The sequence below is a fragment of the Macrobrachium rosenbergii genome, chromosome 6 (assembly GCF_040412425.1).
Source record: "Macrobrachium rosenbergii isolate ZJJX-2024 chromosome 6, ASM4041242v1, whole genome shotgun sequence".
NCBI lineage: Eukaryota > Metazoa > Arthropoda > Malacostraca > Decapoda > Palaemonidae > Macrobrachium > Macrobrachium rosenbergii.
Genome location: NC_089746.1, coordinates 63,174,012 through 63,309,011, shown reverse-complemented (window position 1 = coordinate 63,309,011; position 135,000 = coordinate 63,174,012). Strand labels below are relative to the sequence as shown.

The following is a 135,000-nucleotide window of genomic DNA, read 5'->3' as shown; positions in this document are numbered from 1 at the left end:
CTAAACCTCACCGAGACGAGACAGCACAGGAAAGGGTAATGATCCTGGTTGTCTTGTGTTGGGCAAGAAGTGCAATTTGACAGACATTCAACTACGCATTTCTTGTCAGTATATTAGTGAGCTCTGTGTACAACAGAGTGGTTCCCCTGTTATCGAAATGTCTCGGCGCTTTACTGTGATACACATCGACACAAGATTCATTGGCTTTTTGGAAGCGATTTATACTGGGCGTTGACCAAGTTAAGTATACTTTAGTTTAACCAGACCACTGAGCTGGCTGATGAACAGCTCTCCTAGGGCTGGCCCGAAGGATCAGACTTATTTTACGTGGCTAAGAACCGATTGGCTACCTAGCAACGGGACCGACAGCTTATTGTGGAATCCGAACCACATTATAGCGAGAAATGAATTTCTGTCACCAGAAATAAATTTCTCTAATTCTTCACTGGCCGGCTTGAGAATCGAACGCAGGCTCAGCAAAGTGCTAGCCGAGAACGATATGGACCCGTCCAACGAGGAACTTTGGGCGTTGACCACCAATGTTACTTTTAGCATCTAAGAATTAGGATTGATATTACATGAAGATCAACCTCCCCAAAGCCAGCCCTTAGATTTGTCAGGGTTTCTAAGGGAGTCATAATTTGCCCCTTCCTTTGTCGGCCATAGGTCTTTTAGAGTCCATCTCATACCAGGTCATATTTTAGATCAAGTAATTAGGAACCCTTGCTAAATTATCACTTTTCACTCATTCGGCAGGTTATTGTTAAAACCATCATTTTAAGCGGTATGGAACAGTTATTTGACCTTGCACATCGCCAGTCGTTTCACTTTTCATACAGGAAGTTAATTTGGCCGTTCAGAAACGGTTTAAATTTCGGTGCAAATTATTTAAATTCATATCTGGTTTTATTCAGTCTTGAACCCTTGTTATAAAAAAAGAAAGGGCTAAGTGTATCATACGTGTTTATTCTGACTGAATCACTTTATTCTACTCTCTGAATAAATCGGCTTATTTTATATTATTTGTTTTCGCCACTTCAAGGGATATTAACAATCAGCTCTGAATATTTAGATGTTCTGCTCTTCAGAACTTGCTGTCACTCAGAGGAGTTATCCAGAAACAGTTTCTTGAACTTGCTAAGAAAGTTGCCACAGTTGTGTGCAGTGTCAGTGAGTAAGAAGAGGTCATGAGAAAGATAAGTGGTTTCCTCATCTCAGTCTGGAAAATATGTAAACAAAAGGCTTTGCCGTTTGAGCAACTGTTAAAAAAAATAGAATTGAAAGTGGAGTGGAATCTGAATATTTAAAACTCTAGTAATTCAAATAACTATAATGAATGGAGAAGTTGGACGGTTACTGTTCGAGACTGAACGAGAGAAACGAGCGACGGGAAAAGAACAAACGAGAAACCGCAAGAAATACTTCCGCTGAAGCTGCAAAAAAGAAGGGAAGAATTTGAATACCCTCAGACATTCGACTTACAAATGCAAGAAACTTATCCCAGTATTTGATACAAGGGAACCAGAAATTTTGCCCTCCCTTTGAAAATACGGCGTTTACTCTGAATAAATAAATAAATGAATAAATGTATACATACATGAGTAAATGAATAAATAAATAAATAATGAAAATGGACTTGAGTATATCTCAAGGAATGGAACTCATGTCCAAGGTTGTGGATGAGTTATTTGGAGAACATCGTTTACATATATATATATATATATATATATATATATATATATATATATATATATATATATATATATATATATATATATAAAGACAAATTCCACGAAGGAAATAGAAACAATGGAGTGCTGCAAGGCCTTTCGACTTATAGTCCTTTACTTCAGTCTGCTAAGTAAAGGACTACAAGTCGAAAGGCCTGGCAGCACTCCATTGTTTCTCTTTCCTTTGTGGATTTTGTCTTTATTTATATATTCATCACGTTCCATGTTTTCGTGATTCAGTTTTATACAAACACACACACACACACACACACACACACACACATATATATATATATATATATATATATATATATATATATATATATATATATATATATATATATATATATATATATTATATATATATATATATATATATATATGACCCTCAATACAAGCAGGAACGGGGTACTGTAATCAGTTAATCAAAGCATAATTGAAAGGAGGGGATGATGAACAACCCAAACTAGTGAACGCGGGTAAGAATAATACACTTATTGCATTTCCTTCAATTGCATTTTAGTATTCAAATTACATTCCTCTTCTCTTTATCATTTTCGCCATGGATAAGAAATCTGTTTATTTTTATTTATTTCCAATTCCTTACTTCTGTTATTTTCTTTTGTATTTATATCTTACAGGTTTCTTTTTCGGGGTCGTAGCGAATGTAAAGAACTGAAGACTAATAGATTTGTTCAACTTTGTCAATCTCTAAAGGACTGAAGTTGCCATCAAAGCATTGCAATATAAATGTAATTATTACGAACTTGTAAATTTCAGTCCATTCAATTATTTAAGGCTTTTTTTTTACCTTTTCCTAAAATTTATTTCCAGTCTTGATTTTTCACTTTACTGGCAATTTACACTTCCTATCCCATAATTTATTTTTCTGTCTACATATGTATGATGGAGACATGCAAAATCGCAGTTTAATGATCATGTATATATTCCATTAATATCTAAAATTTTTTTACCGTACAGGAAGGCATTGCCTTCAGTGCCCCTCGCGTACTTAACTGTATGCATTACTAAAAGGGTTTTTCTAGCACCATCCACATTTTAGCCTTTTACTTAACTTTTATTCCCGCTTCCTTTCTTCAGCCTTGCTGTCCAGCCTCTCTAACTATTACTTCTGGATCTCTTTATTTTACTGCCCACCCACTACCGACTCCCTTTTCACAACCTTAAAATCTTAAAAATCATAACTAATCACAAGTTCCTTTTAAAAAAAAGAATAAGCAACAATTTCGCCGATATCTAATCGTTTCAAATGTGGCAAAATATCCCTGATCTTATCATTGAAATGTTTGATACGAGGCAACGAAATATCAGTGGGTACGTTCTACTGTAATGCAATTGCAAAGCGGATTTATTTGATCCTTCAAGGAAGGCTTTAATAGCTTAGGCTCGAGATTTAATCCGGTTACTTACTCGGCGATGGTTCGTTTCTGTTCACATTTCGTGGTTGGATTTTGTAGAGAAATTTGCTCGTTTCGGGAGAGAGAGAGAGAGAGAGAGAGAGAGAGAGAGAGAGAGAGAGAGAGAGAGAGAGATAATAACGCGAGCACGTAAAACCTGTGATTAAAATTGTGCTTCAAAGTTTCATTCCTGTAATTCTTTCACTAAAGATCATTACACGAGCGATCACCATTCGGTAAACTTTTCCGTAATCATAAATTGTTTCAAGTTGTCTTACAATTTGAATGGTTCTTAATGTGATATAAATAAAAATAATTATTCTTCACAAGTGCTAATTAATACCTGGCAAGTGTTATATATATATTTCTTATAAAGAGATGTATGTAAATAAATATGTTACGTTTCAGTACCTAAGATTATGTATAGTGAACTTTAAATTACATTTGATCAAGATGTCCTTTATTGTCTCACTTGTTTGACGCAACGACGTGAAGATAAACAGCTGATCTTGTAACGTGAGGTTAATTATAAATATGCTTCATGAAAAATTGTTACTCTGATAAAAAAAAGTGTATTTTATCATTCAAGGTTAACTGGAGCGTTTGTAAATCAATTTGACTTGTGAAAAAGTAATCTGGTGGACAATTCCCTTACTGTAATTCAAGAGTATTTAAAAAAGAACAACAACTGGATTTCCTCTGTCAAATAAAAGTAACCAAATCTCATTTTCCTCTTCGAATATGTTATTCTGCCACGATAGTCTGCCTCGGCACAGATAAAACTTCTCCGAAGTCATATTACATTTACACAATCCTGGGTCAGGTACCAGAATAAGTTGGTAGGCGTCCCTAAAAGGTGCACTATATAATCGGAAATTTTATATCACCTTTTAATGAAATACGAATTTTCAGTTATATAGTGTTGAAAAAGTAAGCATAACTCTGTTCAGTATATATGTATCCATGTATTGTAATTGGTAGGCACCTAAAATAAATGGCTATCAAAAGAACAAATTATATCCACCAATATCGATGATTACTTCCTTATCCCAAAGACCAGCTCCCTCCCAAAGAACTAGGATTAGTTTACAATTCAAGGTTGTATAGGTTTCCTTTGCTGTTTTTCATTCTTCACTCTGTGGCAAATATTTTGTATCAGCTACTAGAATTGTTTTCACTTGGGGATGCTTATGAAAAAATATGTTTGTATTCACCGTGAGCTGATGATTATTGCATAGATACAAAACGGAGAAATACGATCTGAGGCTTTACCAATATCTCTCTCTCTCTCTCTCTCTCTCTCTCTCTCTCTCTCTCTCTCTCTCTCTCTCTCCATGTTTTCGTACTACATTTAACAATTATTATCTTTTAGAACTGACTCTTCAGTTTTATGCGTAATACTGGTCACCAGGCCCACCAAGTCCATATCTTTTCTCACAAGATATTTGGGGTGGGTGTTAAAGTTAGTAGAACCAAACGGTTATTCTGAAATATGCCATCTCCTGCTTATTACTTTTTTTTTGAAGCAAATCATCTTCTGCCTCATGGTCAAGTTTTTTTTTTTTTATAAAAGGAAATGAAATTCTTAACTGAATGTGAACATAGACTGTGGAATAAGGAAACAGTCATAAGACGCTTTAGTATCTGATAAAGTTTTAAGGAATTTGTATCGAGATTATTCACGATTTTGGCAAAAGGAACAATGTCAATTATATATACAATTTGGACACAAAAATATAATACTTCATAGTCAGCGCAAATTATAACAAAAGATGTTAGATGAATCCTAAATCATAAATGATTTTCAAACTGAAAGTGGTTCCAAAATTCATCCTTTAAAGCATCCTTACATTGTACTAATAAAAGCAAAGAAATTCTAAAAAGTATAAAACTTGCTTTTTGATCACAAACATTACTCTAGCACTAAGACAAAGTAAAAACTGCGCCGAAGTTTCTTTGGCGCAATCGAGTTTTCTGTACAGCCGCTGCAGCCTATAATCAAGGCCACCGAAAACAGATCTATCTTTCGGTGGTCTCGGTATAATGCTGTATTAGCCGCGTCCCATGAAACTTTAACAACGGCCCGGTGGTGGCCTATCCTATATCGTTGCCAGAAGCACGATTATGGCAAACTTTAACTTTAAATAAAATAAAAACTGCTGAGGCTAGAGGGCTGCAATTTGGTATGTATGATCATTGTAGGGTGGATGATTAACGTGCCAATTTACAGCCCCCTAGCCTCAATGGTTTTTAAGCTCTGAGGGCGGACAGAAAAAAGTTCGGACAGACAAAACCGGCGCAATAGTTTTCTCTCACAGAAAACTAAAAAAGCGAGTTATGCGTCTATGCTCTCCCTTCTCAAATAATAAATACGACTGGTCAAAGAAACTGTCTTAATTGAAAGTGAAGAGGCAGAAGAGTAATGAAAAGCGCTGATCGGAAAATCCCTGAAAAAGCCATAAAGGATCACAAGTCATTAATCCGCTGTCGGCCTTTTAACGGCTTATGTGTTACATTAGAATACATCGTCAGATTTTCGACAGCGCGGCTTGCATCGCTAAAAGGTAGGAAATGAACGCGCGAGGTAATCTGGAAGATGTACGCTTAAAGCTACGACAAAAAAAAAAATAATAAAGATGAGCTTTATAGGTAAAGATTAAATGGTGAGAAAAATAAAAAAAAGAAATAAGATTAAAAACGAAATATTTACTTTAGGTGACCTTGTATTGCAGGTATACTTGCAAAAGCTTTTCACTCGCATTTCATTGATATCAGTCTCTCTCTCTCTCTCTCTCTCTCTCTCTCTCTCTCTCTCTCTCTCTCTCTCTCTCTCTCTCTCTCTCTTATATATATATATATATATATATATATATATATATATATATATATATATATATATATATATATATATATATATATATATATACTGTATATATATATATATATATATATATATATATATATATATGTGTGTGTGTATGTGTGTATATAAAAATTAGTGTGATTGTATATTGTTAGATGTTCTTCGTTTAAAAGTGAATATGACCGCATACTTTGCTCTGAAAGGAGTATTTGATAGTTTGTATGTTAATAAAGCACAAACGAAATTCGATTCTTATTCACTCTTATGCGAATTCCTCAGAGAGTCTTTTATTCATTATACATATCATTTCTGACAGCCATACTTACATGTGAGTAGAGACATTCCAAGCATATTTGATTCTTTTCTTGTGGGTGCATCTTCTTTGCAACTTCAAAAGGTAAAATTGAACAAGGGTCTTACGAAGGTGTTGGAGTGATTTAGATAAGGGAGACACGTCTCCTATGATTTTAATTATTCAGTCTCTGATTCTCGAGAGCTTATCTGATCTCCTTGAAGAAAAGATAGTTTGAGGACAGTATACTGCAATATTTGTCTATCAACATCTAATAAAAGATAACCATTCCTCTAGCAGGAAATGGTACCATAGATACCATTTCTCTAGGAGGAGATGGTACCATAGATACCATTCCTCTAGCAGGAAATGGTACCATAAGTACCATTCCTCTAGCAGGAAATGGTATACCATAGGTACCATTCCTCTAGCAGGAAATGGTATACCATAGGTACCATTCCTCTACCAGGAAATGGTACCATAAGTACCATTCCTCTAGCAGGAAATGGTATACCATAGGTACCGTTCCTCTACCAGGAATTGGTACCATAGATACCTTTCCTCTAGCAGGAATTGGTACCATAGATACCATTCCTCTAGCAGGAATTGGTACCATAGGTACCATTCCTCTAGCAGGAAATGGTACCATAGATACCATTCCTCTAGCAGGAATTGGTACCATAGATACCATTCCTCTAGCAGGAATTGGTACCATTACCATTCCTCTAGCAGGAAATGGTACCATAGATACCATTCCTCTAGCAGGAAATGGTACCATAGATACCATTCCTCCAGCAGGAAATGGTACCATAGATACCATTCCTCTTACAGGGAATGCCATCATCATATTAAACTTAGAGAAATAAAATGCACACTTGATTGTAAAAACATATATAAAAGTAAATAAATAAATAAGACTGTCATTGTACTTTCCTCTATTTTTTCTATCTTTTTTTTTTACCGTTTTGCCTTAATTAGTTTCCAAGTTCTCTCTCCAATGAACTTGCAAAATCTATCCATCGATAGTTCTTTAAACTTTAAATGCTATTTCTCTTTCTTTTTTTCTTATTTCTTTAGCTCCATTTCCCGTGCCTCCTGAAGTTTCCCACTTTTTCTTCCAAAAGTTTTAAAGTAATGAGGCTTTCTTTAGTTCCAGACAAAATTACTGGAGTTTATTTTTCTCAAGACTATCTCATCCGTCGAACTAAAAGCATCATGGCTATAAAAAAAAAAAAAAAAATATATATATATATATATATATATATATATATATTTCCTCGGCATTTTAAGCATTTCAGAATTCCTCTGTATCTGTACATCCAGAATTTAATACATCATGGCTATATAAAAAAATATATAATTTCCTCGGCATTTGAAGCATTTCAGAATTCCTCCGTATCTGTAAATCCAAAATTTAATATCTGTTCAAATGTTTGATGTCTGCATTTTACCCAAATGATGTGGAGCAGAGAATTCTGTTATCCTCCCCCCATTCCTTTTAAAAAGAAAGGATAATTAGTGTGGAGTCTAAATGGCTTAATATCAATCTTATTCGTCGCAATAATTACAACTGAACTTCATCAGTAAAGTCAGCACAGAAGTTTATTGCAAAGACATAAAGTTCTGTCATTTTTTGCCAACGGATAGTTGACTTTCAAAGGTTTGGAAAAATAAATTGCAGCGTTAATCGACTTTTCTCCATTAGTAATTAGGAAACTTACTTTTCTACAAAGGTATGAAGGAAGGCTTCAGAAAAATCGGAAGCCCGAATTCATAACACATGAGAGGACGTGAATGACAGACTTGTCAAATGACCTACTGGCAAGATCACAGTTTGTACGTAATGTGTGAGGATAAGTATAAAATTATTCGACAGAAAAAATTACGCCAATAAATTTTCGATAGGCACATTAAGAAATAAATATTTTGTATTGTGATTCGAAGCTTGCACTGTCACTTACATCGATGGTTACCAAATCTCGTTGGATGAAATATCCATCATATCATTATATACCTACAAGAGCAAATTATTAATTGATGAAAACGTCTGCAAGACCATTTTATTATTGACAATTCTTTCGAGGTTTGAGTTTATGAAATTAAGACACATAATGCAGATTTCACTAGACGTAACGAATCGCCGTCACATTTTCCACGGTCAGAGATAATCCACGGCTCTGTAGATATTGAACGGCAGATAGCCTACGTTCGATCATGAGCTCATTCTCCCAATGACTCAGGAGGAAGCTTTGTGAGGAGAGAAGACTGATGTGTTATTTCACTCTGTGAACACAAGACTATGTTCTCCCTAACACAGATTACGTACAATTATAATAGCACCAACATAGCATCATACCTCACTAATATTCCATTTACTCTTGCCATTAACACATTTGAGAATCTTTCAAATACCTCTTTTCCAAATTTACATTAGCAGTATCCACTCACAGATTCTATATTTTTCTCTTTCCTGTCGTCAACATATATATATATATATATATATATATATATATATATATATATATATATATATATATATATATATATATATATATATATATATATATATATATATATATATATATATATATATATATATATATATATATATATATATATATATATATATATATATATATATATATATATATATATATATATATATATATATATATATGTATATATATATATATGTATATATATATATATATATATATATATATATATATATATATATATATATATATATATATATGAATATATATTATTATACATCACGGTATGCCCTCCATCCAGTAATTGCTAAATATTTGCATCTTCCAGTCACTAACCAAAACACGACCAATAACAACGGCAAACATTGGAAAAGTCCTCCTACAAGCGAAATAACAGTCAAGAAGCTGTATAACAAGCGTAATTGCCAATTTGTTTGTTGAACCTCTCGCGGAAATATTTTGCTTCGATGTAAATTGGGATAAAGAAAATAAAAATTATTTTCCTAACCTGTTCCATTTTTCCGCCTATCGGTACTGTCAACATCAGACATAACACTGGCTGCTTTTGTATTGCGTTTTGTATTGCAACTGATACGTTGTTTGTTTGTTATGTGATGTTTGTATATTTTTTCTATATTATTTATTATTGACATCGTCGTCATAGTTGCTTTACAAGTTACTGATTTCAGCTGCAAGCGACTGTTTGTCTCTATGATTATATGGTAGAGGGTTTTATTATTCTTGGAGAAAATAGAGAAGAAAATATCGTTTTGCTCTGTACTTATTACAGAATATTTCTCCCGGATGGACGCACACAAACATATGTTCCGACATATACACGCACACATACATTCAGACATACACACACACACACACACACACACACACACATATATATATATATATATATATATATATATATATATATATTTGCGGTTTGGGAATATTTTCTCTCATATGCAATTTCAATTGAAATTAATCACATTGTCCGCCGATGCTATTTGCTTATCAAGACTGAATCAGTCTGTGCTTCTTTTTTCTTCAGGCAAGCTTCTTAGGACGTCCTAAGAACATGACGTCCTTGGGGTGCCGAATTTCTATTGGTCACCAGGTCTCATTCTCTCTGGTGGTCTGGGTGGCAGCATTGGCATTCCTGTGCTCCATTGGGTGCGTCTTCTGCTGTGGCTTGCAGCAAAAGGCTTGGGCAAGGCTTCACCCTCCCTTCTTCAAGGAAACCACAGGACATCCGTGAGAAACCAAAGGGAGACACTCCCTTGACTGCAATCCGCGGCATAGGACGCATTCTACGGAGCACCAGGAATGCCCATCCTGCCAGCAGACCACCAGAGAGAGAATGAGACCCACCAACCAATAGAAAAACTGATAAACAAGAGGCGATTCATTAATGGTCCATTTCATAACTGCTAAGGTTAGGAAACAGAAACCTACCATAGAGAATCACTTGTCCAAAAGAGATAAATCCTGGGGAGAATCAGACCTCCACACTGGAGAAGAGTATTCTAGTAAAGGAAGGACAAAAGACCTGATACAGGTTGCATTGATTTTATCAATGTTATCAATATATGGGGCCTCATGTATAATACCTAACTTCCATGCAGCATTTGCTGATGCCTTCATTAGATGTTTCTCAAAAGTATAGTTCAAGCTCCAGACTCATTTAGGTGAGTCCCATCCACCTGAAGGGAAGGATGAGGTGGAAAATCATTAAGAAATGTATTATACAACAGTGTTTTTGTTTTACTGGAGTTCAGCCTCATACCCCACCGACTATACATTTCACTAATCTGCTCCATGTCACTAAGACTGAGAGTAGTTTCATTCCTCATAAGTGGAGACTTTACTACACCCACAAGTGTTGCATCATCGTCATACTGAACAGTCTTGTTCTCCAGGTCACCAACCATACCACTTGCGTACTCTAAAAGTAACAGTGGACCAAGAACACTACCCTGTGGAACTCCAGGCAATAGGTTGGGGTTCGCTAAAGATCCCATCAGCAGCAGCGCACTGCTGCCTAGCAACCCTAAAACAAATCCACCAACTCCTCGTGATTTACTAAATCGAGACCAGCACTAAAATCTATTTGAATTACTTTACACTCAAAGCCGCTAGCCTTGCAAATGGTATGCCAAATATCAAGAGTATTGCAGAAACCCTCCACCGTAGCCATCAAGATTATCAAGAATTTTCTTAACATCCCTATAGCGTCCTCAGCGGATTGCTTAGCTTCAAAAGCTCGATGAAGCAGTTCAGCCTTTTCCTAAGGGCCAGTAACCAATCTATCATCATCTGTTAGTAGTGAAGGAATGGAAGATGAACCTGACCCATAGGTCGAAGGTTATCAATTTGGTCCACCACAGATCAATCTAAATAATTGTTTCAAGTTTCCTCTTTAAAGAATCATTGTAATTTCTCTTAATTAAATGTTAAATTCTCTTTGCAGCACGACGAGACTCAACAAAAACGGTGTAATTTTCATTTGTACAATTATGTCTTCAAGTGATGAATTTGGTCTGTTTGCCATGCTAAGCTCATGTACAAAGTTGTGAGATAAATAAACAAGTGTAGAATGAATTGTGGAATGGCTGGTGTTCAGAGATGATCCAGTACTGCCGGGTAACGGTGATGAGAAACTGCAGAAATCTGTGAAAGAGATGGAAATTTTATAAGAAGTGAAGAAGTGAAAGTCGAGAGTAAATTAGACCAAGATGGAAGATTACAAGAATAAATAGACACCAAGTAGATCAACCAGTTAGTGTAACTGTCTAAATGTTTGCAATTTTTTTTATATAAGATACTCTCTTATCAGAATTAGTTACGAAAACTGTATCTAATAGATTAATTACAATAGAACACCGCTCATAAAAGTAATAAACTTTGAAATTTAGAATTTAAAAACGTAACGATTTGATGCAGTTGAGAATCACGAATCACACTGTAAAACATTTTTCCAGTTCTATGCAAATGTAACAAAAAATATGCTAATTTACAGCACGGAAAAAAAATATGCTTGGCATGAATTCAAACGAGGTAACATGCCCTTTGAAAAGAATAGTGTTAAAGAAATGAGGTCATGAACATACAGGAGTGAAAAATGCGCTGAGTTTAATGAAAATGCCTCCGTTATAATGTACCATTGTTTAACGTCCGCATATTATGTGCCTAATTTGTAAGAGAGGGGTGACAGGATATACAGAGATTCTAGTATTTGAGAGAGTAATGTAAAAGGGGTGGAAGCCAGCGCTGACACTTTTAAATACCTTTTTTTTATGGTTATTTTTAGGGAGGACCGGAATTAGAGGAATTATTTCGTGATGAGGTTCATTTCGCATCACGGAATTGTGACCCACCAGCTGACTAAGATTTACTGTTCGGCGATCAAAAGGAAGGAGAGAGAGAAGGCAATGATAACGGTCAGGTGAGCTATCAGCAATAATTCAGCGGGCCATTCAAGGTTATCATTCATCCACTTATTCTCTCAACACATCCGTGCTGCTTATCGCTTATCGCTTCGGCCAGACACAGTCAAATAAGCCGCGCATATTATTACAAAGAACAAACTCGAAAATGAAAGCGCCGATCTTTTGGATTGAAGAGCCGCCTTTGCGTTTATTGGATGACGGACATTTCCATATAAATGACTCTAATCTGGCGCTGGAGCTCAGTCCCGATGATTAAAATCGCATATATTGGAGAAGATGCGTCCCTGCTTATATATGAAAGACGTCCCTGCTGAACAGATATGACTGTGATTGTCAATAATGACTTTCCTCTTTGCCAGAAGAAGTTCTTCGCTGGGTGAGCGGGTTCCGTTCTCATCTACCACTCTGTTGGTCGCGAGTTCGAATCTCCGACCGGCCAGCGAAGAACATGAGGAATTTGTTTCTGGTGATAGAAATTCATTTCTCGCTGTAATGTGGTTCGGATTCCACAATAAGCTGTAGGTCCCGTTGCTAGGTAACCAGTTGGTTCTTAGCCACGTAAAAGTAAATCTAATCCTTCGGGCCAGCCCTCTCTAGGAGAGCTGTTAATCAGCTCAGTGGTCTGGTTAAACTAAGATATACTTTTTTTTTTTTTTTGCCAGAAGAGAATGCGGACGCGAACTATGAGCAAATCATTCTTAAAATCGAGCACAGAGAAGAATGTGTTATTGTCTTGAACACCAGTTTAGTTCTTTTCGCTTTGCTGAAGATGTTAAGAATATTTTTTAAACATTAAAAAAAAAGGGTAATTACTTTTACCAGCTTTCGTCTCACACACAGTTTCCCTTCCGAGTAAACCCATGTCAGCCAAATGTTCGCTCGATCTTTTTAATCAGGGAGAGAGAAAGAGAGAGAGGGAGAGAAAGATAAAATGGAACACTTTCCTTCGAATTTCAATATATTTTCTTCTTATCGCCCGCCTTACAACCGAAAACATGCCGTTAGAGTGATGACTGGGCATAAAATCCATATTTTTATTGTAGAAGTTTCAACACATCTTGGCTTTGCGTTTAGTCTAGAGTTACTTTTATTCCCCGAGGAATTTGAGGATTTTTTTTAACTTTGTTTTTACAGTATTCTTCGCAGAAATTACGGGAAGTTTAAAAATTACCTGTTTTGTAACCGATTTAGACCTTCGGACAATGCATACGTTTTAAAATTATTTTTTTTTATCCTAATTTCTTTTTTTTTCCTCGTTCGCTACCATACAAAGGCGCCATTAACAAATCCTCCACTCTTTGCTATTGATATTTCATCATACTGATTTTCCCCTTCATTATCTATCCAACTCATGGATTATGTCAATTTAGACGTTAACCTTTTTTGCTGCATTGCTTTTCGACCTCCGGTCTAATTTTAAAGAAAAATACGAAAACTATTTATACCCACTCCCTTTAATCTACACGCCAACGTTCATTTATTCCCCTCATTTTTTCCTCATACCAGATATCGGTAAAGATTCTGAATAGCAATATGAACTATATTTTGCCACGTTTCCTATGCAGGGAAATCTTTGTCATGCAAACGAGTCTTTGAGCTTTACGAAGAGTTTCGTGTAAAATTGAATCGTAATCTCGATTCGAATTTCAAGCGAGAGATATCTGATTGCCCCAAAGTCCATGAGCGAACTGTCATGAAAGTTTCATAAAAAAATCCTTTTCTCTTCCATTTGTAGGTGTTGCTGGAAAGGCCAAGAACTCGTGCTTAATGGAATCAACATTGGCCAAGTAACGAGATGTTTCTTAATCACTCCAAATCCATATCATCGAAAGTTTTATCTCACAATCAAAAAGAAAGTTTAAAGTCTGAAAAGATTTCAAATTCGCAAAAACAGTTGTGAAGCCATTTTCACGGAAAGATGGCGAATTATAACCGTCAATGAAACTTACAAATAGAGACGTTGCAATAGCAGCCATGCCTTTGTTGTTCGCTAATTCGGGGATATTAGCAGCTAATTGCCAGGGCTCAAAAAACCATACATCTAATTTGAGCGCATTGACTTGACTGAGAGGGTTTATGATACAAAAATCTCATAACGAGATCCCACACATTCTCTTTGCCCACACACACACACAGATGATGCATATAATATATATATATATATATATATATATATATATATATATATATATATATATATATATATATATATATATATATATATATATATATATATATACATATACATATAATATATAATACTGTATATATATATATATATATATATATATATATATATATATATATATATACATATACATATAATATATAATACTGTGTATATATATATATATATATATATATATATATATATATATATATATATATATATATATATATAGATATATAATGTAAAATGTGTGTGTATTTGTGCGTTTATTCACATACATATTAAGCCATAAACATAGTTTTATATCGAATTCACTATATCTTGAAAAAAGCTTATACACAAGGGGAATTATAACTGATAAACGCATCTACTCTGGTCAGGTAATAATTCATTTTTCAGTTGCAATTCCACTCGGCGTAAGTTATTCCCAATGTACGGTATAACGAATTAAATATAAAATGTGTTGGTTTCGCCCAGCTTTGGTAGATTTCTCACCACGGAAGTACAAAACGAGGAGAGGAACGAGCAGATTTCACTTTCAGTCCAAGACCAAGAAGATGATGTTCTCAGGATGATTTTCATTTCTATTTAACAGACAATTCAATTATTTATCAGAACTTTCAAGTTACATGTTTCTTCTGGCCTAAACTAAGAAAGCTCTGTTATATTAATATTTGACATAGGATTTTTTTATATGAAATTCCCCACTTTCTTAGCAAATACAAAAAAGTGCTTTTGGAAAAAAATGAAAGAGTAGATTGCAGCTGTTTTGTAGATATTTGTATAGAAGAGCCAGCTTGAGATATGTAAAGCAAATCCCTGCACAGAATACTTTCAGACAGAATTCTGCAACTTTGTCAAGCCTCGAAACATATGATTTGAGACTTAATGATGTCTTCATATTACTGTATAAAACTGAGGAGATGTTAGTAAATTTCTAGTAATCTCAGGGACCTGGTTCTAAGCATTCGATTTAAAACTGGAATGGATATCTAAACGCTTGTTCTTTTCCACCATCCAAGAGCCATCAGAAGCTAATTTGTTTACATAACTTAAACAAAAAAAGCTATAACAGAAACTGGATAAAATCTTTCAAAGAAATTTCAATATCCAAAGTTTAATGGAACATGAATCAGCAATGAGGCGCTGTTTTGAAAATTCAGGCATTTTCGGACTTCAGAAAGATTTGGTCATAATGCTGGAATGTTTCCATACACAGGTGGTAATGGAATTCTTTGTCATCAAACATAAACTTAAAAACCAGTGTCTGGACACACCTTAGCCAGGTGTATCTTCCCAATCTATCTGAAGAGAGCTCGTATTCAATGCACCTCCACCATTCCCACGTTCAACGAGAAATCCATTATTTATAATATTACCAAAATCGTTAGCCTGCACTTATAGATAACACACAGACATCAAATATTTTATTATAGATAGCACACAGACATCAAATATTTTATATACTTAGATAAGCTGCAAATAGATGTCCACGTGTGTACTATCTTTACCATTTATCGCAAATAAAATGCAAATATCTCTTCGGTGTTTTCTCTAAAATATACATTTTCTAGCGTTATTTTTCCTACTTCTCTGGCGATGCAATTTTCCCTGTCTAGTTATCACTCCAAGATCGTTCTCAGAGACACTGTTCTGACCCAATAAACATGATTAGTACATGTAACAAAATACTGTAATACAGTTTTTTCTCTTGTGAACATTAGACGTTTCTTACACGTAAATGCATCGACCCGAAATATCAGCTTGACAGATAAGATGCTTTTTCTTATAAACTGTGACAATTTTACAACTTAAAGTGCTTCTAACATATTACAATACCGACGAGCAGCAAATAATTTTCATAGAAATATGAGTGTTCGAGCAGTTGAAACCTTAAAAAAAAAAAAAATCTCAGAAGGATATGAACTAAGCTCCTGACGTGACTGACATTCAAATATTTTTTTATTTTGCATTTTCATTTCCACGTTCAATATACTTTACTTTAGGAGGCAGAAAATAAGTCGGTCTTAATCACTGTAACGTAAGTGTGATCATTACTGAGGGCACAGCTGAAATTATTATGCTGTCTACAAGTGATGAAAATGTGAAAATCTTGGAATGATGCAGCGATCTGCTTCTTTGATTCCTTTTTACTTTTATTTCAAAACGGATGCTGTTCTTCATGAATCAATAATTATTGCTTCTAATGTCAAGATGATGACACAAAAAGTTTGCGAAAACAAGCAGAAATTTTAGAGAGTGATAAAAAATATATATGGATTTGTGATTAAAAATGTTCGTAAGTGAATAACGTCATCAAAAAAAAAAGCCTTTGTGTAAAACCGAATTTGTTTAATGTAGTGTAGCGTTCATCTGGATGAGAAACTTTGTATTTTAGATAGACTTCTATCTTTCATTTTTATATTTTCTTTCTCTTTTTGGCAAATTCGCTAAACTTATACATTTCTGGACGCCAAGTTTCACTTGCACCTCTCCACAGAATCGCCTCCAACAGCTGACCGATGTCCCCTGGAGGAGAACACCGGAAATAACAATCGGCCTCGTACCCCCCAAAAGTCCCTTTCTTCTTTTCGTCATCTCATTGCGACAGAGCCCCCCCCCCCCCTCGCCTACATCTGGCGGAGACGTGTCCTCTCCCATCCCATTACCCCCCCACCACCCCTCCCCCAAACTCCATCCAACCCAGGGAGGTTTTTTTTTTTTTTTTTTTTTCCAGCGGCCGTCATCCTTCAGCGTGACACCATGATGCTTTTAGGTCCCTGGTCGAGGGTATTGTGTTGGTCCATCCGAGTCAAAAAGGAGAGAGAAAGGGAGACGGGAAAAGGGGAGTGTTTTGTTGGCTGCAAGTGAAAGCGGGAGCACTTCTCCCTAAAACCGTGACCAAGATGGCGGAGGAAAGTTGCTCTGGATTTGATTTCGAGAAAAGGGTGAATATGAATTCTATTTATATAGTCCGTGGCGTTTCCTCTTTCAAGTATTCATCGTCGACGGATTAAACTGTTGTCACTGACATATTCAAAATAGTCCGTTTATTGTGCATTCGTCTTCTAGTTTATTGTTTTTTGTTTTTTGTCGCTGTTGAGTCTAAATAATATATGCATACATACAAAAGACTGTGTTACCCTCTGAAGCACAGTGAATGAACTCGAGCGATGGTTGACCAGATTTTGACTCAAGTACAAATTTTATTCTCTCACTTTCATTATATATATATATATATATATATATATATATATATATATATATATATATATATATATATATATATATATATTTATATATATATAGATATATATATATATATAAATATATATTTATATATATATATATATATTTATATATATATATATATATATATATATATATATATATATATTTATATATACATATATATATATATATATATAAGTGAATGTTTGTATGTGACTGTAACTTTGTATGTTTGTGCATATGTTTGTGCACTATAGAAATCCGCACCGCTTGACCGATCTAGACAAAATTTGGCACGTGGCCATCATTTGACCCGACTTAGGTAAAAGGGTAGGTTTCAAACCTGGATAAATGGGACAGTCCCTTCCCATTCCCCTTCCCCTCCCCTTTTTTGTAAAATTATGCGGTAAATAAACTCTACGGGTTTATCATACCGCAATTCATGTACTTGATACCGTAAGAATATATTATTGAAAATGCTCTTTTTGGATAAAATGGACAGTCCCACAGTGATTAATAATTCTGTGTCAAGGTTTATGTTTAAGTTTAATTGGAGGGGGGGTGTCTTTAGGTTTAGTGGGGGGTGTGTTTAGGTTTAGTAGGGGGTGTGTTTGAGTTTAGCAGAGGGTGTGTTTAGGTTTAATGGGGATGTGTTTAGGTTTAGTGGGGTTAAAGGGATAATCAGCGCAGTAATACCTGGATAAAAGGGACAGTCACCACAGTAATACCTGAATAAAATGGACAGTTAAAACAGTAATAAAACTTGGGGGACAGTCACCACAGGAATACCTGGGTTAAAAGGGACAGTCAGCACAGTAATACTTGGATAAATAGGGCAGTCACCACAGTAATAGGACCTGGATAAAAGGGACAGGCAGAACAGTAATAGCTGGATAAATTGGACAGCCACCACGGTAATATTAGGGTAAAATGAACAGTCACCACAGTAAAACCTGGGTAAAATGGACAGTCACCACAGTAAAACCTGGATAACATGGACAGTCACCACAGTAAAACCTGGATAAAAGGGACAGACAGCGCAGATATGCAAAACCTGATGGACAAGCAAAAGGGGACAGACAGTAATGCCTGGATAAATGGCACAGTCACCACAGTAATACATGGGGGACAGTCACCACAGTAATGACTGCATAAAATGGGCAATCACCACAGTCGTTCAGAATATCGTCTGAGCTGAGATACACACAAATAACACTCACTAACATGACAGCTTCCGTTTTGCCGATATGTTATGTAAATATGTGTGGTTAAGTTTTTTTATTTTTCAGTGCTCAGGAGTAACATGTCCTAGCTAGTATTGTTTTTACGGAGTTTCAGGCAGTCCAGTATGGAGTTAGGCTCCCTAAATGTAAGATATGCTGTGTCAATAGTCGGTTTGAGTTGTCAAAGTTAAAATAAGTTATGATTATCCTTGACCCAACCACAGTGAATGGCGTCCAATGGTACTTACGGACGACTTTTTATTGCTGAAGGTTTTATTATTGAAGATTTGTCCTCATGTGCAGCAAATCACCTCATAGAATTAACAAAGGATGGGTTTCAACCAGAAGATAGTTTTTGATACACTTAAACGGGATTTGTTTCCCCAAGCGATATATATTTATATTATCATAAGCAATTTTCTTTGCAATTATACATCTGTCTTATTACGATTTATATTTTTAGGTTACATCCACGTAAACAAAAATCAGTTTGGTTTATTTTTGCTGTCATTGGTACATATGTCAATGTTATAGCAAAGTTTTGTGCAATACTGTTTGGTTACAATTAATGTTTGTGTTATGTGCAATATCAAGTTGTGTATATATGTATATGTATATATATATATATATATATATATATATATATATATATATATATATATTATATACATATATATACATAAATATATGTATATGTATATATATATATATATATATATATATATATATATATATATATATATATATATATAGCTGTGTAGTAATTCTTCTAATGGGTCATAAACCACTTAGTGATTGTTCATAGGTTTTCAGTTCAGTTCTAAACGCGTACTAATAACTTTTGCTGACGGTATATCTTGGTATTCTTTATGATAGATTTGGTTTCCTTTTTTAGGTGATGATTTTCAACCGTAAACGTCTGGAAAATATTTGATGTACGGTCCGCAGTTTGCAATTTGCAGTCTGGAGTTTGTAGTCTGAAGCTTGAAGTCTGATTTGTGCAGTCTTCAGTCTTTTGATAACCGTCCAGAGGCGAAATGATTCCTTTAAAAAAAAAATCCGTAGGTGACCAGGCGTAGAATTACGATAAGACTTGTGACATAATTAACACTTATATATTTACTTCAGCTGATCAGAAATGCACAGTAACAAATTCGTCGGAATTATATTGCAGTTTCATGAAGTTTCATGGATTATCTTTCTGTTTATTACCCTTTGACAATTAACCATCCGGTATTCTTGTTCTTTTTGTTTACTTTGTAACCTTCTTTATATCTGTGTCTCATTCGTGCCCCGACGATGCGTTAATAGACGTGAAAGCGCTTGGTACTGAACTTCTGCCTGTCATTTTCCTGTGTGGATTATATTATATATATATATATATATATATATATATATATATATATATATATATATATATATATATATATATATATATATATATATATATACAGTATATATATATATATATATATGTGTGTGTGTGTGTGTGTGTGTGTGTGTGTGTTAGAAAGGGCTGAGACAAAACGCACCTTGGCAATATATTCGTTCAAATGTAAGACTACGTAAGGAATTCTTTTTTAAGCATGCCAACTTGCTTAAAGCAAGGAAAAAATGTCCATTCTTTTATTCGGTAAATAATTGCTAAAAGCGTTCTGTTATCATGCGCAGAAGCTAATAAACACGGAATAAAGCTTCTCCTTAAACAAACAAAAAAAAAAAGGGACGATGTAGTCTTCCTCGTAAATCGCCCAAGTTTCAAGAAAAGTGACTCCACGGTCCTTGGCTGTGACGTCACCAGCTCTACGAGTTTCTCGGCAAAGGACAACAGATCCCCTAGTTAATCAGCTTTCGCTTCGGGCGCAGCAAATCTTCGGAGTGTTATTGCGTTCTTTGACGACGAAACTGGGCGCTTTATGAACGGTTTTCTGCTACCTGATGTGGAGGAAATAATTCTGTGCCGCTGGAACTTACGATTGGAGTTTGGTGGTTTGAAGGATGGGCGGCATAAAGTCTTGGTTGGCTACTCTCCCGGGCCCCGCCGAGACTCTCTTAAATTTTATTACAGTTAGTTTAGTGTTTTGATAGTTTATTCCGAAATATTGCAATAGTTCTTGGTTTTGGTTATTTAATGTTTTTTTTTCTGTGTAGGGGTTTTGTTTTTCCTCGATGGAAGAGTTTTAATTATACTTGAAAATTTGTATCGTTACTGATACTTTAAATAGTTGTAATATCACCAATCATTTTGCTGTACAGACGATTACAGCAAATGTAAATAGCACAAACTCTACTTTTCGTCGATAACAATGAATACTAGCCTCTGATATTTTTTGTTTTGATATTTTGTAAAGCTTTGGCTATTACATAGCATTACTTAAGTTCGTCCATTTCTCAACCCTGTTTTATGAAACTGTAGTAGGCAATGGGTGTTTTATTTTTGTACTGCATATTTGATATGTAGAGGTTAATATTCAATCTGATGTACTTCGAAATTTGAAGTCTGTTAAAACCTGTTAAAACAGTTAGTGATTTTAGTGTAATTCCTTCTTTGTTTAAAGCTTGAAATTTACTTTATATCTTGTAAGAAAAAGATTGGTTTTTAATTAGAGTTCTATATACTGCCATAATAGCAACTTATAACTGCTTCCAGATTGGTTGACGTCCAAGCCACTTTATGAAGTCGAGTAGGCCTACGTTTGTGAGAAAGGTAACTGAAGTCGAAATTCCTAAGCCAGGACCTTTTCTCCTCTAAGGTAGGCTTAAAAAATTTTTTTACCTCTACCCATGCAGGGGTGGTACTCCTGTAGGGGTGGAGGCCCCTCCCCTGCCCTGTTCTATGCCCATAGGTCTTTTGACCTATGGGCAGGTGCATGGGAGGTTCTTACTAATAATTTTTTCCTTTCAGGCCTTTGGTACATTATTCTACCCAATTTTATTAGTCATCTAACGTAGCTGCTTGCATTAAACTCCAAAGAACTTTTATTTTACAAGAACTTTGCAGTTTAGTACAGACCTTTTAACATTATTTTTGGTAACATAGTACAGTACGTGATTAATTTACCATTATCTAAATCCTTCTTGTGATTCAAGTTATTTTAATTGCTTGCATTCTTAAATTCATTCCCAAAGTTTAGCTGTAATTTAGTTTTTATTTTTGCGTCTGTACTTTTCAACCTGAATGAGTTCAGATAAAAAATTGACTTTTTTTGGCAATGCATTTTAGCAATTGACTTTTTTTGGCAATGCATTTTAGCAATTCATTTCTTTAAATATTCAAGATTCAAGGCTATTGAAATGTTGATTTGGTATTCTGAAGCTTGATATAACGAAATTTTTTTCATACTTCAAAATTAACGTAACTCGGTTGTCGAAAGGTTAAGGCTTATATATAACTTTAAATATTCATGCCAGTTTTAATATTCATGCCGATCATTTTAATATTCATGCCAATAATATAAATATTAATGCCAATATAAGTATTCATGCCAGTAATATAAATATTCATGCCCGTAATATAAATATTCATGCCCGTAATATAAATATTCATGCCAGTGATTTAAATATTCATGCCAGTAATACAATAAGCAGGCCTCTATTTTTGAACTTTATTGCAATAGACAGGCTTTTTTCAGGTTTTATCAATATTAAAGTTGACACTATTCCAGTAATGGTAGTTAACAAATCACTCCAGTAATGGTAGTTAGCAAATCACTCCAGAAATGGTAGTTAACAAATCACTCCAGAAATGGTAGTTAACAAATCACTCCAGAAATGGTAGTTAACAAATCACCCCAGAAATGGTAGTTAAGAAATGGCAGTTGACAAGTCACTCCAGAAATGGCAGTTGACAAGTCACTCCAGAAATGGCAGTTGACAAGTCACTCCAGAAATGGCAGTTGACAAGTCACTCCAGAAATAGCAGTTGACAAGTCACTCCAGAAATGGCAGTTGACAAGTCACTCCAGAAATGGCAGTTGACAAGTCACTCCAGAAATGGCAGTTGACAAGTCACTCCAGAAATGGCAGTTGACAAGTCACTCCAGAAATGGCAGTTGACAAGTCACTCCAGAAATGGCAGTTGACAAGTCACTCCAGAAGTGGCAGTTGACAAGTCACTCCAGAAGTGGCAGTTGACAAGTCACTCCAGAAGTGGCAGTTGACAAGTCACTCCAGAAGTGGCAGTTGACAAGTCACTCCAGAAGTGGCAGTTGACAAGTCACTCCAGAAGTGGCAGTTAACAAGTCACTCCAGAAGTGGCAGGTAACAAGTCACTCCAGAAGTGGCAGGTAACAAGTCACTCCAGAAGTGGCAGGTAACAAGTCACTCCAGAAGTGGCAGTTAACAAGTCACTCCAGAAGTGGCAGCTAACAAGTCACTCCAGAAGTGGCAGTTAACAAATCACTGAGTCCAGGCAAACTGACTTTCTGAAATTTTGCTCGGCAGTTCTGACCCCTTGACCTTTTTTACAGTTGTTCCTGTCGTTCCTGCTAGCAGTTGTTTTGGTTTATCTGCTGATCTGGTCAGAGGCTTTATAAGTTGTTGGTCTGTTTAGGAGAAAATTGGATCTATTCAGGAAGCTTCGGTTCATCTCATTCAGTGAATCATTATTTTACTGACTGTGAAAAGTATCTTGATTCATTTTGTAATATAATCGCAAACATTTCTGCAGCAGCTTTTGTTTTTCAGAATATTTAGTGTAAAAGCGTACCGGAGAAGTGTTATTCAGGACAATGCGAACAATACTTCACCTTTTAGAAAACTCTTGTGTTTCGTTGCTTTTAGCCCACAATAGTTTTTAAACGAGGCACGACTGAAACCTAACGTTTCTGATGTACTTCACAATGCCATGGTTGTCCTGCATTGATGGTTCAGGAAGCAATTAGTTATTTGACACTGCAACATACAAAGCGGCTCATACAAAGCATCCTAGGCAGTGAGGCAAGAATATCTAAAATGTGGGCAAGATGGGATAATGAGGCGTCTGTTCCATAAATGATTTAATCTGTATTTTTGCAATTATGTCATCTTCAGAATCTATTCTAATTTTATTTAATCACTTATCACTATAGAGCTTTACTATTTTCAATTTTCGTATTTAGCCCTCTAGACCTGACTACTGTAACCACGTAAGGTCCCTAGCAGCTGGAATTTGTATGCAATCTTTTTTTTTTTGGGGGGGGGGAGGGGGTGGGGTTTTTACTATTCTCAATAATACTGTCATTACCATAATGAATATTTGTCTACTTCAAGAACGGTGTGGATGTTTCCGATCATCATTTTTTATCAGGTCTCGTGTATCTAGATATGTGCATTCTCTTGTATATTCCATGTATATGGCCGTGCGCTGAAATAAAATTATTGCAAACTGGTAGGTTTTCTTGACATAAAATCCGAATTAAAATATTTAAAGAACTTTAAGCTGTTTACCTCAACCGGGTCGAGTAAATTTTATAAATTCCAGTGTTTTATAATGTCAGATATAAAATTGCTTATTTTAAAGCCAGAAGTCAAATCATGTGTACCATAACCTAGTAATGTTTTAAGAAAATGGGCATGGTGTTTAGGAAACCATATGTCCGCAACCTACAAAGCTATTGTAAGAGTTGCGATTATTATTGAATTTATATTAGCTGCCGTTTATAGCTTGATTAAATGAAATGTAAAAGCTAAGAGTTTTCATGTCTCGCTAAGAAGAAATGGTCAGTCTTCTATACAAAAATAAAAGTGTTTTAAAGTTAAGTTGGGATTACTGTTGATAGTTACCGTTTATTAAAAATACTTGAGCTTTTGCTAGTTCTTCAGGTATGGCCGGCAAATATACTGTTTTTAGTTATGCATTAATATGAAACCTTTTAAATAAAAAAAAATGTCGAAATAGAGGGACAGAAAGAAAGCGATTATTTGCAAGTGAGCACAAGAAATAAAACTGCCTCCATTGTGTTCGATGGAAGGGCGAAGCCTTTTGGGTGTTTGCTAATTTAGGGCAAAAGAATTTAGATTGAAATGAACGATAAAAATGACATGAGGCTTTAGTCTGTGTAACAAGATGACTGTCTACATATAGGTGGCAGTTTAAAACTATCCTTATAGCGTAATTAAACAGTTGTTACTTGTCATAAAGATTCTGATAACACTCCATAATTTTTGTTACTTTCCCTATGATGTTGAAACTCTTTTGATTGAAGTAATGTATGGGACCTACAGGAGATAAGTGTTCCGATCTAGAAGTCAAAATCTTTAAATAAACTCCCTTTATCACATACGATGTTTCTCTGGGGGTAGCCTATTCTCTGGAGATGAATAAATTGTTAGGGAAAAAATGAATAAATTGTTGATATATTGCAATCATTTAGTTGCTGATAAACTTGCTGAAAAAGCCTTTGTCATTTTCTCAACCTTGGGTCACTACATAGTGTTGAGAGTCTGGGGAGAATAGCAATAAAAATATATTTGATGGATTACGAAAAACGGGATATAGATAAATTCTTATTACTTAACTGGTAACAGAAACGAAAAGAGGGCAGTTTACTGATCAAACATGAAGCCTTATGGTAAAGTGAACTTAACCTAAACGTAGCTTATCTTATCTGAGGACTTAACACAAACAGTCAGAACATGATTTTTATTGGAATACATCCCATACAGAGAAAATTCCCCTGAAGACGAAGGTTAGTTACTGATGATACACTTGTGAAACAAACTTTCAAGGTATTTCAGTACTGTTTGTCGTAGTCTTAATGAAAGTGGCTGTGATGTCCAGCTAAAGCTTAGGCTGTGTGAAGGTCTAGGAAGCGTTCTTTCACATTTCAGTGATATATATATAACATGAAAATTGGTGAAATACAAGGGGTTGACTGACCTTCACTAAGCTACCTAGAGCACCGTGCTCAATAGTATGGCCTGTCCACACTAACGGGCATGCCCGACGGGCACTTCCAGCAGTTCATATTTTCTCTCGCTTCTGAAGCAGTGTTACCAGACAATCGCATCGTTCTAGCTCCATACTCGGTCGGTCAGTATAGTGGAACGGATTATGGGAACAGTGTTTGCCCGTCGGGCAGTGCCCGTAATTCTGGACAGGGTTTAGGTTCTGTTCCATCGGGCACTTCAGCTGTTTATATTTTCTCTCGCTTGAAGCAGTGTTACCAGACAATCGCATCGTTCTGGCTCAGGTCGGTCAGTGTAGTGGAACAGTTATGGAAACAGGTTTGCCCGTCGGGCAGTGCCCGCCAGTGGACAGGCCTGAAAGCCATGTTTGCCACTGCCGCCGGGCAAACACTGTTCCCATAACCCGTTCCACTATACTGATCGACCGATTATGGAGCCAGAACGATGCTTTTCAGAAGCGAGAGAAAATATAAACAGCTGAAGTTCCCGACGGGCATGCCCGCTAGTGTGGACAGGCCATAAGACTTTCCCTTCCTGGACCCATAACCTGACCTATTCCAGGGCGTTATAGTTCACAGAGAAACTATATTTGTTTACATAGCTTGGTTATTTGTCTTATAAGCACTGACAACTTGACTTACACCAATACACTAGACCTTCGGTTTGATACCACAGTACAAGAGATTGTGATAAGACCTGAAACGAACAGGCACTGAAGTGTTTAAGAGCTTTTTCAGTCATGACTGGTAAAATGTGAGGCACAAAACTGAAAATCTGCCTTCAAGCTCTGCCAAGAAGCACCACCAAATTATCGTGGATTATTAAAGACATACGCGGTTAAGTGTAAGTTTTTTTTTTTTTTGTCTCAATTTTTTCCTGGTTGTTATGGGTAGCAACAAGATATTAAAATCAAAATTGAGCGCTCCGTAAAGGGGTAGTGCCGTCAGTGCACCTCGTGCGGTGCGCTGTAGGCATTAAGGTTCTTTGCAGCGTCCCATCGGCCCCTTAGCTGCATCCCTTTTCATTCCTTTACTGTATCTCCGTTCATATTCTCTTTCTTCCATCTTACTTTTCACCCTCTCCAAACAATTGATTCATAGTGCAAATGCTTTGAGGTTTCCCCCCGTTACACGTGTTCAGACTTGTTAGTCAATTTCCCTTTCAGCAGTGAATGACCCCATAGGTCCCAGTGCTTGACCTTTGGCCTAAATTCTATATGTTATTCTATTCTGTTCAAGATAAGGCGCTGATTGATTGCACTGTTAGATGGAAAGGAAAATAATGGAGCACAATGAAGAAAAAATAGAATGTATATTAGAAAAATGTGAAAGGGTAACCTAAAAATGTAATAAAACAATACAAATAATTATCATGAAAGTGCGCAGAGTACAGACAAGAAGGGCTCATTTACATATGACATCAAATATTAAATGTAGTGTAAAATGGGATACCACCAAGGAAATTAGCCTCCAAAAAGGAATGATTGAATGTGGATACATTAAAAATGCTTGTACATAATTAGGTAATCAGCAAACTAGATTAATGTGAGTCTTTGTGAACTAATTTATTTGCGGAAACAAGGACAGCATTCGGTCAACAGTGCAGTGAAACGTATAGTATGTAAATCTCCTTTGGCCTCGTATGAAAGCAAGAAATTGATCTAAAATGTTTTGACAAACATAACGATAAAGAATAAAGAATACAAAGGTAAAAAATATTGCTCTGATGTTAGCAATGAGAAATGCAGATCAATAGAGCCAAGAATCACCAAAGGTACTGGAAAAGAGCTCAGTTACTGGAAAAGAGTTCAGACACTGGAAGAGAGCTCAGAGCGCACGGCAGCAAATTATTCAAAACTTTGGGAAACGACTTTCAAGAAGAGAGTGGAGATTTGTCTGTGAATAAACAAGTTGTGGCAAGGAAGAACAAATTATTCAAGGGAATTATATTAACAGTAACCGACTATCTAGTGGAGTAGCCGGTTAAACCAGATGAGAAACGAAAATAGATCCCCAAAAACGAACGAGGATAATGAATGTGATGATAAGGATGGTGGTAGTTCGACCATAACCACCTATTTAGTTTAGCTGTGAAACTAGTGATTTTTTCTTAATGGAGGGAAGGAGGGATGGGGAATTATAGCTTAGAAGGCGGAGTATTATCCTAGGTCAAAATTCTTCCCTCGGGGGAACTGACATGAGACAATATTCCCCAGTGGGAAAACTGATCTGGGTATTATGGGTTTGATTGCTGAAAGAGCTGGAACTTTTATATATCCCTTTGTACCTCTGTTGCCCTAACCAGTCAGTTGAACGACTTCAATGTGTTACAACTAATATGAAGAAGGGCATGAAACTCTGTTAATCTTGCTGAGAAGCGGAAAAAAAAACAAAATCCGCTAGTTGTACAGAAAAGGGTAACAGGAATTTTAAGACAGTAAGGGGTTTGAGTCCATTTTTTAAATTTTAGCTCGGAAGATTATTACACGGCACATTTACATTCCTTGTTACAGCTTTCACTTTGCACTAAAAAAATTAAATAAATAGAATGATCGATGCACCGTATGGCAAGTTTTCCAGCACATTTTTGAAAATGTGTTCTAATCTGTTTAATTACCTGCAGTTCTATGTTGAGACTTCATACTTTGCTATTTCAGATCACTGGCGTTGGCGTTATGATGCAGCCTATCTTGAAGATACCTGTTCTAAAAAGGTACCTTCATTTCATTTAAAATTGTAGTGTGTTAATTTTGTTATCTTAAAATTGAGACTAGTGATGTTTAAGCATTCAAGAAAATAATAACTTAAAAGTGGTGAAGGTACCTGTTCTAAAAAGGTATCTTCATTTCATCCTAAAATGTCATGTGTTAATTCCGCCATCTTAAAATTGAGACTACTAATGTTTAAGCATTCAAGAAAATAATAACTTAAAAGTGGTGAATGTTTCTTCATTTCATCTAAAAATGTCATGTGTTAATTCTGCCATCTGAAAATTGAGACTAGTGATGTTTAAACACTAGCAGTTCTTCAGGAATTTGATGGAAAAAATTGTCTGTTTAAACGTCCAAGAAAATAATTCAGTCCTGGAATTTGATGGAAAGTCTGCTTTCAGTCCTGGACTCGTATGATCACATCATTTTACCATTCAACATATAATAACTGCAGAGGCTGCATGTGAAAAAATGCTCTCTTGAAGATAATATGCCCCTGGCACTGTTATAGACTTCTCCTGTAATAACGGAAATTCTTTCTCCTAATGTTTTAGTTCCTTCGAGAAGCAATGAAGGTTAATAACGCAGACCCTGGTGATTAGGGAGTCAAAATCAGGACGAAAAATGTTACATTATTACGTGGGAATCATTTTTCATAAAGGAATTTCTCGGGAATCTTGCTGGAAAATTTAATGAGATTCCGGAAGCCTTTGGAAAATGGTATAGGCATACTATCAATTTAAGTCGTTAATTACACGAAAATAGTTATTATACGCAAATTGGTAAAATAAGGTGGCTACATCCACTGAACATTTAGTAGTTAAGAGAAATTTATTATAAACAAGAGATTATCGAACAGCTGTTCCAAAAATAGAATCTTACCCATTGTTTCGAAAATGTTCTAGGACGAAGGTCATACGCAAAGAAGAACAACTGTTTTGTGTTCGGAATTCATAATGCATTACAGCTCTTCATTTAGGTATACAAACTTACCATTTCAATAAGCAATTTTCAAGTAAAAGACAAAGGAATGAAATGAAAGACTTTGGGAGATCACAGAATCTTATAAGATATTTTTTTCCCCGTAAGGGGGGACGGGGGTTAGTGCCGTCAGTGCACCTCATGCGGTGCAATGTAGGCAGTACTCAAGGTTCTTGCGGCCCCTAGCTGCAACTTCTTTCATTCCTTTTACTGTACCTCCGTTCATATTCTCTTTCTTCCATCTTACTGCCCACCCTCTCCTAACAATTGATCCATAGTGCAACTGCCTTGAGGTTTCCCTCCTGTTACGCCTTTTAAACCTTTTCACTGTCAATTTCCTTTTCAGCACTGAATGGCCTTAGTTACCCCAGTGCTTGGCATGTATGCCTGAGATTCATAAATCAATCAGCAAGATATTTTGTACCATTTCTTTTGGAGATTTCACATCACACTGTACCTTAATATAGTAACTCACAGCGTTTCCAGGCCAGATTTGTTTAATGTTAAAGCGTATCAGCATAAAAAGGATAATTCCTGCCGTAGTATTTTTGCCAGCTCATCTTTCAGTCCCCCCAATGCTTGGTGCAGTTCATGTAGCATTGTTTGGGGAGAATTCTATGAATTCATACATGGATGTAGCAATGACGCCCCTATTTTGGTTTGCCTTCAGAAGAACAGCACTTTTTATGAACAAGTACATCCAAGGATACTACTGGAAATTCTTCATTGGAAGTAATTCATTAATCAAACTTTTCGAGATAAATGTCAGTATCCGCAAAACGACAAGATATGTAACTGGAAAAACATTTGAATACGGCAACATGGATTTTTCGCATACCAAGCGCGTTGACAAATGTGATTTGGAAACAGGGCTAAAAAAGAGCAGTGCTGCACATCGACAGAATTCACAAGACATTTCAATGTTATATATATATGTATATATATATATATATATATATATATATATATATATATATATATATATATATATATATACAGTATATTTTTTTTTTTTTTTTTTTTTTTTTTTGGTGAACTTACTAACTGTAAAAGCCTGTACTCAAATGCCATGAACTTACATTTTCGGAAACGTGGAATATGGCATTTTTTCGAAAATACTACCACGTCCCGGCTTAAGACCAAAGCGGGTCCTTAAAAATGTTTAGATACAAGGTCATATTTCGTATCTCAGTAAGATTCACAGATAAGTTAAATATGATATTGGAAAAGAATACGACTCCAACACATATAGCCCTAGTATATATTGTTACGGTACGATGCCTCGATGGAGATAAGTTATCTAGCCAAGGAGCTAATTGTATGACATTGTCCCTAAATGAATTAAAAAAGAGAGAGCTGAAAGGGTAAGGTCGGCATGAACGATCATTTGTCCAGTAAATTACTTTATTTACAATCACAGTTAAAATGGTGAAAAGAGTGGTAAATAGAGCAACTATCATCAGTTCAAAAAGTTCCTTGTTGGAAGGGTTGGTATCGTTCTCGGCTAGCACTCTGCTGGACCCGCGTTCGAATCTCCGACCGGCCAATGAAGAATTAGAGAAATTTATTACTGGTGATAGAAATTCATTTCTCGTTATAATTTGGTTCGAATTCCACAGTAAACTGTAGGTCCCGGTGCTAGGTAACCAACTGGTTCTTAACGACGTAAAATAAATCTAATCCTTCGGGCCAGCCCTAGGAGAGCTGTTAATCAGCTCAGTGGTCTGGTTAAACTAAGGTATACTCAACTTAATTCAGCAATGATATGGATAAAGTTGCAGTGTACTTCCGAAGATGAATAATAATGGAATAGGTAGAGGGGCAGCTGGGGCGGGGGTGTATGCTTGGGGAGTGGAACACAGTTTCGTTTAGCACCTCCTGCAAGAGAAGGGTGCAAGCATTAAGAAGAGGACGAGTAAACTAGCCCTAGGCAGATGACTAGGGACCTTGATTTAGCGGAAAATTCACCTGTTTGCAAAGGGAGGTGGTTCTAGTTTTCTAGTGCTGAATTTAACAATAAATAGCAAATTCGGCACTTCTGCAGAGTTGGCCAGGTAGGTTGGACAGGAGATTTGGGTGTGGCGCTTCCACAGAGTTGACCAGGCACATTGGACAGGGGATTTGTGTGTAGGAAGAGATAAAGGAATTTAGGGCAGTGAGAGGAATGAGTTTGGGTTTGAGAGGGAAGGGGCAAAGTGCAGAGGGATCCGAGGCCTAATTCCGGCAGACACTAACCTGGTTTTTATTGATATCAATGCTCCATCGGGTTTCCCAATCCGTGCATCCAGCAGGGATGGTTTAGCCTCTTCAGACGGCTTTCGGTCCCCACAGAGTAAGGACGGTTACTTCATGCCACGTGCTCAGTATGGCTGCTGGAAGCTGAATCACGAGCAGCCCTTAATAAGATATCTTGTCTCTCTGAGAGTTGAGCATTCAAGGCAGGTAGGACTGCACAGTTCCACTTTCCTTTAGTCGCTAGAGGCCCCGGAGCTTAAAGCTCCTCAGCTAAGTTGCCAAGGTGTACCCTGTTGGATTTAAAAACCTTGGAGCCGTAAATTGGGTAGGATGGGGTCAGGAGTAGGTCAAGGATGGCAAACTGGAAACTCCTAGATCGTACGAAGGGTTGCCACAAATGGTGCCCTACTGGCAAATAACTCCTTCCCACTTCTATTTACTTCAATAAATTTACTTTAATTAATTCATCAGATTGTTTAGTTGGCAGAGGGCCATAATCGTGACGATATCTACTCAGAGAATTAAGTTGCACAATCCCCTTTTTTTTTTTTACCAGAACTGATCCCATCGACCAAAAAACCTATATTCAAGCACCAGTTATATAAAAACTACTTTGCAAAAGAACAAAAACGCTGGATTTTGCCTTCATGTGGCATTTGTTCGCGCTTTTGCGAAGCTTGCCTGCTTTTTTGCCTTCTGTTCACTGTGGCAGAGTAAAAATCTATTTTCTTCTCTGAAAATAGAAGAATTGCACTTTGATATCTTTACTGCTTCTATTTTCTGTCTGCCTTTAACCTTAAAATCCAGATCTAACGCCCCTATTGTCAGCTTCACTCACAGCTGCCTGTCTGTTTATCTATCTGTCTATCTATCAATCAGTCTATCTGTCTGTCTGTCACTCAGTCTATCTATCTGTCTGTCTGTCTATCTATCAATCAGTCCATCTGTCTGTCTGTCTATCTGTCACACAGTCTGTCTGTCTATCTGTCACCCAGTCTATCTATCTGTCTTTTTGTCTGTCTGTCTGTCTATGTGTGTGTTTATCTGTTCCTCAGTCTATCTGCCTGTCTGTCTGTCTGTCTATCTGTCACTCAGTCTACCTGCCACTCAGTCTATCTGCCTGTCAGTCTATCTGTCACTCAGTCTATCTGTCTGTCTGTCACTCAGTCTATCTATCTGTCTGTCTATCTATCAATCAGTCCATCTGTCTGTCTGTCTGTCTATCTGTCACACAGTCTGTCTGTCTATCTGTCACCCATTCTATCTGTCTGTCTTTTTGTCTGTCTGTCTGTCTATCTGTGTGTTTATCTGTTCCTCAGTCTAATCTGCCTGTCTGTCTGTCTGTCTATCTGTCACTTAGTCTACCTGCCACTCAGTCTATCTGTCACTCAGTCTATCTGTATGTCTGTCTATCTGTCACTCAGTCTATATGTCTGCCTGTCTATCTGTCACTCAGTCTATCTGTCACTCAGTCTATATGTCTGCCTGTCTATCTGTCACTCAGTCTATCTGTCTGTCTGGCTATCTGTCAGTCAGTCTCTCTGTCTATCAATCAGTCTATCTATCAGTCAGTCTGGCTGTCTATCAATCAGTCTATCTATCTGTCTGTCTATCAGTCAGTCTGCCTATCTATCAATCAGTCTATCCATCTGGCTATCGATCTTCTTACTGGATGGCCATGTGCCCTCGCATTTTTTCTCAGAGACCCTCCGGCTTCCATAAAACCTAATTTCTTATCTCTTAAATCCTCTGTCCGTCTTTTCACCTTTTGCAGCTTTGTGACCTTTTCTTCGCAGCCTTTCATTTCTCCCTCTCCTTCCTTAGTAATCCTTCATTCGCTTTTTTTTCCCCCAGTTCCCTTATTCAGTTCGTTCTCGCGCTCCCTTCCGCCCGTTCAAAAATCAAGCGGATATGAAAAGAAGGCAAATGAATGGAAACTGATAGATTAATGACTAGGATTTCGAAATGCAAATAATTTGAAAGAATAATGATGTAATGTAAGTTATCATTGTCCTCATTATTCTCTACAGTGCATAGTTTTATACCCGGTCATGAGCAGAGATAAAATGTACTGTCATTATCGTTGTTACTTTTGCTATTGTTATTCAGCTTTGCCATCGTTATTACGGAGTTTGTTGTTTTTAGTTATTCATTTTCGCATAATATGCATTTTTATAATAAGCCTAAAAGACATTGTAATTTCTCAGATATTATTATTATTATTATTATTATTATTATTATTATTATTATTATTATTATTATTATTATTATTATTATTATTATTATTATTATTATTTTGGCTACAAGTACTAGCCTTTTATTGAATTTTGTATTTTTCCAGCTACTCCGAATTATGCATATGCATGAAGCAAAGAGCCGAACTAAATTTTTTTCATTATATTATACTTTCTGTTCTTTATCTAGTGGCACTTTTTTATCAGATGGTCATGAAATTTAGCAGGAAGGTACCCAATGGTCCTTTGATCGTCCGTCCCAAATGATTATGTCTGACGTTTTTCCCAAGGTTCTAAGATAAAAAAAAAAAAGGCGAAACTCAAATACAGATGTCTCTCTGTCAACATTTTTTTAAAATTTTCAATACATTTCACTTCCCTATTCATTTTCAATTCATACGTTACCTTAAAGTCTTGGGGCTTCTCCAAAATTTAGTCAGCAATCTCAATTCCGGTTCCCAATATTGTTGGAGAAGCAGTAGAACCAGAAGTGACGCCCACTTGTGCCATTTAACAACGTTTGCACCTGTGCTAAATTGACTATAATATCGCAGACTGGCCTGAAATGGCCCTTGGAAAAAAATAACGCGAAATTGGAGGGGGGTAGATAGCCGATAAACTCGCTCTAAATTCTATGGGATTTCACTAAAGATTTGAAATTGTTGTATTTAGGATGGATACATGAGATAATCGGAATGTTCTCTGGAGTGGTGAGTCTTATTGATGGTTAAGGACGATAAAGTGATATCAAATTATTATTATTATTATTATTATTATTGGAGAAACACACCCACAGTATTGTATATGTACACAATTTAAAGATAAATCTGTCCAGAAAGCTTTCTGGAAACTGTTCGATTCCCCATTTCAATCGAAGTTTCCCGGAAGCTTTCTGTACAGATTTATCTTTACATATACATAACTGTGGATTTGTTTCTCCATTTCGAGACTCATGATACTATGAGAATTTATTATTATTATTATTATTATTATTATTATTATTATTATTATTATTATTATTATTATTATTATTATTATTATTATTATTATTAACGCCTCAAAATATTTAGGAACTTTTCATTTAAATGACTGTTGCATTTTAAAATGGCTTATTCTTTCCATAATGTTTTATAAATAAAAAATTTTTGAGAGAGAGAGAGAGAGAGAGAGAGAGAGAGAGAGAGAGAGAGAGAGAGAGAGAGAGAGAGAGCTTCCAAGACGAATGCAGCCATTAGTATTGTAAAATGATGTCATCAATTCCCGGATGTACCTCAAGGTGAATTTTAAGCAAAGCCGGCTGCCTTCCCATTTTTTTAACATTTCTAATCTATTTTAGAGTTAGGCTTGTGAAAGGCACTTTTTAGTTTTCTGTAAAAGAAAACTATTGTGCCGGCTTTGTCTTTCCGTCCGCACTTTTTTCTGTCCGCCCTCAGATCTTCAAACTACCGAGGCTAGGGGGCTGAAAATTGGTATGTCGACCATCCACCCTCCAGTCATCAAACATACTAAATTGCAGCCCTCTAGCCTCAGTAGTTTTGATTTTATTTAAGGTTAAATTTAGCCATTATGCTGCGTCTGGCAACGATATAGGACAGGCCACCACCGGGTCGTCGTTAAAGTTTTATAGGCCGCGGCTCATACAGCATTACACTGAGACCACCGAATGATAGATCTGTTTTCGGTGGCCTTGATTGCACGCTGTAGCGGCTGTACAGAAAACTCGATTGCGCCGAAGAAACTTCGGCGCATCTATTACTTGTTTCCTGTATATTCCCGTTTCTCACTTTGGAATTCCATTCAGTATGTTTGAATTTGCTTTTTCATGAAAGTAATGTGATTATTCTTTAACTGCTAATGTCCGTGAGGATGCGTCGATATATATATATATATATATATATATATATATATATATATATATATATATATATATATATATATATATATATATATATATATATATATATATATATATATATATATATATATATATATATATATATGCATATATATATGTTAAAAAAAAAACAGTAGATGCACGTGACTTCAGTATATAAGCGAATAGCACAGGAAAATGACAGGCAGAATTTCAGTAGCCTGCCAAGTGCTTTCATGTGTTTATTCAAGCATCTTCGGAGTTCAATGTATGTGATCTGAGCCCTTGGTGATTTTATGTGAAATTATATCAGTCAGTGCATCTGTGCCAACCTTAGTTCGAATCCTGGTCAAATATGAGGCCTACTTGTGGTAATATTTCAGTAAAAATCTTCCCCTTATATATATATATATATATATATATATATATATATATATATATATATATATATACATATATGTATTTGTATATATATATGTAAATATATGTATATATACATATATATAATGTGTATATGTGTGTATGCATTTATGGATATTCAGTGGAAAGATTATCTGCGTTAACAAGCAAAAAATCAGGATTCGATTCCCCACAGCGCCAAACTCACTTCTCATTGAAATATTCATGAAGATTGTGAGGCAATCACAAAGCAAAATGATTTTACATTACTAGAGCAGTCATTAACAATTTGAGTTTTTTGTCGAAAATCGATAACATGGGAAAAAATGGCATCCTTTCTAAATACTTTAGATACACTTGCCGTTACAAAGCCCGAGATCCAAATCTAGAAATCCTAACGCCCATGGCAGGATTCGAACCCTCACCCGGCATATCAGAACGTGGTCAAGCTTGCCACCTAGCCACGAAGGATTAAAGTCTATCCCATCTCATATACACACACACACACACACACACACACACGGGTATTAGATTATCTTGATTTGGTTCTACATTGGGATCTTAGGCTTTGTAGTGATAAACATATCCCAAAACTGTGACGAAATCGAGAAGTTAAGAGGGTACTTTGGTTACTGCAATTACAAACCTACAAGTATTTAAAAGTAATAATTTAAACAAACAAAAGGACTTTTAAGAGAAGCGTACCCAGACGAGAAGCACCTCTCCCTTTTCCGCGAAAAGCCATTTATATCCTCAGAAGATACATAACTTTAGATCAGGGGAGGATTAACACCAGATTATGCCTTGGCTAAATTGGGTGCTAATTATTCAGTTGTCGAGGAACAACTGAAAAGGTGTAAAAAGATGTGACAGGTTTTTTGTTTGCTTTTGCCTTTGATGGGAACAAATCCATATTTAGTTTTGGGTGTTAATGAGTAAGAAGACATAATATTTACATGGAAATTATTTTAGGTGATAGAAATAGCAATAATTTACGATTAAGGAGACATACAAGATGCCCCCCGGCCCCCCGTTTTTTTTTAGAATAATCCTACCTTTAGTTATAAGGCTTCAAAGTTAGATCATACATCTATTATAGTCATTTCACAAGGATTCCGTGACATTTATCCATTATTCAGAGATTATGGTTGCTGACCTTTCAGGATTCTTTCGTTGGGCATTTATTTTTAAGGACGTGCCATTTCGAATCTCTCTTGATATTTTTAGAAACCCCCTCCCTCCATTCCTTCTTCGGAAGATAGCTCTTGACAACAAGTAACAAGATTGAGCTTTCACGGAGACAGGTTGATTAAAGCCTTTGGGGCGGGAGCGCATATAAAATACTGTTCGTCTTCCTGAAATTGATGGCAAGTCTGATGCATGCTGAAGCTATTGAGAGAGAGAGAGAGAGAGAGAGAGAGAGAGAGAGAGAGAGAGAGAGAGAGAGAGAGAGAGAGAGAAATATCTCAAAGGTCACTGTTTCCCCTTTAGAACGAATTACATGAGTAATTGTCTTTCTCTATTGCTGTATTACGAAGTTACTTCCGGGTAGATCGAGGCTATAGACATGGACATGATACTGTACTAATACTGTATGTGGCAATGGTGAGTGGAAATTTTGCTAGCACTGCTTAAAATAAATATAATTTCCAGAAAAACATGTTTAGAATTCTTGGTCTATTACTTGCGGTTTCGATCAGTTATTAAAAAAAAAAAAAATAGCTGTGGCCGTGATCAGGTATTCCAAGGTATTTGTATTTTTTCTCTTCCAACAAAGAGGTTATGTTACAGGCCCGGTTTGTTTCATGTGTTAATTTGTTTGTTTGCTGATAAAATCACAAAAAGTGAGAGGTAGATTTTTATGGAAATATGACCACAGGTAGGCCCCATATTTGACCAGGATTCGAGTCGAGGTTGGTGCAGATGCACTTGTCAACTATAATTCCCCATGTTTGTAAGTCGTTCCCTTGGTAAAGGGAATTCGAAGATAAGATATATATATATATATATATATATATATATATATATATATATATATATATATATATATATATAGTAAATAGGTTTACACTTGTTGATGGTGAAGAACACCCGAGTCTTAGCTCTCCACTGCAGGGGACAAAATGACTGCGTGGGTGACTCTCGCTTTCATACAAATTGCCCATTCCGTTTCGCGTTTTGCAATACCTCGTCATGAAACCATTCCCTCATCTTTTAGAGTGGATTGTGGGTAGACCAGCGGCAGTGAGTGTTAGCTCACACCAGCGTGATATATCTCGCGTTTTGCAGTGTGCTAGTATGCTAATTATATTTTACTAATCTCATTGCTTGATAATTATAGTTCCTTGAAGTGGTTCTTGTCTGCTTGAATCCTGTTGCTTTTCAATCTAGAGTTTCGTTTTTAAAGTCGAGTAAAATCTGCTAAACTACAACCACACTAAGCTGCTGATGTTATGTGCTATCCATTCTCCACTGCTCAACTCAAAATCATGGAGATCAATGAGATTAGATAGAATTTTAAGCATTCTGTTTCATGTTTACATTCTTACTGAGCCATGATACACTTTACAACGACTTGAATCATCAGTATGTCACAATCTGCAACAAATTGTCGCGTAGATATGGGCTGGAATGGAAGCTTTTGCAGAATGGAAGAGGTTGAGTGTAAATCTCTTATGACTGACTAGGCTTATTGAAAAGCACGCAGAAGATATTAAGAACTACTGTTGTAAAATAAGAATATATGTTCATACCTTCCTCACTAAAAACGGAGCTGTTATCATGAAAAATTTGCCGAGTATGATGCATTTTATACAGTATACGAGTATATAATTGATCAGTTCGGCATCAGTAATTAACACAAAAGATCGCTGATAATGGAATCGTTCTTTTGGGACGCAACAAACACCTATGATAAATAAAATGAATGACTAAAAGCTTCAGAATTTTATGAAACGTCGAAAGCAGTACATCTAATCGCACTAACAATCGAGCTTTCTAAAGAAAAAAAATATTCTTTTAGTAATTGGGGCTTGTCTGAATCGTATTGAAAAGTAAGTTTACACTGGCTTCCATTTAATGAGGACATGAAAAATATTTTAAAAAGATTCACAGAAAGATCCTCTTTGCATAACTTTCCAAGTAATGCTTTCGAACTCTTCAATAATTCAATATTTGACAATCGAACAAAGCTTGCAAATATTTTGTATTTCATTCTTTTCGTGGTTTTAACTCTCTCGCGTCATCTGCCTCACATTTACCTGCCTCGTGAATATTATGAAAATTAAAATCGTGAGGTGCTCAGGTTGCTAATTGTTTTTCGCACTCTTTCTCAAAATATCCTTTTAGAATATGTCTACGAGAGAAAAATGTTCATTCTTATGTGCCCTGGTTTTATAATGTATACTTGAAAATTAAACTTGAATTGATTTTCATGGGGAAACTGAAAGATGATTATTATGAAACTCTAGATCTTGGGAAAGCCAAAATGCCAACTAGGGAATGCACATTCAGGCGTTTTGCCGATACGTGCATTCAAAAACTTTTAACTTTATAGTAGTTACAGAGATGGGTAATAATTGGCAGACCTACTACAGTGGAGTAATATTACTAATTCTCCAACAAGTGATTTAAGTTCCGTCAGTGCACCTCTCTCTGTGCACCGTAGGCATTACTTAAGGTTGGCCCAGCGTTCGACTCTCCGAGCGGCCAATGAAGAATTAGGGGAATTTATTTCTAGTGATAGAAATTCATTTCTCGTCATACTGTGGTTGGGATTCCACAATAACCTGTAGGTCCCGTTGCTAGGTAACCAGTTGGTTCTTAACCACGCAAAATAAATCTAATCCTTCGGTCCAGCCCTAGGAGAGCTGTTAACCAGCTCAGTGGTCTGGTTAAACTAAGATATACTTAACTTTTGCAGCGTCCCCTCGACCCCTAGCTGTAACTCCTTACATTCCTTTTACTGTACCTCAGTTCATATTCTGCTTCTCCCATCTCTCTTTCCATCCTCTCCTGAAAAGTTAAGTATACTTTAGTTTTACCAGACCATTGAGCTGATTAACAGCTCTCCTAGGGCTGGCCCGAAGGATTAGACTTATTTCACGTGGCTAAGAACCAATTGGTTGCTTAGAAACGGGACCTACAGCTTATTGTGGAATCCGAACCACGTTATAGCGAGAAATGAATTTCTGTCACCAGAAATAAATTCCTCTAACACTTCATCAGCCGGCCGGAGACTCGAACTCGGGCCAAGCGAGTGGTAGTCCACAGGTCTACCGACTCTCCCAACGAAGAGCTCACCCTCTCCTGACAATTGTTTCATAGTGCAACTGCGAGATTTTCCTCCTGTTACGCTTCTCAAAACCTTTCAGCGCTGATAGGCTTCGTGGGTCCTAGTGCTTGACCTTTGGCCTAAATTTTTATTCCATTCCATTCCCTTATAGCTAGGTTACGGGAAACAATAGATAACTTAGAAGTAATCAGCAGTTTTAAAAAATTGTAAAGCTGTTTGTCTACACTTCCAACAGCATCAAGGTTAAGCAAGAAAATTTCCAATTACTTTTGTAAAAGGAGAGAAGTTGAACATACGGCCTGGTTCGTTATACATAGACTCACTATTATCTTCTTCTCCCAAAGGCGATTTATCTGAGGTCGTTAAGGAGCTGTGAGTCTAGAGTAGTCAGCAGAATAACGGCAGTGTTAGTGGAGTAAAGGTTTTCCTTTTTACCTTCGCGTCGTGATATATATTTTACGCTCCCTCCCCCCCCCCCTCCTCTGCTAACTCTCGCGATCTTTACACATCTTGGAGACTCCATATAACTTCTGCTTGCTATTTCCTGTCTTGACTCGTTTTTTGGTGAATAATAATAACGATAACTCTTTAGTGATTGCGTTGTTAAATATCTGTCAATTAGGATATTGACACAATTTTCTTGTGTTTTTTAGGCTATTCGTTAAATCGTAAATAGTAACCCACAGAGCAAAATCATAATGAATTCATCTCAAATGAAATCAGGTTAAATGCTCTATGAAAATCATTGATTTCCACTAAATATAATTCATTCAGTTAGTCATCGAATGAAGCATCTTAATTTGTAGTCAAAATATAATAGCATATCCAGTTTTATTTGCTTTATGTTAGGAGGCCAGTGGCTGATAAGGGTGGATCTTGACTTCTTGTTTACCTGTAAGATCTCAATAGATGTTACTCTTCAAATAACTCCGACCCACTCCCCTTCCACTCCACTTCACTTTTCACTCTTTTCTTCCTTGACGAAAATATCTTACGTCCATTTGAGGACGAAGCTGTCAACATATCACACGTGGAAGTGAAAAATCAACTTTCGTCTTAAACATATTACGCTAAAATGTAGATTATTTTCAGGCTCTGAAAATCAAATATTATTGGAGAGAGAGAGAGAGAGAGAGAGAGAGAGAGAGAGAGAGAGAGAGAGAGAGAGAGAGTGAATGTCATCATAGAAATAAATACTTTAATTATCTATTGAATCATAGAAAAATATTTTCGTGTAAAATTTACAATATATTTCCATTGCCCCTTCAAACAAAAAAAAAATTAAGCTGAGGAAGCACCAGAATTCACATTGAGAGTCTGTAACCCAGAATCAACAAGATGCAATCAAGATAAACTGCGAGAACCACAGGTACTCATACTGTGCCCCTTGATAAGAGAAAGACCTTTGATAGTATTTGCATTTGTTATCAAGTTACATGGTACTTGCACAGTAAATGTAAAGAGCTGCCTGGTGGAACCTACGTGCCATTATAACATTGATGAAGTGTATCCTTAGTACAGATCCATTGTAGATGCTGGCCCACTAGAAACACTAGAATGAAAAGACCAAACAGCAAAGAGCTACCCACTAAACAATAGACAAAGAGATTATGTACCAAATTTCCTACAGATATCTGGATGATGACTCTCAGTTAGTGGTGGGCGTGTTATGGCACTACACACCTAAATCAACTGAACAATTCATTGTTGTATGGTATTCTGCAGTTGTTCAAAAATGATTGTACTCATTCCATCTGTTGCATTAGATTAAAAAACTTTCAGCAAAGCAAGTTCCAGCTATCGGTAAGTCCAAGGTCTGTGAGCATATAGGCACTTCTGATCACTGTGCCATTGAGGTGGACATATCTGTCAATCAGTATATCACTAATGCCACCATTGGAAAAACGGTTTTGCTGAAAACTAGAGCCAACTGAAGCTTGTCAGGCACTAATATTTCAGATGCTGTATCTGATCCAAATCTTAAGAATTTAAATGAAATGCTGATGGCTAGTTTAGTAAGGTATGTCCCTAAAACTGTCATCAAGATCAGGCCAAATGACCAGCCATGGTTTGATGATACATGTAGACGAGCTTACCATGATAAACAGACCATATTCAACACACAGAGAAAAAATTGCTCACATAAAACTACGCCATTTTACCATTTTTGTTGAGTCTCGCCATGCTGCAAATAGAATTTACCATGTAGCTGAGAGAAATTTAATAATTCCATGAAGAGGAAACTCAAAGAAACTACTAAGCCTCATCTGTGATGGACCAAATTACCATCTTCCTAAGTTTTCGGGTCACTCTTGCGTTCCATCTCACCACTACTACAGATGGAAAATGCTGAACTGCTTCATCAATCTTTTGAAGCTAAGTAATCAGCTGAGTATGTCCCTCTCCCTGGTACTTGTTATTCTGAACCAATTCTTACTTAATTGCATTTTGATTTAGGGATGTCAAGAAAATTCTTGATAATCTTGATACCTGGGATGAAGATCCAGGTGGTTTCTTTTCTTTGTTTTTTAAAAAGGCTTCCAGTATATTTTCTGCCAAGATTAGTGCATCATATCAGCTTTTGTGTAAACCTAGTATCTTTGCTGATGAGGCAAGCTTAGTAATATAGTTTCGGTTCCAAAGAATGGCTTATCAGCAGACTGCAGTATCTTACAGGCCAATTTCTGTTCTCCTTGTGCCCTCCAAAGTTGCAGAAAGACTTAGCATTCAGCCACTATATATAAGTATGTGGAATCCAAAGGACTGTTAGCTACGAGTCAACATTAGGAAACAAAGAAATGAGATAAGTGTAGCGGTTACAACACCTAAAACTGGCGAGTGTGATCAGAATGGCGTTTTTTTTCTCAGTCTATGAAGCAAAACTTAGTTAACATCACGCCACTGTGGTGGGGATGGGTTTATTTTGGCTCCGGTAAAAACGTATTTAAATTCTACAGATCTGGCTTACCCATGAGCAAAAATATAGTCTGCAACTTCCTGATGGCTTTGTGGTTTAGGCGTTGACCTCAGTTTTCTAAACAACTTGGATATGAATATTTGGATATTTGACAGCTGTTTGGCCATTATGGGTTTTACAAAACACTAATATGTACATCCATTCTATAATATATTTTCAAACTTTAATTCTGACCTCTTTACTATATGTGCATCACTTCTATTGTGAATCCAGGGTGAAGGGCTGGTTGTTGGGTTATCATATTTGCGTTGCTTCTGCAATTACAGGTCCTTGACGTATTCGTCATACATTTTTTACCATTGCTTAAACACTCACATACCGTAATTAAATCGCAGCCTAATATCTCAGTTCATAGCGTCTCTCTCTCTCTCTCTCTCTCTCTCTCTCTCTCTCTCTCTCTCTCTCTCTCTCTCTCTCTCTCTCTCTCTCTGTGGAACCCCTGAACAAGGTTTTTTCCTCTCTCCAGCTATTGCTTTTTCAAATTACTCACTACCCGATACTTTCTTTCACTACATATCTCATCTTCGAAGCGATGGGAAAAATATACCGCTACTTTTTCTTTTGGGTTCTTGCGCCTTCGTAAATTCTCTTCTTTTACGAAGGAAAAAGAGGGAGAAAGTTTTCAATACCCTTTCTTCCTATTTTTTTCTTGTTATACATTCGTCTGAAATGAAAGACCGTTTCCTAACTCCACCACTGGACTTTGCGATTAGTTCTGAACATCCTGCGTGGTGTGTACAGTGCGCAAGCATAATTATCAAATGGCCAGATGGATAGACGAATGAGCAGATAGATAAACAGATGGGGTAATGGAGCTTCGGAACTGAATGAGCGTATCTTGAATTCAGATTACTTGGATAATTACTGTTCAATCGCTTGAAAGCCGAGGAATCTTCCAGTCCTCGAAATTGGGATATTATATAATATATATATATATATATATATATATATATATATATATATATATATATATATATATATATATATATATATATATATATATATATATATATATATATATATATAAGCTGAAACCACTAAAAGTTCAAATGAAACGACAAAATGCCAAGTACTTTCGTGTATTTTTAACACATCTGCCTCCCTCGAAGATGTATTTAAAATTCAAGAAAGTACTTGGCACTCTGTCGTTTGATTTTGAACTTTCCCAGAGGCTTCAGCTAATGAACAAAATCACGTGCTTGTTTTTGTGATTTCTTAGTACATATATATATATATATATATATATATATATATATATATATATATATATATATATATATATATATATATATATATATATATATATATATATATATATATATATATATATATATATATATATATATATATGTATATATATATGTTTGTTTGTCATCTTTACCTCCAGTCGAACGTGAACGACGAAACCAATAATTGTCCGGATCCCTCTAAAGACCGAGGCGGAAAGTGTATGAGAACGCGACTGTAGCCTGGAAACCAGCAAGGGCGCCATTGTTTGTCCAGTCTGCGTCTCGGCGCAACGCATCAAAGGATGATTAAATACATTCACCTCCTGCAATATCAGATGCGGGCTCTGGTTAGGAGAACCACCAGCAGGAGGCAGGCAGCCCCCCGCGCTCAAAAATAAACTCTGGGGGGGAAAAGGCACCGCTGTCCTTTCTAATTAAAACAGAGAGAGCCTAGCATGCCATTCGGGCGGGATTTACGACGCAAATAAAAACCTTATGAACGGAAATGGAAAACTGCTACGACGCAGCAGCAGCCGTCGTAGTGTGGGGCGTTCGCCCCCTCCAGACCAGATGGAATTGGTGTTTGTTTTTGGGGAGAAGGGGAGGATTTCTTTCGTTCTTGGACTTACATCGTTTTCGTGTCACTCGCTTCATTGACAGGCTCTTCGACTGCGTTTCATTCATTCTCTTCCATCATTTTTTTAATTGCTATTTTAACGACGTGGTTAAAATTAGATGAGTATTTGAAAATTTATCGGCCATTCATTTATTCTCTTGCACCATTTTTTTATTACTATTTCAACGACGTGATTAAAATTAGTATTCAGAAGTTTATCGGGCAGTTGTAACATTAGTAATGTGACTAAAATAAGATAAGTTTTCTGAAATTTAGTTTCAAATCATTTTGCTTTTCTCACAATGCCATAGAAAATTATACTGTACACGTGTGCATCACCGAAAAAAAGTCCTTTTACAATATTAAAATTCTCCACATCCCTCTCAAAATATCCACAAGGCTTCAGTTATCAAATAGCGTTCACTTAATTCCTCCTTTCATCCTTTAGTTTGAAAACGACGAAGAAATAAAACTGATTGGAGTAAAAATTGCATTATTATTCGGAAGCACCGAGACTGGTGATCAAAGGGGGACATTTATGTATATCCAGTCTTGGTGTTTATCAATTCCTTTGATGCTGCAATTTTCATATTGATGAATTTTATATGCAAAAATAGACTAATACAAAAAAAAAGGTGATTCAAAGGAAGATTTGCACCGCGTACATTTCTTATTTTAGTCCTGGTAAAGAATTTCCTGGTGGAGGTGTGGTACCTATTTGCATTGCAGTCATACTAAACATTCATTTCATTTGTGCTGTGGCAGAATAATTTCTTTAATGTTTTTTTCTGCCCACACACAGACACGTATATAAATGTTTATGCGTTCGTGTATGGGTGTATGAATGTATTTATGTATGTACGTAAAGGATATCTCAAAGCATGTAGGAAGGCTCACAATGATATCAGCGTTAATATATAAAATATAATACATGAACGATAAACTTTCACCAGCTTCTTTGGGATTTTTTCAAACTAAACAGAACGGCATAGGCAGTGGAAGTTTTTATTTTGTCCAAGAAGCCAGCACATTGAATTTCTATTCGGGGATAGTGAATGTGACTGATAAGATAATCATCGCTTAAAATTGTGCGCAACAGTTATGCTATTGATTATTTTTAATCTGAAAATTCTTCCAGGAGTATGCTAGAAAACTCATCTGCTTTTTCCTGACTTTTGCCTCATAAGGAATATACATTAGCTCATGCTGATAGTAAGGTTTCAAAATAAATTGATTTATTGTCGTTATTGTTCCAGAGCTAGTTGGAGTTATGCCATTGCTGGGTCTTACTCATACAGCGGACTGTAAATTTATTGTCGAGATTTGATTTGTTGTTAATATAGAGGGCAGAGAAAAAGTGGTGTCTCGCGTAGTGGAGAGGGTGCTCAGTGACTGTCTGCCGACCTTGCTAGCTAAACTAAGGTGCGGCAGCAGAATGCGGCCTCGCAGGGTTCCCTTCTCAAAAAAGAGCAAGAAAACGAATATGTCAAGGAAAAAATGGTGCTTATGCACAACATGGGTGGTTTTACAGTTGTATAGACGTTTGGTTTTATAATGCTTCAAGCATATGGGAAACAGAAAATAAAATGCGTGATTATCATATGAGACGGATGACATTCCAAGCCTCTTGAGCATATCATACACTGATTTTTATGAATATGAAACCGTACATCATTCAGCATTTTTGACTCAAGAAATGCAACAATAAAAGCCTCGGCGCTTGCACGGAGTAGCTTATTGAAGTGTAACGTTGAATCATAATTTTTTGCGAGTGTGAAATTTTGTGATTTTTCAGAAAAAATTAATCCGTAATTTTTGGCAAAATTTTGCAACGCTCCGCTGTGGAAGTTGAAAAGACCTGCGATTCGCTCGCTGTAAATAAGCCGCAAGAACGTAAAAAAAAAAAAAAAAAAAAAAAATGACGTATCTGAAGTATCATTTAGCATTTTTAGTACAGAAACAATTTACATAGTTGAGAATGGGCCATGAATATTCATGGATTCAATGGGTAAGTCCGAAATTAGCATAAACCAAATAAAACTGGAAATTTTTTAATTCTTAGACGTTAACGATATTCGGAAAGTGATTCAAGAATTTATGGCGATCGCGCTTTGCTCTCCGTTAACTGCAGACTTGAAACGCTGCGATGTTGGCAACGAATGTACATGGAAAACATAACACACAAAAATGGTAACGAATGTACATGGAAAACAAAACACACAAAAATGGTAACGAATGTACATGGAAAACAAAACACACAAAAATGGTAACGAATGTACATGGAAAACAAAACACACAAAAATGGTAACGAATGTACATGGAAAACAAAATACACAAAAATGGTAACGAATGTACATGGAAAACAAAACACACAAAAATGGTAACGAATGTACATGGAAAACAAAACACACAAAAATGGTAACGAATGTACATGGAAAACAAAACACACAAAAATGGTAACGAATGTACATGGAAAACAAAACACAAAAATGGTAACGAATGTACATGGAAAACAAAACACACAAAAATGGTAACGAATGTACATGGAAAACAAAACACAAAAATGGTAACTTGTACATGGAAAACAAAACACAAAAAATGGTAACGAATGTACATGGAAAACAAAACACAAAAATGGTAACGAATGTACATGGAAAACAAAACACACAAAAATGGTAACGAATGTACATGGAAAACAAAACACAAAAATGATAACGAATGTACATGGAAAACAAAACACAAAAATGGTAACGAATTTACATGGAAAACAAAACAAAAAATGATAACGAATGTACATGGAAAACAAAACACAAAAAATGGTAATGAATTTACATGGAAAACAAAACAAAAAAATGGTAACAATGTACATGGAAAACAAAAAAAAAATGATAACGAATGTACATGGAAAACAAAACACAAAAAGTGGTAACAATGTACATGGAAAACAAAACAGAAAATGATAACGAATGTACATGGAAAACAAAACACACAAAAATGGTAACGAATGTACATGGAAAACAAAAACAGAAAAATGATAACAAACATGGAAAACAAAACACAAAAAGTGGTAACGAATGTACATGGAAAAACAAAAACAAAAAAAAATGATAACGAATGTACAAAAACACACAAAAGTGGTAACGAATGTACATGGAAAAACAAACACACAAAATGGTAACGAATGTACATGGAAAACAAAACAAAAAATGGTAACGAATGTACATGGAAAACAAAACACACAAAAATGGTAACGAATGTACATGGAAAACAAAACACAAAAATGGTAAAATGTACAAAAACAAAACACAAAAAAAAATGGTAACGAATGTACATGGAAAACAAAACACACAAAATGGTAACGAATGTACATGGAAAACAAAACACAAAAATGGTAACGAATGTAAAAACAAAACACAAAAATGGTAACGAATGTACATGGAAAACAAAATACACAAAAATGGTAAAATGTACATGGAAAACAAAACACACAAAATGGTAACGAATGTACATGGAAAACAAAAACACAAAATGGTAACGAATGTACATGGAAAACAAAACACACAAAAATGGTAACGAATGTACATGGAAATGATAACGAATGTACATGGAAAACAAAACACAAAAATGGTAACGAATTTACATGGAAAACAAAACACACAAAATGGTAACGAATGTACATGGAAAACAAAACACAAAAATGGTAACGAATGTACATGGAAAACAAACACACAAAAATGGTAACGAATGTACAAAAACAAAACACAAAAATGATAACGAATGTACATGGAAAACAAAAACACAAAAATGGTAATGAATTTGGAAAACAAAACACAAAAATGGTAACAATGTACATGGAAAAAAAACACAAAAATGGTTGGTAACTGTATGGAAAACAAAACACAAAAATGATAGCAAAATTAATTTTTTATATGGAAAACAAAACACAAAAATGGTAAAATGTACATGGAAAACAAAAACAGAAAATGATAACGAATGTTGGAAAACAAAACACACAAAAATGGTAACGAATGTACATGGAAAACAAAAAACAGAAAAATGATAACGAATGTACATGGAAAACAAAACACACAAAAGTGGTAACGAATGTACATGGAAAACAAAAAACAGAAAAATGATAACGAATGTACATGGAAAACAAAACACACAAAAATGGTAACGAATGTACATGGAAAACAAAAAACAGAAAAATGATAACGAATGTACATGGAAAACAAAACACACAAAAGTGGTAACGAATGTACATGGAAAACAAAACACACAAAAATGGTAACGAATGTACATGGAAAACAAAACACACAAAAATGGTAACGAATGTACATGGAAAACAAAACACACAAAAATGGTAACGAATTGGAAAAACAAAACACACAAAAATGGTAACGAATGTACATGGAAAAACAAAACACACAAAATGGTAACGAATGTACATGGAAAACAAAACACACAAAAATGGTAACGAATGTACATGGAAAACAAAACACACAAAAATGGTAACGAATGTACATGGAAAACAAAACACACAAAAATGGTAACGAATGTACATGGAAAACAAAAATCACAAAAATACAGTTTGACATAACACAGCGGTTGGCTATTAAGTGGAAGATCGGGAAAATACGACACATTTTGAATAGTTAATATAATCTAATATTTAGCTTTACTTTTTCATAAATTTGAATACAATTTTAAACCTGCGTCTGCGCATTCATTTTCAAAATAATTAGTACATATTGGAAAGGTCGACCGATTCCCGCTGGGTTTTAGTTTTCTGTAAAAGAAAACTATTGTGCCGGCTTTGTCTGTCCGTCCGCGCTTTTTCTGTCCGCCCTCAGATCTTAAAAACTACTAAGGCTAGAGGGCTGCAAATTGGTATGTTGATCATCCACCCTCCAATCATGAAACATACCAAATTGCAGCCCTCTAGCCTCAGTAGTTTTTATTTTATTAACGTTTAAAGTTAGCCATAATCGTACATCTGGCACCGCTAAAGGTACCAACAACACAGGCCACCACAGGACTTTGGCTGAGTTTCATGGGCCGCGGCTAAGAGTTTTATGGGGCCGTGGCTGAGACCACCACCGGACCGTGGCTGAGTTTCATAGGCCGCGGCTTAGGGTTCCACGGGCCGTGGTTGAAAGTTTCATGCGGTGTGCAGAAAATTCGATTGCGCCAAAGAAACTTCGTCGCATTTTTTACTTGTTTTATCCTGCTATTTAAATTCCTGCGGGCTTGAAGTTCAGCTGGAGAATGATAGGCCTTTCTCCTCTTAAGAAGAACAAGCATGATCCTTGGGACCATATAGAGTAAACTGGTCATACCTATAATATAGCAAGGTCGTGCTGTCATGTGCTTTATAGACATACACTCGTAAAACGGGCAGATGTCCGAATGAAGATGTACGAACGTCAAGTTCAATTCAGAATCAAGTGAGCGAACGGAAGTCTGACTTCGTATACCCCAACAGGGACCACTTCATCAAAGCGAACGAATCGTTCGTCCCCCAACTAGCGCGTTGACAATCTTTTCTTGTTTATGTACGTAAAAAATCAATTAAGCGAGTTTAATAACAAGCTTCTGGGGAAAGCTCGATTCAGGCAGTTTGATTATTGGAACAAAAATATTCCATCTGTCATTATTTTCCTGCCGGGGAATAAAGAGCTATTGGCTGCCTGTTAATTAGTCTCAGATGAAAATCATTATTCCCTGAAATTACCTCCCTTTCTTTCGTCTCTCTCGAAATCTAGTGTTCGGGAGGCAATGGTTCTCTCATTTCATTAGGGTAATGCGTTTGCTTCAGTGGATTCTGGAGTTAGGGACTTCGTACTCTCGTTAGAATATTGTTTGTGGTCATCTCTGTGCGGCATTCGTCGTTCATCGTAAACAATATTCATGGGTGATGAGTACCCACTCACACAGAGGCACTAACAGACGTGTATGTGTTTGCATGTAGGACTGCATGCGTATGCATGTGTATGTGGAATAAAATGGCCACAGATTGGACGATGAACTTCCAAATTCGAAATGGTATGAATGTGTCTTTTTCTCGGTGCGACTGTCGACCCCATGCTGAGAGGAGAAAATATTTTCTCTGGCTTTTAATCACTGAATGACGTGGCACAGTGATAAAAGCACGCGAAGTGTACTCTGTGCTTTGATGCTGTTTGTTTCTTATTTTGTGTAATTATTTATTCCTAAGCTTGGTTTTACCTGGAACTTTAAAGTTATACCTTGTTTCCACCAGTTTTCAAGGAGGAGTGGTATAATCCTGAAAACTTTAAATGTGTCTGCAGTTGGAGCTCCATCGACAGAAGTAAACAAGAATTTTTAAAAAATACAAGTAAAAAAGACACGCATTATAGGTTGAACTGGGTTCCTACACCGAGCATTCAACGCTGCAATACGGGTTGCCCAATAACCTTGGGCCACTACAAAATTACTAAGTTTGCAAAACAAGACATTTGCCGAGGACCCAACTCCTTGGGAACTAGGAAGGGATCATATTATTTTAGTAGTATTTATGTTTTGGGGCACGTTAGTTAGTTATTAGATCAGTGGTTCTCAACCTATTTTGGTCCATGCACCCTTTCACCATATGTCAGAAATGTCATCCCCGCCCCTTTCCAAAATTATCTGCCTGAAAAGATGCATTCCAAATAATATGAAAGAAAATACTAACGCAAACACACAAGCTAGCGGAGAGGAAAGCATAGGGTGACCTCTCAGTAGTGCGGACCGGTGCACACTGTGTTTTGAGTGGTCCTAGCGCCAGTTTGAGCCTGCCATGACTGTTATTACAAAATCCTATAACATTCTGTCTTTCGGAAGGTGAGTCGTATGCAGGGGGCAATGGTGAGCAGCTTTAAAATCTCCTTTGAAATAAATTTTTCATATCACTAGGTATACAAGGCAAGTGCTGAAAATCACAGTGGGTCATTACTGCACGTTGGCTGTGACATTTCAGTTAACTAACTTAGGTTTTATTCTTAATTTAAAAATATGTCTTGAAAGTAATCAACCACATTCCTTGTATCTGAAGAATGCATATTAAAAGGCCCACAAATCTTTGAAAAGACTAAATGAGGTTTCCGAGAGACAACCACCCTAAGGAGTCAAAGTAGAAGTAAAAAAATATATAGATAATCTTAAATATGAAAGCACAACCACAGATAATGTTACACTGAATTTCCAGTTATCACCAAAAGATATTCATCTAAAAAAAAAAATGTTGGTGACGCGGTCTATAAGAGAAATAACTATGCTTAGAGCACTAAATATTATTTGGTGGTCTGTTTATAAACATAAACAGCTTTTTTATTATCCTGGGAAAAAGTCTATTATATTATTCCGCTGATGTACATTGAAGGACAACTGTTCTCCAGAGTTATAAATGTTAAAAGCTTACCAAGCAGCATCACAGCCCAGAAATGACCAGCCTTTCCAAACGCTGTAGATAATGATAAGGGTATTTGAACCGTCTAATCCAGGACTGCAAATTATCATGTACGCTAGTCGCTAACTAGCAAAAGTAGTCAATTGGAGATGAAACAGGGAAATATAGCGCGAACCAAGCAAGGTGTTAAAGACAAGAAAAAGCTGTCAGGAAGTATTTGATGAACGAGAGCAAAGCATTAGTGTAGACTGAAGACTAATGAGGAACCAAACTACATCAGATGCCACTTTCCTACACCCTGAGTCGAACAAATAAAATAAACACTGTGCGACCTTTTTTTTTTTTTTTGTATCTAATCAATATGCATCTCTGAACATATCGGAGCCCACTTAGATTCTATCAACTCCTTGTATGGACGCACTCATATACATAACGAGGACAATAAGGATGGGAGAGGGATATATATCGTATTCTATTTCCACAACCGAGAGAAAGACATAAATATTTTGAGACGGCTATAACGTTTTCACTTGAGGCGGGGGGGCGAAGGTATTACAATACAGCCCCAACATCTGCTCTCCATTTTTCAATGAGACAGAACATATTTGAGAGATGACATGAAAATTTCAGAACCCTTCGGACCAGGAGATAAAGCGAGGGTAATCAGTGACAGATGATCCTCATTTACCTGCCCTTTGAAGCTCTCGCCGGTTGAATTTGCCGCAATTCTTACGAGGGAATGATCTCGCATGTATTGCATTTTAGATGTACGGCTGTATTCGCAGGAAGGCGTTTGTTGAATGCTTACGAGAGATGTGCATCAGCAAGCTTCTGTGTGGTTGTGTGGTTTTATATATCTATCTATCTATCTATCTATCTATCTATCTATCTATCTATCTATCTATCTATCTATCTATCTATCTATCTATCTATCTATATATATATATATATATATATATGTGTGTGTGTGTATTTATGTGTGTGTGGGTGTATGTATGTGTGTGTGTGTGTATGTAACAGCAGTTCCTCAGTTAGCACACACCTAGCTTACCAGGAAGACGTCTCGGGTACGATTTGCCAGAGATTGAAAGGTTATTGATCTGATCGGGGAATTAGATAGCTGGTGTTGTTCATTCTACCATGATGGGTCGCATTTAGAATGAGAAAGCAGTATGGCAAGCAATACTATCTATCTATCTGTTTATATATATATATATATATATATATATATATATATATATATATATATATATATATATATATATATATATATATATATAATACACTCGTATACCATATATATATATATAATCCACAAATAACCTCATAATATCATTCCCTCTCCTGTATCTTGTAAATGATTTACACCATAGAAGCATGGGTTCGAATCTCCCCCTAGGGTAAATTTAGTGTCGATACATACCCTTTTGATGCGAATTTAAAATGACTTTATTTGAACCATTTGCTTGTATTTATTGGAGTTGCATGACTAAATTCCTTCGAGAGAATATCCGTGCGTACAGCAGGTCTGCGTACAGAGGAAGGCAGCCTCTGTGATTATTTCAGTTAATTTCACATAGCTGTAATACATAATGTGTCGCAGTACGTACATTAACTGTAACCATTTAGTTAACAGGGTGAAGATTTAAGAATGCACAACGCTGATTGCTTGTTCTCTATGATTGTTATTACATTCAAATAGAATGTACTTTACCATAGGCGCCAAGTGGTGCCTGTATACTTTTTTTTTTTTTTTATTTTTTTATTTTTATTTCATTTTTTTTTTTGGGGTGGGGGCTGGTGTCTCACAGCCAAAGTAGAGGGATTTTTAAGCGCTCCCTTCCCGTAGTTTAGAACGCACATTCATAAACTTCAGCAGGTCATTAGCAGTCTTATCTCTACCCGTAAATTTTCTTGGTAACCACTTGAATTACGCGAGTCTTGAGAGAGCCAACTTCCATGCTGCGTCACGTTCTAGTGGGTGGCACTCTTAACATTACGCTTTGTCATCCGGGAAATTTCCTAGGCTTTAAAACTTATACGGAGGATGATGAAATTCCTGAGACATGGCAAGAGCATTTTTAGTTTTCTGTAAAAGAAAACTATTGTGACGGCTTTGTCTGTCCGTCCGCCCTCAGATCTTAAAAACTACTGAAGCTAGATGACTGCAAATTAGTATGTTGATCATCCACCTTCTAATCATCAAACATACCAAATCGCAGCCCTCTAGCCTCAGTAGTTTTTATTTTATTTAAGGTTAAAGTTAGCCATAATCGTACTTTTGGCAGCGCTATAGGTGTCAACAACATAAGCCACCACCAGTTTCATGGGCCGCGGGTAAGAGTTTTATGGGCCGTGGCTAAGGCCACCACCGGACAGAAAACTCGACTGCGCCGAAGAAACTTCGGCGCATTTTTCACTTGTTTTTCTACACTTTGGTTTAACGAATAAATGGAAATTATATTACATTATACCTAATCATTACCTTGATGCCCCAATTCCGTTTGAAATTTTAGATTATATATTTTCACGCTACATTGACTAGGAAACTCTTTAGGTGCAGAAAGAATAGGTATTGATATGAGCGTTAGCTCATACCCAAGGTTGAAGATCAAATGAAAAGGGAACAATTATTTTCTTTCTTCTGTTTACATATTACAGTGAGTTATTCAGATGGCGACAAAGCTGAGTAACCAAAACAATATTTCCCCAATTTACAACTGTTACAATGTAGATCTTTGCCTCCATAAATATTTTGAAGTAGATGAATAATTTGTCATTTTCCTGATTGAGGTCATACCCGACAGACGGACAGCTTGTGTACTTGTTTCTGACCTGTTTCAACAACAAAGGTGAATACATTAAAATAGGTTCATCCCAGTTAATAATGATGGAGAAACTCTTAGAGAGTTCATAACTCTACGTAACATGCCACGGGACGTAATCTGGATCGCTCCACAGTGCAGATCAAACGTGAGTTATGCATAAACAGATGAATTGACTATTATAATTAAGGAAGATTAGTATCATCACGATTCAACTCATACAATTGCGAGATAAATAGTTTTTTGCTTCTATTATTATTATTATTATTATTATTATTATTATTATTATTATTATTATTATTATTATTATTATTATTATTATTATTATTAATGTACAATTAGCACAACAAATTGCGATGACATAATAGATGTTAGTGACAGCACGTACCAACATATGGGCGTTATGTACCGTCCATTATATAGATACTATATAACGGACTGGCCTGGGATAAACGATGGTATGTCTCAACACCAGGGATGTTACCTTATTCTGTAGACTTATAGGTTGATAGGATACAGTCTTTCTGTAGACATGATAGAGGTTGGCCCCCGGATGGAGTTTACTGCACAAAGAGTACAGGTGTAATACAAACATACATTTTGAATACACATTCTATTGTATATAAGATTAGCATTATTACTAGCGAGAGGAGTGAGCTACTCTGCGCTGGGTAGGAGGGCTGAACGCGGGTGGGTCCTTAGTCTTAAGGACTTCTCTTCGGGTGTTTCATTGACCTCATACAAATCAAAGTTGCGATACCTATGGTCATCATCGCCATTACTAAATAAAATGTGGCCTCAAGGGAATAAAAAACATAAAATGGTAAAAATAAATTGTCGATACGTTATAAATTTTCAAGAAAATCAGCTTCCTCCACGAACTTCAAAATATCCTCTCCGAGATTCAAGGAAAGACGATAATTACCCCCTTCATCAATGAACTCTGAGAAGAAATGATTTCTCAGGTTCCCAAAGTGCTACAGACAGACTGATGGCAGTAATACGAAATACACTTTCCCCTGAATGAATTCTTGACATGGGAGAATTCTGATGTAAACAAAGTGATGCAGAGTACAATATAAAAATAAAGAAATATTTTGATCACCTGGAAAACAGAAATAAAGTAATAAAGATTATTCTGTTAATGGACAATCAAGCTGCAATGATTTTCTTGCCAGATCTTCCAAGAAATCCTGCCTTCCTCTTCTGGAGAGGACACTCCCTTTCAAGGTGCCCTCAAAGAACTGGCCTCCCTAAGGAGCCTTTGGCCCTCACCAGGCCTGCTTCCTCAGCCTGGCATGATACCTGCCTTCCTCCGAGGAAGCAGCCTCTGGGTTGGACTGTTCCCTTCAAGGCTGCCCTCAAGAGACTGGTGAGCTTTAGGCGCTTTTGAGTCTCATCCTTGAAGTTTTTGGGCCCTCTCCAGGCCCGCTTCCCCAGCCTGGCAGGATACCTGCCTTCCTCCGAGGAAGCAGCCTCTGGGTCGGACCCTTCTCTTCAAGGGTGTCCTCGAGGGACAAGCTAGCCTTGGGGGCTTTTAGGCCTCATCCTTGAAGTTTTTCGGGTCCTCTCCAGGCCCTCAGCCTGGCAGGATACCTCAGCCTGGCATGATACCTGCCTGCCCTCAAGAGACTCCCTTGAGGAAGCAGCCTCTGGCAGGATACCTGCCTCAGACCCTCTGGGTCCTTCCTTCAAGGCTGCCCTCAAGAGACTGGCGAGCCTTGGGGCTTTTGGGCCTCATCCTTGAAGTTTTCGGGCCCTCTCCAGGCCCGCTTCCCCAGCCTGGCAGGATACCTGCCTTCCTCCGAGGAAGCAGCCTCTGGGTCGGACCCTTCCCTTCAAGGGTGTCCTCGAGGACAAGCTAGCCTTGGGGCTTTTGGGCCTCATCCTTGAAGTTTTTTGGGCCCTCTCCAGGCCCGCTTCCCCAGCCTGGCAGGATACCTGCCTTCCTCCGAGGAAGCAGCCTCTGGGTCGGACCCTTCCCTTCAAGGCTGCCCTCAAGAGACTGGCGAGCCTTGGGGGCTTTTGGGCCTCATCCCTGAAGTTTTTCGGGCCCTCTCCAGGCCCGCTTCCCCAGCCTGGCAGGATACCTGCCTTCCTCCGAGGAAGCAGCCTCTGGATCGGACCCTTCTCTTCAAGGGTGTCCTCGAGGGACAAGCTAGCCTTGGGGGTTTTGGGCCTCATCCTTGAAGTTTTTCGGGTCCTCTCCAGGCCCGCTTCCTCAGCCTGGCAGGATACCTGCCTTCCTCCGAGGAAGGTGCCTCTGGGTCGGACCCTTCCCTTCAAGGCTGCCCTCAAGAGACTGGCGAGCCTTGGGGGCTTTTGGGCCTTATCCTTGAAGCTTTTCGGGCCCTCTCCAGGCCCACTTCTCCAGCCTGGCAGGATACCTGCCTTCCTCCGAGGAAGCAGCCTCTGGGTCGGACTCTTCTCTTCAAGGGTGTCCTCGAGGGACAAGCTAGCCTTGGGGTTTTGGGCCTCATCCTTGCCTCAAGCCTGGCAGCCTTTCCTCCGAGGGGTGCCTTGGTCGGACCCTTCCTTCAAGCCTCATCTAGCCTTGGGGTTTTGGGCCTCATCCTTGAAGTTTTTGGGTCCTCTCCAGGCCCGCTTCCTCAGCCTGGCAAGATACCTGCCTTCCTCCGAGGAAGCAGCCTCTGGGTCGGACCCTTCCCTTCAAGGCTGCCCTCAAGAGACTGGCGAGTCTTGGGGGCTTTTGGGCCTTGTCCTTGAAGTTTTTCGGGCCCTCTCCAGGCCCACTTCCCCAGCCTGGCAGGATACCTGCCTTCCTCCGAGGAAGCAGCCTCTGGGTCGGACCCTTCTCTTCAAGGGTGTCCTCGAGGGACAAGCTAGCCTTGGGGGCTTCTGGTCCTCACTCTCGTCCAAAGAGGAAGGCTTGCATAGTCAGCTTTTGGACGCTATCCTGAGGAGGTCCTTCTTGTTTTTTCAGCCTCTTCTGCATTTCCATTTCCATCGTCTTAGTGCATTTTTCTGTTTTAGGTCCTTTATCTTCTTTTCAACGACCTGCGTTGATATCCAAGTCCATTCACCATACTCTTTGGTTTCTCTTACCCAGTTTTTCAAATATGACACTTGATCTCTCTGGCGGCTTCAAGACAATTTGAAGCATCTCGGAGATTATTCCGGAGACCTTGGAGTTCGCCGCGTGCGCGAATGGCATTTCTCTCGTCCTTCCAGGAGCCGGAGACTGAAGGGTTCCAAAATGTCTTCAAGGAAAATCCCGAAGGTTTTCGATCATTTTAGCATCGCGTTAACCATTGCTGAGAGTTCTTTTTCTGACACATAAGAAGTTTCTTTTCCAGGTGCTCCCTCATCCGAAGCAAGGCAACAATATTATGTTGTTGGGTTCATCTCGGAGCCTGTGCCGACAAAAGCCTCTCTTCAGCTTATATTCACATCCCTCGTGTATTTTTCTCTCTGTGTTTTTCAGAATTTCAAAAAACTTTCTCTAGAAAAATTCAGACAGATACACACACACACACACACACACACTGCCGCATAGACAGAAAGGCAGCCAAGGAAATTAATATAATAGATCATCATTATACACTTACATTATTATCATAAACACTCTTACGCTTCTCCAGACTTTGACCAACTATAACTTTGACAAGTTGGAAGATGGAGCTTTGAAACTGGCAAACAAATCAGGGTCAGCACAGGGGGAACAGTCGTTCCAAAGTACCAAGAACAAGCAAAATAAAGAAATTTTCTCCCTTGCCCTCCCAGAGTACCTGGCTGAATTGTTTTCAAAGTTTACGTGAGTGTTTACCGTGTTAACTTCTGGTGACGCTGAATCAAGACATTTTCATCGGTCCGGCAGTTTAATTACTGCGAATGTTTTAGAGGAAAAAAAATAACAATTCCTCCTAAATTTCCCCACCAAAATTCAGATAACAAAACTGATGGAACAACACCTAAACGTTATTTGATTATTACAATTACTAAACTGCTATTATTATTATTATTATTATTATTATTATTATTATTATTATTATTATTATTATTATTATTATTATTATTATTATTATTATTATGAAGTTGCCCTTAGTCTCAGTCGTGACATGGAGCGGATTAGTAAATGGCGTAGTCGGTGAGGTATGAGGCTGAACTCCAGTAAATGAAAACCCTATTAATTAGTAGATCTCAGACTGATTTTCCACCCCATCTTCCCCTTCATGTGGACGGGACTCTGCTAAGTGAGCCTGAAGCTTTAACTGTGCTTGGTACAACTTTTGATTCTCATCTTACTTTTAAGAAACATCTAATGAAAGTTTCAGCAAATGCCTCACGGAAGTTAGGTATTTTACGTAAGGCCTCAAATATATTTATAACATTGATAAAATCAGTGAAGCTTGCTTTTTGCGTCATTTGTGCTTTCTTTACTAGAATACCGTTCTCCGGTGGGGATGTCTGCCTCTGACAGAAATTTATCTCTTTTGGACAGAGTGGTTCGTAGGGGTAGGTTTCTGTTTCCTAACACTAGCAGTTATGTTCCACGTTATTTTAAATAAGATTGCCGTTATTTGGAAAAAAGAAGGACTAGTACTTACTAAAAGATGATGATTCATAAAAGTTACCAACATCCAGGCTATAATGGTAAAATGAAATGAATAAGAATCATTACAAATAAAAATTTGATTGCATGAGGTTTAAATGTCATCATCTCCGTCCACACTATAAGCCTTATATAAAACACACCGTTCCCTGGCAGCATTTTCAACATTTTTAAATACAATGAAACAGAAAGTTTGAACTCCAAGGTACTGCAATATATCACCGAATAGTTACAATCATTAAGTGCTGTAGCTCCTGTTAAAAGCGAACTCTGTAGTGAAAGCACAGTATAAATCAGGTAATTAAGAAGTCTTAATTCTGTTGGAGTTTGCAGGGCGAGAGCGGAAGATATACTCTGCAGCTCGCGTGTAAAGATCCAAGATTAGATTACATTTTAGTTGTTGGCCATCGTTTCTATACATACATGAGTAGTTGTATGTGATAACATATCTTCATAAGAACAACAATATTTTCCTGATTATAATGTGATTGGTACTGAACTGAATCGAAAGCTTTTTATTCAAATATTTCTCCAAAATCTAGGAGCTATGGCAGTGTTTCAAGGAATGTTAGAAACGAAAAAAACATGAAGGATAATTATGATTATAATAACTATAATTATTAATGTTGCTTTTCAGCACGATCCGTACTTGGATCTGAATATACTGGAAAATTTCGAAGACAGAGTTGCGAGATATTACTGGGTGAATCAAAGTTCCGAATCGGCAGTAGAATTAAAAAAAAAATTCAATTTGAACAAAAAACATATAACAGAAATTCCCACAGCTTTCCAATATACGTGGAGTTTTGCTCTAGCGCTAAGTGGTCAAGATATGTCTATTTATGCAACTGCTTTTTCTTATTATGAAAATTGGAAATTATTTAAAAGCAGCAGTCCTGTCAAAAATTGTCAAACTCCGGTTGAAAATTAGACAATCCTCCATTGGACTCTGAGCAGCTGACCAGTGGCACACCATTATAATATTACATTTCCAATCAACTGTAGTTAAATAGATAGATATAGTGTTGGTCCGGTGCCTGACTACTCAGAGGTTAAAATCCTCGACTAACATTATTATTAATATATTAGGTGCAAAAACTGTCAAAGTAAAGTTGGAAATACCCCATGATGGGAATATTAAAGAAGAGCGGATGCAACTCAAAATCAATTTTGCATGACTATATATCTCCATATTTCCGGTTACAAATTGCTTTCATGCAAACCACATATATAACTTCATAACATAAAATTCATGAATAAAAAAGATGAAATTGCATATAAATGTTATGCATGAGAAATCGTAACATACTGAATAATTGTTTTTTTTTATTGTGTGAAACGCATATAGAAATAAATTTAGGTACACCTAACTTGGGTAGACCTGAAACTTCATGTTATTTCAGATTGCTTAAAGTTTGTTGTAATTTTGTCATATAAAGGAAAGCAGAAATTTGGAAATTACTGAAACTCGCTCGCAACTAATCTGGTGTGATTACGAGAGTTCATGCATGAAACATTTTTACCAACGAATATTAAACATTGTCATTTCAGTTATATTACCAAGCATTCAACCACGAAATAAGAAAAATTTGCCATAACTTATTTAGATAATGTAGGGAAAGAATAGGCTCCGACCAACAAAAATAGGTCAAGGTCTTTGGCACTGAGATAATGTGAGCAACTGAGTGCATTTTTTATCCTTTGTGTAGATGGCGCTTCGGTGACGAAAGTCGGTGTCTTGGAACTTTCATCATGGTTCTGTTGTGCTTCAGAATATGAAAAGAAGTCTCTGAATCTGTCAAAATTTTTATCCGTGATCATAGTCCAGAGGGGAATAAGACCAGAAACGCCAATAATAACGATAACGAAAAGAAAACGAGAAATAAAAAGTAGAAAACAATTATATAATGCTTACAACTCTTTTGGTTATTATAATGTACGGAAAAATCATCCCATTTTTAACAACCTTATTTTTCTCATTTTTACATTGTTATTATGATAATTAATGCCCCGATTCAAGTAATACTGATATGCACGGTAAAACTTTCCTTCCTTAATCTGATAATCTTTCTTCTTTAAAATTTTAGGTCAATTCCGTTATTAAATGAAAGGTAAATATTTCTTATAAGTTAAGTTCCAAAGGTAACTAGCATAAAGGAAAACAAAGTATCAGTTATGTCAAAGATGCTTACACACTTGTTTTATGAATGTACAAACTGGTATTGGTGTGGTTAATTTGAAATCGTCAAAGTATTTCCTCGGATTATTTTTATAATTTAAAATATGATTCCTAATTTTATCACGAGAAATTTGTAGATCATTTTGTTACTTTTTTTCTTGACGTCAGAACTTTTCTGTTTTTATTAGTAGTGCGCAAACCATTTTAATTCATGGTTCCTTGTTCTTCATCTGAAAGTATCTTTTCACATTCAGGTCAGCCGTTCTCAGAATGCAGATATTTTTGTACGTCTTTCCAGCTGCAACTGTGCTGAAGCTTCTGTGAGGATATGTGCTCATACATGTCATTTGTTTTATATATTTGTTAATGTTATTGGCAATCGTGGTGTTCTCTCAACCTTTATTGAAATTCGATAGTTTTCCTCTAAGCCAAATTCCTGAAACAGTGGAAATACTGCAAATACTGAGGATGGCCTCTCTGCTAACTTACTTTATTTTAAAGATATTTAGACATTACAGAATCAATGTTGAATTGCAGACTTGTCAATTGTTTACCACAAAGGACTGAAGTTGCTTGGAAGGGGTGATAACCCCAGTTCAGAAACAGTAGTTAATCTGCCTATTTTTCTTAAAATTTTGTTCATGGGGGGGATGCTTTCGAGCTTCGAGAGAACTGTAATAAATTACAGAGAGAGAGAGAGAAAGAGAGAGAGAGAGAGAGAGAGAGAGCTTCTAGTTTTTCTTTTCTTCTTTGTGTTTCATGCCATTTGTCACCAATGCACTTTTTGCCGACATGGTAGTTACGTTGGCTACTGTGCTGTCCATCATGCAACCCTCCTCTAGTCAGGGAAAGGACCAAACAAGATGGATATCTGTACATTAACACCAGTTGAGCTCTTACTGGTTTTTGCCCTTCCTGAATCCATCTTCATGTTGATTTATTTGCAAACCTTAACTCCAGGCATTATAGATACTTCTTCAATAATGGTTCATTATTTTTTATGCATAATTTACCCTTTTCATTAAATATCTCACTGTATCAAATGCTTCTCGTTTAGGTTTCCGCGGGGATGTCATTAATGACTAAGTTTTAGTCATTTTTTCTTAATGTTTGTTTGTTGTTTGTTTGTGTCGTTAAACTGTTGGTGCGTAGAGCTTGTGATTATTGTTTGTATGTGAGTCTTTTCTGCTTTTTATAAGCGATACATATCGTTCGTAACAATGGTGGCCGTGCAGGATAATTAATAGAGCAGTTAAAATGAATAAATTTGTGTTCTTTTACAGCTGGTGAAATTCGTTAAATTTCTTCGGCTATTTTAGTTTCCTAGAAAATGTTTTCATGGTTCTACCAATCTTTCTAGTTAAGGTCGAATTTTCGCTTCAAAATAACGTTTCTTAAACTTTTATGATTATTTATGAGCCAACAGGCTTTCGAGATAATAGAATGATAATCTTCAAAATATCACTCTATCCATATAGGATTCCATCCAGTTCAGACAGCATCCTCTTTGCAGTTTTTATTCTGTTTATTTTTTCTCTAATATTCCCCTTTATTATACTTCCAAGAAGAACCACTTTTTTTTCATTCTCTTAAATTTCTTGTTCGACGTCTCCCCCTGTTATCTTTAATGTTTACGCTCTTTTTCCTCACTTTCTTTTTGTCAACCCTGTCCCCATTATTGTACGGCTGCACCTAATCAGTCCCTCCGCTGTGAAACTTCATCTCAAAGCTCTTTTTTTTTTTTTTCCTTCCTTGGACTTTATATTTCCTTGTATAACATCTTCCTTTTCCTATCACCCTTGTCCTAATATACCGACAAACACTCCCTGTTGTCCCAAAAAATCCATCATTTAGTCTCGACTAAATGATGGACTTTATATTTCCTTGTATAACAACTTCCTTTTCCTATCACCCTTGTCCTAATATACCGACAAACACTCCATGTTGTCCCAAAAAATCCATCATTTAGTCTCGAATACTCATTATGTACTCGTTCCACCTCCATTTCTGTAATCCTTGCTCCGTACGCCATACATACGTACATACAAACATACATACATACATACATACATATACAGTATATATGTGTGCGTGTGTTTGTGTGTGTGTATGTTGAGTAGTATTCAGACAACGTGAATAGATAACAAAGGAAACTTTGACATCATGTGTTGGAGGAAAAATTGCAAATATAGTGACATCGTTATTTATATTATATATATATATATATATATATATATATATATATATATATATATATATATATATATATATATATATATATTATTTTTTCATTTTGCCTCACACTCGAAGTTAAAGAGTGTGTGCGTGCGTGCGTTTGTTCACACCGAGCCGGGTGTGGGCTCCTGAGGGAAAACTAAGTTGTTTTTACGCATTCCGTTCTTGGTCTAAGACCATTGTCATGAAATGCTGTAAAAATTTCTCCTAAAGTTTTTAGTTTAGAAAAGTAAAAGTCTGATGGCGCTTAGAGTTTTCCTTCACGTATATAATGGACCCGTGTTTCTGGAGTCTTGCTGTTAACCGTAACCTACATTTGGATGTTTAAAGGAAAACTTTTTTCACTACATATCCACCGATATGACAGATCTCATCGTGTCTCCTGATTTCTGACATTTAGCGAAGTCTATTTCCTCAGAAAACATTTCGTCATTCTTAACATCAACGTCAAATTTCAGGTGTCTGAAAATGATGTTTGTCACATATATTTCCAAGACCAGTTCCCTGTCATGAAAAGGTTTATCAGGTAACGTTTCCATCACGTCCAGATGACACCATTTCTTGCCAAAACTGGTCAAGGTTTTCATTTCCTTTGGTGCAGTTTGCCTGATCACTAACAAGTTCCATATCCCTACTAGCAAAATGTTTTTCAATTTATGCATAAATTAACTGCATTGAAATGTCCCCCCTCATCTGCCTAATTTTTTAACATGTTTAATCTCCGCGTCCCAATCATTGATGTTAATGGCAAGATAATATCACACCTTTTTGGAATTTGTAAAGGCAATTAAATTTGGGGTTCTTTGCCCTCATTCCCAGCATAACATCAATCATTTTTTGTAAAGCATTTTTCTAGCAATCCAAGTCTATCCCAAAATGCATTGCGGGCGTTTATGACATCGAACCATTAAAATCGGCTGTTTCTTTCCAATTGTTGTTCTCTAGTAAGCCCCTTTCTCCTAAAAAATACAACAATGCCTTTGCTCATGAATTTGAAAGTAGCAGTACAGCATACTTTACACGCTGTCTTTGTAAGCCACTTGCATTGATATGAGTGTCATTAATTCTGTATGCCAAAGCATACTCTGATACGGTTTTCATTAGCATTTCACGGATACAGGAATCAGATACACTCTTTCCATTTTCAATAAGAAAACCGTGGCCCGAAAAACGATTTCTAATTAACTTTACCAAATGGGGAGTATCAGCAAAATATGAACACTTTCCTATCAGCACACGGGTTTAAAAAAAAAAATTCAAGGTTAAGGGGATCAATCTCGAATTCTTCCCAAACCCCCAAATTACTGGGTCCAAGATCATGGATATTTGCCACAACGGCAAAGCCAGCTTTTTCAGCATTTATAATAACATCAGTCAGTTTTTTATGCACATTGGAGTCATCATATTGGTAGTTTATGGACTGTTTCCAGCTTCCCGTCAAACCTCTTGACATAACTACTTGAACTTTATCATGAGGTTCATATAAAACGTCCCTTCCTTTGTCATAACTCCACTTCCTGACAATATTCATTTCATCAAATGAAATTAGGGCAAGTTTTCTGTTTTCACCATTGTTTCTGATTTTGCCCTCATCAGTGACAGAACAGAATGCAAAGTACCCCGTAGGGGGGTTAGTGCCGTCAGTGCACCTCATGCGGTGCACTGTAGGCATTACTTAAGGTTCTTGGCAGCATGCCTTCGGCCCCTAACTGCAACCCCTTTCGTTCCTTTTACTGTACCTCCTTTCATATTCTCTTTCATCCATCTTACTTTCCACCCTCTCCTAACAATTGATTCATAGTGCAACTGCGAGGTTTTCCTCCACCTTTCACCTTTCATACCTTCCGTTTCAGTGCTGAATGACCTCGTAGGTCCCGGTGCTTGGCCTATGGCCTAAATTCTATATTCAATTCAGAATGCAAAATACCCGGCTCACATTTCAGATTTTATGCTCTTTGTTCATCGTGGTTTTTGACGGCAAAGGGAATCCTCTTTTAGTTCGCAAATATGAATAGCATTTGGTGTTCATGCTCCATTGGCTGACAGGTTTTTTGGTTATTAGAGCATTTATCTGTGTTGAGCTTAGCACGGGTTGAACTATCTTGTTTATTTCAGTTAATGTGAACTTGGGTTTTGCCACTTCCTTTTCCAGACTAACCAGTTTCAGGAGTTCTTGATTAGTCATTTCCAAATGCTCTGTTTTTATCTGTAACTCTTCCACTTCCTCTACTTGTTTGATTGTATTTTGTTCAGAACTCTCCTCAGGTCGTGCAATAATTTCTTGAGCGGAGACTTCCGGAGAAACTTTATTGGTCTCTGCATGACAATTCTCCGTTTCACATAACATTTCCCGGGCTGTCCTCTTGAGTCCTTGTTTTATGGCTCATGCACACCTTTCTTCCTCCTTTTCAGATACACCGCTGCCTGAAAAGACAGTGTTGCATTTTCAATTTTATGAACGCACAGCAGCAACAATTCCTTTATGCTTATGGGACAAAAAAACTGAGAATATCTTGTATATTTTTTTATGGTTACTGAAAGACAACGGCAGTGAACTGTAATTTGATAAAGGCTGATGCAATTGACTGTATCGTAATCTAGATGTCATGGTGGGTAAAGTATTTAAGGAAGAGAGTCGAAAGGAAGAAATGTATCGTGCAGGTTTCGAGCAAGTTGCTCAACTTGTAATGTAACTTACCATTAGGTAAAAAAAAAGGGGGGGGGCGGGTATGGCACAGCCTCTTCCTTCAGTACACGTTGATTTTTGGATTTTTCAATTCCCAGCAGTCGGTATTTCACGTCATCAACATAGTCCTCTGCTTTAAAATGGACTGAACGAATTAGAGCACACTTCCAGTTAACGTCGTCAGCGCGTTTGCAAGCATATACCCATTTCTCTTTCGTTTTCTCTTCTTTTGGGAAACTAAAATATCGAATACCCGAATTAATAGTCTTTTGCTGTTATTATGCCATCCAAATACAGCACAAACTGAAGGCATGGCTGCTAGAAGTTAGAAGCTAGATCACGAACAAGTGAAACTTTCCTGTAGTCAAACCTCGGCCACGGTTGCCTCTGGCTGACGTCACTTAACTCCACCCACATTCGCGTAGCTCACCGATGAGCCGAGATCTCAGAGTATATTTAAGGGACCTTGCATATAATTGTGTACAAGTATGTATGCACGTGAGTGAATATAGAATTCACCGAATATAGCAGTATTGTAATAGCCATAATGACCTCTTAACTTCTCGATTTTCTTGTAGATTTGGGTCAGCTCAAGGTTCACAGTGATGAGCATATCCAGAAAGCCGGTTGTTACTAATATGTATATATATATATATATATATATATATATATATATATATATATATATATATATATATATATATATATATGTGTGTGTGTGTGTGTGTGTGTGTGTGTGTATGATGATTATAATCACTTTTGTATATGATTCATTTATCATATATTTATATATATGTGTGTGTGTGTAATGATTGTAATCACTTTTGTATGCGGGGTGTAGTTCCTGACCGGTTTTGACTTATATTTCCGAGCCATTCGTCAGTGGCTTGGAAATAAAGTCGAAACCAGTCAGGACCTACATCCCGTCTCTTATTTTTGACCTGTGGTTATGGGTGGTATATATATGTATATATATATATATATATATATGTGTGTGTGTGTGTGTGTGTGTGTGTGTGTGTGTGTGTGTGTTTGTGAGCAAAGTTACAGCCACGAAGGTAAAGTGAAACAATTGAGGTGCTGCAGGGTAGATAACAAGCACCAGTCCGAGATTGCTTGCAGTACCTGTAATATCAAATTATTACATAAACATGAATACAGTGTTAGGGGTAGAATCATCTCTGCAGAGTTTATCAGTGATCATCTGCATTGTTTCATCTGCAGACACATCACTGTAAAGACTCTCCCCATCAAATGTGATGATGCCATGGGATGGCATGTCACAAAGATTTTTGAGAAATTCTATGGATGAAGCAATGCAGAGTTCACTAGGCAAGTAAGGGGGTCAAAATCTTTTTCATAATCTTGGTCAGTTGGTAGGTTGCAGTCGGCATTAGCAACCTTATTTTGATGCTCTCCAAGGGCATCCCAGTCTTGTTCAAGGTGCCTCAGACGTGCCAGCACCTTCTCTCTATCTTAATCATCAACTGCTGGTGGATGAGTTGGCGGCAAAATTGCTGAGTGGCTCTGGAAGTCCCAGCATCTGGGTCATGGAGCCATAGGTATGAATATCTTGGAAGGAGACCCTCTTTCAAACAAATTTTATTAAAAAGAATGGCCATCAGATTTCATTAAAAGGAACTGTTGAGTTTATATAGCAGTTTCTTAATCTCTTAAATGATTTTATTTGTAACAGCAGGTAAATTTTATAATAGCTGTCCAAAGCTCATTTATTCCTGTACGTTTCAGTAGCTCTCTCTCCACAGATAGGTGAATGAAACTAAGGGTATAATTATGCCTTATCTGTACCTGCAAGGGGGACTGCAGAAATTTTAGGTGATGTTTGGTTGGCTTCAAAACCCAGAGTGCTCTTCCTATTGGCTGGGAGTGAATTGATTCATCAAGAAAAATCTGGCAGAGCTACAGTGGTGCTACTTGACTGGTGTAAAGCCCCATGACTTCTGCCCATAGGATGTGCTTTGTGAGGTAGTGGGCAGCTGAACGATTATCATAGGGTCATGCCTTGCTGTTTTCCTGACTGAGGTAAGGAGAAGAAGGGTCTAATGGGTCACATTCGTCAACGGTTTCCTCCAGAAGATGGTGAGGGACTCCTCATATCAGAGATGGCAATGGTCAATCTGCTGGCATTGGGGGACACTGCCATGTTCCCTCATGTAGTGCTTGCACACCGTCACTTCATGTAGTTGGACGACGATCCTCTTAGAGAGGAGAGTCGTAATAATACCATTGTAGAAATGGTAGCACCCATTCTTGGGGCACTATGTTCGATGAAACACTCCTATCCTATTTATGGGATCATTGCCAGCAATGTGATTGTTCCTCATGAGGTACTGGACAGTCTTCTGATCTTTATAGTAGACCATATGGTCGACCTTTCTCTTTGTATCAGTTGGATTTTCATGGTCACCGATGACATCACCTCATTTTTCTTACATTAGGTATTCATGTGGCCCCAATACAACAGTTCAATAGTCCTCTTATTCCCTATGGAGGGGTGTGGTTCTCCTGATGAAACAACCTGTCAACAGCATTTCTCACCAGTATGGTCACCCGGCAGTAAAAGTACCCATTGTCCACCAGGGTTTTGCTGACATGTTCAAGCTCATCGGAAGTGATATTCCAGGAATGAGAAGGCACAACAAACAAGATTTTGACTCCCTGTGTACCTTTTGAACTCGGCATTGTTTCCTCTGTAGAGTTTGTCCAAAAGTAACGCTCTCTGGAATCCCAGGGCATCATCACATTGTTGGATGTGAAGAGTTTTCCTGTGAACATACCCTCAGATGAAACGATATAGATGATCCTTGACAGTTTACAGAGATGATTCTGCCACAACATTGAACATTCCAGGGGCATTCCTACAATGCCTGCTTGAGATATGCACAACGGAGGCACCTTTCATTGATTAATCAAGGCAAATGTGGACATAGAATGATGGGGTAGCCATGGGTTCTTTTAAATGGAAGTTCTCAAGTAGCATGTCTTTGGTGGGATCCCAACCAACTGTATACATTTGGTATGTCAGTGACATCTCCATCAACATCGCTGACAAAAATGAACTGGAGACACTTGAGGAGGAATCAGTTCTGCTTTACACGTGAGAAAAGTGTTGATGGCACCATTCCCATTTTGGACGTCCATGTCCCGAGAACTCTTCAAGGCTTTCACAAGCAGGTCCATTGTAAACCAACTGACATTTGGCTCTACCTCAACAATAGTAGTGAACACCAGTGATGCAGGCAGGAAAGTTGACCTCACAATCTACTATAAGGATCAGAAGATTACTCAGTACCTCATGAGGAACATCCCTGTCGCTAGCAACGATCCCACAAGGAGGGAAGGAGTGGTTTACCAAATACCTTGCCTTAAGAATTGATGCTACCATTCCTACATTAGTATGACTATGACTCACTTTCCAAAAGGACTGCCATCTACTTACACGAAGGGGCAGTGTACAAGCACTACTTGAGGAGGTCCTTGCCATCCTCTGATGGAAACCATCACTGAACATGACCTGGGAGGCCCTTCTTCTCCATACCACAGTCAGGAGAACACCGAGGTGGGGTCCTGGGATAACTCTTCAGCTGCCCACTATTTAAAGTAGTGTGCCCTGCAAGCAGAGCTCCTGGGACCTGGTGCTAGCCAATCACCACTTCTGTCGCTCAGCCAGGCTAACCCAAATATTGGAAGAGGCCCCCAACCTCCCATTTCAACAGCTAGCCAAAAATTGCCTGAAATTTCTGTAAGCCTGCTTATGGGTATAAATATGGCATAAATGTACCCCTGGATTCATTAGCCTATCTGAAAATGGTAGAGAGAACGACCGAAACGTTAAGAAATAAATGAACTTTAAACAGTTATTTATAATTTGATTCCACTATAAAGAAACTCATTCGAGAGATTTAGAAACTGCCTTATAAACTTGCTGGCATCTACACAGCCATTCTTACTAATGATAATAATAATAATAATGTTATTATTATTATATTATTATTATTATTATTATTATTATTATTATTATTATTATTATTCTGCTCTTAGAATGTTAATACTATTAAAGGCCCTACTGTTAAATCTGCTTCTGTTATTTCTACTACTGACTACTGCTACTAATATCACTATTACTTTAGTTTTTTATAGATTTTAATTGTCATTGTTATAATTCTTATTCTTATCATCATTTCACCATTTTTATTCCTTTATCCATTTGATTTTTGGTTAGCATTACTCTTGACAAACCTTGTAATTAAATTGTAAAATAAGTAAACTGTAAATTCTACTTGTAAAAAAGTTTGACACTTCTTCTCCCACCGCATTCAATGGTAGGAATGTTTAGGAACCACTAAAGTTGTCGCAATATGAAGACAATATGTTTGAGTACAGATCACATCAGCCCATAAGATTTATTGAAAGAGACAAAGATCGTAATTTGATAACCACCACGGCCCACCCCGCTCAAGATTTGACTTTTGAAAAGAATAAAATCTATGGAATATTTGAAAATGTTGACCGTATGATTATAGTGCCACCTTTACAATGCAATCTGATAAGTGTCTCTGTAAACTGGCGTGGTTATAAATGAATGCATTGTTGTTGAGGCAACGCTCCTTTATAGATGTCATGAATGGAAATGAAAGATGAATTTTTGAAGCTGACTATGGACTGTATGAGTAGTATTTGTGAAATAAGAGGAACATAAAGGGCGAAAAATGGGGTGCTCAGAAAATGTGGTAAAAAAGTTAGTAAAGGTGAAGGTATTGATCTGAGAGCTTTTAGTAAGTTAAAAAAAACAATGTAGGACGAGGACGGTGAGCTTGTGAAAAGAATCTATTGTTCAGAAGTGTTAGGAGGGAGGAGGCGAGGAAGTCCTAGACACTACTAGATAGAGGACGGGAAAGAGTTGCTGGGAAGGAAGGGCCTTGATAACCCGGAAGCAAGTTAGTGTGTGTAAGATAGAGGTAAATGTAATGTGTGTGTGTATGGGGGTTCGACGCGCTGCTGATAAGCCTTGAGTGTATGTGCGTAAAGCAGCTAATTGTCGTGTTAGTTTTTTCTGCTCAGGGTTTCATCCTAAACTCATATATATATATATATATGTGTGTGTGTGTGTGTATTCCTTGCAATGAACCATGAGAAAAATGACATCAATTAACGCCCTATTCACCCTTTGATAAATCATTGTCGTCTGTAAAGCTATTTTGTTTAGTTGATTGTTGATTTATTTACCTACTTATTGATTTATTTACTGTACCTACTTATCTCTGTAATCAATATATCTGTATTCCTGATTGGGATGAAAGAGATAATCCAGTTAAATCCCTTGTGCACAAGGCTTCTTCGGCCTTGATCGGTTCATATTTTAACAGTGTAGTTTGTGCAAGGGGACTGATGCGCGGTAGACATGTCTGAAGATATGGTGTTCTGAAATGGAATTCATCCATGATTCATCGTTTACGGAAACTGATTCTTTTCTCGCATCTCTCTGGAGCCACTTCTACCCAGGAAAAGAGTTTAGCAGTCAAGACGCCATTTTAAGCTATAAAGGGAAGCTACGCATGTAGTAACGAAGCTTGGAAAAGGTTGTGGCAGAAATTCAAGCTAGCGAGAGGCATAACCAAGAATATGAATAAAGTTTTGAAGAATATGAATAAAGCTTTGCTACCAAAAAATGGTAGCAGTGTGATAATCCGCGACCAGAGACTAAAATGGCAGTAAAGGTTTGCAAAAGAACATAAAATCAAGTGGAAAATTATTTACAAGAGCCACAAAGCAAACATCAAGTGCTACAAAATAAATCCCTTTTAAAAAATGATGTTTGAACCGCTAGGCAGTAAAACGTTTAAACAAATAAATTAGGAAAATCCTTGATGATGAAATTTAACTCATTGTATTTAGAAATAAAAAAAAATAGACGTAAAACAGTAATGAAACTATTGTAAAGGAAAATTCTGATAGTCATAGCTGAAGCACGGTCAGGAATCTTTCGGGAAAATGCATTAAAAAGCTTCAAGATGAAACCAAAAAGAGATATTCACAAGGACACCTCAAAGAAATGGAACGAAAATCCCGGGGCAGAAAGAAGAGTTCCTTCCCCGTCCAATATTTTGTATTTCACACTTGAGCTTTTGTGACGTCCTTCTTTTCTCTCTCTCTCTTCTCCCCCAGGTACGATGTGCTATATGAGAACAATAATAGGTGGTATCTCTTAGGGGAGACCATCTTATTCTATATACATGACTCTAATTACCCGTGAAGCGAGAGCTGGCGAAGCCCCTTGGGAGAAGGGATGTCAAATTGAGAGAGAGAGAGAGAGAGATGAAAACAGACACTTGCGTGGTTGTTGGTGGAAAAAGGTGAGAGAGAGAGAGAGAGAGAGAGAGAGACACTTGAGAGAGTTGGTGGGGTGGGAGAAAAGAGAGAGAGAGAGAGAGAGAGAGAGAGAGAGAGGAAAACAGACACTTGGGGTGGAGAAGGCATTTAATCTGCCTGCGTAGTTGGTATTACGTCATCTTTTGTCTTTCGAAGTCAGCGCGAAGATGTACTGAGGAAGACTTCTTCTTCATTTTCCCCCAAAGTTAAAATATTGAAACCCACCGTCCCACATAATTTTAAAACCCCATAAAGAAGTTGATGTTTGCATACGAATCCGTATGAAGTTTACGTCACAAGTTTTTATTTTCTTGCAGTGGATACAAGAGAACATTACTTCAACAAACACAAAATTACGTACTTTGATTGACAAGCTCTTACAGCCGCATGCGCGTGCGGTTGTATGTGCTTGTCTCTCTCTCTCTCTCTCTCTCTCTACAGATTTTTTCCTTATAGAGCTTGACCTTACGAGAAAGTGATGCCCTTTTCACTGTCAGCATGTTGTGATGAAGCTACTTTGTCCGGACTACGTCACACGGACGTTGTAAGCGCTCGTGCGCCGTGGGGTTTGGCCACTTCTTCATTTGCCACCCGTCCGAGTACTGACCAGAATAAATGCGTTTAGATTTATCAGCGGGATGAACAGTACGCATTACTGATGACGGCAAGAACGCAAGATCTTTTATTATCTATAAAGGAATCAATTTTAAGCGGCATACTGATCCTTCTCGTTAGATACAATGATCTGACCGGATCAAATATCCATGACGAGTTCGCAACATATTCTGGTAAACCTGTGTTCGCCCAATTACCTTAGCGTCCTGCCAAGGCAGACTCCTCTATGAGATTCTAAACCCTCCTCTGTGATTAGGCTGAACGTTGTAGACGTCCAATTGGATTTCTTGCTCGCATAAGAAGAGCTCCTTTAATTCTTAACCCAGAGAAACCAAACCAAACAGAATGGAGATTCTCCTTGAAATGACTGAACGGTGAAGAAAGCAGTCCGCTGAATGTAGCTACAGCGATTCCTTCCTTCGATTCCTGACAAACCACTGTCTTCACATGCGCCGCAAACTATCACGGAAAATGACTTTATAGTTCACAAACATCTCGGAAAAATCTGATTAGCTTTTCAACCAAGGAAAATAAAATAGGTACTGCTCTTAAAAAAAAACAAGACTTCCGCGATGAAATAATCTCCCTGAAATATCATGAGCATTTACTTGAATATGCATGTAAGATCTCTTGAAATGCTTCATAATTAATAAAATGCGCAACACTGCAATGCAGTTCTCCAACGCGTTTCATCTTTAATGTACTTAGACAGGCTGCTTGTTTCTCGGAAGTCGATGTTCTGTTGAGGTTACACAAACACTCTCTAATTATAAATTATTTCATAGGATAAGAGCCGCGTACCATTAGACAAGTGATACATTATTTGATCAAGAAGCACATTCATATTTTTTCCTGAAATTTGTACCTATCCATCCATCTACATATAATCTTAATGCTTAGCCTTTATGTCAGACCAGTCAGCCTCCCATCTACTGCACAGTATATAATTTCACACAGTCTTGACTTGCACCGTTGAAACTTTTTAACACTCAACAAATTGTTATCTGTAAGACACACCTTCCATGTCCTCCGCTTTGGATTTCTCTCTCTCTCTCTCTCTCTCTCTCTCTCTCTCTCTCTCTCTCTCTCTCTCTCCTTATATGTGCGTGAGTTTTCCTTCCATAGTTCTTTTGTATGTTCAGAAAGGGGTGACTTGGCTTGTTACTTTTGTATGTTCAGAAAGGGGTGACTTGGCTTGTTACTCCGAGATTCCAAACAAACATTTAGTAACGAATTTGTTATCACACCTTCTCCATACTTGCTGGGGATCCACCGCAGTCAATCAACTGTCAGGCGTAAAATTCACAGTGTATTTTAGCAAACACACAATGGTTTTTAACGAAGCTTTACCTGTGTCACCCGTCAGCACTTGCGAAAAAACTGGTCACATTCACCAGATTAATGAAACCACGACGTCTGTACCATAAACTCTTAACTCCTAGATTTCCAAATGTTTCCAGTACGATTCCCACTGAACTTTTAGAAGATCTGAATAAGGAATTAAATGAAGGATTCCCCTTCACCCTGATGTGCTTCGCTCCTTTGTGGTTTGGAGCTCAACCGCTTTGCCGCAACGGTGAAAATGAATTCATCTCAGATCATAAGTTCTGTACATAATAATATGTAAATGCCTGTCCTTGTCGTTAACAGTGGCTACACTCTGAACTACTTTTCCCATCTGACTCGAATTTCAGGCTCACTAAGGGAAAGATTAAGTTTTCATTTCATAACTTACCCAAATTTGAGAGGATTTCACTGGAAATCATGTTCAGAATTTGCACTCGTATGCTATACATTACAGTGAAATGACTTCCATTTCAGTCGAGATGATGCGTGTTGTATTATATTCTTCACCGTTTAGATATTTCTCCTGTCAAACATTCTTGCTACGCAAGGTTGGCGTGCCTGTATATTGCATCGCGAAAAAAAAATAAAACAGAAGTGCGAAGAATGCTAATAATGCACATGCTCGATGAAAATTAGTTTAAGCATCTTCTGGTGCCATGTCTGCTAAGCACTGATGTCCTGTGGCAAATGATTTCTTACAGATCCTCTTCGTGTGGTGAAAGCTCCACCCTTTTAAAGTGGGAAGCCTATGTTGGAGTGTATGAATGTCGGAAGCCAACTCTCTCTTTTTGGAAGTAAATTATGAAAGTTGAATGTGCATGGAAGTAAAACAAGTTGAAGTTGCTGAGGTGAACTATTTGCGAAGTGTGTCGGCAAAAGAAGAACCGATAGGTTAGGAAATGATGAGATAAGGAAAGGAAGTGGTAAGAAGGCTAGCCTGAGTGGATGGATGGGTTAGAACATCAGTAGGTGGTTTGGTCGTGTGGCAAGAATGAACAACGAGAGGTTGGTTGAAAAGTCGTAAAATTCAGATCTAGGAATGGTTGGAAAGATTGCATGAAGGAGGTATTGAAAAGGAAATTGCCTTAAATCCAGAAGTACAAGAGTGCGTGTGATAAGTCTTCATTGTACGAATGACTGATGCTACAGATTATTTATCCACGATGCAGGAGTAAATACGATCGCAGTACTCTACCACTGAGCTATTGCATCATACATTTATATATACATATATACATATATATATATATATATATATATATATATATATATATATATATATATATATATATATGTATATATATATATATATATATATATATATATATATATATATATATATATATATATGTGTATATATATATATATATATATATATATATATATATATATATATATATATATATATATATATATATATATATATATACGTGTGTGTAACAGTGTCCTCTCCCCACCCTTCCATAGCCTCTCCTCCTCTTTATATCTTTAACTTAGCCTTCCCTCCCCCGCCATCATAGACCATTTCTCTTTTATTTTCCTTTCTTTCTCCTCTTAAGATAAATTTTGCACATCTTCCCTTTTTTTTCTCCTTTTTCCCTCCATTCTTTTCGTCCTCTTATTAGGCTTGTCCCTGTGTAGATTCCCCTGCGGCCACGTCGTTCCGCACGTGATGAATTATTTTCCAAGAGGCGACAAGATATTAAAAGTCGGATGAAAATTTATAACCTTACATTTTTGGCAATATTTCTTTCTGTCGCGCGAGTTAGAACTTTCTCAGAAATGCAATCAATTGGGCCTTTCTCAATTTCCTCTTCGGATTCTTTAAAGTGACAGCGTGTAAAAGTCAAATATCTCTTTTTATGGAGGATTTATGACTCCGTTTTTTTTTTTTTTTTGGCTTGTCAAAATGGTTCTTCGTCCTAAGAGTTGCAGTTTCAATTTCCTTGGGCCTTTTTATGTCGGAGTCCTCTGTCAGTTCCTCACTCGTATACGCAAGGTTTACCCGGAAGGGACTGCGTGAACTTTCGAGAACTTTTCATCGTTTTTCTATTGGTCAGCTCATGTTGATTTAAAATTTGTCTGGTAGTTTCACTTTACATTCTTCGTGTTACCTTCAGACATACATTGTCAAACACTTTACCTTACTTCAGATATAGCTCTTCATTGGAGGGTGGGTAGAGCTTTCGGCTAGCACGCTGTTGGCCCAGCGTTCGACTCTCCGAGCGGCCAATGAAGAATTAGAGGAATTTATTTCTGGTGATAGAAATTCATTTCTCGTCATAATGTGGTTCGGATTCCACGATAAGCTATAGGTCCCACGATAAGCTGTTCCCGCTATGTAACCAGTTGGTTCTTAGTCACATAAAATAAATCTAATCCTTCGGGCCAGCCCTAGGAGAGCTGTTAATCAGCTCAGTGGTCTGATTAAACTAAGATATACTTAGATCTTTAGCTTGCTTGTGATTTTCATCGACACTCAGTTTATGAGCTTCAGTAACAATAAACAGTGGTAATCCATTTGGTTTGCAAAACAGCATTTCTTAAACTCACTTTGGTAATAACATTCGCCTAGAGCTTTTTCTTAAATGATAGAAATATTGCGATTCCACACCGATATGATATGAATGTTTTGCAGTCACGACTCAGAATAATGTGTAAGATTTTAAATTGAAAGATGCTTTTATTATTACAGTACAGGAACATGGAGGTTTTCCCCAAAAAAATTATGCATAAATGAACTGACAAAAGACTAGTGCCGTTAAATGCTAGACAATTATCATTAAATTGCTTGTGTATTTTCAGTCTCTCGATAATGCCCACTGTTCAAAAATGACTGGCTTGCATATATATTCACCTTGAAGCGAAGTTCTTGCTTCCTAAAACTATAACATTTGTTTTCCTTTTGCATATATCCTTATCCTTTTAGTTTTGTATTCGGGGTACTTAATATTCTTCTTCTCCATTAATTAGTCGATCTATTAAGCGCCAAAGATTCTTATCATCATCCTTTCAGAAGATGCATACAATAACGATTCGAAACAGAAGTATTCGTTACAATGCAGTAGCATAGGTTTTTAATTTTCTTTATAAGAAAACTATTGAGATGGCTATTTGTCTGTCCGTCCGCACATCTTCTGTCCGCCCTCAGATCTTAAGAACTACTGAGGCTAGAGGGCTGCAAATTGGTATGGTGATCATTCACCCTCCGATCATCAAACATACCAAATTGCAGCCCTCTAGCCTCAGTAGTTTTTATTTTATTTAAGGTTAAAGTTAGCCATGATAGTGCGTCTGGTACCGCTATGGGTGCCAACAACAGGCCACCACCGGGCCGTGGCCGAAAGTTTCATGGGCCGTGGCTCAGAGTTTCATACAGCATTGTACACTGTACAGGAATCTCGATTGCTACTTCTGTTCCAAATAAAGCAAATGTTGGCGCTATGATTTTTTTTTCAAATATAAGAAAAATATTCAAAATTTTGAAAATTGAATTTCTCCTGTCAATCAAAAATTCATATATACCCTATGTAATATATGCTTTGTGCAATGCTCCAGTGAGGCCAAGTTGGGTATCAAAAGAAATTATGTAAATATAGGAATCCCACCATAACAGCATATCTAAGATTTAGGACTTGCTTGCGTCTGTCGCGTATTATCTACAGGTATATAGATTTTTCATCGTCGTGAAATTAGCTGGTCAGTACTTGAATTAGGAATGAACTAGTAATTCGCTCTACTAAAATCTGGCTTTTTAATTGTGCATCATAAAATAGCTAATGGTCCTTTCACAATAGTGGTTAGTTGGGTAAAAAAAGCCACTTCCTTTCTCTCATATATATATATATATATATATATATATATATATATATATATATATATATATATGTATATACATACACACATATATGTGTACTGTATGTATGTATTTATGCACATGTACATATTTGTGTGCGCAAGTACCCTTACTTATACTTCCCGTTGCTAAGTAACCAATTGGTTCTTAGCCACGTAAAATAAGTCTTATCCTTCGAGCCAGCCCTAGGAGAGCTGTTAATCAGCTCAGTGGTCTGGTAAAACTAAGGTATACTTAACTTCCATGTTTATTCCTAAACTCTTCATTCAGTAGTTACTTCACATGTGTAAGACAAGTACTTTTATACATGAGAGAGAGAGAGAGAGAGAGAGAGAGAGAGAGAGAGAGAGATATTAATAAGAAAAAACGCTTCGTGTTCCTGAGTAGGGACAACTTCCGAAATGCTCGGCCTAATCGCAAGAACATCTGCTGTCGACTGTGAAACGCTCCTAAACCGCTTGCATTCTCTTCCCTATGACCAACGCTCATACATCCATATTGGTTATGAACCATTCAAAATATTCGACCATGAGACCGTAGGGTTTCATCACGGCAGTTAACTTAAAACTAACGAGCTCTGCCGACGTCATTCAACGTTTAAAGTGTGACTTTGACGCAAGACAGCAATTATTGAGTTTCACTCAGGCGAGAGACACACCTCCAATTACCTCGGCTCTACAAAGCGACGGATGAGCTTTTCTGAAACAAAATGTCTCGCCAACCCGACCCCGCCCCCGTCCCCTTTCTTTTATGATAAGGAAGCTCTGTGCGCTGCCTTGTCGTCTGACATTTGCTTTATTTATATATATATTTCCATTTTGGTAACAAATGCAGAACACTGCAGCAGCGTTGATGAACAATTTGTCTTTGAGAAAGGGACCCGCTTTTATATTCAATAACTTCTGGTTCACGCTAGCCATTTTAAGAATGTATTTGGATGTGTTCATTTCTGCTCGGGCTCTTTTTTTTTTACTGCATTTACTATTGAAGCCTGCTTTAATAGTAAATAATTCTTTTTTTCCATTAAGCATGTATATGCGTTGGCGTTTAATCATATAACGCTTTTGGTAACTAATTAATTTGAAAAATGAGTTGCAGGATCTAAGAATTATAACCAGGGATTCATTTTCGATTCATAGTCGGTTTTAGTAATGAATATTTTCAGATAAAGTTTTCACTTGGGGATAATAAACAGGGTATATGGCCGAGAGGAAATTGAAACAACGGAATTGAAGATCTCTCGCCTTTACTCGAAGGCGTTTTCAATCAAACTTGAAAGGCCAAAGCTCCTGCACTCCATTGTTTCAATTTCTTCGTGGAAATATACTGTTTATATATTCTATATCACTTTGCTGTACCCGTGATAGAAGCTATACAAGTGGGAGTAATATGTAAATTACTATTTTTAGTTCTGTTATTTCAGTTTTCTTGAAATGTTGCAAGCAGACTCTTCCTTTATCGATGAATTAACCATACGAGAATAAAGTGATGAAATGCCGTATTTGGGGAATGGAGAAGGGCGGGGTTTGTGTTGACATTCCAAGTGAGAGGTGTACTTTTATCATGTGGGCATTTACCCTTTGAACAGTCGCTGGTGAACTGACAGTGATAACTGTGGTGAATATCCCTTTTAACCAAGTTTTACTGTGTTGTCTGTCCCTTTTATCCAGTTATTACTGTGGTGACTGTCCCTTTTATCCAGTTATTACTGTGGTGACTGTCCCTTTTATCCAGACATTACTGTGGTGACTGTTCTTTTTATCTAAGTATTATTGTGGCGATTGTCCCTTTTATCCAAGTATTACTGTGCTGTCTGGCACCTTTAACCAGGTATTACTTTGCTGCCTGTCCATTTTATCCAGTTATTACTGTGGTTATTGTCCCTTTTATCCAGTTATTACTGTGGTTAAAACACGAAATTTTATCCAGGTATTACTGTGGTGACTGTCCAAACTTTATCCAGGTATTACTGTGGTGACTGTCCCTTTTATACAGGTATTACTGTGGTGACTGTCCCTTTTATCCAGGTATTACTGTGCTGTCTGTCGCCTTGAACCAGGTATTACTTTGCTGCCTGTCCCTTTTATCCACTTATTACTGTGGTTACTGTCTCTTTTATCCAGGTATTACTGTACTGTCTATTCCTTTTTTAGTCTTTAAACCTGCTGGTTTGGGTTCATTTCTTTATAGCTATGAAATATGGTTTGTTACGAAGACAAAAATATTTAATTTGGCAACACAGTCAAGCAGTGAGGTATATGTCAGACTTTAGAGCTAATACAGTTAATGAGATCATTCGGATTTAAATGAATAAAAAAAGGAAATATAGTTTATTTTGCATGTCAGGCTTAGCCAGCAGCTACTACGCTTGTGCGGATTGGGAAGTCGTTCCAGCCTCTGGTTACTACATAAAGTGGATCTATAGAAATTACCGATATAGGTTTTCAGTGATGACTTCATCGAGGTGATTAATAATTATTTTAGTAATTATTATAAATTATGAGTAAAATTCATGTAAATTCAGATAAAAAATTGATGTTATAGGGGATTTATTGTTGCAGGTTAATCGTATGTCTGACAGCGCCTGGAATAAAACCTGAAGTGCTCAGGCGAAAAATAATCATTACCCCATAAAGCACCTGAGGGAAAACCTGACGGAACCGATAAAAACGAAAATTTCATTTAGTCTGTCTGTGTTTGATGTCTGTCACGAGGGTAGGGATTTGATTTTGAAGTATAAGCTTCCTAGGGTCACATAGGGGCAGCATGCCAAATTTTGTCTGGATCTGTCAAGCGGTTCGGATTTCCATGGCGCACAAACATAGAAGCATTCACTTTTATTATATGGATATGTGTGTGTGTAATGCCAAGTCTCAGGGTCCAACAGAAAAGCAATCGAACAATTAACCTCCAAAACCATAAAATTTAATTTGTATAATCTCAAATATTATGTAAAAAATACGAAATATTTTGGGGGAAAAGATTATGTTAATATTTGATGTAAACAAACTTTCCTACGGCCAAGTTTTACTGAGGTAACCGTCTTTCTTTTTGTCCCTTTTTAATCTTGCAATTTTTCTTTAAAAGGACGAGGTTTGCATATTGCCTTCCTTGTCGTGCTCTGATTGTCCCTTTTTTTTCAGCCAGTCGGTTGGCCAATATTGCATCCGGTATCATCCATTTTTCATTTGAAATATTGCAGTGTAACCAGCTCTTGCGTTTCCTATGGTACTTCAGATTTACAAAGCGTGTTTTGATTATTGCACTTTAGCGTCAGGAATGTTCAGTTATATTTCCTAAGTCTTATGTGATTGTAGTGAAAGAGTATGCTTGATATTTCGTTTCTTTAGGGAAATATATGTCACAGGCTGTATTTTGATTTCTGTTCTCTGCTGTTCAATATATTTTCAAACATGTCTGGTACAGAACTATTGTCAGTTTTCCGCACTTGTTTCGTTTGATGTTATTTTGAGTGCAATTGATTTAAGAGTATGTCTGGGTGTCTTAGAGTCGACCATTAAAAATGAAAAATGAACTTGCCTAGAAGCTTTCCGCAAAACACTTCTATATACAAGAGGAAACAAGTAAAAAATGCGCCGAAGTTTCTTCGGCTCATCGAGTTTTCCGCATAGCGTATAATGCTGTATGAAACTCTCAGCCGCGGACCATGAAACTTTCAGCCACGGCCCGGTGGTGGCCTGTCTTGTTGGCACCTACAGCGGTGCCAGACGCTAACTTGAACCTCAAATAAAATAAAAAATAGCATAAAAACTACTGAGGCTAGAGGGCGGACAGAAAAAGTGCGGACGGACAGACAAATAGCCATCTCAACAGTTTTCTTTTACAGAAAGCTAAAAGGAACGGATCAAAGCAGAGAGGAATAATTTTTCTTAATTTTATCCATCAAGGCGTAAACGTTTATTTTCACATAACAACAAATAAATACTACAAAACTGACACTGAAAGCAATAAGAGGCAGGATGTACAGAATGAAAAACATGAATATGTAAAGAAGAGAGATTTGTGGTTGCATGCAGGCAACTTCGAAGCTGGGAACCAATACCAGTGACAGCAGAAGGTATGGTACAGAGGCTATGGAACAACCCAGAGTTTATGGAAATTGGTTCAGTGTTCTTAAGCAAGGGATCTGAATGTGGCAGCCGTAATGACCAATAAAAGTATCCACAAATAGTAGTCTACAGAAGATGCTCAAGACAGTTTTCCAGTGGCATTCCTGGGGATTTCACGCTGGAGAAATCAGTCATGAGACAACTTTTCCTTTTTATGAGATTAGAGTGAAGTGTAATAACAGAAATTATGAAGGGAAAATAATACACAACATTAACAATTTCCCAAGTGATTTTTTCAACTTTTCTCATCGAAGGAAATCAAAATATTGCCAAAACTCATTTGTAATAGAGAATCAGTGACTAAAATAGTTTTCTGATTGTAATAGAAACACTGTATTGGACTGTCAAATTATGAAAAAGCAAAATTTATGCAAAACTACTACAATAAAAGAGTAAAAAAAAACTCTTAAAGTTTATTCCTTCTTGAACATTGTTGGACGGAGATTTTAGCTTCCACTGGACTTCTTAATTGTATAATTCTTTGGTTTTAACTCTGGTAAAACTGGTCTCTCGTGTTTATTGCAATTAAATGGACTCATATTGCACTTATACATTCCAGCTGCTCGTTCGTTAGTTGCCTGCCTTGGAGTTGTGTCTTTGTTGGAGCCCGGCTCCCTTCCTTAATGGAAATTCATGCCTTTGGACCTGCGGCTCCAGCTCCAACTACCATAAAAAAAAATGTAAAACGTACTATAATAAACAAGAAGCTTCCATAAAGGATACGAAATAAGCGCGCGTCTAAAATTGTGAGCATAATGAAGCAAATCATTGAAGACCGCATGAGAAATCCTCTTGCACATCGAAATTGTTATTCACTTCTAGGGAGTTACGCTGACATATTCACTTTCCGAAATGAGCAAAAGGACCGTAGTGATACCGAGAGAGAAAAGGGGCCGTCGTTGAAAAAAAAAAGAACATGACGCTAAACGTAATAAATGACATAATCTCGCTGACTGCGCAGCAAACAATAAAATGAAAATCATCATAAAGACCAGTAGTCCTGATGAAAGGGTCTCTCTCTCTCTCTCTCTCTCTCTCTCTCTCTCTCTCTCTCTCTCTCTCTTCTTCTTCTTCTTCTTCTTAGTTCATGAGAACGGAACCTCGTTTCATAAAATGTCCTGAAACAGACATTTCAGTGACTAAGACATCCGAGAGTCTGTCGCAACCGCCTCTCCCAAGCATCACCGTGATGGACAAGTTTATCTTTGATATAGACACTATATATATTGTTGGGCAGAGGATGGCAACTTGTCCCGCACACTTTGGATCAGATGACTCCTTTGTTGTTTTGGCAGAGCGTCGACGAAGCTCTCCCACTTGCGGCAGAGAAGCCAGCAGTACGCCAGTATTGACCAGCGGTCTGCAATATTTGGGGAATCTCCTGCTTGAGCTTCGCTGCTCTGTACGCGAGTCTTCCTCGCCTGAAAGGACTAGTGAAGAGAGGACGCGCGAATCCTTTGCGCCTTTGTTTTCAAACTCGATACTCATCCTCTAGTTTTTAGTTTTCCGCAAAATGAAACTGTTGAGATGGCTTTGTCTGTCCGTCCGCATTTTTTCTCTCCGCACTTTTTCTGTCCGCCCTCAGATCTTAAAAACTATTGAGGCTAGAGGGCTGCAAATTGGTATGTTGATCATCCACCCTCCAATCATCAGACATACCAAATTACAGCCCTCTAGCCTCAGTCTGGTTTTATTTCGTTTAAGGTTAAAGTTAACCATAATCGTACATCTGGCACTGCTATAGGTACCAACAACACAGGCCACCACTTGTGGCTGAGTTTCATGGGCCGCGGCTAATAGTTTCATGAGCCGTGGCTGAAAGATTCGTACAGCATTATGTTGCTGTACAGAAAAATCGACTGCGCCGAAGAAACTTCGGCTGATCGTATAGAAGAATTTAAATCTCCTTTGTTTAAAACGTCTTTGAGAAGCGACGTTAGAAAACATTGGTCTTATTTGAGTGCTTCTATTATAAAAAAATCTTTTAAATCTTTGAGCGCAAACATTTCATATTTATTATTTGTAACTCTTTACTGGTGAATTATAAATATGCTCCCTCTCTGCATCGCCCGGCTTTGGAACTCTTTCTTGTCGCCTGTATTCTCTGATTCTAAAAAAACAAGATTAGGAAATAAATGAAAATACATCTTCACACGCGATATCACTAGCAAATTGTCCCCCACTAAAAGTAGTAACGCTGCCAATGTGAGCAACTGTATTAGCATATCATTTTTCCTAACAGCTCGCATTTACACGAAGAGTAAATGAGTGAAAAACTTAATGGCACATTCTGGGATTACGTGGCTTCCGCATCGTGGGTTTCGAGTGGCGGAACGAGCAGGCAATTATATGACATTCCAAGTTCCAACTGAATGCGCACTGATCGAAGATATTAATCCAAAAATAATATTTGGACTCCCAAACCTAACAGATATACTTTTAAGTTCCAACTGAATGCGCACTGATCGAAGATATTAATCCAAAAATAATATTTGGACTCCCAAGTCTAACAGACATACTTTTAAGTTCCAACTGAATGCGCACTGATTGATGATATTAATCCAAAAATAATATTTGGACTCCCAAACCTAACAGATATACTTTTAAGTTCCAACTGAAAGCGCACTGATCGAAGATATTAATTCCAAAAATAATATTTGGACTCCCAAACCTAACAGATATACTTTTAAGTTACAACTGAATGCGCACTGATCGAAGATATTAATCCAGAAATAATATTTGGACTCCCAAGTCTAACAGATATACTTTTAAGTTCCAACTGAATGCGCACTGATCGAAGATATTAATTCCAAAAATAATATTTGTACTCCCAAGTCTAACAGATATACTTTTAAGTTCCAACTGAATGCGCACTGATCGAAGATATTAATCCAAAAGTAATATTTGGACTCGCAAGTCTAACAGACATACTTTTAAAGGACGGATTGCACTAAAGTTGTGGAATTAAAAATTAAAAATTAAAAGGAAAAGTGAACCTTTTAAAGTGATATTAAGATATCACTTTGACGCTGAACAGACTGAGAATATCATATCCGGACTTACTCAGGAATTTTGATTCTTCAATTCACGAATGCAAAACGTTGTGATTAAGAGTGTACTCGCAATACGTCATAAGAAGCTTTGAATGAAAAAATCCGTCTCTAATCTTGATTATTATCAAAGACTACGTGCACGCGTGTATTGCGAATTTCATGTGGGAGTGATCATGGATTTTTTTTTTTTTTTTTTTGTGGATGATTACAAGTTCTAAAAGGAAAATATAAAAAGCCGAGGAGAAAAGTGCACCGAAATTAATTTATATCCATTTCCACTTCGGAGACCGATTATTTTTTTTTAATTAACTTGTTAAAAAATGACGCTAGAGAGAAAGATAATTCTTAATTTCATACTGGTTAGACATTATGAGTTTGAGAAGGAACAGTATGTTTCATCACGGGATTAGAGCAGTCTTAAAGGCAGGCAATAATCCATTATATATGCTGTTAGCAGATACAAATCCAACAACAAAAGAATTTGGATTGTTAATACTAACACGTATTCTTATAAAGGAAGACTGCATAGTGGCTATTGCCAGCTTCCATAAAAAAGTAAGTTAATCAGAGGTAAAATATGGAATGGAAAATAAACGTGAGCACTTTTAAAAGAGGTGTTTTAAATATCTTATAAATCGTCTTCACAGGAAAGGCGATAGATGAAGCATCACGCACACTTTCTTTACCTCTCATTCTTAACTGACAGATTAATGGCGTTCTTTCAGTCCTTCATGGGATGGGAAGGGAAATTCTTCAGTGACTGGAGTGAGAACGAACAGTAAATTATACAAAAGTTCAGTAGATTCCTTGGGTTTTATTTTTCAGGTTGGCAAATACAGAGTAATACGAGTAAATAATGCGCCGAAGTTTCTTCGGCCCAATCGAGTTTTCTGTACAGCCCCTACAACGTATAATCGAGGCCACCGAAAATAGATCTATCTTCTGGTGGTCTCGGCCTAATGCTGTGTGAGCCGTGGCCCATGAAACTTTAACCACCGCCCGGTGGTGGCCTGTCCTATATCGTTGCCAGACGCACCATTATGGCTAACTTTAACCTTAAATAAAGTAAAAACTACTGAGGTTAAGGGGCTCCAATTTGGTATGTTTGATGATTGGAGGGTGGACGGTCAACACATCAATTTGCAGCCCTCAGTCCTCAGTAGTTTTTAAGATCTGACGGCGGACGGAAAAAACTGCGAACGGACAGACAAAGCCGGCACAATAGTTTTCTTTACGGAAAACTGATCAAGTTTTCATGATGTCATTCACGCAGAATTAAAAATGTGGAGAGAGCAAAATGGCTGGAGAGCTGATACATGGTTTCCATTAATACTCGGCTCTGTCACACGGAACATATATTTACCTACGATTTAAAATGACGGGAACAAATAACGATGTGGATTTTGGCTGCAGCCAAAAACCGGGATGGCAATGATTTAGCGGCTGTAAATAATAGATCATTTTGTGTTGTTGGCACTGAATGAAACCTCATCCTCTAGCTGCGTCCTGTGAATATTTAAAACACTGCTTCATGTAACTTACATTGTAACCGAAAGTAAATGCTCCAAAGGAGAGATCAACAGCTTATTACATATTATGGTCGTAAAAAACGCAATTACTTTCATTAACATGATGTGTTTCTAAGGTAATTATGTTGTAATCTATCATAAAGTTTCTTTTCGTGGTCTCATTAGTAGTATCAATCTGCTGGTAATGGGAACGTTATATCAGATATTCTAAATATTCCACGACGCCAAAATTCAGCTGTGTAATCTGAAACAAATAAGAATACTCCTTGTGAAAATTTTAGTTGTGTAGCTCATGCATAATAAACTTTTTATGAAGACGAGAGCTAATGTTAGATTCACTTCTGACAGCAGTAATGCAGTAAAGTATTCATCACAGAGATGCTACTGCCATTTAACCTAACAATACAGAGCGCACAACAAAAGGGAGATTTCACGGGGACGGGACTCTGCTAAGTGAGTCTGAAGCTTTAACTATTCTTGGTGTAACTCTGACTCGCATCTTGATTTTGATAAACATCTAATGAAAGTTTTCAGCAAATGTCGCTCGAAAGTTAGGCATTGTTCGTAAGGCCTCCTAAATTCATAACAGTGATGAAATCAGTGCAACCTGTTTTCTGTCGTTTGTTTATAACAGTGATAACGTCAGTGCAACCTGTTTTCTGTCGCGTGTCCTTCCTTAACTGAATTACTGTTCTCCGATGGGGATATCTGCTTCTGCCAGAGATTCATCCCTTTTAGATATAGTGATTCGTGGTGGTAGGTTTCTGATTTTTAGCATTAGCAGATATGACTCGGACCATCGACGGATGGTCTCTTGTTCGTCACTTTTTCACAGGTTGTATTTAACAGAGATCTTTCACATTCACGACTGATCCCTGATGCCCTTGTATTGCCGAGAGCAACCAGATTCGCTGAACAGCAGAAGCACCAGTATGCAGTCAATGTGCCTCGCTGTCGAACTTCTCAGTTCCAGAGGTCCTTTATTCCCCACACCGTTGGACTGTGGAACAGTTTCCCTGAGAATGTCGTGCAGTTGGAACTTCTTCAGAGATTCAAGAGAAGATGCAACGCATTACGACCCCAATACAACCCTCCTGGTATTTTAATAAGTTACTTAAATTTTTATTTATCTGTTGATTAATCTGTTACTTGATCTGTTTTCCAAACAACTGATCCCCTCTTTCCGTATTTCCCATTAACTTCTGTTGCTTCTTTCGAATGGACGCCATAATATTCTTTGGAAGCTTCAGTTTCAAGTCAGTGGCCCCTTTGGTGGGCTTGTTCCATAGGAATGAGGTTCATCTTCTGAATAATTTATGTATACATATATATGTATATATACATACAAATAATACATATATATAATGTATATATTAGAAGGCATCGTGCTTACCCCATATGAATAATGGGAAAAATCACGTTAAACGAAGAAGAAGAAGAAGAAGAAGAAAGAAGAAGAAGAAGAAGAAGAAGAGGAAGAAGGAAGAAGATACATATGTATAAATATACTTATATATATATATGTGTTTATGTATATGTAAATATTATATATATGTATATGTGTGTGTGTATGTATAAATATATATATATATATATATATATATATATATATATATATATATATATATATATATATATATATATATATATATATATTATTTTTATACAGAGGATCAGGCCTTAGGAATATGTGCAGATTTTCGTTGCCTTATATTTTTCCAAACATTGTGAAAGATTATTTTTTTCACAAAAGGCAGGATAATATAATAACGGAATATCTTAGCTGTGTATTTCTAATTACATTGTAGAAGTCTAAATATTAATTCTGGAATGTGTTTTCTAAACCGTAGAACACTGTAATGAATTTCCACATAACACGTGCCTTCGTAATTAACTGTATAGATACAGTACTAGGCAAATAATGTTTATAATTACTTGCGTAGGTCATTATTTCATTTGTGCTAAAAAATAACCTGCATAAATTGTGATTTTACGTTGAAAAAAACTTTTCGAAATGTCATGATGAATAGAACTGCTTGCAGTCACATGAAGTAAGGAAACGATCAATTACAGCAAAGACCTATAGGAGTCATCTGTGATTATTGTCTTCCAGTCTCGCAAATTGAATTCTGTCAGGCGTCTTCAAAGCGAACCGGAGAGACAAAACCTTCCAACTATAATTACCCAATTAGCAGACGAAGGTTCGAAGGAAATGCCTTCTTTCTCCGAGGTTCTGCGTAACAAGAGAAGGGACAAAAGCGTATCTCCAAATCAGCGCTTGAATAGTCTCATGAGGTGGAATTGGCGATGATTCATAAACCGTAAGTTGTTGGAATAGGATACAGAAATTATATTGTTTTCTGACAAGGACGTTGGAGGAATACAGACAAATATAGAAGAATTATTTTCATAATGCATTAAAGAGGGAAGTGTGATTTTAATGCAAGATTATATTACCAACGCTGAGGCCTCTCTGCCTGTTTCGGAAATTATGCACAGCGTTAAATGTCATCAGTGATGAGAATATTGTCCTCACGTTCACAAAGACATACACACACACACACACACTACATACATTCATACATACATACATACATACATACATACATACATATATATATATATATATATATATATATATATATATATATATATATATATATATATATATATATATATATATTATATACTGCTTTTTTACCTCATTTAAAAGCGAATGGATGAATATCATGGTGAAAAAGGATTTTCCAATTGGACGAAAACTGGTAAATGATAAGTTCATAGTTGACTCATATATATATATATATATATATATATATATATATATATATATATATATATATATGTGTGTGTGTGTGTGTGTGTGTGTGTGTGTGTGTGTATACATGAGTCACTGTAGCTCAATCATTCCAATCTAGTTTTGCACACCAGGAGACCAGAATTCAACACCCACCCCCTTAGGGAAAAAAAATCTCACTGGCTTGGGTAACCGTGTTGTTACTTGACTGTGGTAGACCACAGCCACCTTGAAAAGGGCCATGGGGCTAGCATCCTCATTCCAAAAGAATAGCTTAAAAACCATATCGTTAACACCCTGTATAGCTGCTGCCACTCGAAGGGGAAAAGATATATAATGGAAAAATCTATTTATGCTACAATTTACTGAAATATTTTTTTCTTCTATCTTATTTAGTTTTGACACCACATCTTTGCTACATCAAGAAGTTTGTTTCCATACATATGTCCTTGTCCATTTTTAGTCAGGTTTTCGTAAGGAAATAGGCCTTTTTAACAATTAATCCCCCTAAAAATACGTGTAAAAAAGAAAATCAGTAAGCATTCATTTTCGCTCATTTGTAGAACCTGGCCTAAAAAATTTACACAACTTCAGATTCTTCGTACATCTACATAGAGGCTCAATTTGCATCACATCGAACTTCTTCTATGCAATCCACAATTCGCCTTTCATGGAAACCGTGGCTCTTTTCATTCTGACACTACCAAACTATCAGCTCAACATTTACCAGTTTTCACCCAAATAGAAAATCCTATTTCACCAAGATATTCTTCCGTCCGCTTTAAATGAGGCAAAAGCAGTAGTTACGTGATATGTACTGCAATTAGAATTTATCTCAATAAATTCCCTTTTTTTTCTTACTTTCACGTTCAACTGCAACTGTACAGTTCTCCAAGGACGACGCTTTTTTGCGGAGTTACATCATTCTTTCAGTTCTAATCGTTTCTTTGATTCAACTTTCCCATTTTTCTAGCTGCATCTTCGCTACTAGTTAATTACGTCTTAAATTCCATTTTCCATAATTATTACCTCTTATTTTATCTTTATGGCTACTAGTTAATTACTTCCTAAATTCGTTTCCCGATTTGTTACCTATTATTTTATCTTTATGGCTAGCATTAACCATTATAACAGTATACTTGCCAGCATTCACCTTTAATTTTTCAAATATTTTGCGTATCACATATACCTTTCTCTTTGCTTTGAAAGTCTTGTATCAGCGCCAGACAAAAAAATGCTCGATCCACAGACGCTCTTTTTCAAACAAACACTAATTTCCCCCTGATAATCAACCTGCTTCCTGTGACCTATTTTCAGTTCAAAAACTTTTTTAATTACATTTCCAGATATGCTTAGCAGTTTCCTTCACAATAACCGTTGCAGTTGGGTTTTCCGCTTTTGAACAACTGCCACAATAGCCGTTGCAGTTGGGTTTTCTGCTTTAAACAGTTGCCACAATAAACGTTGCAGTTGGGTTTTCCGCTTTTAAACAACTGCCACTATAACCGTTGCAGTTGGGTTTTCCGCTTTTAAACAACTGCCACTATAACCGTTGCAGTTGGGTTTTCCGCTTTTAAACAACTGCCACAATAACCGTTGCAGTTGGGTTTTCCGCTTTTAAACAACTGCCACAATAGCCGTTGCAGTTGGGTTTTCCGCTTTTAAACAACTGCCACAATAACCGCAGTTGGTTTTCCATTTTTAAACAACTGCCACTTAACCGCAGTTGGGTTTTCCGCTTTTAAACAACTGCCACAATAACCGTTGCAGTTGGGTTTTCGGCTTTTAAACAACTGCCACAATAGCTGTTGCAGTTGGGTTTTCAACTGCCACAATAACCGTTGCAGTTGGGTTTCCGGCTTTAAACAAACAACTGCCACAATAGCCGTTGCAGTTGGGTTTTCGGCTTTTAAACAACTGCCACAAGTTGCAACTGCCACAATCACTGTTGCAGTTGGGTTTTCTCTTCAACTGCCACAATAACCGTTGCAGTTGGGTTTTCCGCTTTTAAACAACTGCCACAATAACCGTTGCAGTTGGGTTTTCCGCTTTTAAACAACTGCCACAATAACCGTTGCAGTTGGGTTTTCCGCTTTTAAACAACTGCCACAATAGCCGTTTTCCAAACAACTGCCACAATAACCGGGTTTTCCTCTTTTAAACAGCTGCCACAATAGCTGTTGCAGTTGGGTTTTCCGCTTTTAAACAACTGCCACAATCACCGTTTTCCGCAGTTGGGTTTTTTTCCGCTTTTAAACAACTGCCACAATCACCATTGCAGTTGGGTTTTCAACTGCCACAATAACCGCGTTTTTCCTTTAAACAACTGCCACAATCACCGTTGCAGTTGGGTTTTCCTCTTTTAAACAACTGCCACAATCACCGTTGCAGTTGGGTTTTCGCTTTTAAAACAACTGCCACTATAACCAATAACCGTTGCAACTTGTTGGTTTTTCCGCTTTTAAACAACTGCCACAATCACCGTTGCAGTTGGGTTTTTAAACAACTGCCACAATAACCGTTTTGGGTTTTCGCTTTAAACAACTGCCACTATAACCGTTGCAGTTGGGTTTTCCGCTTTTAAACAACTGCCACAATAACCGTTGCAGTTGGGTTTTCCGCTTTTAAACAACTGCCACAATCACCGTTGCAGTTGGGTTTTCCGCTTTTAAACAACTGCCACTATAACCATTGCAGTTGGGTTTTCCTCTTTTAAACAACTGCCACAATCACTGTTGCAGTTGGGTTTTCCGCTTTTAAACAACTGCCACAATCAACTTTAAACAACTTGCAGTTGGGTTTTCCGCTTTTAAACAACTGCCACACTAGCCGTTGCAGTTGGGTTTTCCGCTTTTGAACAGCACAGAGGACAGGTTTCTCAGTTTCCAACCCTTATAGTAACTTCGCCGTAACAAACCGTACGATAGTTGAACTAATACTTTCATTACTCCAGCACAAATAACAAGTATGCTTTAGTTTAACCAGACCACTGAGTTGATTAACAGCTCTCCTATTTTTGGCCCGAAGGATTAGATTTATTTTACGTGGCTCAGAACCAATTGGTTACCTAGCAACGGGACCTACAGCTTATTGTGGAATCCGAACCACATTATAGCGAGAAATGAATTTCTGTCACCAGAAATGAATTCCTCTAATTCTTCACTGGCCGGTCGGAGAATCGAACGCGGGGCCTAGCAGAGTGCTAGCTGAGAACGGTACCCACCCCTCCAATGAGGAACTACAGTAATCCCATGCAGTCCCTTCAACTTCTGGTCCAATTTCTTTCCGCAACTATTTCCTCGCCACCGTTGCGAATTTCTGATTTACATTAACCGTTCAGCTTTTTGCATCATTTCGTCCTGCCCCTCTTTTATCATACTGCTCGGATACCATCTCCCCTTTTGCTTTTTTGATCAAGTTTTATTTCATATTCTTCCTCATACTAATCGTCTGGAAACAATCATTTTTGCCCTAGAATGCTTACTTACTTTTCCTCTTGAACATATTGTCTGCCCCCAGTTTTCCTCTTTCTTTCTCGTTAACTTTCCAACACTTCCTCTTGCGCATATCTCTACGGAACCTTCGTACTGATTTGAAACCTTTTACAAAAGAGTTTTGTTACAATAAAGTGAGTTCCGTCTCCTAAGAAAATTCCATTCCTTTTCAGCGATGTCGTTTTACCATATCAGACCATCAATGTTCCCATTTGTCACCAGTTTGAAATTCCAGTGCTGTCACTCTCCGTGGTTCTTGATACGAGAGTGGTTTCCGTTCTTATCCTGTTTACACTTATCTTGGTTCTTTAGGGTTTCCGCGTCGTATTTCTTCTATTAATGCCGTTCATGAAGTCTCCCAGCGTTCACCAAGCTGATATTTTTAATAACACATTTCCATCGTTGTCGTTTTCCTCTGAGAGGAAGAATGGCTCCCAAAAAAGGTCCTGATAATCGAGTCCAGAAACTGTTGACGTTAGCAATGAAATTGCGAGAATCAATAGGCTATGCGAAGGCTAATGAAATTTTTCAGCATTGCGTTCATGATGTCAGGTCGCGAAGATAGTGAGGCTGAAATGAGGGATATTTGGGTAAGATTGTTACAAAATACCATTCTTTCAATTTCCCGGTGCTCGCTCTCTTTTTAGTTAAAGAGGAAGATTTTTTTTTTCAGTTTGACTTCTGAACGCAATGTTGATGAGGAGAAATGGAGTACCTCATTTATTGATAAATGAAATTATGTAATTGGGCAGAATTTCTGCCTCATTACCTTTCACATTGCATAAGAGACTGAAACTAAGTTTTCGAGGAAAACGTAGCCAGTCATCTCCTTCAGAGCCAATATTTTGAAGCAGGGTGAAATCAGGCCATTCACAATGAGTTTTGCAAAACATGAAGGCAACTAGACTAAGATTGGGTACGTGAGGTTGTGTCAATTATATTTCAAAGAAAGAAATCAGTCCTAAATTCATTTCATTACACTTCAATGGTGTAAGACATAAGCCAGTTTGGAGGCAGAGTAATAAATAGTCAATATCCTTACTCCCCTCCCAGTAGTGTCGTCAGTGCACCTCATGTGGTGCACTGTAGGCATTACTTTAGGTTCTTTGCAGCCTGTCTTCGGCCCCTAGCTGCAACCCCCTTTCGTTCCTATTACTGTACCACCTTTCATATTCTCTTTCTCCCATCTTGCTCTCCACCGTCGCCTAACAATTGATTCATAGTGCAACTGCGAGGTTTCCCTTCTGTTGCACCTTTCAAACCTTTAACGGTCAATTTCAGCATTGATTGACCTCATAGGTCCCAGTGCTTGGCTTTTGGCCTAAATTCTATATTCAGTTCAATTCAGGTCAATGTCCTTATTTTAACAGCAATGGCGACGGGAACATCCATAGTTTTATAAAGAATATATCCCATCTCAAGGTCAATGGGTTAATACAAAAGAGAAATACAACTTATAATCGTTCATGAAATCTGGCATATTGAAGTTGAAATCAAATTGCTTCGTGATTTACAAGTCATTATATATAAGAGACAAATGGGAATGCTAAAAATAAAAGAAAAAATAATATGAATCTTGAGAAATCTTCATTATTTCTAATTACTGCTATGGCTGGTGAAGGCAAAACCTATCTTGAACTAGAACAAAAGCAAAAGAGAGAAGTTTTTCAAAACATTTCTCCACCTGACGCCGAGCCTCAGGTCGAGACTTGAAAGGAATTCCCTCAAGGCTCCTGGATTCACGCTCGGGGAAATCATTGTTGAAAGAGAGAGAGAGAGAGAAATGGGAGGGTATCCACAGGAGACTGACAATCGAGTTTGTGCGTGTTTCAGATATATGTTTAGAACCTCTCTGAATTTGCCGAAGGCAGAGAAATCTCACAAAGAATTCGAGGGCGTTTGCCAAAACTTGACACGTAGCAGGTCTGGTAAAATCATCTTTGTAACTGGAAGCACTTCAAAAGAAAACCAGTGTGGATTTTACCCTATATTGATAATATGGGACTTATAGTGCCAGTGTCAAACTAAAGAGAAAATTTACGCAGCATATTATCAGAAATTCAAAATGAAATATGAATTTCTAGACGTGTAATGGCCAAACGAAAATGAAAGACAAACGAAAGCATAATTTGGTAAGACCAAAGTATGTTAAAGCCAACCAAACTACGTACCGTGAATAAATATATAAAGGTTACAATGAGCTTTTTTTCTCATATGCCCAAAGCTAGTATTCCAAGAAACCTTTGGCTGAAAAGCTGACCAGTTTTTTAAAATAATCCCCAAGCCTTAACATTCACAACCCAGACATGAGAGGGAGTGCCGTCTGTAGCAAAGCATCCTGCATCCAACCGATTTTATCCTTTTCAATCCTTTTCCTTTCTACTCTTCCATGTGGGATAATGAAAAAGAAAAAAAGCTTGCTTTCTAACATCTTTAAATTAATCTCTTACGGGAGATCCTTCTAGGAAACTGCCCTCGGAAATCAAATGGTTTCGATACTTAGGCCTACATGTGCACAGCTTACATGAGTATCGGCTTATAGCCATGGCTGAAATGTAATATATACTTTACGCACATCAAATTAGCATAAAAGCTAGAAAAACATCCGGATCACGGTAATTTCCATAACCAGACAAATGTTCTCTCGGCCCATAGCCCACCTCTCCCCAAAATTTCATTTTCATTCATCAATAACGCTTTCAGATATCCTCTGGGCAAACACGGCAGCAAATAAGGAAACATTTAAAAAAATATATGGACATATTTTGATGAAATAAGGCGAAGACAGTCAGCAGGTCGCTTCCTCTGGATGAAAATCCTTTGGTGAATATCAATGAAGGTTCGGTATGGCTTTTATGATGAAAAAAAAAAAAAAGTTTTCTTAGTCCTGACCTAAACCTAATTTTTTTTTTCTGGAAGTGGGGACCCATTGCATATTTATGCCAAGTTTTACTGGGAATTTGCTCTTTAGCGTCAGTGATGACAGACAGAAAGTCCAAACCGAGTATAGTCTTAGTGATGCTTCTATGTATATATATATATATATATATATATATATATATATATATATATATATATATATATATATATATATTATTATATATATATATATATATATATATATATATATATATATATATATATATATAACATTATTTTCCTCTGACGACATTGTGCACTCATCGAAGTCAATAGCAAATATCCTCACAGAGGGGCATTCTTGGTCTTAAACCGAAGTCATCATCAAACATTATAACACACAAGCATGCATCAATTTTCAGCCATATACTACACATCGGTCGCTCAATATTTTTGAAAGCTGCATTTTTCAACCAAGTAACATAATGGTACGGCATGCAGCAAAGGCCGTGTGACCAGATTTCAGTTATTTTCGTTCGGGAGTCACACTAACTTCGTCGAAGCTAAGAGTTGCCACTAACTGGCAACTCTTTCCTTCGACGAAACATTTTGCAACTGCGCCCAAAAGAAGATACAGTTCACTAAGTATGGTTTTAAAGTGTCAGTGTTATATTTCTTATCAAAATAGCTAGATCGTTATAAAAACATTAACACAGTAATTTTTAATAATGGTAAATATAAAAAGACGTAAATACTTCATGAATTTGACTGTTTAGCCACCATAGCAATGTATTTAATGAATTGAACGTATCGGAGATGTAGTTGTGGGGTTGGTCTAACCAGACGTCAACCGTTTAAATGGCTCAGTTTGCCTCCCTTCGCCTTACCCGCAGTCCAATCGTACTTCGCGCTTCTCGATTATATCATTCTTAATAAGCCTATAGGCCTGTGAAGAAATAATGACGGAAGTACACCACACCAGGACTGTGGAGGAATTTCACAAATCCTGCTTTATGGTCTTATAGACACCTTTTATGAGTTACAAAGATTTGACGCGACTATATAGCCTATTGTTGCTATCTGAAATGTATAGCCTGGTATGTTATAAAGCCAACAGCACGGGCTATACCACTTGAGAGTATTAGGTAAACATTATGCATTCATGGATGATATTTGTTCCCAAAAAATATTTTGCTTTAACAACATTTTCATCATTCTTGAGCTTATCAATTCAGCTGAAGTGGGGACACCGAGCATGTCTCAAAAATACCAGCACTGGATTCACCAGGGGATCTGTAAAAAGCTGCCGTAGATCTCAAAATGCATTATGCAGTCATTTGACTCAATATGACATGCAACTAACATATTATTATTATTATTATTATTATTATTATTATTATTATTATTATTATTATTATTATTATTAGATACGCCAAAATAATTTAAAAAGAGAAAAAATACCAAAAGCTACATATATCACAAACTGCGCACATACAGACACATGGCAACGATAATTGAATACCAGATGTAGAATGATCATCATCACATTTTCACATCGAGAAAAAGGATTTTTCTTACTATTAGACAAACCCTTTGTTTGCTCTCATTCCTCTGTATTAACATAACCCCGTAGCCATTTAAAAGAGAATAAAATACCAAGTCATATGGTAAAAACGACAAATTGAAAGCGATCGACCTAATCCCCAGGTCTGAGCTGAGAATTTAAAAAGACCTCGCTCCCCTTATTTTGTTCACCTTTTACGTAAAACTGCAAATGATGTCATTTGCATCTATGGAGATGTTATATTCGGTGATGGTTGAGACTGTTTTTTTATGAAAATGCTTAAACTGAATAACAGTTATATGAACATTATCAAACGAGCAAAGAAATTCTCTTAGAAAATTAGAAGAGTGAAACCATAAAAATCATGTTGAATGTTGCCATTGGTTTTAATAAATATACGTATATATAAAACATACATATATATTCATATATATATATATATGTGTGTGTGTGTGTGTCTGTGTGTATACAGAGAGAGAGAGAGGGTAGAAGAGAGGAATACTGCAAAAACATAGACGTACCTATCTGATTTACTTGCCCTATCAGACAAAGGAATTTTAGAATGGGCGAGTTACATCCCATGTTTCCTTATCTCTTAAGAAATTTCTTGTTTTGCCACGTAAAGTATAACCCCACTGATGGATTTGTTGAGTAATATAAAAGAAAAATTGTAGTCATCTCTCCTGAAATTATTGCATTCATTAAACAGTTGTTGGGTTTCTTAGTTTAATGCCATTTCCTGAGCCCTGAATGTTAAAATCTTCAGTTTTTATGATGATTTTTAAAATCATCTTTGGCAAATTTTTTATGCAGTCGTTCATGGCGTCCAGTATGACAGCTATAAAAATCAAGGACACTGTTCGATTTGTAGTTAAAATAGAACAACACGTTATCTCCTCCTGAACGTCTTGTTAACGTCTGAATGTTCTACAAATCTTCTTCTTTAGACTCTGACATAGAGCCGATTCATTCAGCTGCACCGCGTCAAATTTTTAGATTCTGTTAATCCTTTTGCAACTAAATTAGTTCAGTTTTCCTTTGTTCCGAATTTGTTAGTAGATGCCTCGTAGTTTATAGTTGTTCTTTTAGATTCTTTAAGGATTTACAACAGCAAGCTCATTTTTGTCTTAAGTACCCAGTGGGAAGAAGGGAAAAAGTTACTTTTGATTATATATTAGAATCTGACAGTTATTTTCATATATGTTTGTTAAGTTAAATCTAGAACTGAAAATGCAGCTTTTAGTGTTGGTTTTAGATGGAGAGCTTCACTCTTTTTAACATCACATAATTCATTGAATTTTTTAGACATTTTAGTTTTGACCTAGAGATAGTGTAAAAAATCTTAGAGCTTATGATACATAGAGTGCAAATTTAATTTTGTTATAGTTCCTACTCTTGTGAACATTTTAGACAAAGAGTGCAAATTTAATTTTGTTATAGTTCCTACTCTTGTGAGCATTTTAGACAACGAATCAGCAAACATCCTGTTTCATCCATAATTCACGCACACTATTTAAATAAGGAAAAGAGCTCTGGCAAGATTACACTTCTGAAGCAGGCCGTAACGATATGGGAGAACTTATTTAAAAGATATATCTGAAGAATATAAGGTCCTAGTCATCTCACGACTAACGAAAATCTTCCTATTTTTATGACGATTGTTTGGCCACTGACTGATGTGAATTTGCCAGTCCATGGTCCAAGAACTTGGAAACTAAAATGTTGTTTCCTCTCTGGCCATAGAGATTCCGATGCAGTTTGCATCATGACCAAAGTTTTAGGAAGGAATCTCGTGTACGACTCTAGAGGAATTTCAAGGCTTGTAGCTGAAGGAAGGTTTTTTTTTATTTTTCTTATCTCTTTTTTTTAAAGAACCTTTATATCCATGATCATATTTTTATCAGGGTTAAGAAACTGATCTACTCTGTGTATTTTCGAGGCATCAATGAACTTAACAGTTTGAATTCCAAATACTAAATGATCAATCTTCAACTCTCCCAGAGTGACTTTTTAGTTTCCTGTAAAAGAAAACTATTGAGATGGCTTTGTCTGTCAGTCTGCACTTTTTCTGTCCGCCCTCAGATCTTGAAAACTACTGACGCTACAGGACTGCAAATTGGTATGTTGACCATCCACCTTCCATTCATAATACATACCAAACTGCAGCCCTCTAGCCTCAGTAGTTTTTATTTTATTCAAGGTTAAAATTAGTCACGATCGTGCGTCTGGCACCGCTATAGGTACCAACAATACAGGCCATCACCGGGCTGTGGCTGAAAGTCTCATGGACCGCGGCTGAGACTTTCATGGGCCGGGGCTGAGAGTTTCATACAGCATTATGCGCTGTTTTTTACTTGTTTTGCTGTTGTTAACACCACAGTAATGGAAGCTATGTGAAAATATAGAGAACAGTAATCATAAAACAATATTACAGAAGTAACTCTGATATGCAATGACGTTTGAACATGCAGAAATAAGCAAGCACACAGAAACATTCCCCCCTATTTCGGGGTGGCTCCAAAGAAATGTCCTGTTTTAAAAAAATATATAACAAAATAAACGTTTCATCTAAGAAGAAATAAAGGCAAATCCAAAGACAGGACTCTTATCTTAATCAGTATCATTGATATAAAAGATGAATATAATTGTCACGAATCCTTCGAACTTCAACATTTTACATACTGCTTTGAGAAAGTCGATTTCTCAAAACATTTTATTATATTGAAGAGTATTGTTGCTACAGAATGACAAGCGTTCCTCCGGAGAGTAATGAAGTCTAGAGAAAATAACAATATTTATTCATGAACAGTATTTATCCATGAACAATATTTGTCCACGAACAATATTGAACATTATTTGTCCATGAACAATTTTTATCCTTGAACAAAATTTGTCCATGAACAATATTTGTCCATGAACAATATTGTCCATGAACAGTATTTATCCATGAACAATATTTGTCCATGAACAATACTTGTCCATGAACATTATTTATCCATGACCAATATTTGTCCATGAACAATATTTGTCCATGAACAATATTTGTCCATGAACAATATTTGTCCATGAACAATATTTGTCCATGAGCAATATTTATCCTAGAACAAGTGGAGAGATTCGTGATGCAACGAATCTCTCCACGTGTGCATGAACAAATATCATCTTTCTTTTCTCCAGACTTATTCACTCTCCTGAGGGAAGTTCGCCATTATTTCGCATCGCTGTTGCAAAATGTTTCTGCTTTGGAAATTTCACTCGTAAATTTGTCATTGGATGAAAGAAATGGAGACATCTCTAATTTTAATCTCTGAGTTCATAAGAAATAATTAAATAATTTTTTCATTTGAAACCAAGCTTTCAAATGAAAAAATTAGTAATGTATGGAAAAAATGGGATATTTTGATAATTAATCAGGATTTATAAATCCCTCCCCTAAGAAATTCTTTTCTAAGTATGTAAGTTATTTTTATTTTTTTTTCTCCAACAACAAACGTATGTGAAGGCATTCATATCCATTTCGCAGGCAACAGTAATTTGGAGAGTTTTCAATGGTTTGATGAGGTAGATTATATTTATACTAAAACTCAAAAATACTTTCATCCAAACAAAAAATCATCATTCAGCGTAATAAATCTAGTTTTTTTATTGAAAAATACAATATTAAATCCTTTTCTGACGTTAATTGTCATTTTAAAGTATTTTGATAGTCTGTCCTCTGACAGACAGATATATCGAGAATGATTTTTAGTTGTCTGTAAAAGAAAACTATTGCGGTGGCTATTTGTCTGTCCGTCCGCAATTTTCTGTCTGCGCTTTTTCTGTCCACCCTCAGATCTTAAAAACTATTGAGTCAAGAGGGCTTCAAATTGGTGTGTTGATCATCCACCCTCCAATCATCAAACATACCAAATTGCAACCCTCTAGCCTTTTTAGTTTTTATATTATTTAAGGTTAAAGTTAGCCATGATCGCACGTCTAGCACCGCTATATGTGCCGACAACACAGGCCACCATCGGGCCGTGGCTGAAAATTTCATGGGCCGCGGCTGAGAGTTTCATGGGCCGTGGCTGAGAGTACAGAAAACTTCGGCGCATTTTTCACTTGTATAAGGTAACATCTGAATTGAAATTTGCTCCAAACGACCTGTTATGAGGATCATTCTTTACATTTATCAGTGATGGCAGCCACAGTGTTAGATATTCCTTTTAGAAGGCATCATTTTCAATTCAGTGCGTTTTTTATCAATAGGTTTTCGCGATGTACATCGAAAAAATTTTTCCTGAACATTTGAAGAATATCAGTTTTACTACCAGACACCTAAAAAAATTGTCAGAAAATAGGTTTTATTTCTGATAATGTTAGCGAGCATTATCCTTTCATTTTATATCTTTTAAAATTAAAAGATATATTATTACATATAATTAACAAAAGAATAGCTGTGTTCATTCCAATCATTTTTTTTTCCTTACCTTTCCAAGAAGTCCAAAAAATAATATGATTGTCTACAACCGATTTATTTTTTTAAGCTTGTTACAGGAATTACTGAACACTTTTTCCACATCATAAGAGTATTGGAATAATCCATCAGAATCTTGCCTTGCAAAATATGTCAGCGCTGAAACGAAAATTGACAGTAAAAGGTTTGAAAGGTGTAACAGGAGGAAAACCTCAAAGCAGTTGCACTATGAATCAATTGTGAGGTATATATCTAAATGAGAAGCAGCCTCTTCCATTAGAGAAAATACAGAACAAATATGCTTAACTGCAAAAGCGGAGCTGTTACAGAATTCGAACACCAAGCTTCAGGGAAATGCAAGTATTACCTCAGATTGAATGTCACCTATAATCTCCGGTATCGTATTTATCAAGAGTATTCCTTAGCGAAGTATTTTCCGGTCGTAACATTTTGTAGCATGCCGTTCCCAAAATTAACTTTGATCTAAATAAGATTAATGTATGCCGTTAGTATTGGTACCAGCAAGTCTACTCTTTTTCACCTCTGAAACATTATCAGGATACATCAGTTATAAAAGCTTATGATCATTATATCGTTATATAAAACCAGTATTTTTTTTTTGTTTTTGTTTTTGTGTTTTAGCAACTGAAGCGCAAGAATTTTATCGCTCAAAAACATCTTGAAATTTTCTCAGCTATAACAGCTCATTTTGCCAAGCTAATGCATATTCTGGAAACCTAAACATAAAATTTTTCATTTCGCTGCACCTTCTTACGCTTATTGCGCTTACAATTTCTTCCTCTATTCTCATAACTCAAGCTTTGTCAAGTAATAATGGCATATCTCGATGGTTATTTTCCCTTCCAAGTGTGCCTATTCAGGAACAAATTGTTCTCATGAAATTTCTAAATAACCAAAACTGAAAATAAAATAAAAAAAAACATTTTGAGAACTTCCTAACGGTTGGAGATAAAATAGATAATACCAACATGTTTATTGTTTACCTTCCGATTATGTGGCTTAATTTAAAAATAAAAATAATGACTTATGTTTTTTTTAGATTTACAGCTTTTTACTCTTCATTTTAAAAAGAACATAAGACAGTCTTTTACACCCAGCAAAATTACCAAGGAAATGGTACCCACTGGTACTTTATAAAGCATTTAGAATTACGAAAGGCTTCACATAGAAAAAAAAAAACACTTGGCTATGGAATTGCAATGAGCTGGTGCCTCGCAAGCACGATTTTAGCCGTGTGAAAGAGAACTTCCTTTTTTTATTTTTTTGTCGTACACATTACTAACGCTGGTAACATTTAAACTTCTCGGGCCTCATTGTCTAAAAATCCCATTTCCTTCCGGATTCTCTCCCCAATTCATTGGTTTCAAATCTAGTCGAATCATTATTTGAAATCTCAAAGAAAGTAGCAGTCGAATGTGACAGTAGCAATGTTCCTGTCCCCTTTAAGAATCTTATAAGCTATCAGTATCTCTAAATATATTCAGGACTTTATGAAACTAGTCAGCGTATTCGTTTATATTCAAGCAACAGAAATTTGTTTGTCGTAGAATTTAAAGACCGCAATTATAGAACACTAGATAGCTTTACGGTTGAATACATTTTAAGAAATGCCAGCATCTCTTGTCGCTTGAGCTTATACTGCATGTAGAAACTGAATAACATAAAGGAAAAGTAAAAGAGAATTATGTTCTCATGGGAAATGTAAATCGGCAAATGTTGCTGCAATGCAGGTAACAGCATTACCAGAAAAGTGGAAAAACGAATGTAATTCGTGCAGGACGAAAATTCACTAAGAGACCCAAAGTGGGACAGTAAGTTAAGAACATGCCAAGGACAGTACAAAAATTTATGTAAAAAAAATGTCTTTGAAATAACCCCACCAAAAAAAAACTGGTAAAGACGAAGCAACTGGGAGGAAGAATGGGAATAGTGATTGTTCATTATGGAAAGGAAAGCAACATAATTCTATGTAATGGAAAAGCCATCCAAAGGATAAACGTGATTATCTGGAGTCAATGTTGTCTTAAATGTAACCTGAACTTGGAAAAGGAAATGAGCAGAAAAGATTTCAGAGGCACATGTTGAGAAAACAACAGAGTATCCCATCATGGAACTCTTCAAAACTAAAGAAAATGGGAAAATACAGAAAATGGACAACAGGCGTGGGTTCAAAAGCAAAGAAAATGGGAAAAATACAGAAAATGGACAACGGGCTTGGGTTCAAAAATAAAGAAAATGGGAAAATACAGAAAGTGGACAACAGGCTTGGGTTCAAAAATAAAGAAAATTGGAAAATACAGAAAATAGACAACACCCTTGGTAATGGGTGACATGCAGAAGGATTAAAAACGACCGATATTGCAAACATGAGAATATTTTCAGTGATAAGACCAATGTACTGATTATTGATATGATTAACCTGATTAAGAAAAACAGCGTTATAGATTGGTGTGCTTCGACACTACTCGTTCGTGAAAAAGCGATGTTGCTATATAACCTTTTATATTTATTGGTAAGAACAGTGCGTTCGTGTTTCATTTTTTATGCACTTTCGTATACACACACAAACAGACATGCACGTTCTTGCATACATTCATATTTGTGTGTATATACACATATATGTATGTATGTGTATGTATATATACATATATTCGAAACTATGGAAGAAACTAATATCTGTCATTTTTGACATTTTATTTTTCACCCCTTCTCACCCCACCTTCCTATCGGGGCTAAACTTGGACTTAAAGGGCATCGGGAGTGTCACTGTTCATCTCAGCGACCTCGAAAACTTTGGATTACACACTAAATCTGTCGTTTTCGTTCATTTTTAATTTTACCCCCTTCCCACCCCACCCCCTTTGGTGCCAGTGATGTCTTACCACCCATAGTATTCTTTTCCAGATAGTAAGTCATATGTTTACTGAAATGGGGTATGATAAACCCCTAGAGTGTATTTAGTTACTAAGTCTATGTGCAGAACCAGCCCCGTTTCAGGGAAGCCCTTCTTGCACGCACCTACTTTGGTGGCCCTTTAGTGCTAGTAGAGCTTTGCCCCCACAGTATTCTTTTCGCCATAGTAAGTTATATGTATACCAAATTTGGTTGAGATTGCTCAATGCATTTCAGAGTTATGTTGGAACATACTCACACACACATACATACAGCTATTTTTATACCTCTAGACATATATACTGTACATATGCATATGTATTATATGTATGTATATAATGTATATATATATATATATATATATATATATATATATATATATATATATATATATATATATATATATATATATTTTTGTATATATATATATATATATATGTATATACAGTTGTGTGTATGTATATATGTATATATCTATATATATATATATATATATATATATATATATATATATATATATATATATATATATATATATATATATATATATATATATATATATATATATATATGTGTGTGTGTGTGTTTGTAGCTCGTATGAATGAATTCTCTTGGTTTTATCCGTCCGAATATGTCAAAAAGTGACTACGATACGAAAACCCTCTAGTGTAATAACGACCATTTTGTATCCTCCAGCAGAATTAAAACCCTCCTTTAGACCTATGATCAATAACTGTATCTCCATCTAATGGATTGAAACCAAAAACCGCTCTCCCTAACTTGAAAATAACCGAAAAAAAAAAAAGCTGATCCCTTTAACTCGCTGAAGAAGAGAAGGAGCTCATTTATTTAAATTAGATAAAGGTCAGCTGGATTCTCTGACAACTCGAAATGAACTTTGACATGAGATTAAAGCAGTTTGGTTCATGGGAGCAGCAACTTTGGCTTCGTGCTAGTTTTAATATCCCGGAGACCATTTCCTCCCACATTATACAATCGGGTTTCATTAGCCAGATTCACATTATGTTTGCAGTAAAGCGATAGCGAATATGGATAATTGGCTTTGCCAGGCATTGAGCAAAGACTTACAAATGTGTTGGGGACGTAGTAAGAGAGAGAGAGAGAGAGAGAGAGAGAGAGAGAGAGAGAGGGGGGATTATTGTCCTCGATGAAATTTTTTAGACTTAGTTCAGTTTTAAAGTATACTTGAAGGTTCAGTTATTGGCTGCTTTTTTTCTTTTGCACTGAGACGTAATTATATCTTTCTGGCGAGTTGTGTGCTCAAGCATAATAAGAATAGTTAGTGGACAGGAATAAAGCCACATTATAGGTGGAGTTTCCTACATTAGAAATATAACAGAAATTACTAACAATAAAAGAAAATAATTACTAATACCACAATGAACTGTCTACCTCCGATTACTTATTTCGCTAAATTACAGTAATTTAACTGTGGTTACCATCATGAAAAATGTTCCGTATTTGGTTATAGTAAATGACGATTGTTAACAGTAACTAAATACATCCCTTGAGATCTACTACCACTCTTAAGACACATAAATAAGTGCTAACCAAGTTCAACTGGGTTTATCTTGACTGATGGCTTGATCAGCGTTGGGGAATGTGTGACTACCCAGTTTTATCAGCAGTTCCATAAATTCGGGGTTTCCTCTGAATAATGGGCCTTAACCCTGCGGTGCGTTCTCATCTTTTATTTGTGCTTGAGCTTTGCATGAGTGTAGGAAAGTACTTTTATTGACGCCATGACTGTGTAATTTCAGACCGCACGTTTTGTAAATACAAAGAAATTTCCCGTATTAGAGCCATATGTATGTTATTGGGCTGATGATTTCCATTAAATTAAAATGGTTGGTACAATCTCTGAACGTCGTCTCCCATCAAAGAATTCTTCTCGTCGACTGATAGCGTTGTTTTACGCAAGAACGTTCAACTCTTTTTACGACTTCGTAACTCTTTCTTCTGTTACGTTGCACCTCTGCCTCCCCCAGTGTTCAATCGGCATTCCAATAAACAGGGCGGTTTGGTGACAATATTAGAATTCAGCGAACCATCGCGTAGTTCATTTCCGCAGCCAATTCTGAACTCTGGATAAAAATGTATAAAATCGATTTTAATAAAAATTTCGTTTTAGCAGTTACATCTCATGCGTGCATCAAAACTGATCAACTAACCAAACCTGTATGTCGATGAAAGACAATGAAATGACATTTCATGCTGAGGCAACTTCATTTGAGGTTGGCGCATGCATAGGGCTGCTGCGCATGCGCGAATGGAAGAATGGACGAATGATAGGAAGCGCGTGCTGTAGATGAACGAGTCAAGAATAAAGGGACTGCGGGGATCTTTCCTAGATAGTGACCAAGGAGACCTAAAAGTTTTTTTTTTTCTTGGTGTTGTTGTTATATTAAGTTGACCTTTTGACAGCACGGGCTCTTGCTCATGCGAATAGCCCGTCGTAAAGATAACTGTTGAAGTGGTTGGAAAAATTTGTGTTCTGCGATCGTATCATTCTAGAGAGTCGCTCCTTTTTAGTTTTCTGTAAAAGAAAACTATTGTGCCGGCTTTGTCTGTCCGTCCGCACTTTTTCTGTCCGCCCTCAGATCTTGAAAACTACTGAGGCTAGAGGGCTGCAAATTGGTATGTTGATCATCCACCCTCCAGTCATCAAACATGCCAAATTGCAGCCCTCTGGCCTCAGTAGTTTTTTTTATTTTAAGGTAAAAGTTAACCATAAACGTGCGTCTGGCAACGATATAGGACAGAACACCACCGGGCCGTGGTTAAAGTTTCATGGACCGCCGTTCATACAGCATTATACCGAGACCACCGCAAGATAGATGTATTTTCGGTGGCCTTGATTATAAGATGTACAGAAAACTCGCTTGCGCCGGAGAAACTCTGGCGCATTATTTACTTGTTATAATCGAAACCACACCCTAAGTTTCCTTATTTTGGCGCTCCTCCATTGCCACTGTCTTCCCTACCGAAAGGTCTGCTTTATTCTAGCTCATTATTTCACAGAGTAATGAATTATACCTGATCTGTTACTCAACTTCTAATCAAGCTCTCACAATCTCTAAAACTTGTTGTGCACAGACTTTTGCACAGTACTCAGATCTTTGAATACAGGAGAGGTTTAAGGACCTAGCGACTTTCCTCATAGGTTTCTCTAGATATATTGGCCATAGTTTTGTCAGTGATTTTTTGTTCTTGTACTTTTTCGTTCACTCTGGAAGAATGTTCTTGTGCAGTCGATTTGCAAGGAGGAAGGTAAAGCAGTTAAGTCATTTACCCTGAATTTAATTATGTTGGAAATTAGACTAAAGCTTGGGTTTTTATTCAGGTTGCCTTTCCATTGGAAGTCGTTTTTATAAACCAGGTATTGACGGCTCTTAATAGAATTACAGAAAAAGAGAGGACTGTTCACCTAAACAATCCGTAATTCGGTATCTCTCTCTCTCTCTCTCTCTCTCTCTCTCTCTCTCTCTCTCTCTCTCTCTCTCTCTCTCTCTCTCTCTCTCTCTGTACATCTTTCAGACATCGCGTTGCCATCAGGTTGGATTTCTTCATACAAGAAGAATTGGTCATAACCTATCAAAAATTACTTATATTTGCTCTTCTTTTCTCAGAGGACGTGATTAACCTAATGTAGCTATTCTTAATATGTAAAATTAACCACATTTCGCTTCTCTTCATAATCCAATTTCTTGTTGCTTACCTGACAGATCTGTTTCTATAGTCATTAGTGGTATCCTCCAGGGAGCTACACTCCCCTTAGTCTATTCTTTTTCAAGAAGAACTTTTTGTCTGTCACATTCATGTATACTTAAGTCTACACTTCACAGATCATCTTCTTATCTAAATTAGTCGAGGCTTAATGTCAAAAACAATTTCATAAATTCAGATGTGAATAGTTTTTCAGAATGGAACAGAAAAGTTGGGCCTTGTTTCTTGTTTTTACAGCCATTTCCTTCCTTTATGGAATAATTTACTTTACTAATACTTAAAAAGTATATCTTAGTTTAACCAGACCACTGAGCTGGTTAACAGCTCTCCCAGGGCTGGCCCGAAGGATTAGATTTATTTTTCGTGGCTGAGAACCAACTGGTTACCTAGCAACGGGACCTAGAGCTGATTGTGGAATCCGAACCACATTATAACGAGAAATGAATTTCTATCACCAGAAATAAATTCCTCTAATTCTTCATTGGCCGCTCGGAGATTTAATGGTTCGACAAATACTTTTATAGTGGCTTAAGGTAAGTCTCCTTTTAAGTGGAAGTGAGAAATCTTTACCTTTAATGGAGCTGCTGGTGCATTTCCATGCCACGACTAATGCCATTTGCCTGCTGATGATAGACGTAATATGTGATCATTCCTATAAGAAAAAAAAAACAGAAAATTGGCGTGGCCTTTGTGCTCAAACGGCAACAAAACTTCAAATAAACAAGAACGAGTTCATAAACATCTTCAAAAGTAGATCAGGGTTGTACAGGCAGTGCCATAAATAACGCTCTCCCCTCTACAGTTAGGCTTAACCAGGACTATACACATGAATCTGCCAATATTATGGCAAATGTTAAAATTATATAGGCAATTTTGGTGAGTTATGAAACAGAGAAATAGTAAATAGTTGTTTCACAATTAATGCTTCCCTAAAAGTTACATACGCCACTGTTGGAGGCAGTACTGCAAGCTTGCAATGAGACTGCAGAATAAATTTATGGAGATTTTGAGCGAATGTCAAGGAATAGTTAGACATTATCCTAAGGGAGAAAAGGAGTTCTGAAATAGGACCCCAGTGGAATAGAGAAGATAATTGAGAAGGAGAACAGTTTCCGAGGGTGTATGCCTAAAGTTAAGGAAATAAAAATGTCACCAATACCTACGAATATTTATACTTTTTGACATCATTTATAAGGACACACTCAGCTGCAAGAAGAAGTTAAGTGTACCTTAGATTAACCAGACCACTGAGCTGATTAACAGCTCTCCTAGGGCTGACCCGAAGGATTAGTTGGTTACCTACCTACCTAGCAACGGGACCTACAGCATATTGTGGAATCCGAACCACATTATAACGAGAAATGAATTTCAATCACCAGAAATAAATTCCTCTAATTCTTCATTGGCCGGCCGGAGACTCGAACGCGAGCTCAGCAGAGTGCTAGCCGAGCACTATACCGACCCCAACGAGGAACTAGCTGCAAGAAGAAACACGTGTTCAGCAAATTCCCAGAAGTGACTGCCACGCAAGATGTAAAGATCACTGAGTATATGAATTATTGTCGGCTACACTGCAAACGGATAAGTAATCCAACCTTTGAAGGTAATAGGTCGTTTCAGGAAACTTTTCTATCTATAATAATATAATCAGAGTGGGTATTGTTTATCCTCCCCCGGGTGACAGTAGGGGAGACGCGACACAGCCACCCACCCCCTGCAAACCGGTTTGTCCGGCCCGCCTGCAAACAAGTTTGTCCGGCCCGGTTAAAGGTTAAGGTTAAAGTTAGTCATATTCATGCTTCTGGCAACGATATAGGATATCCCACCACCGGGCCATGGTTAAAGTTTCATGGGCCGCGGCTCATACAGCATTATACCGAGACCCCTAAAGATAGACTATTTTCGGTGGCTTTGATTGTAAGCTGTAGCGGCTGCACAGAAAACTCGATTGCGCCGAAGAAACTTCGGCGCATTTGTTACTTGTTTAAATTAAGAGATTGAAATGGATTTACTACTTGATTTCAGTGAAACAGCATTGTTCGAATTATCAGGAGTATAAAGTGTCGCTGACTTTTCTTCGCTATGCAATCTGTCATGTCATCCAAGATGTCATGAAAGTGGAATCGGTGTCGAGTGTAAGAAAAAAAAAAAAAAAAGTTGCTGGAAATGAAAAATGTAAAAAATGCAAATACAGCCTTTAGTATAAATGAATGATTAAACATACGATACAACACCATGCACCCAGGGATTAACCTTTTGGCCAAGAATTCATTGGTTCACTGTATGCTAATTAATACGATAGACACATCAGTAGGTTTTAGACAGTTGTATCTGATGTTCCGGTATTTATGATTCGCGGAGGAAAGCTAAGATAAGTTTCTGGTTATAAAGGCAATAACCTCTCCTTTAGCTGTTGAAGATAGCATTATATCTAGTGAAATGGTTTCAGTCAAACAATTTTTACGATAGCCGTAATGTAAATTTGATATAAATAGAGTCCTTCTTTTCTTATCAATACAAATTGGATAGCGTACATTCAATGATAAATGAAAAAATGGTGGCTTTCTGCCTAGAAATCAGTACCACCTAAGCGTAAATAAGTTTAACAAAAAATAGATTTGGCGTATACAAATCTTAACGTATCTTCACGCCTATCTGTAATTTAACCAGAGAAAAAATCATTTAACAGAATATTTCATAAATAATGAGGTGCCTCTCAGACCTTTGCACGAGGACGGAAAGAAGAATATTCTCGACCTATCAACTTCTATTTTCACTTTTACCCCCCTCGACCAAAGCAATTTTCAAGCTTTCCATTGTTACGCGTTTTGCAACAGGCAAATGTAGCTACAAGGGACTCAAGTTCGTATTTATTCTTTTTTTTTCGCTCCAAACATCCACCGATCTATCCTGGAAAGCTTGAAAAGTGACTGGAAACTTTGAACAGGATTCCCTAACAAAAATATAATGCCCGTAAGTCTTTCTTTGCAATTGCTAATAAACATTCGTAAGGAAAGTATCACAGAGATTCAAAATTTGCCCAAAGGAAAGAAAAACGGCGGTAATTAGCAGACGGAGCGTTTTAAACCCATAAATCTTGCTTTGTAATTGCTAAAACAAACATTCGTAAGGCAAGTATCACAAAGATTCAAAATTTACCAGAAGAAAAGAAAAACGGCGGTAAGTAGTAGACGGAACGTTTTAAACCAAAGAGTACTCTTTCCTTTTGTTACGCACAATGAAACTGTCACGCGCTGTCTTAATGAAGATAAAACACACGATGTTCTCGCGGAGAAAAGGACTCGTTTCGTACAGAGCGAACAACAAAAGCCGACTCCGCATTCAGAAGAGTTGTCTCAGACACAATGACACCAACACAAACACACAAGACTCTCCTTCTCTCGGTGTCATTTGCTTCTCAAGGATATTCTGTGTCACTTCGTGGCCGCGTTTCCTCGGACAATGATGCAATGTGCAGGAATTTTGCTTGCTCTCTGATTGTGGGACGTTTGCATTGTTTGCTTTCATTTCTGCGTGCAGGGAGGACTGAATTCCTTTTATCCAACTGACGTTCAGATTCCTCGTCCGTTATCCCGTCAATAATAATTAATGTGCAGCAAAAAAAAAAATAAAAACCTTTCCATGATAAAGAAAAAGAAGTCATTTTTGTCTGCTGTCTTTAGTGTTGTTCATAAGGACGCAATTCTCTTGTCAATCTTCTCCCCCAGATCTACCTTTTAACTGAACATTTCTTGTTATTGTCAAATAGCGCGAAACTGTATTGTCAAATTGCGCAATATGTACACATCAACAGAAGTCATTTTTGCAAAGCTGTCTGGAATAAATCAGAGATTTCATTTATTCTGTGTCCAATTAGCATGTTTGTTTTGGAGGATTTACTGAGAATGCACTACATGAAACCTCAAGCTCTAGGTTTTTAATGGAACAGTCTAGAATATGAGTGACCTGCTAATGGTGGCAGAGCATTTGCCCTGACCTGGCCCTTGGTCGGCAGTTCCCTCAGGAAATTGTATTAGAATAGGTCACAGGAAAGCGATGAAAAGAATAAAATGGATGGAAAAGCAATAACAGTATATTTTTTCAGGCCCACTAGCTTATTTAATGCGTGACAAGGGAGTCGGTGAAACAAAATAAAAAGTATAATTAAATCAGTTAATAGTCACCAATAGAGTACTATTTTGATGTACAAATGGCACAATACATGAGCCGGTCGTTTCCATCAAATGGCCACCGCTTCGCTTTTGTGTCAACATACAAAAAACAAACATAAAATACAAAAACACTGAAAACTGTGGAGGTTTTCTTGTTCTGTTCTGATTTGCACAAGGTTAAAATGAATTCACTTTCTTCTTTCTTTCTTATATTGTTTAAGGAGCACCCTGCACTACTAAAGGAAAGTTTCCAAAATGAGATTTCGATGTCAGTAAAATATGCTGACAGAACTCTCTTGTCTCATTGCTGATGTGAAGGTTATATTGTCAAAAACAGATCCAAATGTTTTAAATAAGAGCGTCAAAATTTTTAGCATTACTGACTTCTCAACTAAATAATCTCTCATGTTTAAGTCGTTATAAAAGCATGTCATAACTAATACGGATCTATGAAACAAGATGGGACAGCGTGCAGATAATGCGACTCTTGTTGCTCATGATAAATCCAAGTGAAACTGCTGTTCGCCCAGGAACAAATCTGGTTTGAAGTTGTGCAGTATAAACCTCAACTCCAGGTAAACCAAGGATTCATTTGATGATTCAGTACGTTGATTTCATGCAGGCTTCTCTCTGCAAAAGAAAATAATTTATCGATGACCACAGTCACCTTCAAGTCCAAGCTTTTTGCCCACATCCCCTTGGAGAAACAAAACGGATAGTTGTCAGAGAACGAAGTATCCTGCATAAAACATACTTTATCAGCAGATGGAAATATTTATGCTCCGTCCTTCGTATCTTGTGTTGTACCAAGAGGTATGCATCTGGCGTTTACTTTCCATGGGAAAACCCCGTTCCTGGCGTCATATCAGAGTTGAACATGAATAAACACATCCAGTTGTTTGAAGCACGCATCCAAGTATACCTTAGTTTAACCAGACCACTGGAGCTGATTAACAGCTCTGCTAGGGCTGGCCTGAAGGATTAGATTTATTTTACGTGGCTAAGAACCAATTGGTTACCTAGCAACGGGACCTACAGCTTATTGATGCCAGGAAGTTTCTAACATCAGTTAATCTACATGCCCACCGATACCAAAAGATAAATGATTTCTAGAGTAGACTGCAAGTCCCACAGATGTTAGGTCAAGTCCAGTATCTGGAGATATATCGCCAAAGCAGATCCAGGAACTTCCAGGCAACATTTTTAGCGTGGATCGCTTGGGCGAAATCTGCACCAATAAAAAAAATTGAATACCGAACCGCTGGTACTAAATATCGGTTTTCCTTGCAAATGCTACGTTAGGCTCGTCTCTTGATAATATTTGTAGCATTCTCATTGAAAGTACTTGTTGCCGCTGATACTTAAAACTTAGAAAGTATTATCGATAAAGAGGAAACATTAACCACAAAATTACAAATGATGATACCCTTATAATTCTCGACAATATTATTATACACACACACACACTATATATATATACATATATATTATATATATATATATATATATATATATATATATATATATATATTATATATATACATATATATTTATATATATATAATTATATATATATAATCACTGTCTGTCCTTGTTTATGAACCAGTCCATGGATCAAATCTTGCCGGCGCAGATAAACTTATCAGTTATAATTTCCTTGTGTGTAAGTTATTCCCAAGGTAGAGTGAATTCTATCTCTAATAATGGTATATTTGCTATACTATATATATATATATATATATATATATATATATATATATATGACTATATAGCTATGTGTGTGTGTGTGCGCGCGCGCGTAGAGCGAGAGAGGGAGAGAAAAAAATTTTTTTTACAAAATACTGAGATGATTTGGGAACGAGGAAGGATCAAAGTAGTCCAACGCTTAATTACTATATATATTAGAGGTTCCCAAAACCAAGTTAAAGATGGCGACAAAACACAAGCACTAGATGTAAACAAGGCAATGTCTGGGAAACACAATAACGTCCTCGTGTTAATAGCGAATGGCATAATGTGCCAGATTTACGAAGCAACCGTGAAACAACAACTTGTCAGAGTGGATTAGAGTTGCTGCTTTCTGTGTTAGCCATAAGTTCAGTCACAGGTACTCTTTTTAGTTTTCTGTAAAAGAAAACTATTGTGTCGGCTTCGTCTGTCCGTCCGCACTTTTTTCTGTCCGCACTTTTTCTGTCCGCCCTCAGATCTTAAAAACTACTGAGGCTAGAGGGCTGCAAATTGGTATTTTGATCGTCCACCCTCCAATCATCAAACATACCAAATTGCAGCCCTCTAGCCTCCTCAATAGTTTTTATTTTATTGAAGGTTAAAGTTAGCCATGATCGTGCTTCTGGCAACGATATAGGATAGGCCACCACCGGGCCGTGGTTAAAGTTTCATGGGCCGCGGCTCATACAGCACTATACCGAGACCACCGAAAGATAGATCTATTTTCGGTGGCCTTGATTATACGCTGTGGCGTTTGTACAGAAAACTCGATTGCGCCGAAGAAACCGCCACATTTTTTACTTGTTTATTTATATTAAGTACTGCCGAGTACTTAAAACGTTGAGGATGAACTTGACTTTTGATTATGTATAAATATATATATATATATATATATATATATATATATATATATATATATATATATATATATATATATATATAAATATATATAAGTATATGATAGATAGATATATTCCTAGATTCCCATATCCTCTCACCACAATCATTTTTACACTCATGTTGGTATTTTCTTCTAGATCAGATTCTTTCATTCATTCCTCTCCTCTATTTTGAATCTCTTCTCACTTTTGTTGGTATTTTCTTCTAAACATCAACTAATTTGCATAATTTGTACGTTATTTGTAAAAAACCTTATTTACCCATTTGATAGTGATTTTCCCTCATTTCATTAGCTTAATTTCGTTGGGTTTGTAACTAAAAGCATCATGAGAGAGAGAGAGAGAGAGAGAGAGAGAGAGAGAGAGAGAGAGAGAGAGATTCAGACGACCGCATTTAAGTAATCGCAATTAAATTTGCTCAGCTACCGAAGAGTTTCCCCCCGTCAATATCCGCATAACTCTGTGGAGTTAAATATCCAGATTTAACTAAAAAAAATCTAATGCATCACGCTGCATATTCAAAATGCAAGTCGCTAATTTAACTAAAAGTGAGGCTGGCCAGCTCGCAGCCTTTAAATATGAAAATTAAAAAGGGCTTAGTGTAAATACGCGCGTCGATCGAGCTATTAGTTTTACGATCAACATTTTCCCTTCGTTCAGAGAAAAATTCTTTAAAAGGGAAAATGGATACAGGCAAAACCATTCGGCCATTTGGGCACGAATTCAGAAATTCTTTATTCCTCTGACGACAGAATGTTAATATGTATAAGATACAGAATAAAATTCATAAAACATTCATTACAGTTAAATGATTGAGCTGATTATCTGGCTGTACACAATTACGGTATAAATCTGATTGAAGAAGTGTTTAAGATTCATTGCCTAGCAGGAATGAAATGTTATGGATAAACGGGAAAGAAATATCCCGTAGGTGTCTAATAGAAGAGAGAAAACAAAGAAAATATATAACCATTAATATTTATATATACAAAGTATGTCCCATAATAGTTGACGTTTTTATTCGTGAAGTGATTCACTCAGCGTATCAGTAGGCATCGTTCACGGCGTTCAAGCAATTAAGTGCCGATTCACGTAACGTTAGGTCAGGGTCTTAAGGGAGGTCAAGGTCAGTAATGTACAATAAGTGGTAAAGGTGCAATATATACATATATACATATATATATATATATATATATATATATATATATATATATAATATTATAAATGTATATATATACATATATATATATGAATATTATAAATGTATGCATATTCATATATAAATGTGAATATGTATGCATATAGATAAAATATATATATGCGTGTGTGTGTGTGTGTGTGTGTGTGTGTGTGTGTGTATAACCAAGGGCCTGCCACCTCGTTCCTCTCATCTTTAATGCGAGCTGCGAAGTATTGGACTGGTGGGTGTTAAGTGACAGCCAGAGAAGTACAGGACAAAACAACGTCAAAGGTGCCTCCTGTAGGAATAACAGCCGAAGCCTCTTTGCAAGAGGAAGGAAGGGAATTTAGGGAAGTGAGAAAAATTTCATCGATTCAAAGATTATCATTTTATTCGTGGTGTCCGAAGAGAAAAGCGAGGAAAACCGCAAATAACGAATGCAGAGTCGAAAACGAAATAAAAATAAATAAAGTCATCATTAAAATAAACACAAAATTCCATAAGCAGATTTAGCCCTTTTCGCTGCGTTTTCTTTCTGGAAGAAATTATATGTATCTGAATGTTCAAAGTTTTGATACCAAAGACCGTCTGATTTTCATTATAGATCAAAAACGAGGAAGGCTTCTTCGGTAGAGCAGAGTGGAAAAGTTAAGTATACCTTAGTTTAGCCAGGCCACTGAGCCGATTAACAGCTCTCCTAGGGCTGGCCCGAAGGATTAGACTTATTTTACGTGGCTAAGAACCAATTGGTTACCTAGCAACGGGACCTACAGCTTATTGTGGAATCCGAACTGCATTATAACGAGAAATGAATTTCTATCACCAGAAATAAAATTCTCTAATTCTTCATTGGCCGGTCGGAGATTCGAACGCGGGGCCCAACGGAGTGCTAGCCGAGAACGATATCAACCCATCCAATGAGGAACTAACAGAGTGGAAAAATCAGTTGAAGGAGTTTCTTTGACTGTCTATAGTTGACTTCATAATTGACTCTCCATATCTTCAACTTTCTGACGTTTGGTGAGGCGTGAATGCATATAAAAAAAATAGTTGAATTAAGACTTTTCTGCTCTTTACCTCGAAAAATTATTTTAAGAAAGAAAAGAAGCACACATCAGCCACAGCAAGATCAAACACAGTTCAGAGATTAAAGTGGTCAGTGAAGACTCATCTAGTTAACAGCGGCAGGTATCCGCCATCATCCGTTGATAATAGCTATGAGCTCCCATTGCAATGGCTTATCCGTAGCAAACTGCTCAGTTCACGAACGAGACAGGGGCAGAGAGGAGTAAGAATTATGTTTGTCTCTCCATTTGATCTTTGCGTGCTGTAGCTGTCAATTGCATTTCCTAACGTATGCTTCGGAGAGTTCTTTCCAATTCTTAAGGCAATAGCTATAAATTCATGGCAATAGATAGAGAAAAAGTCAAATAAGTGCTTTATAAATACAACCCATTTAAAAAAGATCTTAGCCTCTCTTAATTCCAGGTCTGCGCAAAAGAAAAATTGCATTTCCTAACGTATATTTCGGAGAGTTCTTTCCTTTTCTTAAGGCAATAGCTATAAATTCATGGCAATAGAAAGAGAACAAAATCAAATTAAGTGCTTTATAAATACAAGTCATTTAAAAAAGATCTTTGCCTCTGTTAATTCCAGGTCTGCGCAAAAGAAAAATGATGTCTAGAAATAATGGGTGATTACTGAAATAATAGGTGATTACTGGTATGTTATGGACAATGGAGAATGCTCCGTAAGTCAAATGTCATAACATCAGTTTTTTCAGCCAGGAACTTCAACATGATATTGGTGGGGGTCAGCAAGTATGCCTATAATAGTCACGTATTCCAACCCAGGCAAAATCGAATATATATATATATATATATATATATATATATATATATATATATATATATATATATATATATATATATATATATATATATATATATATATATATATATATATATATAATTGGCAGCCATGCAAATATATTACAATCTAAGCACCAACACAAACTATACACAAAAATGTCGAATGCGAGTATTGATGGAGAAGAACTAATATAGCATAATGGTACCTTTTGTTTATTGTCCTTTTTAACCTAATCTCTTAATAATCGGTTGTGTAAATAAATAATAAGAATAGTTATTGACGATAACTAGTTTTTGTCCACTGATTTTGTTCATTTCTCATGAACCGTGGAGTTAGTAACCTTAGTAGTTGTGACGCCAGAAAAATGCATAATTAATTCATCAATATCAAGAATTAAATATCGTGATGCCATGACCTACCATTACTGGACAAAGGTCTGCCCAAAAGAAAAATGATGTCTAAAAATAATGGATGATTACTGGTATGTTATGGACATTGAAGAATGTTCCAGAAGTCAAAGATTATAAAGTCCTGAGGCATGATCGGGCGGTTGTCGGGAAGTCGATGAGCACGTACCATGTACCATGGTACCATGTGTTCTATGTACCATAAAACACATCTGTGGACTTCAAGTAATGACATCCTTTTTATTGACTGTACTAGACTACCTACAATTGGTCAGTGATGTACTTACCATTCCACCACTTATAATTTCACCGGAATTCGAAAGTAAGGTCTGTAATGGCTACTGTATTACCGATTGGGGAACCAGGTGGTCCTCGAAATAAAACGTTGATTTGTTATCCGTTACAAACTAATCATTTTCTGATACATTTACGGATAATGATATGGAATGTTTGATGATTAACTATCACGGATCCATATTTGGGGTAAGTGACCGCAGTCTCTGTACTTTTCAAAATTCCAGTGTCAGAGAGTTTGGTTCCTGCTTTTTCCTCCGATTCAGTATGTCGTTTTCTTATCTAGGGTTCAAATTCCACTACGCTGTGCTGGAACCCGGTGCTGCCCGTCATGTCTTCCCTACCCTCCCGATCCCCTACCTACCCCGCCCCCACCCAGGGCGGACAAACAGTTTTGCAGGAGGTGGGTGGATGTGTCATGCCTTCCCTACCCTCCCGATTCCCTACCTACCCCGCCTCCACCCAGAGCGGACAAACAAGAAAGATCCACCCGGATTTTATTATTATATATAGATATTTAATGTCACTTTTCTCAAACGAGACAGCGCTGCTGAATATCGTAAAGGCCGAACACGACATTGATAATTGGTGTGAATATCAAGTAAGCTTTCCTGATAGATCGATGGGTAGCAGTATTGACTCATTTATGTAATCCGTTTTATGAGACGTCGCTTTCTAAACTATGACCGAAGGTTATTGATTGGCATATCTATATATTTATACGTCATACATATACAGTATACATACATACATACACACACATATATATAAAGAGAGAGAGAGAGAGAGAGAGAGAGAGAGAGAGAGAGAGAGAGAGAGAATAAGATTTGTAGCACCTTGGCAACTGATGATTTCATTTTTATTTTTCTTCTTCTTTTGTAGTGGACAGCATCCAGTCACTTTAAGAATGCACTCTACTCATCACATCCCCGCACCATCTTCATCTCGACCTTCTTATCATAACGACAACGTTTACCACCGCCCAACGCCCCCGCCCCCACACCTCAGGACACAGCTTAAAGGTAAGACCGAAAGGTAAGGAACTCCGATGTCATGGCGTTCCTCCCAGGATTGCGATGTTTAGGGAGGTGTTTTCGTGTTTGTCAAATGAATAATTTGTCATCTTTCAAACTGACTGAGTCTCCCTGGGATACAGAGGCGTCCGTGGTACTTCTTCTACCTCGGTGTTGGGCATACCAGAAGCTCTGTAGGGTGAAGGAGTCCGTGCCTTAGTCGGTATTGCATCTAAACGGCACTAATTTGGAGCTGGTAGCCAACTCCCTCGGCTGTCAAGTCCTGTTCATTCTAATATATATTGAATTCTTACTTACTCACATATATATATATATATATATATATATATATATATATATATATATATATATATATATATATATATATATATATATATATATATATATATATATATTCAGAGAATGGAAAACTCAGAGTATATATACTGTACTGGTTTCTATTCAGAAAACTTCTATTTTCCCACTGGTTTCATCCACATTGCAGTCACCTGATACTTGTGATTTTCCCAGTATACATCCACATATATCATATATATATTGTGATTTATATATATATATATATATATATATATATATATATATATATATATATATATATATATATATATATATATATATATATATATATATAAATATATATAAAATATATAATGTATAAAATATATATGTATATGTATATTTATATATATATGTATATTTATATATACATCTATATATATACAGTATATATGTGTGTGTATATATAGTAGGAAGGGTTTCAGTGCAGACTTCTTTTTCATAACGGCGCACTTTTTGTTAATGCGACGTTTCAGGAACTAGCCCCACTTAATTTAAAATCTCAAGATTCATTTCCCTTTTATGAATGTTTTAAGAGAGGTATCATTTATGTATTGTTGTGCATTAACTTCAACATATATTGTTGGTTATCCATGTCATAATGACGTCAGGTAATCAATCAGTCAATTAGTGAGTCGTTTTAGCCAGCAATTTTGAGCTTTGCATCTTCAGAAATTTAACCCTGTTTTCACTACGTCTGTAAACATATAATCTTTACAGCTTCCTCCTCCTCCTCCTCCTCCTCCTCCTCCTCCTCCTCCTCCTCCTCCTCCTCCTCCTCTGCGTTGACATTTCACATCCACGCTTCGCTACCGAGATAAAGTGTTGATTTAACAATCCATCCAAACTTTTCAGCTTTCGCTTCACCAGATACTCCTTTTCGCCCCCCAAGACTTTTATGCGAACATAAGTAGAGTTATGTACAGGATGGACCTCGGGCAGATAAGCGTACTTGTGGAAGAGGCTTTGGAGAGTGTCAGGAGTGCAATTCAAAGGCTGAGGAATGCAAACGTGCAGGAGTGAAATGCCGTGTGTGCTGTAGTGATAGAGTGGCTTGTCAGATTTCGAAAGGCGAGTCTAGAGGAGAGCAAAGTCTCAGAGGAATGGAGGAAGGGCATAATTATTCTTTATGTAAAATTGAAGATAAAAGAAGCGACTTTAAGAAGGGCAGAACTCATCACTATTTTACATTTATTGGAGGCTGAGACATAGGGTTTTAACTGAGAAATTAACACATTTAACAAAAAAATTGGGGAATGATTAACAGAATTAATGAATGATTGTTTCATTTAACAAAAAAAATTGGTGAATGATTAACATTTAACAAAAAAATTGCATGATTGGTTTTTCATTTAACAAAAAAATGGTGGATTAACAGAATTTAACAAAAAGAATTGGGGAATGATTGACAGAATGGGTTTCATTTAACAAAAAAAATTGGGGAATGATTGACAGAATGGGTTTCATTTAACAAAAAAAATGGGAGAATGATTGACAGCATGGGTTTCGTGGATGCAAACGAGGAGGAGATAGTGTGTGACCAAGTATTTGTTAGGAAACAGTTGTGTAAAATATCAGAAGATGAAAAAAGCTGTATGACTAACATAGCAGAGCAACTAATGACAGAATTGGCACAGTGCCATGTTGTGGGTATTAGGTAAACTGTTCAGAGGAAGCAGGCGTTCTTGTAATAAAATAAAAACGTATGTTAATCTATATATATATATATATATATATATATATATATATATATATATATATATATATACTGTGAAGTATATATATATATATATATATATATATATATATATATATATATATATATATATATATATATATATATATATATGTATATATATATATATATATACTGTATATATATATACCACAAAAGATAGTTTGTATTATTCAAGCTTCAAATTTGCCGCAAATTGTTCGGTATTGGCCTCAATGACGATATATTCGATTTCCTGAAACATTATTAGATTATTCACGAAAGCTATCTTTCATTTTACACAGTGACGAAGGAGAGGGGTTTCTATTGTATTAAATGAAGTCAGTTATGTAAAGCATTGAGGTACAGAGGAACATTCTGCGTGGGTTGCATATTTAATAATGTAATTGCATAACTGACATAACTCATTTCAACACGTCTAATAGGAACATTAAGTGACAGGGAAAACAGCTCAATTTCTTCCATCATTGACAAGTGTCTGTTCTCAACCTCCTGTTCCGTATGGCTATTTCAAAACAGCATTTTTAGCATTCTTGTCATTTCACAACATTATTATTTTTATCTCCCAACTTGGCTCTCTGTCGCATCAGTGAATCAAAAGTAAAATTCTTCGTGCCCACGAGGTCAAACATTGCAAGCTTGCACCGGTTATTCAAAGGGGTATTCCTGCCCTATTAAGAAACTTCTGTACTCAAATTTTTTTTCAATTCTTTCTCAGCTACTTTAGCAACACGTGCGTTTTAACACCAGTTTAAACAGAAAAAGTACATGTTCATTCATTCATATATAACAAAATTATATATATATATATATATATATATATATATATATATATATATATATATATATATATATATATATATATATATATATATATATATATATATATATTTGCACACAAGAAGGAGAGAGAGAAAGAGAGATTCAGGTAGCAAAAATATAAAGTTTCAGGTGAAAGATATTCATATCAGGGAACATAACTAACGCATGGGGCAAGAAATATCAAGTTCCCCGTTTTCTCTTTCCCCTGGGTAGAACATTTTGTTGGTAAAAAAGAAAAAAAAGAACTTTTATTACTCATGCTGATGGTTAACATCTATTGAGTGTTACTGTCGGTCTATGAAGTGCATCAATAAGAAAGTAACCCAACTCAATGTGGAACCGTTTTTCTTTTTCATCACAAGCGAAGCGAATTTATATTTGAGTAACTGAATTCTTTGACAACTGCTGGGCACTATACAAAGTTTTATTTTTTATTACCCAGAACTTCTATCCTTCGTAAAATATTAACACGCGGCACTTAAGCGATAGAATGACAAGATATTCTATTCAATTAATAAAGAATAAAACAAAAATAGTTGTAAAAATGTCAGAGTAAAGGTACAGTATGTTAAACACCTCATGAAGAATGAACAGTATTTTCGGAATTGTCAGACGAAACCTTTACCTACATCTTTAATTTGGACCTATTTTGGACTTCTTTTCGTATTTTATTTAAGGTAATCACAGTATTCACGGCCGGTTAAATCTAAGATTATTTATAGTGTATTCGTGAGTTTTCTTTTTGTATTTTCGATCGATCAGCGCTCTTACTTTTTATATGACAGGCTGCAGTTGAATATGCCATCCATATATAGAATCTACTGGTCACTTTGCTGGTCCCGCGTTCGATTCTCCGACCGGCCAATGAAGAATTAGAGGAATTTATTTCTGGTGATAGAAATTCATTTCTCGTTATAATGTGGTTCGGATTCCACAATAAGCTGTAGGTCCCGTTGCTAGGTAACCAATTGGTTCTTAGCCACGTAAAATAAATCCAATCCTTCGGGCCAGCCCTAGGAGAGCTGTTAATCAGCTTAGTGGTCTGGTTAAACTGAGGTATACTTAACTCTTTGACAGATACGTATGTTTTTGTAATAACCACAATGCCCTCTTAACTAATCGAATTTTTCCCACTATTTTAATACGCTTACCACTTCGAAGCCTTAGGTCCAGATGCAAGAATGTAAAGTAATTATGATGTCCGTAGGGCGATTCGAACCTGCATCCATAGTGTCAGAATGAGGTCACATTACCGACTCTGGACGCAGGTTCGAGTGGTGCTGCGACAACATAATTACTTCATAATCTTGCGTTTGGATCTAAGGCTTCGAAGCGACAAACGTATCCAAAAAGTGGGAAGAATTCGACAATTTAAGGCGTCATTGTGGCTATTGCAATTGCTTCCCATCAATGATTCCTTAACTAAACGGTTCGTTTATTCATGATTTTTAGCCATTCTCATAATTTCATTGCATCTTCTTGATTTTCCTATCTTAATATAAAAATATATTTTTCAAGACGATCTGGTTTACATGTACATGATTTTGACACAGGTGATTAGCGCGTTCCGAATATTATTTACTAATTAATTTAGTGTTGTGCAAGTCAGTAGCGACTTATTTCCACGAACGAGCTAGGCTTATTCCAAATCCTGGTGGCCTTTCCCCGCAGATATATATTTTTTCCGCCGTATTGTCTTTATTTTTCAACGTTAAAAAATAATTCCTGAAATCCGGGCGGCAAAGCCTGAAATCCAGACCTCGACAGAAGTTTTATCAATATGCATGCGTCTCATTCACCATCGTTCCGAGAGGGATAGGTCCTTAGTCTTTAAAAATGTTCGTGCAAACTAAACGAAAAGAAAAGAGGCAAATGAACTATTTTAAATTCAACTGGAACTTCTATTTATTTCAAGTTATCTTCTGATTAGTCAAATAGATTAGTACAGTGACTTAGAAAATGTCTTCCAGTGCCGCTTTACTCTAGGATGCAATATTCTTTTTTATCAAAAATGCAATATCCAAAACGACAAGTCTTCCCACGCGTAGGTTGGTTCAAGAGGAGGGGTTGCAGGTTGGGACACGTGACGTCACAATATTAACAGATCTAGGTCAGTCATCTGTGTCATCGCTGAAGCCCCTGGAAGGTTAAAAAAATATATATATATATACTATTGCTTCCTCTCTTTCTCTTTTTTTGACGATTGTAATTCGTTCTTTTAGGAAAACAAATAGAAGATTGTAAATAATTCTAAATACGGATTAATGTACTTGATGAAACGTAAGTGCGTATAAAAGTTGGTATTTTCGATCAAAATTAAAAGCAGCTTCTCGATCAAGTATTACCTTTGACCGTGCTGCCTTTTTAATTTTATTCAGCACACTCCTCGAAGAGCTGATGCTTTTATTCTAAACACTCATTCTAAAAGTTCTCTAAGGAGAGGAAATTAATTCCAGAAATAGACGCATGTATAAAACGCTCCTTTTTCTGCTATAGTCCTTAGAAAGTAATATTAAACCAACTTTAGGGTTATACAAAAAGACCCCCCCTTGCATCATGGCATCTTTATTACGTTTTCGTATTTTTGGTCTTTATCTTAATTATTTTGCAAAATATTTTTATAATCGCATGGTAAACAACAAAACGAAGCAGAAAGGATTAAATTTTTTGTAGGAGTGTTTTCTCGCAATTGTCTAACTCCGTTTTGCGTCTGTTCGTGTTCCGATATCTTAACTTTCATTTTTTTTTTTTTTTGTACATTTGACAAATCTTTGCTTCTCTAACTTTTATTGTCAGCTTCCATGTATCTATGCTACCTGCACCATTTTACCTCTTCAGTATTTTTGTATTGTTATGAAAGATACGGTTTTTGTACTTCTTATAGTTCCAAAGAAGATACACTAATATTCCCTGAGGCTTAGCTTTGCGGCGTCTTTCGTTTTTCTGATGCCTTCTTACTTCTCTCCTTTTGAAATCGTTGTCACCTTACAATTTCTGATATCGTTAAACTAATGTCATTATTTTTACGTTGGCAGAATATACAGTAGCAGTCTTCCAAATTGTCTCTCTCTGTCAGAAAATTGTAACACTTTTTTTTTTTTGTGGGGAGGGGTTTCGTCAGCCAGAGGGTTGAATCTAAGACTTTCCGCTCCTGTGTTTCGTAAATATTTATCTAATTAGCCTATGATGACCCCTAAATAGATTATGATCACCATTTGCCCCCCCCCCCTTCTTTTTACTCTGGTTTGTATATAGTATATACTAAAGTAACTCTTCTTCATCTTTTACCGTGTTTTTGGCAAGAATTTCTAGTTCTCTATCTTCCCACTAGCTTGAAGACAATCAGTGACATAAAATGTGGACCCATCCTGCTTAGTTAATCTTCAAACCTTTTTGCGTACTTTTCAGTATCATTTGTTATTATATATGTCGTTAGATTAGCTTGGACAACGATATTGCTCTGATGCTTCGCTCTTAAATACAACCAAAAACTTCCTCTGTTCCATTTTTCTCGCTTCCATTCCATGAATATTAACTATTGCATCAACAACTATCGGGTGAATTCTGAATCTTTCATTATTCCTCTAACATTTTACCGACTCGCTTGCTTTTATCAACAACCATTGAAATCGCCATCAAGCCTTCCCTTCTCCCATAGCTTTCTTCGTCGAAATATTGTAAAATAAGCTTTTATCCTCTATTTCACTTCTCTTATTTGACCTTCCCTTTTAAACCTGCCCAATATTCTCATCGTTCTTTGTTTACCATCTCATGGCTCTCAATTTCATTTTAGAGCCATGAATATCTTTTATAGCATATTCTTCAGTGCTCCGAATCTTTGATCTTTTGATGCCGGTCGCCTGTTCTCTGCTATCACTTTCTTTCGTTCGTCATTCCTTCTAGCAACAAGTTCTCAACATTTCCAGATAATCTTTGTCGTCCGCATCTTCCACTTATTTAGTTCCTGCCTTTCTCATGCGTTTCCTCACCTCTTCAGCGTCAGTTCTCCATTTGTATCTACGATTACTTCTTGCCAATCTCTTGATGCTTCCGGATTATGATGTCAGAGAGTTTTTACGATGTCAGCAATTCGCGCTAACATGCTCTCTTACTGCAGTTCCTTTTCTCCATTCCAAACGCGAGCATCATCACAAATATGTTTCTCCATTGTTTTACTAGTTAACATTTCGTTTTTTTATTCGCGTTAATCTACGTCCATGTTCGTTTTGGAAACATTGCTTCTCCACGAACTCTCATTTTTCTCGCTTTGATCATTTCCTTTGTTTTATTTTTTTTTTAGTAGATTTGTATATTTACTTTAGTGCCTTCACTTTTTTTTTTTTTTTTCTGTGCCTCCCTCTCATTTACAAATTCTTTCATTTCTTTCCCTAACCTAAAGGTGTTCTTAGTTTTAACATTTGAATATCTGTTGCACATCTCGCTTGTACTCGCCCTCCGTTACCTCGTTCAATGTTGCATTGCATCCACCTCCAGTGAAGGGTCTGCACTCACCTCGCCCGATAGGAAGTACCTCGCCTTCTCTCACTTTTCTTTATTGATGAAATTGCTGGTCTTTGTTGGGTATCCATTTCCATGACAGAACTACAAAAAATCTTCGTAATAACAGAAACGGCGCGAATGGATCACTCTGATTTTTAAGTGCTCGGCTTTAGAATGCATAAGGCTGCTGGTTCATCTTTTCAACGGTGTCCTTTGTTATGCCGCTTCAATAAACATTCATTCTCTGGTTTATTACCTTAGTTTTCATGAAACTTCCCTTATGCTCTGCATTGTTTCAACCGCGTTCTATTTTATTGACGCCACTAGCTTCGTATTGTTTAGTTTCGCGCGCGCATTATGGGTTGATTTAAATGCTGACAGTGGTCGTTATTGAACGGTTTCCTGCGTTACTCGTGTTTTCTCTCTCTCTCTCTCTCTCTCTCTCTCTCTCTCTCTCTCTCTCTCTCTCTCTCTCTCTCTTTATTTTTTCTAAATATTTTTTTATTCTTTTTCATTTTTCGCGAATCGCTGCCATGTCTTCCTACTCCTTCCATTGAAGAATCCGATCTTACTGAAGCCTTAGTTATTTTGCGTGTAGCATATAAATTAACTGAGCAATCGAGCGCTAGTTCCTCTTCTCTGCGTCTGAAATTCGAACTGGCAAAAGTGATAAAATATCGTCTTATAATGATTATCGCTGTTAATGGGATCGTAATAGCGTGAACTCCGCCCTGGTTCCAGCTCATCGTTCCCCAAAACCTCTACTCTTCTCTGGTCACGGACTTGTCTGTTAAGCTTTAAATGACAAAGGAGTCATTTTTGACATCCTGCGTGATATCAGGTTGTTTGTGCTTTCAGCGCCATCCTGCCTGTAACTGATGATGCATGGCAAAAAACATTAGGATTCGTACACCAAATCATTTTTACGATTGGTTAATTCGCACGTGATTTTCCTGAAGACCGTGGCGTGATTACGGAACCACTACGAATAAAAGCAAATTATCTGGTGTTTGGAAAACTTTGCTTAAGCCCTGCTAGAACTACAAATGATTCGTCAGTATGAAAGCCGGATTTAGTGCATTAAAGAGCAGCACAAAAAAAGTAACAACTCAAACTGCTCAATTTTCCTTAAGTCTGAGGCAACAACAGGAGAATCAATGAAAATTACCTTGGTTCTCTCATGATTACGTGTAGTTTGCTTTAGTAACATCTAAACTGCAAATAATTTTGCTGCACAGTTAAGAAAGCGCTGCATTAATTTCGCCAGATTTGGAAACACTGTTATTATTAAGCTAGGCATGATCGTGCGTCGAGGGATATTCCGTAGGAAGAAGTTTTTGATGGTGCATCTGAAAATTAGTTTTTGATTGTAAATCGTGAATTAATTTACTTGTGGTAACTTGCGTGGAGGAACGTCGTATATCGAAAGCCAATATATTTATCCTCTTTTGTTTGCTTAGAATTTATAAAGAAAAATAGCAACGGAATTTATATCCGATCTCCGTAGTGTGAAAAGCACTAGTTAAGTGAGCTTCGCCCTCTGGAACTTTCCAAGCTTTGAGTTATTTAGAGTTAGCTTTGAGTTATTTAGAGCTTTAGAGTCCGGAAATGAGTTTCCAGTGAAATTCGCCAGAATTCAGCATCAAACGCTCGCCAGTAGCCCCGACCACATTCAAGATGTTCAGTTTATGAGAGAAGCCATACGCGAACATCTGGCACCCTTTTAGTCACTGCAGGCAGGACGAATCTCTTGCTTGTTTTGTTGTTCTGAAACTGTATGCAAATTGTGCTAAATTTACCAAGTCAAAAGCCCAAACAAGACTTTATAATGAATAGCATTTCAGTCAGTCTTATATGTCACCAAGGGATTTTCGTTAATACTTGTATGACTGCTAATCTGAGTGAACGTCCCTGCCCGATCAAAGTGCCCAAATCCTTTTCGACCAATTTTAAATCTCTAATGTTACTAAGTTGCATACGTGTTGTACTGCCATTACCATCCATAAAGTAACAAAATATACAGAAATTTCATCAACAATACGTATCCATCAGTTCTTCAGGATCAGCCTTTGTAAAACACCGATGAACAATACCAAGAAAGTAATACTCGGAATACCACCTTACGGAATCATTCCCCCTCCAAAACTCTTATTTACCATCATAAGAAATCCTCTATATTTTGAGAATTTTTTTAATAAGAGTTGTAATCATTCTCTTCATAAGTAATCAGGAAGGTAGTTCGAAATGTTTTTGTGAAGCTCAGATTCTTATCTTCATCAAGAATTGAATTCAATGTAATCATTCTGTTTCTTGGTCAATCTCAGTGTAGGGAAATAAAAACCGGATCCATTGTTTCTTGTCTCTGTAGTAACTCGTTTTCATCATATTCAGCATTTCAGTTTTGCAAAGATGATCCAGATTCAGATCGAGATTACCAAGAAGACCTAACTACTTCATCATTTTCCTTTGGGAAGATGAAAAGCTGTAAGGTAAGAGGAGATATTATTATCAGTTGATGATGGTTCATGGAAGCCACGCAAGTGGCCACAGAAAACTGCGCGACATTCCAATTGTTTTAGGAAATGAGAAAACGCCGTAAGTCCAGAGATTCCAGTGCTGGTTTGTCTCAGCGTAAAGAACTTTCAGTCACTGATGTTTGGAAAGGCAAAAGGTACCCGTAACACTGTCTCCACATTATTTACATCCTAGAAATAAAAAACAATCGAATCCAGTCCATGCAAAGATATCTGCCCAGTCAACGCTTGAGAGTTGATGAGTAGTGCCTTGATGATACCTAGAGCTAACGAGAAATATACCGTTCAGAAAAACTGAATACAAAGAAATGTATCACATAACTGCCGGAGACAAATAAAAACCGATATTCTTAGAATTCTACCCCGAACGTAGCCTTCAGTAAGGTTATTTATCTATAAAATGACAACGTTAATGTGTTTAGAAAAAGTTGGCCTCCAGTGTTTCCTTGATAAGCAGGAACGCTCTTTAATTCCTTAGTACTTTTTTTCTTTTGCCGTCCTCATTATCATTCTTTTCGTGAATTTAAGATGAAGTCTGGATAAAAGCATGATATGAAAAGGCATTATGAATGATGATGCATAGAAGCATGATATGAAAATGAGTTACTCGTAAGATTCAGTGAGAGTTTCTTATCTAGATTATGTTAAAATTCTAAATCATTTATTCGAGAAGCGTTTTAAGCATTTTCATCGCTGAAAGCCCATCTTAGAATATCAGTTTCAAATCGAAGAAAAGTCTGTGAACTTACTGGATGCGACCGAGTATTATTATGTTATGCAACATGCGCCGCTCCATTTCAGATGTTACGTAGTAATTAGATGGCGTAATTGACCCAGCTTTTAATTAAATTGCAACATGGGGGTAGGCTCTTAGCAAAATGTAAGAGAGACGTAAAAAGTAAATAAATTTTCATCCCTTATTACAAAAGAGAACTAATGAAATCAGCAAGTATAAGCGTTGTAATCATATTTCAATATTTCAATTGGATGATTAGATATGTAGAGCGTGTCTGTGTGTACGACTTGTGGATAGATTTCTTACTACATAAAACCAGACGCTTGATGAATACATTGGTCGCTGAAACATCAAGCAGTAACGTTGTTATAAGCAAAAACTATCTGTGTCGGTGGCAACTTTGTTTCTTGAGGAGGAAACCTCATTTCCCAAGAGGATGTTCATGTTTGCGCTTTTCTGCTGACAAGCAAGGCCTCGTCTTGCACCGTCTTGCTTCTTGCTCGTGCAAGCTCCATTTCCCTCTCTTTGCAAAAGGCTGTTGTTCCTTATATTTTTACACTGACTTTGACGAAGTACCTACATAAAACCCTCAAATTCACATCACGAAACTAAATGGGCAATTAGAACGAAGAGAAAAATCAATGGGCTGCAGAATGGGACACCTTTAGAAAATAAATGAATAGCAAAATGACGACAGTATCCTTTAAAGTATAAATTGGGTTTCATGGGATTATTCCCGAAATCCTGAAGCGATAATCAAGTGCAAGTAAACGACAATTTATTCGCGTGCATTTCATAATGTTTATCAATAATTAATGACTTCGAGCCCTGCCCTTGTTAATAACATTTGAAGGGAGCCGTGAAAACATGTTTATGTAAAACAAATTGATAGGACACCTAGCATTTGCTATCGAACTGTTACCCGAGATCGTGGCAATAATGTTTTTACTTCGACGTACTGTTTGTTTGTTTGTCAGTCGTTTGTTCCAGTAAACAGAAAAACGGCTGTGGATTTTTTTTTTTTTTTTTCTTCTGTGTCATCCGTCACCTAAGAATGCTGAAAAGTAAAATACAAACTGAAACCTTACAGATTTGCACAAATCCTGACTGAATATACTCGAAGAATATCCATTTCTTTTCATGTTAAATCTGGGTCGCTCATTTTAGCGGAAAAGAGCGACGATTCAGCTCTTTTTAGCGAAAAAAAGAATGGCAGGGTAAATTATTGTCCACTTCTTCCTTCAAAGATCATCAGTCATCTACGACAGGTTGCATTCCTGTTTCTTTCTTAATCTTGTTTTGTTTATTCTTTTAGTAATTGCTCAAGCATAATAGCAGATTACTGACAGATCACTGTTGGGAATTTTCTGCGCCAGAACAGGACTTGGATTTTTATTTCGAGTTGATTTCTTGAAAGAAATATATTAAGTTCAAAGGAACGAAAACTGCCATGTCACAAGTGTGTTATGTTTTTCATTGGAAGCTAAAATCTAATGTTCTGCGAAGACATCCATTTGGTCAAAAGTCTCGAATCTACTTTAAATAGCACTTCGTAGTATTTGCCTTTTGCAGTTTGTTTACTTATAATAACACTGCATATAAATTAAATTCATTATAAATTCGTCTAACTATTTTTCTAACAGGTATTTTGGTTAGCTATGGTACGGATCTCTCCTTATTCTAAGCTGAAATTTAGTATGACTTGTGCTGACACGAAAGTTTTAAAAATCTAGTAATTACAGAAAATTATAGAAACAGTGCATCATAATAGGAGTGTATGTATCAGGCTAGGATTTAGTGATCCAAAACTCCAATTATATGTCCTATAGAAAATGTAACTAAACTTTGTTGATATATATATAAATAAACATATACATATACATATACACACACACAAATATATATATATATATATATATATATATATATATATATATATATATATATATATAGTATATATGTGTGTGTATAAATATTAGATTATTATCACGATAGTAATTTTAGACATCGTAAAGAAAGCTGCAACTGTTTTCAGTTTCTTGTGCGTGTTATTATAGAAATTGTCGATATAGGTTTTCAGTGTTGATTTTATCGAGGTAATAAACAATTATATTATTAATTACCATAAATCATGACCAAAATTCGCGTAAATTCTTATCAAAAATTGATATTATAGGGAGTTATCGTTGCAGGTTAATCATACGTCTGACAGCGCCTGGAAGAAAACCTGAAGCGCGTAGGCGAAAAGTGACCATTAACCCATATAGCACCTGAAGGAAAACCTGACGGAATTGGTACAGACGAAAATTTAATTCAGGTTGTTTGTGTTTGATGTCTGTAATGGGGATAGGGGTTTGATTTTGAGTTATAACCTTCATGGGGTTACATAGGGGCTGCGTGCCAAATTTTTTCTGGGTCTGTCAAGCAGTTCGGATTTCTATAGTGGACAAACATACAAAAATTCACTTTTATATATATATTTAAGAGTATATAAATGCGTGAATTGAACCGGTCACATATTAGTCTTCCTTGATGAACCTCTCGTGTTGGTATTCGGTTCCAGTTTCTGAAGGTTCTACTTCTTCGCTTATTTCTTACTCGGATACAGGTTCGTGTGATAAGCGTTTTAAATAAAAATGCGATGTTCTCGAGAAGTTCAGAGGCCATTGTGGCTATTAACAATAAATACATATCTGGCAAAGGGAATTAGTAGATCTTGCACGTACACACACACACTCTCAGATATACTGTATATATATATATATATATATATATATATATATATATATAT

The 135,000-nt window shown here is 36.8% G+C and overlaps 1 long non-coding RNA gene across 1 annotated transcript; it reads left to right on the top strand.

The window, feature by feature from the left end:
* Positions 1-20,578: 20,578 nt before the first annotated feature.
* Positions 20,579-121,530, top strand: LOC136839795 (uncharacterized). Its single transcript, XR_010853468.1, has 3 exons — positions 20,579-20,932; positions 21,516-21,618; positions 121,395-121,530. It is a non-coding gene; the product is annotated as an uncharacterized lncRNA (long non-coding RNA).
* The last annotated feature ends 13,470 nt before the right edge of the window (positions 121,531-135,000 follow it).